The sequence below is a fragment of the Camelus dromedarius genome, chromosome 15 (assembly GCF_036321535.1).
Source record: "Camelus dromedarius isolate mCamDro1 chromosome 15, mCamDro1.pat, whole genome shotgun sequence".
Classification (NCBI taxonomy): Eukaryota; Metazoa; Chordata; class Mammalia; order Artiodactyla; family Camelidae; genus Camelus; species Camelus dromedarius.
In genome coordinates this window covers 53,158,689-53,302,867 of record NC_087450.1, presented here as the reverse complement: position 1 = coordinate 53,302,867, position 144,179 = coordinate 53,158,689, and the positions used below count along the sequence as shown (strand labels likewise).

Here is a 144,179-nt window from a genome sequence, read left to right as displayed (position 1 = left end):
AAGGAGTACAGATGGAGCCAGTTACACACACGTGAACATTGCCTCCTCTCCGCACCAGTGGTGAAACTGTCTAAACCACAGCACATATCTTCAAGCCCATTTCTTTGGCTTCACAAATCTCTCATCAGACTCTGCTGGCCCTATCTTATTGGCAAAGGCACATGGTGATTAAAATAGCATTGACAATCTTCTGATCTGCCCTCGTACAATAGAAAATTCAGATTAGGAAAAGATTATGCTAATGAGGGAGAAGCTTTTAGAGTGGGAAGGACTTTCCGAAGATGGCTTGTTCAGCTCTCCGATTGACACATACTTTCTGTCTGTAAGATCTTGCCTAATGGTCTTTTCTTGATCGTCTCCAATAATGAGAAACTTGTAACCTCCAGAGGCAGCATTTTCATCTTTAGACAGTACTGTTAAAAAGCCTTTAAACATAACCTTGATCTGGCTCTACGTACCTCCCAGTGTGCTCGCCAGCTGTGCTCTCCGTGACATATAGCACAAATCTAAACTACTGTCACATGGAAGAGGAGTTTGATATTTCCTATGTTAACAGGACAGGTAAGAAAGAGATCCATTTAACGTCAGAGACGGTTGTCATTTCCGTATCTAAAGATGCTTGCAATCCTCAAGCAGGTCTTTACAAAGAGCAAGCCTGTTAAGTAAAAGCTTTAAAAATAATTCCATTACCCACTTTACAAAGACAGAGTGACAGCCGATCATTAGAAGAAGAAAGTCTTCATGGATGATGCACAATTTGCAAAAGATGTGATTTCATCCCTTATAAAAGGAGAGGTACAATAACTTCCCACCAAGATGAGTTGTGTTTGCTTGCGTTTCATGGCATTCCTAGAGCTTAGGTTTAGAGATGAGATTCATTGCAAGTCTCGCTCAAACTGTAAAAGGTCTACCGACGTGAAGAATTTGGTTGTCTGGAAATGAGGGAAACTTCAGCCACCTCCGACTGCTTGTAAATAGACAACCAGAAACTTCAGAACAATGAATAGCCCAGGCCGCATCTCCAGCACAAACGCACACTGAAGGCTGCGTGTCCACCTGAGTGGTTCACTCTCTGCCCCACAGGTAAATCTGAAACATGTAAGCAAGGTCCATCGACCACAGAGGTCCTTAGTCATCACTTCCAATTCCCTCATCGTATAGATAGGAAGATTGAAGCCTGGAAGCAGAAATTAGAAGTCCAGAGTCATTCAGGAAGTTAGGGGCAGAGAAAATACTAGACTCAGAGGCTTTGGTTCCCTGGTCCAGATATTTTTTTCCTCTATTCTTTACTTTTCTGCTATGGGCTGTGGTTCTTTATGACCTGGCCCCAGCCCTCATCAGTGCCCTGTTCTGGAGCCCTCCCTCCTGTGCTCATTCTGCTCTGCGACACCACAGACATCTTAGTGTTCTTGAAACACACCAAGCAGGTTTCCTTCTCAGGGCCTTTGCACTTCCCATCTGTCCACCAGGCATGCTCTTTTCCCTCATAGCTGCGTGAACCACTCCCTCACTTCACTTACGTGTCCATCCATATGTCACCTCCTCAGGGAGGCCTTCCCTGATATCCCTGACAATTTTATCTAAAATAAGACCCATGTCATTCTCTTTCTCTGTTCCCTGATTTATTTTTCTTCATAGCACACCTAGATATCAAACTATGCATACTATGCGTGTATGTTTGTGTGTATGCGTGTATGTTTCTCCTCAATAAATGTAAGTTCCATGAAGATGAGGACTTTGTGAGTTTGTCCACTACTATAGCTCCATCATCTAGTGTGTGCAAAGACATATTTCTGAAGGCCTAATTAAATAACATTTGTAGATACTGACAGGCATATGCAGAATAGATAAACAAGATTATACTAAATAGCACAGGGAAATACATACAAGATCTTGTGGTAGCTCACAGCAAAAAAAGAAATGTGACAATGAATATATGTATGTTCGTGTATAACTGAAAAATTGTGCTCTACACTGGAATTTGACACAACATTGTAAAATGACTATAACTCGATTAAAAAATGTTAACAAATGAATAAATAAATTAAAAAGTAACACCTTTAAAAGTGTTCGATGCCATTTAAGAAGAGAATCAATTAAGCATTCAGATTGCACAACACGCCCCTTGACCAGGGGGCTCTCGCTTCAGAACCTCATCCTAAAAGAGATGCCCTGGTTTCTTTGCCTCTGATCTCCATTTCCAACTCAAGTTCAATTCAGATATTCACTGAGGGCCATACACTCAACAAATGTTTGTTAAATTAAGTAAGGAATAAAATTGCTGACTTAAAAGTCACCTTTTTTCAGTCAGATAAGCACAGGGGACCAGACCTCAGGAGACCCAGAATGCTAGTCCTTGCTCTGCCAACAGCTGTACCAGTTTGGGCAAATCTTTTATGTGATCTCCATCTTCAGTTAATCACCAAATAATCAATAAAAGGAGCAAAACAGATTTGTTCTAAGAGACCTTCCAACTCTGACATCCTAGAATATCATAAAATATATCTCTTAGGTTATTTTCTTCCTGCAACTGGCCAGTGTTAATTGATTTTAGAAGTACCATTGCCTTTGTAGGCCTTTAGGAGATTTGTTCTTAGCGATGGCTAAGGTCCTTTCAAGGAGCCAACATGCTAAGCCACAATTAGGCCCCATTTATCCACAAGTCCATTTCCCAGCAATCTGACTCATTCAGGACCTTTTGATCCTGAACTCATCAAAAGAGTCCCCTGGGTACCCACACGAGCTGTCAGAAAGCCCCAGCATTAAAGATTCTGTGCACTGCTTCTCATACCCTCTTTCAACCCCTTGTAGAGTCTAGACTCTTGTTTTCCATCAGTTACTCAAGGGTGTTGTTTCCTCTGCTGGAAATGATCTTCCCTGTCTATTCTTGTTGATCAACTCCTATGTGTTTTTCAAGCTTATCTCAAATTTTCACTGCTCTAAGAAGGCACCGAAGCCTCGTGTTGCCCATAGAGTTTAATGTTCTAACCTCCTAAGTTGTCACTCTAACACATATGTACCTTCATAACAGCCTTGGTCATTCTGTATTATTGTTTCCTAGACTTTAGTAAAAGAAACTCAGTAGCCCAGAAGGCATTCAGGAGAGAAAGATATGTGATCCCTAAGCAGAATTACAGGTGACACTGCATGACACTGAGGGAGACAGTTAGATCTAAAACCAGATACAGAGCTGCGATACTGCTCAGGATGCAAATGGGTCTTTAGAATGACATCTCTGAGTGATTTTGAAATTACATAGTTCTGTATGGCAGATGGAATTCAGAATTTCCGGAAATGCCAAATACATTTCAGAAGGATGTCTATTAACAAGAGCTTACTATACTTGTTTGGTGCTTGACAGGCTCAGCTCCAGTTATCTGGAAAAGGCCAAGATGCCAGAGGAATGGGGCTTCACCAAATCACAAGCTGACAAGACTTGATTAAATGGTACCACGTGCCCAGCATTGCACATGTGTACAATGAAGAACCAAAGACTGGATTCTCAAAGAAGCAAAGAGACAAAGCTGACATGGATAACATGGTCAGCATGCAGCCTAGCATGAAACTGACTGGCCCAGATCATGAGGGTTATAGGTCCTGAGTGGAGGGAGGAGAGGTCAGGGGTCATGTTAGTCTCGAAGAGATGGGGAATGGAGGCAGGACTTGGGCCTTCCCTTACAGACTGGGGAGGGCCGATATTAGTGAAGAAGAGAAATTTGTCTAGCTGATGGACACCACTGAAACAAAGACCCTGGGATGGGAGTGGCAAGAGGAATTGAGATGAGTAGGTTTGGCAGAGTAGCAATTGGGATAATGTATTGTGTGATACGTCAGATTATGGGGACATTCAGCCAGAAGTACTTGCGTCTAGAAACAGTGCTGATGCATGAGTAGGGAAACTATTTAGCCTACTTGCTGCTATGCAGTCAAGTCACAAATAGCTTGGTGGCATGGTGTGGGTAAAGACACTCAGTTTCTGGAATCCTTGGCCCCTCCCATGTTACTCAGAGTAAAGTACCCTGCCTGTATAAAAACCTACTATGCCCTGGATGATCTGGGCTCAGTCTCCTGCTGCTCTCCCCTCTGCTTAGACTCCAGCCACACTGGCCTTCACATAGCCAAGTACTAGGCCACCTCAGGGCCTTTGCACATGCATTTTTTTCTACTTAGGATTCTTTTCTCCAAGATACCCACAAAATTGGTTTTCTTTTTTCTTTCTAATCTTGTTCAAATGTTACCTCATCAGAGACCACCCTCATGCAAAATAGCACCTCTGTGGAACTCTCTCTCTTTTATGCTGAGTCATTTTCCTTCCTGGTGTTTATCATCAGCTAATACTTTACCTATTTGTTTATCTGTTTATTGTCTTTCTCTACCCCCCTGCTTCCAAAATATTCAAGTGCAGAGATAGATTACCATCCCATTCCCAACGTTTAGTACGGTGCCTAGCATGTAAAAGCACTCAATAAATGTTTGCTGAATGAATTAATTGTGAACCTATAAGAGGTTTCAAGAATTATATCCAAACATGTGTCATATTTTTACAAATAATTTCTGAAATTGTCAGTAGATTCTCCAAGGGACCCACGGCCAATAATTTTAAAGGACTATACAGAATTCAAGTAAACAGCAAGAGAGCTGGGATCTTATCCCAGCTGTAAGGTTTCATCTGCCTGAGGCTCAGTTTCTTCATCTATAAAATGAACATAGTAAAACCTGTTTCATTCCTATTACATTTGCAGAAGTCAAAGTTGTTGAGGCCTTCCATGTACATATTGCTCTGATTCAGAAATGACCAAGATATCCATCCTTCTAGTCTCAAGAAACTCACACTTCAGTGAAACAGTGAGTCAGGGAGTGGTGGTAAATTTCATCAACTGTGAGCTCCTAATGAGATCCAGTGTGAACATTCTTGCTGGAGGCCACTCAACTACAAGGAAGGTCTCCATAAAGAGACCTTCGTGTCCATCCCTGCTCCATCCCCTCCACAATCTAGTGGATGTTTCCAGGGCCCCGGCAAGACTAAGCATTCATTTGCCACTGTTATGCAGCATTTAGCTGAACTTTTGCAGAGTGTTTACATGCCTGGGAAACTCACATGGCAACTGGTCCACCTAGCCTCCTTTGCAGAGTTGCTGTAATAACCACATGAAATAATGCCTGTACAAGGCTTAGTACAGAATCAGAAACACAATTATTACTGTTAAGATAAACTTGCTAAACCTTAACTAATGCTGAAGATAACATGTAAGTGGTAATAGAAAGAAACTGGAGGGATAGAAAGAAAAGAAGAGAATAAAAAATGTATCATTTATTTCATCCACAAAGTCATTTGCATTTTGCATATTTAATTGATCAGGTTGTTTGCTGAACATATTTGGAAATCATGGGATGCTGTGGGAGACATAGATCCTGACCTTCAGCTAGGTGGCAGGAAGACTAACTCAGATAAGATGGATGAGAAGAGGGATAGCTGAAGGCAAGGACGGTAAGCAGGAGTTGTCTGTAGTAGTTCGGGTGAGAAATTGTACGGAAACAAACGTAGGGATGGCGGAGAAGGAGAAAACACAAGGCACACTGGGAAGGAAAATACGATGGGGGTTTGGTGACACACTTTCATTACTTAATCATTCCATTCATTCAGTTCCTTGTGCTGAGCTCTTTCTGCCAGGCACTGGATATATAAGGATACAAGCATCATGATAAGCTGCAGTTGTTTTGTCCTCCCCAGAGCCAGCCAGAGTATTAAGAATAGTCTACATACATCATGGCATTTAATGCTCAGAAGTTCCTTGTAAATAGGTGTTGTCATTCCCACCCTATAGTTACGGAAGTCAGAGCTCAGAGACCGTGGTAAACAACTTGATCAAGCCACACAGCTATGCTGAACTGGGGTTAAAAGCAGGCGTGTGGATTCTTAAATCTGGCTTTTTCATCTCTGCAGCAGAGATGACTAGGGCGTGGCTCTTGTCACTGCAGGGGTCAGAGTCTAATGAGCCGAAGGTGAAGGACAGATACGATGGAAGATTGTAACGGGGCACACCCAGAGCCTCTAGAAAAGCAACAAAGAGTCGGAGGAGAAGGAAAATCCCAAGATGTCTCAAAGCTGTTGATTCTGAGGAAGTCTGCTTTCCATCAATTGTGTGGGAAGACTTGGAGGCCATTTGGGATGTGCTCTCGGCTGTGCCTCTGAAGGTTAGGGTAGGGGATCCCAGTTCCACCATGACCTTGAGCAGTTGACTCTCTCTCAAAGAGTCTAGGTTTTCTCATTAGCCAGGAGTTTTGGACAAAGATGGGCTCTATCTCTACACACTTGGTAACACATGGAGAAACTGAATTCTAGCAGGCTGATCAACAATGAAGAGTCAGTAGGAGGAGACCTGGTTTGTCTTCTTTTGGTCTTTTTCCTTTCCCCCATGAGATGTTTCTTCCATTGCTTTCCAGTTCATCCCTAAAGTGTGAGACAGAGATTCAGAAGGTTGGAGTCTTGGACATCTATGAAGAATCTCACAGGGAACCTAGGCGAGGTCCCTAGACCAGTCCTTTCTGTCTGGGGCTCATGACCTCACTCCCATTTCCCTGGAGTTTGGGGAACAGAATGCCCCATTCACTTTATCTGAATAGAGAGGGGCACAGTTGTAGAAGACAGGATGCCCACAGCCTGAGCCCCTGCTCTCAGCGCTGGGAATGGAGGATGGATGAGCCAGGAGATGCGGGTGGAGTGGCAATGGATGTGGAGGAAGCACACGCTTCTCCCAGCTGACTCCGTGCCCTTCAGCCATCACCCCGTGTGGGTGAAGGGGGAAGCTGAATACGCCGCCAGAGCCGGAGGCTGAGCTATTATACACGTCTGGGCAGAAGGAAAATTGGGGCAGAGAATGGACTTCTGTTCAGGCAGGACTTTCAAAGGGTTTGGTGCCCACACTGATAGTTTCTGTTGGCACAGACGATGTCTGTTCAGTTGAAACTCAACCTTTCCATAAACTCTGTTTCCTTCAACTTGCTTTCCCTGTCTCTCTTTCCTTATTCTCTACAGAACAACACAAAGAAATAATACCTTTTTTTACCCAGTTTCTGGTGGAAATACATTAGATTCTTGACAATGGTGTGCTCAAGTCAGCTCATACGCTGATTGTTGAATGTTTTTTAAATTTTGAGAGCTGGTTGTACAACAGTCATTATTAAAAATTAAATGATAGAATTTGCAATTAAATAAATTATAGTGAAAACAACAGTCATAAATACTCCAAAGCATCACTTCCTAATTATTTTACTACATTTTATTATTATCTACACTCTTGAGGTTACTTACATTCCATCATATCTGTGCGGCGAAAATACTATTCACTGGTGAGCACGTAGTTTTGCAACTCTGTATTCAGTGAGTTTATCACGGTCTCTCGAAAGTGGTCATGGTTGGATGTATTTACACCATGGAAATCTGCAATCATCACAAATCAAGGCTTGATTTATTGATTTGTTGATTGCCTAAACATATGAGAGTGATGGATAAAATGATAATAATGTAACTTAACCTAAAAAGGTGCCAAGTCAATAGCCATTACATTGCAAATAATGCACAAATATTGAAGAATTTTATTTTAGTTTTCAAAAACAATTCTCTGAATCAGCAAAGAAGTTGTTCAGATCACTGGCAAACTAGTGAGATTCCAACACACACCTTCATTATATCCCTTCCATCTTCCTTGTTAACTAAAATGAAAGTATCCACTAACATTCGTGTCTAAACCACATGCATTGTTCATTAATAGCACCATAGGTTGGCAACAGATGGGAGAGTTTGGCAAAAATCAATGAAACATTCTGAGAGAATCAATCGGCTATATGAAATGTTCAATGAAGAACATATTAAATTGTATTATCATTTTTAAATTGTGTACTACACATCTTTACATTAGTAAAATTTATAATCAACTTATATACAAATATATATACAATTTTGATTGGTAAATACTTACCAGCACACTAATGGCTCTTGGGGTCATCATTTGATTGGCAGGAAAATGGAGGTTTATATAGAATGTCACTGTTTGTGACACTGGGTTCAGACAGCATTGGGCCCAGAGTAGATATGCTGGTTAAGTGAGTTGGAGACTATCAGGATTCCATAATGTTATTAGATCATATTAAAGTACTCCATCATTTTTATCTCCAATGCTTTCTATTGACTTTCTAACATAGTCATTCACTCCTTATCCCCAAATAAAATTTTCTGACAGTAGTCTTTGACACTGAAGACTCCCTGCAGGATAGAGACGTGGCACGCAGTTGGAGGCAGAGGTAGAACTCAGAAAGGAGAGAGAAGGCTGGGAGCTTTCTCCCTTGAAAGTCTGGTTGTCCTGAGAGTGAGATTCCATGCCAGAACAAGCGGTGAACATGTCTAAAGGCTAGCCTCCTGGCAAACCACTTGCACAAAGCTATTTTTCCTCTACGTGGGTACACACTAAGCACTCTATAAATTCAGAGTTCACAATGAGTCAACACGAGACATGTCAGTCAGAAAGAACTATGTTTATTGAGTATGCTCTATGTCTTTTTCAGAGCTTGGTGCTTTATAACGATTAACTTTCATCCTTAAATAGCTCTCTGCAGTCATGATTATTATTTGACTCCATTTTACAGATAAGGAAACCTAGGGGAAAGAATGGTAAATAACTTTTAACTCACATTTAGTAGATCCACTTATTACTGGTTTTCATTCACAGGGCTCTCTGATTCCCATACCTGTCCTCTGGCCCCGCGCCATCAAGAGGGAGGGAGGGAGGGAGGGAGGAGGGGCGTGAGAGCTGGTACGTGGGGAGAGAAGGAAGTGTGTGGGTCCCCACGCCCTGGGGTCTGCAGATGAAGGTGAAGAATAGAGTCAGCACTGCTAGGGCTCTTCTCGAAGCATCAGAATAACTTAGAGAAACTCTGGAAGGAACTGTTTTCCAGGATGCTTCCCTGTCTGCGCAGACACAAAGGCTCTTAGAGGAGCTCACGTGAGCATAATGTGTGAATTTGTTGGGCTCTGACAAGGGACAGTGTCCAGAGGCCTCCCAAACAATCCACTGCAGTGCTGGCTGCAAAGACTAAGGGGCTTCAGAGGCTGTATCTTCAGGGAACTCTCTGAGGGGCGAGAATACAAATAATAATAACAACAGATACTTGTGTAATGTTGACCAGATGCCAGCCGCTGTCCTAAGTACTTCACAAACACTAAACTAACATCATCCTCAAGATACCCTACAACACAAGCCATTGTGATAGGGACTGTCAGCTCCGCTCCATCTCCTCTTCTTCCTGGGCACACAGCAAAGACCGCACTTCCAGCCTCCCCTGGGTCAGGTGTGTCACACCACTCAGTGCTGGTCAATGGCGGGTGAGTAGAAGGGACAAGAGCCCCTTCTAGGCCAGGCCATGAAGCTCCCATGAGTTCCCCCTACCAATGTCCCTCTTCCTCACAGGGTCTTTGGAAACCAAATGCTACAGTTGGTAAAAATGACGGATGACCTGAGTCTTCTGAATTACTGGAACAGAATTCCCTGCTCATCTGAAACTGTTCCGGACTATTCTGTGAGAGAGAAATAAACTATGTTTATGTTAGGTTACTGCATGCATGAGTACATTTGTCACACCACTTAGTCTACTCTAATGAAATTTTATATTGTCATTATCATCATCTTCATTTTACAGATGAGGAAACCGAGGCACAGGTAACTTGTCCAAGGTCACATATGAGGTCATATCTAGACCCTAGTACAGCTGGAATTGAAATCCAGGCAATCTGGCTCCAGACTCCATGCTGTTGATCATTACACGATACACCTCCTTACGGACTGAAAGAAAGTGGTGGGGAAAAACAGACCGTGGGGATGGGGTAGAGGGGATGCTGGCCACCGAGTAGCCCCATGCTCCTTCTGTCCAGCTTGCATGGATAGGTAAACTGAATGGTTAGGAGAAGAGGCTTCCCCGAGGTCCTTCAGGATTAGGGACTTCCTGATTCCCAAGTCCCTCTGCTGCGCCATTTCGCCTGGTATACACACAGTATAACCATATGTATTAGTACAAAGCTGCAGGGACACGAGCAACATAGCCTCTGTGAAGCTCTACTTTCACAGATTGGGGAATGGAGTCTCAGGAAATGAACCAACCAGCCCACGGTCAACGAGTTAGAAAGTAGAGAGCTGAGATACCAAACTTATAAACTCAAAGCAAAATAATGTGTCATGAAAGGGGCTTTCAACCCAAGCTCAGTGGCCCTCATTTAGAGGGAATAACACTGTGCACAGCAGCTGTGCGGTTTCTGGTCATTCCCACCAGCTTTATCCTCCCCGAGTCCCTCTTCTCACCACCCTCTCTCTGGGCATACGTCTTCTGTCTCTGTTTGGCCCATCTGTGGGCCTCCCCCTATGCAAGGCTGTTTCACCCATCAGGGAGGTCCCTGAGCCCAGCACTACCTGTGGGCGTGAGCGGCAGAGCTGGTAAGGTTTGCTGAATGTAGAAGCGAACAAGGTGGGGACAGCATCTGCACTCCCATTTTGCAGATGGAGAGGCCACAGCTCATGGTGTTGAAGAGATGTGCCCAGGTCCCATGGCTGTCAAGTCCTTTGCAGGCCAGAATCTGTGGATTAATAATCAATGAAGGGATGGCAGCCAGAGGAATCCGGGTTGGCGAGTGGCACAAAGAGACTTTCAAAATGCCGCCACTGCCAGGGCCTTGCGTGAAGGAGGGGTTCACGCCCCAGCTCTCCAGAGATCCCCTGGCCAGCTCAGCCCACCTGCTTGCCAGCAGGCGTGGGTGGCTGGGGTTGTAGGGATGGGAAGCAGCCCTGAGTCCCCAGTCCCTGGCCGGCCTCTTTCCTCTTGCCCGGGAAGGGCCAGGGACCCGGCCAGGACAACGGATCCCTCTGCCCCTCTGTGGGGAAGTGGCAGCTCCGCATTGCAGGGGTCCCCGCGGGCCACCGACCACCACTCCCCCGCCCGGTCCTTCCTTTGTCCCAGCCGCGTCTGCGGCAGCCGCTGAGCTGGGTGCTGCCCGGTGCACCAGCACCATCTAGGGGCGAGCGGGCCACAGGGGTGGTGCCCAGAAGAGGGGAAGAGCGCTCTGCTGGCATCTGTGGGTCGCCGCTGGCCTCCGGCAAGTCGTCGCAGCTCCAGCCCTGGCTTCGGTTTCATTAATTAGGGTGACAGTCAGGCCCACCCCATGGGCGCTCCTAAGGTGATGCCATTTCACTGTTCTGATCATATTTGATCACCCCAACAGCCACTCACAGGTAAAGAGGGAAACTGAGGCTCTGGGAGGTTAAGTAACCCCAAGGGGCACAGCGAGTCAGGGCAGAACCAGGAATCAAAGCCAGATCCATTTGTGCCCCAGATCTGTGCACTGGGCCCCTTTGCAGTGCTGCCTGGGGGGAGGCAGCTTCCCAGGTAGCTAATGGCTCTGGGAAAGCTCTTCTTGCTCGGTCCTTGTCTTCTGCCAGCTACTTCCTGTGTGATCTTGGCCAAGTCACGTGACCTCTCTGAGACTCAGCAGTATTGCTCAACCTTAGAGATCACCCCAAGACTTTCCTGCGATTCATAGAGCTGAGTGTGTCAACCATGGGAAGGATTCTAAGTCAAAATTCACTCCAAGCAGGTAAATCAGATGCTGTGAATCATGGCGGGGATGAAGAAGAAAGGACCTCAGAAAAAAAAGTTGGCTCCATAAATGTGTCAAATTATCGTTCCCACAAATGTGGAGCTCCAGAACCCTCCGCCGGAGGCCAAACCTCCTTTAGACCTGGCTTTGAAGCCTGGAACCCATGTCATTATCTCCATTTTACAGCTGAGAAAAATCAAGGCACAAAGAGCCATAGATGTTTTCTTAGCGTTGTGAGAGCCAAGGCTGAGGTCATAGCCACCGCTTCCTCTCCCAGGCCAGGCCCCTCTGCGGGGACTCTGGAAAAGTCTGAGCCCCCACTGGAGGGCGGCATCCTGAGGATATTCTTGCATCAGGAGGAAGGACGGATATGGGAGGGTTTGGTCTGGAAGAGAGAAGACCCAGAAGAACACGAAGCTGAAGACAGTCTCTAAATAGCAGAAGGGCTGACACGTGGATGAGTAAGCAGAGGAATGAGGCAGAGAAGGGACACGGGAGGCGGAGAGTGAAGTGATGAGTTTTCAGCAACAGGAGGAACAGAAGCCGAGACAGAGGAAGCCCTCCTGCCAACTGGCCTGTGTGGTAACCTTTTCCCCAAAGATGCTTGGAGCCTGTGCTTTCTTCCTGAGGCCACAGCCCACTATTCCTGGCTCCTCTGCATCCCTGCTTCCCTTCTTCTTATCCCGACGACAGCCTGTGGCTGCCAAGAGCAGGTGCATGACTTATGAAGATGACTTTCCCCCTTCCCTGCAAGGGCAGGTCCATTCCAATGTGCGGTGCAGCCCAGGACCCCCTGGTACATGCCGGACCAGTCATTTGTACAGGCTGCTCAGCTCCCATCAGCTCTGAATAATCCCCATCTCTTCAGGTAATCAGAGCGCTCGCCTCTTACAACCCAGGAGCGTAACAAATGCTGTCCCCTGTCCCCTGTCCTTTCTGCCGTGACCTGGATGTGTCTTGCTCCCCTGGCGCTGGGACCTCTGGAGGTCCTGGACTGTTCTTTTGCTGCCCTGCATTCCCCACTCCTGCCCCAACACAATGCTGACAATGAGAGAGAGTTTTCTAGAAACACTGTGGAAGTACTTTATCCCCTTCCTGCCACCTGTGGTCACTCCAAGGGCTTCCCGCCACAGATGTTGGCTGAGAATCTACTGTGTGCCAGGAACTCTGCCCCTGGGAGGAACTGGTTCACCAGCTTAGGATTGGATACAGTTAAACATTTCTCATTTTTCCACTTAACCTCTCACGTCCTGTTTGCCCAACTTAGCAGGAAGTTCTCTACCTCCCTCAACACCAATGTCCACCCCATGTGCAGTTGGCCACCAGCACATCAAGGACCTTTAGATCTTAGGCCAGAAAACTGGTTCTGGACAAACTGAAGAGTCCCTGTCCACTGTTTCCATGGTGTCCTTACTGACTGCGTCCCCCACCCTGGCCCCAGAGCCCCCAAGGTTACAACTCTTGCAGTTTCTATTCACTCTCGGTCATGGTGACTAAATGCCACCAAATCTGGGTCTGCAGGGGTTTCCATCATCCTCACCCACGTGCAGTGCAAGATCGCCTTTCCTTCACAAGGCACCCATCTTGGGTCTGGCCCACCCAGATCTCTCCACTTTCTTGGCAGTGGACTTGGGTAGGCACTATCTCATCCTTCCAGGAACAACTCAATAACAGAACATCTCAAAAGGGGAGTTAAGAGCCCAGACTTTTTTTTTCCTAGAAAATTCTTTGGTCCTTTTGAAAATTTGCCCAATACTGTCCCATTGATCAACTTTCCTAACCAGAGGTATCTGGAAGCACCAGCTTTGCTAAACAAGGCCAGAAAAAGTCCCATGACTCCCTTCTCCTCCCAGAGCAGTGGATGACAACTTACTGAATTTTCACCTAACCAAAGGCAGCTACTTGACTGGCTGAGCAGAGAAGGTCTGCTGGGCCATCTAAATAGAGATGACCTGCCACTCCTTTAGCCTACAGAAACAAACAAATGTACAAATAATGAGCTCTGCTTCCCCAGACGCCCGGCAGGTGAGGATGTTGTACAAGGTCACACAGCTCAAGCGAGGGAGAGCTGGCATTCAAATCCATGTCTGCCTGTCCCTCAAACTTGTGTTTTTTCCTTTATTATCCTTTCTGGCAAGGATATCTATCTGTCTCAAGGGTGACTCACACTTGTAGCCTATTGGATATCTGGTATTTTTATTACTAATACTCTTTAAAGATCCCTGTGCCACCCTAATCTAGTAAAAGTACATTGGAATCAATGGGTCTTTTTTGTTTTTTTAATCTGTCTCTCTAATCCCCATGCAAAGTCTATGGTCCCTGATTGGCATTACATCACACTGGCTGATCAGATAAACCAAAATGGTGCCCTTAGTCAGACCCGAGCCAGCACAACAGGGTATCCCAGTGAACCTGACGTGACCCTGGACCTTTTGCCTCTGTGCACTGACAGGTCCCAGTGGGAGAACTTGTCCAATCACTTCTTTGGAAGGTGTCCGCATCTCTGTGGGATGGACAGGCAAAATGTGCTGTGTCTTGCCAAGAAACCAAGACCCAGCAGAGACTAAGGGTCATAAACTATTGGAGTTGAGTGAGTTCCAACAAGGCACTTGGCTCACCTGATCCATTATATGGCTAAAATGGGGCAGGGGGAGGGGAGATGGTTTCCTGTGGCCACACAGAAATGTTGACGGAGCTAGGGTTAGAACAAAGAGACAACAGGTATCATAGAACCTCTTTGATTCAGCATCACCCTTTCCAGATGTTGCCTTTTAAATATATCATCACTGAGAAGTACCTAGGGTACAAATTAATTTCACTAACTTATAGATAAGGTGCTGGGGCCCAGGGAGGTGAAGTGTCTTGCTCAGGGTCACTGGTTGGTAGAGGAGCCAGAGCTAAGGTTCAGATCTTGTAGCACAGAGGCGTTTATTCCTGTTGCTTCCCCTGCCTAGAAGTGAAGTACGAAGAAGGTTGTCAACCCTGCAGGTGAGGCTACTTTCCAACTTTCTCTTCGTGGAGAGAAATGAGTGACAATTTGGTACCACTTCAAAGGAGATAAGACCTCTGGGCACTGGCTTAGCAAGAACCCAACTAGCCCCCTGGCCGTACCCACTGGCCTTTGACTCTAGATGGTGCCACGGGTAGAAAGGACTCAGAGTTGGTGGCATAAAGACTTAAATGAAAATCCTGACTCTTGTTTCTTACCAATCACGTGATTTTAGCCACAGTTCTTCAAACCAGAGTGTCATTTCCAGTTCCCAGAAACTAATAAACATCTTTGTTTCTTGACCTTGGCTGCTTGATGCTAGTTGCCTTGTCCATGTGATGAAATTCCAGTATCTGTTTGATTCTAACCCCGCGGGGTGTCTTCCTCTGGAAGCTTTGCTGTGACGCTTTGGGCCCAGCAGGCACAGAACCCAGGTTAGCATTGTTCTGCCTGAGTTTCACCGGGCACAGCAGTCTCTTAGTCCTGGTGGCCGACGGGTGGACCAGGCCTTTGTTAATTTCCACATCTAAAGAGGTCTGTATGGCACAGGGAAATACATACAAGATCTTGTGGTAGCTCACAGCGGAAAAAAATGTGACAATGAATATGTGTATGTCCATGTACAACTGAAAAATTGTGTTCTACACTGAAATTTGACACAACATTATAAAATGACTATTACTCAATAAGAAATGTTAAAAAAAAAAAGATAGAGAAGTATATGAGTTCTCTGTAGGAGAACCCCTTTGATCCAAACTTAAGATGATTGCTCAGTGATGAAGGCTACCACCTTGCCCATGGTTACAGTTACTGCCATTGACCTTGGGACCTTTTAGACGGCACATTACCTGGGGATTATGCCCAGGAGGGATTGAGGGCAGCCACAGGTCCCTTACTCAGTGCTAGGTCACCTGTCACTCACAAACATCTTTTTTTTAACATTGTTTTGCAGACCTGCGTCACTACAAGGGTGGACCGTATCCATAAGCCAGACAAAGAGATTTAAGGCAAGTTGGAAGGAAGACCTATACTTTAGCTTGCAGAAAGAAAGTAGGGTGAAACAAAGAAATGAATGAGAACTAGTGATGATTCGTAAATGAACGACGTTGGGCATAATTTTTTTTAATCTTGCACTGTAAGGGATATCCATACCTAAAAGGCTTTCAAATGTTCTATTTAGCTAATTAAAAATATTCCTCTTTTTAAAAAGGAAAGCCAAGTGTAAATTCTTTTGTTCTGATCTCAATCTCAAATTAAAGCACAGGCTTTGCAGTTTATACGGGTGTATCTGGCAATTAAGGTTCCTGGATCCGTCTTTACATTGAGCTTGCAAAGATAAGCGCCTAAGTTAATTACAGAAGTGTCACTAGCTTGTTTATTAAATATCTTCAAATACGATTTTTTAAATGGGGATGAAAGGCAGACCCCACTGTGGATGAAATACACAAGGTGGGGCCTGCCCCAGGCTTGGGTGTCAGGCATCAGAAGAGTAATTGACAAAGCCGTTTGTTGAGCCCATATCCGTGTACCTTTGGGGAAGGGCCCTCCTTTCTTAATTCAAGGAGAAAGTTTGATGTCTCCATCCTAGGCTGTCAGTACGAGAAAGTCTTGGCTGAGCCTTGGTCCCTTTGAGCAAGGCAGGATGTGTGAACTCCTGACGTACGTGTTCCTTGTCATCTTAGGCCTCCTATTGATTGTCCAGAAGTGAGTTTAATGAAGACAGAATGTCTCCTGTAAACAAATCATTATCCCTGATCAAGGAAGTGTAAACAGAGCCTGGCCTGGGAAGCGGGCCCTTCGTCTCTCCCTACCACAGACACGTACAACGTCAGGACTCCTGGGATTTGCCGGGGTCTGGAGTCAATAAGGAAACTTCCTGGAGCGGAGGGGGAAGACCCAGAAAGCAGACACATGGTGAGAGAGATCCAACAGTGTCTTCAACCTCAGATCTTATTCTGAAATCTGGGGAAATGGGACTGATGCAGAAATAGATGAACCTTATTTTAAAAAATCCAAATGATCTTAAGTCCTGAACATGTTGATATATAAGGGATGGAAATATATCACAAAAGCATTTGCTACAAGAATGCTTTGAATGATAGGAGCTAGAGTGGGCTTCAGTTTACTTAATCTTACTAAAATCAGCATTTTATTTCTCAATGTCCTTAGAAAAATCATTAGAACTTCTTGATTCTTCTTTTATTATATGTAATCCATCTACTTCGTATTTACAATAGATACTCCATAAACTTGTTTGATTTGCTTTGTTTTTTGATGAAAATAAAGCCACCTAGACAATTATACAGCAGCAGGTAAATCTAAGGGGTTATATTTATACAACGTCTAGCACATCAGTCCTTAATAGGTGGTTGTTCTTAAGACTATTATTATAATTACCATGCTCTCCATCATTTGTACCATTTAATTACCTCTGTGTACAGTGAAGGGTGTTAGTATGTTTTAATTAATAACGTAAAAATGGCTGCCTCTTATTGATTGTAAACTATGTGCCCAGCCCTATACTAGGTGCTCTGCATACAAATGAACATTTTAGGTATCTCAGGGACTGGAAGACAGCGACATCGTGACCCTCATTTTACTGAGGCTCAGGGAAGTCAAGCACCTCGTAGACAGTCCACGCCGTCTGTTGGGAGGAGTGTTGGTTAAAGCCAGCTCTGTCTCATTTCACACATCGTGTTCTCTCCACCATCTCGTGCCTCTTGTTTTGAAGAGACAGACAATGCATTTTAGAATTATTTCAGGCTATTTTATTTCCCCTCTAACTGTGTGTCATTCAGACCAGCTGTAAAACCACCTGGAGTATGGGATGAGTCTTTTCTGAAAGACAACATAAGCCTAGAGAGGTCCTTTGGAAATCTCAAGATCCTCCTCCCCATTTCATCACCCTCATTGTCCTGATTGCTGCCGTGCTCACACGGACCAGCGCCGGCTTTGTTTCCTGAGCATCTCCTGTGCATTGTCCCTGCTCCAGCTACTTGTGAGCATTTTACATTGTAAACTGGCCTTTCCACACTAGACCTGCCCACCAGATGCCTGAAAGGGGTCCTGTGGCTCCAAGATCTCCCTGAAGTCATAAATAGCCAAGATCATGGGTAAAACAGAGCAGGATGCTTTCTGTGTCCTGGGCTTTCTCCCCAGACCCAGGGAGTGGCTGTGTATCAGCTCATGCTCAGCAAAGTGCACTTTGGACACACTTGAACACCTCCAGTGACAAGAAGCTCACTACATACCAAGGAAGCCCATTCCATGATTGGAAAGTTCTGTTGATTTGGAAGTTGGATAGAAGCACTTCTTTTTCTTTTTTTATTCAGATGCCATTGACAAATCACATTGTGTTGCACAATGTGCACAACATAGTGGTTTGCCATAGGACATGGGCGTTTCTATTGAAAATAAAGGAACACAAGTTAGTACACACTTTCCAGACACAACTTATCAACAGATGTCAAGAGCTTTAAAACTATTCTTTCTTTTCCATCACATGATTCAATCAGTTCGTTCTGTTCCTGGAAATTCACGCTATTGAAAGAATCCAAGATAGTGGAAAAACTTGTATTTTTAGATGTCAACATTACTTTATTTTTAATAGCCTAATGAATATATGTATAATTAAGGATTTCAGTTTTCTTAATCTTACTCAACAACGTGGCGTGTAGATCCTAGAGGAAGACTTTCAAGAGAGGATCGTTTCTTCACCGTAACACCCCCCTGGAATGCCCCAGACCAATTAAATGAGAAACCCTAGGGATAAATCCAGACATTAGTGCTTTTTTTCAAGTTGCCTTAGTGATTCTCATTGTGTAGCCAAGGTTAAGAGCCAGCCTTCTAGAGGTCATCAAAATGGCTTGTTAAAATTGCTTTAGCTCATATTTTTCAGAAAGGGAGGCAGGCGAAAAATCAGGCCAGGCCAGCTGCTTTCAACAGGGTGTTGTGACCAGGCATAACTGTGTGGCTCTGGGACCCTAGGGGCTGAGGGCTCCGTAGCTGCATCTCCCCGTGCATCACTCACATCCAGCCATCCAGGTGCCCTCGTTGGCCCTCATCCCGCTGAGTCTGCCGGCCCTGCTGGGAGGCTCAGATAATATCGAAGAGAGAAGGCTCAGGTGTGACAGGCGGGCTAGGGTCTCTTTAACTTGTTGCACCACCATGCAAAGGTCACTTTTAAACTCTGGGTCTCCATTTCTTTTGTGAAATGAAGGCGATAACTCCTGCCTTACCGGAGTGCTGCGAGGTTTGAAGTGGAGCGTGCGGATGGGGGTCACTCTGCTCTGTACCAGAGAAAGGACCCACAGCCACGCCAAGTCAGCCGTGTGGGGAGGAGAGACACCAGAGTGTGGGAAGCGGACAGGACAGGCTGAGCTAACCCGGGGGCTTTACTGAGCTCAGCCCCTAATCCCCACTGCCTGTGGGAACCCCGCGCCTGGCCGTTTCCTCCAGATGGAGCCCAGCCCAGTCAGAGCCTCCCTCTGATGGCCTCTGCGCAGGCAGCCCGCCTTCCAGGCCCCTCCCTGCCAACTGCGTCTCTTGCAGGTATAGGTTCTTCCTTAAATGCTACTCAGGGAAATCAGCACACCCACTCTTATTCCTCTGGTGGTTTTTTTGCACAAATTGGAAAAGGCACCAAAAAAAAAAAAAAAAAAAGGAAATGAACCAATTCACCAGCTCTTTTTTTTTATTCAAAAGTAGCTCTTCTCCCATACCGCAGGTCAGGATGTAATTCATTCACAGACTCTGTTCTACGTCCCTCAAAGCGGCAGGTTAAGGCCAGTGTAAGATGTCTGGGAAGACGTCTCTGAGAACCAGTGTCTAAATCCTCTGGATCTGGTCCATTTGTTCATTGTTTGTTTACTCATTCATTCATTTATTGAGAATAAAAAATGTTACCCTCCTGTGCACAGGGCAACATTCTCGGACACTTTCCTGAAGTCAGAAGACAGCCATCCACACGGCTCCTCGCTCACCTGCCAACACCACGGGCACAAGTCTGGGGCTGCGGTGCGCTGCCCTCGCTCTGCCTCTGCTCTGCCTCCTCTTCAGTCTTGCAGCCGCAACCCAGGCCCCCCATGTGCTGTCCACGTAAGAGTGTTGAATTCCTCACAGCCTTGGCGCAGGAGACAACAGGGCGGTCTGGAGGTTGGACACATTGAGAAACACTTGTCTGTTCATTAAGGATTTCCTCGTCTGCTTCTACCTGAAGCCAAACATCTGGATGGAATATGCCAAAGCCAGACCACATATTTGAGTGTTCTCCCCACATGAGTGCTTGCCAACAGGACACAGACCATCTGCGGACTGCTGTATTTTCACTCTGTAGCCTCGGGTTAAGGTTCAGTTCCTTTAAGTTCAACAAACATTTGTTTACACCGGCGTTTTGCTAGACCCTGTGCTGGCGGCAGGGGATAAAGGGATGAATGAGTCCCACCATGAAGGAACCGACAGGCTGGAAGAATGGGTGGCAGGGTCACAATTCATTCTACCTGAGGCTAAAAGTGACACGTGAAGGTTCCAGATCTGGATCCAGGGGCTGCTTCACCGAGGGACTCCCGATGGCCAAATCACAGGCCATTGGTGAACTGGCACTTCGGAAGCTTATAGTCTGTCAAGGTGATGAAACTGAGCCTAAAGCTCAGTTGTCTAGCCCTGTAGAATGGGGGAACACCTCTGGGCTGTCTACGGCTGGAATGGTCAGTAAGGAAAAGAACTTGAGATGGTGGTGCAGAGGCACTGCTACCTTTATAATCAAATGAGGTGTTTGCATGTAATTAAAAAAAATCTCCATGTTTAAAAGTACAGTTTTGGGGGAGGGTATACAGCTTAAGTGGTAGAGCACATGCTTAGCATGCATGAGGTCCTGGGTTCAATCCCCAGTACCTCGTCTAAGACTAACCAAATAAATAAATCTAATTACCCTCCCAACCAAAAATAAAAATAAAAGCATAGTTTAATTCGTAGGCTAATTGAATATAGGAATTTTATCTCTTTTGAAAGGAGATGCTTCCTCCTCTGTTCTCTTTACTGGGTAAACATTTACTCACCACTTAAGATGCAGCACACCTGCCCCCACCTTCCTGGAGAAGTCTTCTGGATGCTGAGTACGCCAACCACCGTTATCTGTCTGTGGCCGCCTCTCACCAGGCTAAGCTCTGCCATAGCTCTCTCTCACCCTTTTCCCATTGTTTATGTCCAGAACCTGACACACACCAGATGGAAGGGAAGGCTTGTCCCTTCCCTGGGCCATCAGAGCCCAGCATCCTTTACACAGCGGTGTGGTGCCTTCCCCAGGCACTCTCAAGGGAGCAAGGCCTGAAAGGATGATGGGGAAGAGACAGAAGGACCCTGGCTCGCTGGGAGGGGGGATGCAGGAGGACAGGGGCACTGCCCGGGGGCACACAGTGCCAAGCCCTCGGGCTTTCTCTCAGCAGGGGCCATGGGGCACAGAGGACATTTTGAGACACCCCCACTCTGCCACGAGTAGGTATGGGACATCTTGGGTATTCCATCCTTTGTTTTCCAAGGCTTCCATGATTCATACATTATTTATAATGACTGCTTTAAAAGACACTAGAAAAAATTATGATACTCGCAGATGCATAGGCTGTTGCCCTTTGGTCTTGCAGGAAACCATTGTCCCTAGTATCAGAGTCTGTTTCTAAGAAGGCAATAGAATAATCAATTCCCTACAAGGTGGCTGTGCACAGGAAAAAGAACTTGACTGAAAACCCGAGCCGATGATTCTGCCTCCCACCTGCTCTGAGCAGGCTTTTCTTCCCTGTCCTCTGGACCCTTTGGCCATGATGGCTTCTTGGTAGCATGGGTCCATCTCTATGCTGGGAATGGCGAAAGGCAGGTCCCTAGGCAGATGCCAGATCTTTCCCTCCTCCAAAGTGCTGTGGTGTTACATCTCAGAAAGCTGCCCCTCTGGTCCTGTCCAGACTTAGACTAGCTTTTGCTGCTGATGTGATGTTTCCGCTCCCTGCACAGTCTGGGTCTTGAGTGCGGTCAAATCCGACGCTGTTGGTGGGTCAAGTCTGTTAGGCCACAGAGAATGGGGTGATTGTATCAGTCTGTCACTTTAGTGCTTTCCCCTGAGTGCACGCTACACTCTGAGGCTTGTGCTAGGAGCCTGGGAGAAATAGAGAGGGGTGCGACTGAGTCCTCCATGTGGAAGCTCGGGTGACAGAAATAATGCAACGCAGGCTGAACATGTTCAGTAGCGAGAGTCACTTGTTTTGCCCACAAACTCACCCCTGCTTCATGAATGATCCTGCCTCCTGACCCAGTCACTCATACCAGAGACCTGAGGTTCACCCTGGGCTGTTCCACCTCTCTTCCCCCTACAAAATGACCCTCATCCTCTAGATTCTCCTGTTCTTCCTCTGCCATCTCATGAGCTCTGACCCGATCCAGCCATCTCTTGGGATATCCTCCTTGAATTTCCCATGCCACCCCTTCCAGATGACAGCTCAGGACGATTTTCTTTTAAAAACTTATCAATGACTTTCCACCTCTTTCTGAGTCAAGCCTGCCCAGGCATCTGAAAACCAAGTGACTGCCAGGATGCAGCCTCATGAGACATTTCCCATCGCATTTCTCCCGCTTCTCCTTTGGGAGTCAAACAGATTTTTTACTCCTTCCAAGATACAGTTCACATTTTCCGATGCCTCTCCGCTTCCTTCCTGACTTGCATTCTATCTGGACCACATCTCCCCCTCTGTCCAAATGCTACCTGTCCTCCACACCTAACTCAAATACCCCCTCCTACACGAAGCCTTCCCTGATTTTCCAATCTGAGGGCCTCTTTCTTTTCTCCAGATCTCTTGAAGACTTCTGTTTGCAAAACCATTGTGACCGGAGCAGAAGCTTGAGCTAAAACAAGCTTGGGCTGGAAATTTGATTAAGCCAATAAACAACCAGGTACTCTTAAGAAGTTAACCTTTTTAAGCCTCAGGTTTTTTTTTTTTTTTTAAATCCATGAAATGGGCAATAATCACACTTTCTACATTTGCGGTGGGGATGAGATGATATATCCAAAGCACTTAACACAGTGCCCGTAGTAGGTGTTTGATAAAGGACAGATACTGTTATTGCTATTAATGGCCCTTATTCTGCACTCATTACCTTTAAGTGATGTGGGTATTGGCCAAGGCTCCTGCCTGAGACCTGAGTCCCTCCAACAGGGTGCCTGTCCTGGTGGGTGATGGGTGGTGGCTGCATTTTCGGCAGGGGGCCTGGGGGGGGGGTCTGCTCTGGGGCTGCTGAGGGCACAGAAAGGTCACCGAGAGCAGCAGGCCCGGGACCCACACTATCAAAGGCCTGAGGCCCCACAAGGACTGGCTTGTTTCATTCAAACAAAGGGAAGGGTTTCCTTGAAAATCCCCCTTTTTTCCCCAGATTTCCCTCTCGGCTGCTTCTGTGGTCACACATGTTTCCGATGAATCCACATTCAAATGAATTTTGGCCGACAAATAACTCGATACAGCTCTTTGGTGGGAGAGAATTCTTTCGGGATGAGGTCATGGTTTGGCTACAGTAAAATTAAAAATAACCCAGAACCCCCTGCCGGCCAGCCTGGCATCCACCCAGGACAGTGCATTTGGGACCCATTATCGGGTTTATCGGGGTAACGTATCGCAGAAAACCTGCTTCTGTTTATAGACCATTTTATTATTCCGTTTTGACATTTCCCTTTTTTCTTCAACCCCTTTTCCCCCTTAAGCAAATATCTATTAGACTGAGTTGAAATGTGATCCAACCAAATATACCCTTTTTCAACTTCAGGCTAAAGTAGGTCTGACTAGAAGCAGAAATGCTTAAGTGAAAAGTTATGATTTACTTTCTTTCTAAAGGGAAACAGTGTCAGAAGGAGAATTTTATGTGACAAGGGAACATTCGGCGCACAGAGCAGGGGCTGGCAGCCAGCACAGACCTGGCCTGGGAAAGCGGTGGGACTTGGAAGGCTGGGCGTGATCCCACCCGGCGCCCCCCACCCCCAGGCAAACTGGGAGCAGCGCACAGGCAGGACCTGAGTCACTTCCCAAACTGCAAAGCCCTCAGATCGTTTGTGGGTGTCACAGTGGTCAGATCAGGAAGAGAGATCAGAGATAACACATTTCTCCTTATCCTCATTATCTTACTACTGGGCAAACTGGGGCCCGCAGGCTGCAGGGACTTGTTCAGGATAACTCTGCTGAGATGTGGTGTTAGCCTAGCTGGGTCTTAGACTGGTAAGATTTTGAGGATCAGCTCTGCCTTGTGATCTTAACAGAGAGACGTGACTTTCTTGTGCCTCTAGTCCATCGTCTGTAAAATGGGATAATAGCTTCTGCCTTGTCTGTATTATACAGCTACGGAAGGATCCAATGAAGACACAGCAAATACATACTGCGTGCTTCCTACGTGCTCTGCACCGTTGGAAGCCCTCACACAACCCACTTACGAATCACCGCAGTCTCACAAGTTAGATTCCAGCATGATGCCCACCCCGAGGATGAGGGAGCTCAGTGAGGCTCAATGAAGCTCAGTTACATGACCAAGGTTACATCGATGGAGCATGAGAGAGGCTTGATTCGAAGCTAGAGTTCCAGATGACAAAACCCATGCTCTTAACTATGACAGGACCGGGTCTCTGTGACCAATTAAATCAGAACCTGGATGTAAAGGTAAAAGGTGAGATCCAGGCTGACAAGACAGAGCCCAGGTCTCCTGACTCCTGCTGCCGTGTCCTCTTCCAGGACCCCAAATGGCCCCAACTTCTGGAGGGGGATACGGTCAGGCTGCTTTCCTGCCCTTTCCATCAGGCCTGGTGCAACAGATTCAATTATGAAATGGAAAGATGGTTTGAATTCTCTTTGAACGCATCAAAGTACAGACCTGAAAGGAATGTGTGCTGGTGAGGGTTGGGGGTTCGAGAGGCGGGCCTTTCCTGAAGGCTGACACGCATAACGGCATTTCACAGCCACTGGGGGTCTCGGAGGAGGGGCCTCGTGGTTGCTGAATCCTGAATCGGGCTCTGACCTTGCGTTTGCTCCTCTCCCCTCTTCCTCCCTCTCTTCCACTTCTGATTGCTCCCAGGCCTGACTCCCTCCTGGCTTGCCTCTTCACAAGCGCCTGGATGGTCAGATGACCTGATGACCTGGCCCCCAGCTTCCTCGTCAATCTCCATGTTCCTCTCTCCCTTTTGCCCTCTGGGCTCCGGCTCCACTCCTGTGCGTGCGCGTGCGCGTCCCTGTGTGCATGCGCGTGCCTGTGTATTTGACCGCTTCTTGAATGCATTAAGTTCTTGCCCCTCTGTGGGCTGTTGCCTCTGCGCAGAATGTTCCACACTCCACTCTTTGCTCAGCTAACAACTCACCCTTCCCATCCTGGTCCAAATAACCCTTCCTCAGACACGACTTCCTTGACTCTCAGTCTTCATTAACCTCCCTCGACCTCTCCTTACTTCTCTCATAGAACCATTTCTTTTCCTTTGTGCCTTTTTTACACTTTGCATTCATACATGCATTAAAAAATGTATCTCTTTATCTAGACCAGGGATCAACAAATTATCTATTACTATAATAAACTTTTTATTGCAACCCACCTGGCCAATGGGTTAAAAATGATTTTTACACTGTAAATGACCATGTAAGCACCTTAATATCTTTGATTTTGCTTCTTCACCCTGCAAAACCTGAAATATTATTATTTATATTTGTCTTTTAAGATGAAGTTTGCCATCCTTGTTCTAGACTATGAGTCCCGTTAGAGCAGAGACCATGTCTCTTTTATTTCCTCTGCATATCCAGCACCTGACTCAGTGCCTGGCAGGTAGTGGGTGTTGGATAAATATGAATCTACTGAAATTACCAACGGAGTCTTCCTTTCAGCACCCCCTGCCCTCCACACCCCCAGGAAGGCAGTAAGTTCTGTATGAAGAATTCACGCTGCATCCAAATCTCATTTGAAATCCAACTCTGGTGTTTACCAACTGTGGGATTCTGGATAACGATGTCTCTGAGCCTCAAATTCCTTATCCTTCAGGTGAATTTAATAATTGGAAAGATGCAATAAGGTAATAAATATAAAGGTGATTTAACAAAATGTGAAGACTATAAAATGTTAATTATTATCATAATAGTTGATGCAATTGGACCAAATATCAATTTATTGCCCCTGAGCTCCCAGCCACCTTTCATTGTTTCCTCTGCAACAATGGAGGACCCTGTAAATAGTTCCTCTTTGCCAGTTCATACAATGCTTAGTTCTCTCAGTAGAGGGCGCTGAAGAGACACATCAGGAGGAAGGGACTACTGATTCTGGGGTTCTGCTTCTTCCTCTTCGCATTCTGCTGCCAGCATCACATTTCAGACATTCACTGGTGCTTACCCTAAACACCTTTTGGTGGCATCTCTGTGAACAACTTCCCTTTGATTTTCACGAGCACCTTTGTGGGCAGATTCCCAGTGAGTCCCGAAGCATTCTGGTGGTCAGTCTTCCAGCCTTGCTGGCACCATGGTAGGTTTCCAGATTGTCAGTCTTAACCGTAGGTCCCTGCCCATCTGTCCTGACCTACCTGTACCTAGACAGGGTATTTCCTGCTGGCCGCCTTCAACTGCAGTTTCCTGCCCACCAGCCGCAGCCTGGTGTCTGTGCACCAGCTCTGACTTGGGGCAACCCAATGAACTTCCTTGCCGCCCAGCAGAGTACAAAGGGGACCTTCTCCAATGAGGTGAATCCCATCCTTGGAGAGGGCCCCCTGCCTTCCAAGTTTATTTCTTCCTTAGATGCTCTCCATCAACCCTAGGGAATGACTTTAATCTTTATTGCTTTATAGATTAACTATAACTGTTATAATTCATAATTCCATCCACTAAATTTTCTCTGTCTAAATAACTACATGCTCTCTGTCTCCTGATTCGACCCTGACTGAGACCGCATTGTTGCTGGGAAGGGTCTCAGGAGACAGACACACCAGGTTGGGGTTTCGGGGTTGGTTTGGTTGTGCCTCTGAACGTCTGTGTAGCGCTGTTTTCTGCCAATAGGAAGTGAGAAGCCAGCAATCCATGGCACGCACTGGCATCACCATTAGTCAGGCTGCCCTCTGAACGTGATAAAGTGCCAACTGAGGACACGCCTTGGGAGCCCATGGGTTGTGGCAGCGATGATGACAATAGGGGCCGTGGTGTGGGAGGATTCTTCTGCATGCACTCGAGCAACCACAGAAAGGAAACGACAAACTCTAGCCCTTTAACTATCAGCTCAAGTCACAGATTGAGGAGCAGAGAGCTTCCAAGAGGGACTTAAAATATGTTCCTATTTCTTATAGCTGCAGGGTTGATATTGCAAAAAATAAAAAAAAAAATTTATTGTGTGAGTTGCTGAATTACAGTAAGAGATGAATTCAATCTTGCCAAGTTTCCCACGGGAAAGTTAGGACATTTATTGGGAAAGATTAGGATACTAAAACCAGGAATGAGAACATAGGATTGGCCCCAGACAAAACTGACAATCTTGAGCCTCCAAGTCACTCTGCATTTCCCTTGTCACTGAGATTATCTTGTTCTCCCTGCACCCTGAAGTTAGACTCACCTTCCTGTACCTGAAAACCTTATTACCACTTTACCTGGGGTAGATGCCTTAATAGTGGAAGATCAGTCTCTTTAAATTCTTTCCCTCTTGCCATGGTTAGAGTCACATCCATTCCTGCTCCAGAAATGAGCACATATTAAGGCTCAGGTGGAAATAGCTAACACCAAGGAGAATGGGAGTTGTGGTCATTAATACATTGGAGGAAACCTGGGGAACGTGAGTGGGAATGGATCTTATTGGTGTTCAACCAAGGAGGGTAGGCGATAACCATGCGTGGACCGAATCCACTGGTGTGACTAGACATGCCAGATAGCGTTAGCTCAAGCGTCCCCTGGTGGCTCTAATCACTTACGTGGGAACTGTGAGTGAGCAGGAGAGGTAGGGTATGTACGGCGAAGAGATGCAGAAAACGTCTGGTCTCATCTCTACCCTCCAAAAGACCACAACTCTGCTGGGGAGAAAATCACCTAGATCTATGTGAAAGTGAATCAAAACCAATTTATCAGGATGGCAGCCACCTTGGAAGAGAAGGAAAACAAGCAGCAGAAACAGTCAGAGCTGCGGTGCTCAGGGGAAAGAAACCCTTACGGGCTGTAGGAGAGAGAAGCAGTTTCTTGGAAGGAAGGAAAGGGCTATTAGAACTGGAGGGATACCAAAGTTTGAAGAGGGCAAGACAGGAGCGGTAAGCGAGAGGGAGAGGCAGGCTTTCAGATCAAGACGGAAAGCATGGCCACAGATCAGGGATCATGAGATCTGTGGAGTTTGACAAATGTCCCATGGATACTTAGGGCCCCTCTAAAACCCAACAGGGCATTGACTCCCAAAGTGTAACTTACACCCTATGACCTCAGCATCCTCAGCCTGTGCCCAGGGCTGCTGTACCTCCTGTCCAGATCCCAACATGTGGCAGGCATGAATTTTGCCCTTTACCCTCAGGAGCCCACACACCTGGACATTGACCATCATCAATGTCTGGTCCAAGAGCATGCAGGCTCCACAGAGTAGGAATCACCCCGGCTGCAAGTTAACCTCCTCGTTGGTTCTAGATTCTTGTCTGAGGCATCGACCTCTTTCTTGGGGTGGCTGGATGGGAACAGTCTGCACTTTTTGGGAGAGATTCTGTTCCTACCCCCAGAAGTTTGGCCAACACTCATCCCAGTGGCAGACAATCACAGTAATACATTGTGACAAGGCACAGCAGTCCTCTCAGAAGAGGCTACCCGCGTACAGTCAGCGTGGAGGGAAGAATCTTCGTTCTGCCTTTTGGACACTGATGTTCATAGCATTACCTCACCTTAGCCTTCTGAGCATTTATAGTGGTAGGTTGGTCAAAAATGTCACTAAAGGAGCTACATGCCTGTAACCCAAAGAGGTGGATCTGTGTTGTATCTGTCTCCAGATAGTGGTGTGTTCAGATCTGTTGCAGTCTGATGCCAGAGCCTCCCTCTGGAAGCTAAGCTGCTCTCCAGTCCAAGACGGTTGAAGAAGCTTCATGGGAGAGTGACTCAGTGGGAAGTTGGGGCCGAAAAGTCTAGCTGACCTTCCTTCTGTTCTTGCCTTGGATGATCTGATTTACATCTTTAGTCGTATAGGAAGTTTTCTGATGGAGGCAAGTGGTGATGGAGACTGCAGAAAACAGGCAGAGATTCAGCCTTCTCTGGTAGGTGGGTCACCATCATAAACTGAAGGGAAAAGACCAAGGAGGTTATGGAACTGGGCAACAGGCCACACATGAAGGAGAGCTGAGAAATGGGGGAAAGAAGAGGAACGCAGGAAGGGCTTAGTCAGTGTCCTCGGACCTCTGAGGACAGGGGGAAAACTCGCTTTGTTTGGCTACAGTTTCTATCCATTCCATTCCTTCCAAAGGAATGTAAAGGACAGTAAATACATGTTTGAATACATGAATGAAGATCCAAAAAGCAGATCCAGAGTCAAATGAATATAAGGTAAAAACAAGACGTTTTAGTTGAGTATAAAGAATGGATTAAAAATCAACGTCAAGTATTTAATTGTCCAGTGTTCCTTTGGGGATATAAGCCCCTCACCCCTGCGGTGTGCAGACGTCAGCAGAATGGCCCTAAGGAGGCCATGAAGCGGCATTTCTGAATGGCGTAGAACCCAGGGACACATGCCAAGCTGTCGCTCTCTGGATTTATGCTGATTAACTTGTGAGATACAGATGTGTGGTGGTCACTTGGGGTTGCCTTACTACACAACCACAACAGGGAAAGGAGGGCTTTCTTTGTTCATGGATCCATTGCTAAATTTTATGGATATTACAACCCTGATCTATCAGTACCTCCAGCTTTTTTCTTAAGTAAAGCACAGACTTGTAAAAAGAAATAAGAGAAGACATGGAAAGCTGGGTGACTGCCACAGGGCTAAATTGGATATGCCATGAATAATAAGATAAAGATGAAATATGCCTGATTATTTGCAAATTTTAACTAAATCTATTAGAAATATTTAATTACAGCTATAAAAGTTGTCATCAAAATGGCCTGCCCTAACATGAACATAAAAAGAGTAGACGATGAAATCTTCATTAGTTAATTAGAATTTCTTAATGTAATGAAGTGTCATCCTGATAGATTAAGTTAAATAAATATGGTATGCTCCATAGTTTACAAATGAAACCCTGAAAATAAAAATGGTTCAAAAGGATAACATTCTGTCTTTGTTCTGTTCATCCATTCATTCGATGCCCTCACTATAGTTACTGTAACACACACACTATCAAGTGTCAGAGCTGGAAGGACCCAGGACAATGGAGGGAACTCAGTAAACATTTCTGCATGCACAGATGATCACCAACGCCAGCGCTCAACCGTGGCACATTCAGAGGAAGAAACACTCGGGGCTGAAAGCACTTGGCATTTGATTAAGGATAAAAAAGTCATCTACAAGGATATTGCTTTAATGGCAGCATTATAGGTATTATCTGACATCTTTGGATGAATTGCTTCAGTGTAGATGCCAATGACTGTGTTAGGTTGAACATGGAGTGAAAGAATGAGGAGGACTGGGTGTCTGTCTCCCACACAGCAGTCAGAGTGATCTCAGTCTGAGGTATTTCCATATCTTTCCATCACTGTCATAGCCTCTCAGTTTCCTGTCTGGCCTCACCTCTCATTGGGTTCCCATCTTTTATCTCTCACTTCCAGGGGAAAAAAAAAAAAACAACTCATGTGCTCCATTCATATAAAGGCCCTGATGGTGTTATGGCTCCTTGCCTTTGCAAATGATGCTACTTCTATCTCAAACAGTTACCCGCTCCTTCTTGCCCCTCTGGATGTCTTCCTCTGGTCTTCAAAGCTCAGCTGTCTTCTCCAGGATGACCTCCTTTACTCCTCTGCTTCCCCAGCCCAACCAGGCTAGGCTAGGTTTCCCACATCCTTCCTATTATGTGACTTTGTGTTTATCTCTATTATCGTAATTATCAGGTTGAATTATATTTATGTCCCCCCACTAGAATGTAACCTTCCAACTTTCATAACCATGTCCTTGGCAATTAGCACATGGTCTTATACTCTTTAATTCCATAAGTGAGAAATTAGAAAAAAAGTAACTGAGTTCTGGGCAAGAAATGAAGGATGTTTTCACTGAGAACTTCCTCCCCTTTATCCCTGGGTCAATGGGCTTCACTTATCACCAGAAAAATTCAGAGATGCTAATTTGACAACAGTTTGAAAGAATCATACATGGGAAACTATAATTGCACAGGTCCAGTCTCTCTATCTTGAGGTTACAAAATGAGTTAACAACAGGTAGTTTAAGTCAACATGCCATGCATGGTTGCTTCTCAAACAACCCAACTCTGTCTAAGGCTGGAATGGGACTTTTATTAAAAACACTGGCAAAGTCTGTCAAAGTGAGTCCTTTCATATCTATAATTTCTACCATCTGTAACATCTTACATTACATAAGATCCCCAATTACCAGTAGCAGTGTTAATCCATCATCTGTCCTAAATATTTTTAGATGTTCTTTATGTACTCGACTTAGCCCCCCTTTCTGTTTTTATAAATGTATGTTCTTTGCTTGCCACAGTTAATTTTATGCTGACTTTATCATGGGACAATCCAAAATCCTTTGGGGATGGGTTTTCCAAAGTTGTATAGAGTATATAATAACAAGCTATATAGAAACCAAAGGAAAAAAAATTACAAGTCTCTTAATTAAGGAGAGGCACCCAAGTTTTCTCCTTACATCATATAATATTACAAATATAAATTCTTACAGGGTTATTATTTCTATCTAGATAAGAAGTTACTCTATAAAATCTGTGTTACTATTTGTAATAATAGGAAAAACATATTTCCAGTAAATTATTAATGCTAATATTTCAGATTGCATCTTTTCTATCTCTTCTTAATTGGTATGAGAAAATTATTTACTTTTCAAATTTCAGTTTGAGGTGAAGAAACTCTTGGTCAAGAAAATATGAGCAATTACTTACCATTTGATAAATGAGAAGGCTCTATATCTCTGCACCTCCATTTCTTTTGAAATGGCAATCACTCTCAAATATCCCTGAATAGAGTTGTCTGCCTTGTGAAGAACTGAACTACTCCTTGGTACAAATTTAAAAGCAAAGACTGGAAATTATACCCCAAAGAGCCTTAAAAAAATAAATCCTTCTCACTGGCACACTTTACAAGTGGAGGTGATTTTATGTGTAACATACAAGATGGGGTCCCACACAAGACTCCCTGGACCTGCCTGTCCATGACGCCAGCAGCATCTGCGGTGGGCAGTCCCCATGTGTGTTGTCAGTGGCCTGCCAGGGGTTAGACTATCTGTCTCCATTTTTCCGTTTCCTGGCTTTCTCTGAAGTCAAGGAAGCTTGCTCAGCCCCTGGGGGCTAGCAAACTGTACATGGACTCTGGCATCCCGTACTTCAAGGAGGTGGTAAGTAGGAGTTTCTACACAATTTCTTAGAGAGTTTTCAGGAGGACTGGGCCCTACTTGCCCACAGAAGTGCCTTGCTCAACAGGACATCTGTTATTAGGTCCTCCTCCCGCCCTGTCTCTTCCTGTCTGCTCGCCTGTCCCTGTTCCCTGGGTTCATCCAAATAAATTACCTGTGCTTAAGTCCTAGTTGTAGGTTCTGCTTTTAGGAGTGGATTCAAACTAAGATACTAGGTTCCAAAGAAAGCCTTGGTGAGCTCCAAAATGGCAGCAAGACATCCTGATGATGATACAGTAATACTAACGTTAATGACAAAAAAATGGAGTGAAAAACTCAATAAAATCCTCAACTCTTTAGATATTTAAAATCACTCCTAAATTATGCATAAATGGATGAAAAATTATACTCAGAGCATAAAATAATCTAGTAAAAAAGATAATGAGGGAAGTTAAATGCTTTATCATAGAAAAATTCATTTCCTGAAAGTTTTTCCATCAATAGAGGGAAAAAAAAATTCAGTAGTCCACATAAGACATTATAAAAATAAGAAATAAGAAAGTTAGTAAATAAAATGAGGACATTTACTAAGAAAGCGGGAAATGATGAAGATAAAAAGTAGTACTATAGGCAATAAATACAATTGACAATTACTTATTGGTTGCTATGAGCAAGGACCGTTGCCCCTTTTTTATAATTGACATAATTTCACAGGTGATAAATTGAGGCACAGATCAAGTCACCCAAGATCACACACTTAGAAAGTCATGTGACTGAATGAAAACCTAGTTTGCTATCTGGACTTCAAGTGTCCCTCTCTCTCTTAAACCATGAACTGCTATTCAACAACTGTGTCTTACAACACGCACATGCACACACGTGTACAAACATGTGTACATACACATGGACAGGTAAATCATGTATTTGTCTAACCAAGGTAAAAAAAATATGAAACGTAAATTCAAAAATGTTAATGTTAAGGAAGGAGTACTTCCTTAACCACAGGTAAAGGGAAGCTGTATAAAAAGGAGCTATAACCACGGGTAAAGAGAAAATTATGAAATAATGAATAATTTGTAAAAGGTTTTGTCAAATATTTAAAAATGTGGATAAAATGTACTGTTTTCTATGAAAAGGCAAACTACAAAAAAAAAATCAAAAGAATTGTATAGACTTAATGAACAAGCATGGCTCTCAGGGCTCACACTTACTACTGTGATGATATGGAAAATGCTCCTTCTTCCAGGCTGGCACAGCCCGTGCCAGGATCATGGGCTTGGAGAGCAGAACAAAGACCAGAGTACATCCCTCATTGCCATGCACCTATCTCAAACCATACATGGTGGCCCTGGACCAGAGCTCTTGGCAAAGTAAAATCCCAACCAGGAAACCATCAGGCAGAGCTGCATTTGTGCAAAGCATAGGAGACCACCCTGCTTTGAGTCTTGGCATAGTCTGGACTTTAGCCTTTGGTAAGATGAAGGAATTCATTTAAATATGCCCTGAGCACATATTGAGGGCTAGACATTCCACTAGGTGATGGGAATAGAGAGATGCCCTAGATACAGATTTTGCCTTCAAGGCATCCATTTTCCAGTGAGAAAGAGATAAACAAACACATAAATGCAAAATATTATGATGAATATCTATATATTAGGAGGGAGAGAGAGATAGGAACATGAGAGTATGCAGGATAGAAGAACTCTGCTTGGGTAAAGTATGGAAAGATTCAAAGAAGAAGAGCCATTTGAGCAATGTCTTCAAAGATGAATAGGATTTCATAAGACAAATGAAGAGAAACAGAATTTCAGGCAGAAGGAACAGCATTATTAGCAATGTTATAAATATGAAAAAATAGATGTTATGCCAGAAAACTGTGAACATTTTTTTATAGCATGGGGAAATGGGATGCAAATTTGGTAGAAGAGGAGTGAGATGGGAAAATTAACCTATTGGGTTTGTATAAACAGTGTTTATGCAGAATGCTAAAGAGCACGAGAAATCATAGATGTTCTGGGAAATATAAGAGTTCTGCAGACAAATACATTTGAGAATTGCTACATATCATATGCTTTACCCTTCTGTGGAGATTTACAATGAATAAAAAATTCTAGTAGTAAAAAGAGTAAGTAAATAAAATAATCTGTTTAACCTTGTTTCACAAGTACTTGAAAATTGATTTTTTCTTTCATAGAACACCAGGTAACATCTCCAAGTATATATTTCAGAGACAAGTCACAGAAAGGTGAGTGTTGGATGTATGGAGAATGGACTAGAGGAGGGAGGAAGTAAAGGCTGAGTGATGATCTTCTAAGGAAGACATGATGAAACTTGAGGTAAATAAAGCAACATGACCTGGGGTGAATCTAATAGATTTCGAGAGCTCTTTAGAGAGGGTATTTCTTGGGCCTTAATAATCAGCTGGAGGAGTAGGGTAAAGAAGAAGGAAAATTCATTTTTATGAGTTTGTCTTGAATCTAAAAATACTGTGAATATGAAAACCCAAGATGATACATGGTCTTTTCCAAAACTACTTTCTGCCCATATTATGTGATACACAGAAGTCCCAATATAAAGAAAAATGCTTTTCCAGCTACCTAGAAACTTTAATTTTATGAGGAACATATTATCTTTGATAATCAGAGTTCTCGAGACAAAGCTGAACCAAATAATAGGGCTTAGGTATTCCAGTGTACATGGCTGTGGATGGCCTGGGCAACATCCCTAGGTTGCTGTCCTAGGTACTGAACTCATTGTTCTAGTTATTGGAAACGCCGCTTCTCTTGCCCTTCTGCCCCTGTCTCACATTCACCATTCTGACGGAGCAGCAGCCTAGTACCAGACCGAGTAAAATTTCCTCCAACTAGCATGCCTGCCCTTGCCAGAACCAGCTGACTCTGACTTTTGATCAAGACAACAGCCTGATTTCTCAGCTGGACTCCTGGCAGCTCAGCAGCAAGCTGCAAGCTCTCTGCATCCACAGAGGTTAAAAATATCCTGACAGGTAGGTAAACATTTCCTCCAGGAATAAATTGACCAGTCAGAGGAGCAGATAATTTGTGGCTGTGGATGGCTGTGAGCTGTAGGAATGAATTCTCAGGGTCTCATTTCAGCAGACTCAGGTTTCAGGACCTGGAAGTTTTCCCTTTGCAGGAAGCTTCTATTGGCCACTGGCTTATGTCAAGCTCGCCCCTCTAAAGGACACATTTTCTGCCCTCAGGAACTGAAACATCTAGTGGACAAAGCAAACTCATAATTTAAAGTAGTGTGCAGTGGCCTATATTTAGCATCAAGTAAATTAAATGTATTAGGAACCAAAAAGAGAGGATTAGCATTAAGTGGGTTAGTTATGGAAAGCTTCATGGAGGACGTGGAGTATGACCTGGCCCTTAATGCCCAGGTAAACTTCAGATAGACAGTGAGGAAGAGGGTGTGCATAAAGGCAGTATCATAAGACTCGAAATGCCCATGACGCATTATGGAGACAGTAAATACTCCCCTGGTTCAGCCTAGGGCTCCCTCCCCTTTCGTCCTCTCCAATTGCATTCACATATATAACCTCTCCCCTAGTGATTGCATTATTTATATCACACAAAAGGAAGAAAAAAAATCCTTTCAAATCTATTGAAATTTGGAAGAAAATGACTTTGTAGCCTCCTCCAAGTACTTTTGATATTTTCTAGAGACAAGCTTCTTCAAGGTATAAGAAGCATTGTAGAACTACTGGTCCTCAAGTCACAACATTGAAGACTTTAGCTCTTGGGTGGCTTAGAAAATGTTAATAAAATATAGCTCCTGACTTGAGAAAAAGCCTGTCATGGGGCAAACAAGGACAATTTGAAACAAACAGAAAGTTTAAAGAGATAATTTAAAATGAACAGAAAGTAAACAGAGAGAAAGAGGAATCTGGAAATGGGCAATCTGATGGAAGAGACTGGAAGATTTCATAGACAAAAGACCATCTTAAGTGAGTTTACAAAAACTTTCTGCCTAAAAGACAGTTTCTAGACTAAATTCTGAGACAACAGGCAAGAGAAGGGCTAGAGTAGTAAAAATACAGCCCCAGGAACTTGACGTGACCAGGGCGGAAAAATCTCCCTTCTTTGGAGTTTGACTTTTAAGTTGGAGCAGATAGAATGGCCAAGACCTCCCTATTTACTGTGTAGGAAGAACCATGTAGGTCTAATCAGTGGGGGTGAGGGTTCCCAGTAGTAAAAACTAGGATTTTGGCAACTGATAGATAAATGTACTTAATATGAATAGTTTAAAAATTGTAATCAATATTATATAGTATTAATCAATCACTTACTTTGTGATGACTAATTATCCTACAGACCTTTCAAACAGCAAACACCTAGAAATGCTGTCTCCTCAATGACATGCATGAAATCAGATGGCAAATATTCACCAGGTTTCATGAATGTGACAGCTGAGCTCTTCTTTACCATCCTGCCAAGAGAACTCTGATTAACCACCAAATTTCTGGCTGGTAGGAAGGGTATTCAGTTCCTCACTAGCTGTGTTCCTCTTGATAGTCACACTTCTACTTACTCATTTTTTCCCGTGTCTTTTGACTCTCAACACTCATTTAATTAGGGTCCCTTTCTTCTCCTCTCTCTCTTTCAAAGACCCCTTCCCTTTCTCTCTTTCTAGTTTTTGTCCATTTATAATTTGTCCATGTGTCCATTTACAGTAAATTTCCCATTCCTATTCATTTCCCTTTGTCTTTTGTATATGGCGCCATGGACGATCTCTCTTGGGGACTTTGATCCATGGGGAGCACACACAGTTAGGTCTCAGGTGATCAGCTTCAAAGGTTCAGGAATTAAAAGTAATGCTCTAGAACAGTTTCAATGTTCAATAGTTAAGATAATTGCTTTAGAGCTTCAGATGCCTGAAAAAATGTGCTTTTATGGAATAGGTTATTTGCTAATTTTACCAAATCCATAAAGGACTTGAGAAAAAAAAATAGAGCCTTTAATAGAGTTTCTTAGCATCCTTGAACAAGCAGGTCTCATGTATCTCTAGATATGAGTCATGTCTCTGTGTATTTTATGCCTTTTTAAAATAATGAGGGTCTTTCCTGAAATGAGTAAGATATACCTGGTACCAAGAATAGTTCATTTTGGGTATTTCATGCTGTGTATGAAGAGACCGAGGCTTAGAGAGGTGAAAGGCATTTGTTGTGATTTCCAGGTCCTCAGAGCAAGTGTTTAGCAAATATCTATGTTCACATGCTTATTACCCACTTAGCCTTGAACATCATATAAAAGAAATGTATTTTTAAATATATGTACCAAACTTTAATTTTCATTTCACACTCAAAACTTCTGTACAAAAAGAGGCAAAGCAGGCAAAAAAATTACAGTGACTTCAGCAAACAACATCTGACAACTTTAAAACAGCTTCGTGTATGCAACAGCCTTTATAGATGTAGTGGGGAAACTGGGTTCCAAAGTCTTTGTTTCTTTAAGATGAAATTCCAAGCTTCGTTATCAACATCTAGAAAAATCTGTAGCAGTCTAGAATACAAGATTGAATGAGCAGCCTCCGACTTCTACGGCACAATTAGATCCCAAGATTGAGCAGGCTTCATTTGCCTTTTGAGGAAGCATGAAATTACTGTTACTTAAATGTGATGATGTATTAAAAAAAACCTCAGTTACCATTAACATCTTGATACAATGTTGATGACTAGTAGCAAACATTGATGAAGCATGATCTGAACTGATAGTTAAAGGACAGTATCTGGTGACTTTCCTTCTGGTTTTTAATTAATACTCCAGCCCCAATGGGTCACCGTAATTCAAAACATTCATTGCCATTTTTTTCAACTAATTCTTAGTGGCACATAAAAGGTTTCCGAGAACAAAGTTATAATGTCAAACTAGCAGTGCATCTGAGAAATAGAATTTTCACCTTGTCGCTTGCCCCAAAATAAATATGAGTAATGGAAAACACTTTAATTTGAAAACTATGAGACATCAAATATGAAATATAGTTAACATTACATGGATACCGTGGCTAGCGCTCTCCCCTAAACCACCCACGGGCCTTGGACATGTGCATGCAGCACAAAGAAATGTCATTGTCTAAGGACGTCCATTGCCTGGAGGACAGTCTGTTAAAAGGGTTTGTCTCCCACCGCAGCTCTGGAGTGGACCCAAGGCCCATCACCTGCTAGTGATCACAGACACTCAGTTAACCTGTCCTCCTGCTCATCAGAGGCAACAGCTCAGGCCCTGGGCTTTTGAGAATCCAGGTGCTGATGAATCCTGGCTTTGAAACAAGGTGGCCTGACTGAATTGGGGCAGGCCGGCAGCCCCTCCCGTATGTTTGGTCCTATTTGATAGAAAGTCTAATTGAAAGTCATAAATGTGCTCAACTGTTCACTCTGCAAGTCCTCTCCTCTCTCCAAGACTTAATCTCCTTCCCTGATAAAGGAGGAAAGAAGCCCCAGTGATGACGCATGGTGAATGCCTCTCTATTTCTCGTCTTGACAGTTGCTGCCCAAAGATAACATGTGGCTGCCAAACAGAAGAACGTTTCTTGAGCTGAATATTTAATGAATTTGTTTACCCAGGGTTATCCTACTCTCTGGCTTCCTCCAGGGTTTTAGAATCCCTGGGTTTGAAAAGGTCTTGAAAGCGATCTAGTACATTTCCGTTCTGATGAGAGAGCCCTCATCCAAGCAGCTGTCCTTGTTCAGCTTGAAAAGCTCCAAGGAAAAGGGCCTTTCCTCTTCTTGTTGACTGACATTTAGATACAGACCAGGGAATCTTTTCTGCCACTTGACTGGATTTCTTTGCTAAAAATAAACCAGAGTATGTCTCTTTTTTTCTTGGAGGACCCCAAGGAATGCCAGCTGGCCACTAAAGTCCAGAAAGCAAAGGTTGACAGCTTATTCTCTGGGACCTTGTGAATGATGCCAAACCCTGATGGACGCAGCCCCAACTTCTGTAATTATCATTCCCCTGGGCAACTCCTTCCATCAGAAATAGGCAAGTGATCAGATAGGCCAGGCTGAGGGTTTATTTAAAAGTGTCCAGTACCATCCCATAGTATGTATGCATAGGCCACGTGGTGAAAGAAAAAGGGCAGAATCAGGAATGAGGCATCCTGGGTTCTAGTCCTACATGTGGGTGATCCTGTTTGACTTCATCCTCTGTCTCACTTCTCCACTGGAGATCAGACTAGAAGATCTCCAAGATGCCATTCTGAGCTCTGCTCTGCAGACAGAATGGCCCTTGTCGCATTGTTAACCATCAGGACAAGTTGGGGTGACGCTTACTGGATTCTGCTTACTAAGGAAGGATGTGAGAGTCAGTCTGTTTACTGGCTCACAGCCTTGTAGGGCTATTGGAGATTATCTGTTTTATTTGCCCATTTTATAGAGGAGGCAAGTGAGACACAGAGAGCATAAGTGAATTTCCCAAGATCACTCTGTGAATCAGTAGGGCTAGGACTAAACCCGGGCAGTCAGACCAGAGATTATACATTGAGACAAGCTGGCAGTTGGGTCGTGGAGGGGCTGTCTTTTAAGTATCAGGTAACCAGAAAACAAAACTATCTCCTGTAAATTCCTCCAGTTTTCTGGTAACTAAATAAGTGTCTAGACCTCTGCTGACACACGAATGGTCCGCAGAGGACAGGGCTCCTGTTAGGAGTGGCTGTGTGCCCAGCGCTCCACAGACACATGGAATGTCAGCAAACTCACCCGCAATCTGAGCCAGCGCTCCGTCTCCCTGACCCTGCAGACAGAGGCGTGAAGCAGAGAGATGATGTCCTGATGCCTCGGTGCCCCTCCTCCCCACCTGTCCCCCACTTCCAAGACAAGCCCCGTCGCCAGCCCAGCCACAGCAGCACATCATCTAGTCTCGCTTCCTTCCCACGCGCTGATTCAAACACAGCTGATTTTCCTCTTGAGAAGCTGAAAGGGAGCGCTAGAGGGTAGAAATCGAAGCAGAAAGAGAAGATGCTGGTAAGTAAACTTACGTGCAAACAGAAAAGTTGCACGTGTGCTGTGCGGTCTGAGGAAAGAGAGGGGGCGTGCTGAATTCCAAACTCATGGATTGGGGTCTCCACGTGCATTTTTCTTTCCTTGGATCCTTCTCTCTCCCTGTCAGGATAACAGCTGTGTTTCCTGTAGCTGAGCTGACACAGGAAATCAAATATTTTGTCTTTCTATAGCTATACCTCCCGGTGAGGTTACACATCTAGAATTAAAACCCGACCGCAAACTATTAGGGATTTCTGATTGTTACAGGTGTAAAGAAATCCAGTAGCAAAGATCAGCGTCTCCAAATTTTGCCTTCGGAGAAGGGGACTTTGTTTTCGACATCAAAGGTAAGGCTCGCCAGTCAATTTATGCTCTGCTGGGTTGAGTCAGTCAGGATACAGATTAAGGTCCATATATTTCAGTGACAAGAAGGAAACGGTTATGTAAATACACGAGTATTAACATCAATCTGTATTAAATTATGTAAACATATACATCTTCTGAGGTCAGTACAAAGATCCTCTTCTCTGAGCAAAGCTTTACTGCAGCATTGCTCGAATCTGTTTGGAAGTCGATTCATCATTCAAGTGTTTTGTAGTGAACCTGGATGGAGAGAAAATGATGGGGGTCAGTGTGCAAACCACGCTCTGAGAAAGCTTCAACGATAATGACTCACCAGCCTATCTTTACATTGGGAGACACAACTGATATTTAGAAACCAAACTCGGCCTTGGTCTTTTAGATGAAGAGCGACACTTCACTGCCCAGACTGCGCCCAGAGCACTCTCAGGTTTAATATCTGATCCTTCCTTCCGAAGGAATTTTATATTGTGGTTATTAGACAAGTAGATCTTCTATCTAATCAAATAATCATGCAAAGAGATACAAGCAATCTCACTGTCCCGGGGAGTAGACTGCACGGGCTTCAGTGCAGGATCTTGGCCGTGTCGGCTACCCCTGCTGGGTGTTAAAATATGGATTTGCATATAACACATTACCCAACACTTAAAAAATTTATGGTTTTCTACTTTGATGGGGATGCTCGTCCTCACTGCCACCACAAGGGGGCGCAAAGGCAGGTCCACATAAGGAAAAAGCAGTGTAATTTGTATCCTCACATGAACTGGTGTCAAATAGTTTGTGAAAAGGAAGGAAAGGAGAATTAGCTTGTCATAAAATCTTGACCTTGTCCGAGGCCCTCCGTGGAAGTTTTTATTTCACTCACACTAACTCTTTGCAGGACAGGTTACTGCCTCCATTTTACAGATGAGAAAACTGAGATTCAGAGACACTGAATGACCCATTCCAGATGACAAATATGACAATGCATGAGTTGTAAACAATTTGTGATTTCTGATTTGGATTCAGGTCTGGCTCTATTCCTTCATAACTAGGCCTCCCGAGAGACACAAAAGGCCAAGACTCAGATGGAACGCATAGCCCATCACAGTGCCCTGTGTTCGAAGCCTTGCTTGACTGAATGAAGCTGGAAAGTTAAAAAAAAAAAAAAATCAGACGCCAAAGTCTTCTTACTGAGCATGGAAAGCCAGCCTTCCGTGAAATGGGCTCCAAGGGAGAAAACCTTGGTTCACCCGCAGAATCTGGAAGGCTCTCGGATGAATACCACATCTGTTCTGAAGAGTGAGGACTTAGCACCTCCACAAACAGGATCAACCTCAGTGCTTTCTTTATTCATTTCATGGGTGCCTCAGTTTCTTCCTTCACTGAATGGGAAAATAGATCTCAGCACTCTGGCTTGTGATAACTAAACGGGACGGCATGATGGGAAATGAAATACACACACATGGGGGGTTAGTGCTCCGTTCCACTCACACTTACTACATTTACTACATGCACAGTGTGGAGCAGAATGGAGGGAAATTGAAGATGGGTAGGACAGCAGGGACTGTAAACTTTCCAGACTGCAATCCAGATTGGCACGAGTCAACAAGCTCCTGTAGATGTGTCACAGCTAAAAAGCAAGAATCCCCCCTGAAGTGGATTAACCACGTGTCCTGGGGAAGAGAGCAGGTGCTGGGGCATTACTTATTAGCAGTGAGGGGCACTGGCCAAATACAGGGACATCCAGACGGTGGAGAGCAGGGTTCCAGTTCTGGCAGCTGCGCATATGAATCGCCCAGGGACCTTCAGAACAAACACACAAGCACGAAATGGATGCCTGAGTCCCTACCTCAGAGATTCGAATTCATTTGGTCTGGGTTGGCCCTGAGCATGAGTGCTTTCAAAAGCTGCCCACATAATTCTCACGTACAGCTGGTCTGGGAACCACGGGTGCAGGGGGAAGTGAGACCCGGGGAGCTTCTGCTTCTGACAGGTCCTCACTAACCACAAAGCAGTGTGGCCGGGAGTTAGGCCCTCGACCTGCAGGGCCACCCAGACCTGGGTTTAGGTCCTAGCTCAGCCATCTGCTGTGAGACTTTTGGCAAGTTAGTTAACTTCTCTAAATTTTGGTTTCTTCCATCTGTAAAAAGGGGATGATAAAAATGGTGCTGACCTCAATAGGGTGCTGGGAAGATTAAATGTGTTAACAGATGTAAGGGGTTAAGCCTGGTGTTCTGGCCCTCGGATCCCAACAGCATCTGAATTTGCAATGGATCTGAGGGGTTGGCTGCCCTGCAGGGCTGAGGCTCACCTGAGGGCGTTCAGTAGCCCCTCCACACTGTCCGGGGCCTGTTCCTTCAAAACCTTGATGCAGCCTTTCATCTAGGAGGAAAAAGCACAACATTTTGTTAATACCCTAGTAATTCTGTCCATCATAATATCTGTCCATAATAATATCACATTATTTCTGCCCATGGAAATCAAACACAGAAATGACCCACAGACCTTCCTACCTCCTAGGGCCAGTGAGTTGCTTCTCTGGGCTTCTAGAAGGTTCTGTGTCAGTTTTCATATTATACTGCCATTGAACATTGTATGTGTCTGGCATTTGGGGACAAAGACTTGGGGCTTTGATCTTCTTGTCTGGGACTCCAGAGCCAAGGGCAGAGCTCTTCCTCCAGCCTGTGCTCAGTTGAGAATCACTGGATGAATTGCAAACCTGCTCATTTTAAGCCATCCCTCTGCCCAGAATGCTCTTCCTCCTTCAGCTGTTTGACTGGCAAACCTTTAACAATTTTTTAGGACTCAGCTGAAGATCACCAACCCCAGGAAGCCTCTTCTGACCTCATTACCTTAACCAGGTAGAAGTAACCAGCACCTCTTTGTATTCCCAGTAGTATGCTGGCATTTCTCAGAGAACCTTAAGGTTTTGTTCCCAGACGAAGCTGTCTCCCTCATTAGGCCAGCAGAGGGCCGGTAAAGGACAGTGGTTAGGAATGCGAACCACGTAGAGACAGGATGCCTGGGTTTCACCCATCCTTCCTTGTTTAGTATCTTCATGAACCTAGGCACATTTTCTTAGCTTTCTGTGCCCATGTGATATAATTTATTCGTAATTTGGGAAATTCGTGAAAACTAAATTTATACAGATCACATTATATTATGCACATTCTGGAATTATTATTTTTATTTTTGCAAAAGAAAAATCTTTCTGAGAAGAATACACTCGCTCACTTGAAGCTCAGATGTTCACGCACTGATTCAAGAATACTGTACTAAGGGTCTCTTTTATAATGATCATTTATAAAGATTTTCTCTGGGTATACTTCTGGTATGTGGACATTTTTTTCCTGAAGTCCCGAAAAGCCCTGTTAGATTGATGGAAGCGGCCAGAAGCACAGGGCTGAGAATCATCTAGGGGCAGGTCTAGGCTCATCAAAAAAGGAATGTCGTAGTTAATCAGAGATGCCTGCCATGGGTGCAGGACGGGATCAAGCTCAGGATGAGGAGATCTGGTCCCTCTCCCAAAAGAGCGCATGGTCTAGTGGGAGAAGAGAGGTACCTGGTTCATTAGGAGGTGGCGTCTGGAATTCTGGGTGAGGTTTGGGCTGGGGACAGGGGTTAAGGAGTAATTCTGCAGTGGACCATTTGATACAATTTTAAGGAAATCAGTTGCAAATGCCATGTCACTCCAGCCTGTTTTCCTGGCACCCACGACTAGCATCGGTTCTCTAAATGACACGGATCCCTCTGGGCTTCCACGACTTTGCTCTGATGATACCTGCCCTCACCCCACCAACCCCCACCTGCCTGCGGTACTCTTCCTCGTCTCTGCCCATGCGGTAAAATCCTACCCCTTCTTCAAGGTCCACCTCGAACATCACCCGCTGTCCCTGCCTCTACACAGAGCTTCTCCCTCAGCCTGGTTTCTGGAGCTCCCGCACCTCCATCGTGCACTCCTGAACACGTTCTCTGACAGTGCAGGTAACAGTACCTGTTTCAGGACCTCACAGATAAATATTTGGTTTTTTTTCCATAGCTGATACCCTAAGGATTTATAAACCAAGTGCACGTGACTCCTGGCTTAGAAGCAGACTGGTTCCTGGAAGAAGCCCCTTTATGTCCTCAAAGAAAATGGTCCATCAGACCATTGTGCCTGGTAGACCCGAAACCTTCTTAGATACGTACAAACTTTGAGATAAACAAATCTTTCTTAGTGAGACCTGCGTGAACAAACAGACTTCATCAAGACTGAGTACGGTTAGATCTAATATGATATAATGCTTAGGGCCTCAGCAGAAAGACTGCAAATGACAAGCAAGGACTAGCTTTTTAAAGGTTAGGGCTAAGACATACTTGTACGCAGTATATTTTTAATTACTGACTCTATGACAAGCTAACGAATGGCTGTGGTAAATGAGAATGTCCTGTGGAGTGCCAGGTAATAAATTAGGTCTACATTCAGATGATATTCATGGGTTATTAATAGAGCTATTTATTCCCAATCTATAGCATAAAAATGTTTAAGCCTCACAAAGAATACAGTAAAAATATTGATTGGTAGGAAAAAACTTCCATAATAGACCATTATGCAAATTAAATATGTTTTAAAATTGCAATTAGAACAGGGTGCTAATTTGTTAAGTGCATACACACACCGGCACAAACACCTATGTAACAAGAAGGGACTTCTAGATGCTGACATAATGACAGTGGTCATCTATCCATGGTGAGGTCACCATGGATACACTTAATTTTCTGTATTTTGATTTCCTGTATTTTCTCCAAACCTTTATACTAAATATTTATTTTCTTGGCAAACAGAAGTAATTACATTAAAAATAATGATGCCTCTATGAAGAACTTTTGATGAGCCAGGGAACCAGGACCTCAAAATGAGTAATCCAAGTTGCATTATTCACTGATACATTTTCTTGCTTTCATCAGACTTATGGCCCCGCTGAGCACATGGGCCTTCTGTCTGCGCAGAACTAGAGCATCGGAGATGCGGTTCTGTGCGGATAAATGAGCATACAGTGTGTCACCCGAACTTAGCCGCGTCAGAGTAGGTTAGTACCGAGACATCCTATTCTGTACTGAAAAAGCTTTAAATCAATGGCATACACTCCTGGGTACTGTGGCAGGCCAACGCTGGGACGAGACGAGGACTGCTTTATCCCGCCATCAACAGGAAATCACCAGCACACCAGAATCATTTGTTTTCCAGTCATATTCATTCATTCAGCAACAGCTGTGGGGAGCATCTACTGAGTGCCATGCTCTACGTGCTAAGGACACTGCCAGGCAAAGGAGCAGACATTGGGGTATAGATCCTGGTCTCTGCCCTTGTCAACAAACTCAGAGTCTGTGAGGGAGTCAGAAAATCCAAAATGGCAGGTGCCTGGGGCCAGAGCAGAAGGAAGACTCTGACCCATGCAGGGCACAGGGGATGTGCTCTGAGAAGAGGCGACATTGGGGAGTGTCTTAAAGGAACCCACCCAGCAGAGAAGAGGCAGGGTACTCCTGGCAGGGGAAAGGGCTCAAGCCCCAGGACAAGAAAAGGCATTTGGAATGGGTTGGAGCAACCTGCAGGGGCGATGGGAGAGGAAGTTGGAACGCTGTTCGGGATTTGACCACAATGTCTTGTAATCCAGTATCTCCCAATGCTTTTCACATTGAGACACATACAACATATAAAACCACAGATTTCAACAGCACTCTGGGTACGTTGCACGGGCAGCGAGCGGCTGACTGTTCCCCTGCTGGGCTCCTCTACAAGCTGAGGGCTCAGCACCTCTACCTTCCTGCTGTGCTTGTGAGGTGGGATGTTTTGTTAGAAGCACATGAAAAAGCCTGGACTTCTTCCTACAAGGAGAGCTGCCATGACGGGGCTTGTGTCTCAGAGAGCTCACTCAGAGAGTGATGGGGAGAGAGAGAGAGAGAGAGGAGCAAGGTTTATGTGGCGACATTCATGAGCTCTTGCTGGGAAAGCACATTTCGCAGCTATTCTTACATCGATCTTGGAGGTCTTGCAGAAAGCTCCCACGGGGTGGACGTGGTCGTACAGGATGATGACCCCCACCATCACCCGCATGCAGAACATCAGCGTCTCTTCGCTGGTGAACCTGCTCCTGTACTCCCTGCAAGAGAGGAGAGATGGCACCGGCCGGCGTCACTTCCGTGGCGCAGCACACTCCTCCCTGACTCCACATCTGGCTACTTGACACTCCTCCGATCCTCTCCTGAGAACCATCCCAGGCCTGCAACAACCAGGTGAATATGCTCTTAAATTCCCCCTGAATCTGTCCCAACCAGTGTGAGATCAGGGAAAATGAGACGGCAGTAAATTCTCTTCTCTTCTGTCCTTCAGCGAGCCAGCTCATCCTGAACGTGACTCCCCCGCCCATCAATCTTGAATATTTTATAGCAGGTCTCTCTGGCTGTCTTAGATTATAGAGAGTAATGGCTTCATTATGGAGAAAAAGAATCTAGCTCAATTCTATAGAGCAGCTCCCGGGTCTCCAGTCAGGGTAACTTTCTTTGTTAAGATCCAGGCTGCAGATGGAATTAGTGGGCAAAGATACCTAAAATTCACTGGGCTGCGGGTATCTGCGGGGTCTAACTTTTGTTCACTTACCTTGACAGGGTCGCCGATGATTCTGATAATTCAGGCCAGTTCTAGGGGCTTTCTTAACCTCTACTTCATTATGAATTGGCCCCACAATGATGATTACTATTTCTGTTTTGGAGTAAATCTTAACTTTGATATAAGGGAAATAGTTGAAATTAACACCATCTCATCTTATATTTGAACTGAGGCACTTTAGGAGGCATTTTATGAGGCACTTTTGATGCCTCTGGCCTTTCCAAACATGCTGCATCACAGATGGTGTCATGGGAACTTCATCAGAGGAGGAAACCGAGGCCCAGGCAGGTCAGACCACGTGTCTACGGGCACCGAACAGGCTGCAGACATCCGTGGAACAAGTGGAACCCTGACTTTTGTGTGCAGATTTCTCCCTATACTGACTCACTATACTAATTCATCCCCAACAACCTCAACCATTTTTTAAATCTAGCAACTAATTTATGTACAAAGAAATCATTGCACCCAAAAGAGAGAGAGAGAGATCGATCTTCATTATTATTCTTGCAACAGTCTTACCACTGCTACTCTTGGCTCTAAATCTTCTCTCAAATCTTTGCTCCAATATATCTATAATAATACCCAGTCACTCAACCCGAACCTCCACTTGATTCTTATTTACAACTGCTGCATCTTTGATCTGAGTTTTGACTCTGCCATCTAACAAGCTATTCAATATGCATGACTGGGACACTATGCTGTACACCAGAAACTGACACATTGTAACTGACTGTACTTCAATTTTTTTAAAAAAGACACATTAACAAGCTATGCAATCTTCAGGAAGAAGTCGGTTCACTAATCTGAGCCTCATCTTCTTCAGCTCTGACATGCGGATAACTACACGGCTCACCCAGAGTTCTTTATGAAATGAATTCAGTCAACAGAGAAGAAAATGTTCATGTGTGGACTCAAGTGTTAGTCCCGTCATCACCATCATCCCAGAGACAGGGGAGCTCCCCATTGTGAATGCCCCTCTGATTTCACTTACGGAGTTTCCAGCATGACTTTGCAAACGCTCGTCATGGTACTGAGGCAGTCTGTGGTGTTCTCTATTGGCAGGGTTTTGTTCTAAACAGGAGACACAAACAGGTGTTAGGCCTGTGAGCAGCTTTCAAGTGCAGTTAGGAAAAAGGCCCCCCACTGTTCAGCTTAACTTACTTCGGAGACAAAGTGCATGGTGGCGTTGCTGAGGGTTTTCAGCATCGGCGTGGCTTCTGCATAGAAGAGGGACATTCGATTGGCCATCTCATTATTGACTTCATTCTCAATGTCTAGCTGATGAAAAGAAGACAAGAAGATAAAGAGATGGTCAAGATCCTAAAATGGTGTCCTCTGGAAACTGAATTCATCAAGGAGTCTGTCTCCTCCCTGTGCCCCTTCTGATGCAGGAATCAAGAGACACAGAGGATGGGCCTGAGGACCAAGGAGATCCAGGGACTCACATGCATGTTGTTGATACGATTGCGACTTATGGTCCTTCTGTAGTAGCTGAAGTCATTCTGAATAGCCGGATTCCTCATCTGAAATTCAGAAGGGAGGAAAGCAGGTCATCTCTCAGCATCAGACGGGGGAGACGCATCCGGAACCCAGACACTAGATTTTGCACACACACCAGGACTCCTCTTTGTTACACAAGAGTCAAAGCAACTTCTGGTTAAAAATAAATACCCAGAGCTTCATTATTTAAAAACATGCCCTGTTTTTACCCTTGGCTAGATTTCCGAGCAGGTGCACTTGTTCCCAAAGAGGAACAGACGCTTGAAATGTTTTCTCTTGTTGCGTTTGGCAGATTTTGAATTTCCACGTACAAAGCACCACTTTGACCACAAGGAGTGCAAATCCTCATGACATCAGACATCTCCCTCAGGAAGGAGCCACGTCTCACTCATCTCTCCTGCCCTCACCCCACGGCACCGCAGAGCATCTGCACACGGAGGAGGCACTCTGTCCGCATCTGTTAAAACCGTCAAAGCACACGTGGCCTCACCTTCAGCTCATCGAACCGTAGGGTAAAATGCAGAATTTCTGCAAACTCCTTGGCCAGGGCCTGCTCCCGCTCCAGGTGCTGGGTTGGCGTGTAGGGCGGGCAGGTCAGAGATTCCAATAAACTCTGAAGGGCTTTTTCTGAAAGTCAAAGGGATAAATGCATATTTGAGGTGGCCCACAGAGATCCTTCAAAAAAACACCATTTGCGGCCTCCGTGGACATTCTGAGAGATACCCTGCTAGAGTCCTTCCTCTCCCATATCTCCCCAGCACCGGGTGCCAGTTGCTGTGTGCGGATGAGGACGAAAGGGAACCCCCGCCCCGCCGCCACGCCTGAGCAGGCCGCCCCCACTGCAGAAGACTCCCGGGCCACACAGTTTTGTAAACATCTCCTAAAGCTCAGCTGGAGCCTCGCACGTCCTGTAGTCCCAATTCCTAACACGGTCAGGAAACCACAAATTGGTGTTTTGGGATCACGTGGAGAGCCACTTATGATCCGGGATGAGATGAGGCGGCCCGAACGCATGGGTTAAATGACTCGCTTTGCAGGAAGAGCCTTCCCATCCTGTCCAGCTGGGCTCTGTCCCTACACCCTCACGGAAGCCCAGGAGTACTTTTCTACAAACCCCCGCCACACCTACCCCCACTACTATCCTGGAAACACTCTCATTACTCCCACTTGTCTGTTTCTACACCTTTCTTCCAGTTTTTCCTCCAATATATTTCTAACAGCTCCGGGTCATTTCACCAGTCCTCTAGAGCAGCTGTAGGCAAACCAGGGCCCACGGGCCAAATCTGGCCCACAGCCAATTTTTGCAAATAAAGTTTTACTAAAACAGAGCCATGCTTTATTGTCATTCCCTCAGGAACGGACTGTGGCTACTTTTGTGTTGTAATGACAGAGTCGAGCGGCTGCAACAAAGACAGGAAGGCCCGTAAGCCTAAAATATTTATTACCTGGCTCTTTACAGAAAAGTTTGCCAGCACCAGCTCTATTGTCCCTAAATTCTCTTACAGTTTCTTTATAAAGGGCCTCACTAGCCTCTTCTATCGATGGGAACACACTGTTTTCTGAAGCAGCTAGTTTGACCTTGGCCCGCTCTGATCGCTGGATCTTTTTCTGTCTGCTGAGCTGGAAATTGCTTCCTTAGGATTTCAGTTCATTGGGTCTAGGCACACACTTTGAGAAGACAGAGAAGTCGATGCCTCTTCAACCTGAGAGTCTTTGGAAGCTCTTTCTTCTTTAAAAACTGGTTCAAGTTCATTCAACTGCTCCCTCTGAATCTTAGCTCCACTTTCTCTCAAGATCATGGCTATTATTCCGCCAGAGTATTTCAGCTTCTCTGTTTAACTCTTCAAATGTGCATTCATGTATGGCAAAAGCTGAGTAAAGCATGACCACCCCCTTCCTCATTCTGGGTATATTACGTTGATAAGGGAACCTCGCGTGGCTTTGCTGTCAGGGGAGTGGTTATATCATACGGGTGGTCACACTTGAGCCCGCTGCCAGTCAGACTTGATTTTAGTTTTGCTTCTGCAAAGCCATCCTCTACTGATAGATTTTTTTTAAGTTTAAGAACAGGTTATGTTTGTTTTTCTTGTATTTTACTATATCAATTTTTATGCATGGTTCAAGACAATCAAGTTCTTTTTGGGTTAGCAGATAACCTGCATTTTCCAACTTTTCTGCCCTTCAGAAATGTGATCAGACACAGGAGAACTGTTAAGAGTCAGACTTAGCTGAGAACAAAACCACAGGGATGTCCCTTGGCAGAGACACTAAATGTGTCAATAAACACCGAGGGAGAAACTCTGAGGTGGATTGAAAGAAATGGTCGTGGCAGGTGCTGTACACGAATGGCTTCTGAGAACGCACAGCGATGGATGTGGGACAGTTTCCAACACGCTGAGTTTTTTCTGTTACTTTCTCAAATGCCACAAGAGAGCTTCATACATGGGACATGAAAACCATAAACACGTACTCACCTAGCCTTATGGAAAACTCATAAAATCTCTTTAGCCTCACGACCAAAGGACACACTGCATTCCAAGCTTTTTCCTGAAGCTGAATGTCGTTGGGATTTTGAATGGCCTGCAAAACATGACAGAGTTGTCTGTTTTTAATAAGCAACAGGGTCCGCATCAAAATGACTTCAGATTGAGAGAGAATTCTAGCTAAAAAATGTACTTCCCGATGTTCGCTGACAATGTGCACTTCTCAAATTGACATCAGTTCATCGGAGTGTCCTCCAAGATGCTCAGTTAAACCGGTGATTTTAGCACTTGAGCATAATGCAAATGGCTCTGCGATTAGATACTGTGTCATCTTACTTGTTTCTCTTATCTTCAATGCAAAATAAAAATGCACGTCTAATTGGAAGCAATTCAGTCTTCCTCCATCCCCATTTGATTCTTCTGCAGGAGAACTCGTGCTCATTATGAAGTGCAGATTCTTCCTTTCTCTATAATGTGCATGATATTCTGCTGGTCTGTGCTAGGACCTAAATTACCTGAATTAAATGGTGACCCCTAAGTAGAAAACCAGCCTCTAATTGGCTGTTAACTTTCTTAGAAGTGCTGTTTTGTCTGGGTTTCAGCACTTTGAAGATTATGATGCTAGTGGTGTTTGTTTTTTTTTTTTTATTCCTCAGAGAATGGTGGGCGTGGCATGAGGATGTGTGTGTGTGTGTGTGTGTGCTGATATGTCCATAAAACTAATTATTTCAAACAAAAGGAGTGTGAAGTTTCTTGCCTTTAAGGAATCATGAAGTCTCAAAAGCCACACCGACAATTTTCTTTTTTTGTTTTAGTTGTTTTTTGTGTGTGTGCATTAATTTTTTTTAATGTCATACGTCATTTCAAGATGACAGACCTGCAGGCTACTTAAAGTGAGGTCATTTAAGGTTGGTGATACTGGTGGAACCTGCCCAAATTATTGTAAAATACTGAAAAGTTCATGTAAGCCCAGACCTCAGGACTCATATTTCAACGGTTGTTCAGAGATTTTTATATGTACATTTCCCTTATATGAAATGTAACATATGGACAAATTATGGTTTAAATGTGAGTCCTGCAACATCGAATTTATGTCAGAGAAGAGAATGGTTAACACTCTACACAGTTTACAGCACTGTGTGCTCAGATTGACGCAGTAGTATAAAAGGGACCATTCATACATCTTTTAAGGACACATTACCCTCCTTGTTCTTCCTCGTACGCTAGGAAATACTAAGGCTAGTACTTAATTTTGCTGTGTGTGTACATGCGTGGGTTTCCCTTCTCCACCAGGGGTGTTGTCAGCTCAGTTTTATTATTGGCATACGTCTCGGATCTCCGGTCCTGCTCCCTTGTAAGCCTGCAGGTCTGCGAGGATGCTCTCGGAATCCTGGAGGACAGCGCTGATCTGGTTCCATATTTCCCTCTCTCCTTCTGTGGGCTGGGCATCTAAACAGATGGGAAACCAAAAGACACAGAGGGCTCGTGTTTATCAACAGCCTGGGAAGAAGTGAAGCGCCCAGCTCAACCTGCTGGAGAATTCTGCTTTACTCCTACAGGTTTGGTGTTTGCCCTTTAACGTAATAAGGTGCAAAGAAGGGAAAACTAACACACCTTCTGCCCATTACTCAGTTCTAAGTGGTCATCAATATTTCACACACTTCCAGCACAGCGTGTTGGAATCGTCGGTGGCACTCTTTCATTTATTTGTGCAGGACACTTTTTTTTGTACATCTACAATGTGCTGAGTGGTACCCTGGGTGATGGAAAGAGTGAACATTATCTTTTGGGGTCCGCTTTTAAGAGAAACTATTGAATATTTCTGTTATAATTGAAAATCTGTGAATCTGAGTACAGATGAAAAGATAGCCCCCCTTATATTTCCATATTAAAAAGGCTTAAAATATCAGATAATCCTTCAGAGCCACGGCAGAGATGTCTGTTTCTAGAACACAATGATTATGTAGAAAGCTTTGGGATTTCTCTTTGAATGTGAGCTCAAGAAGTACAAGCAGTTCATTTTAAGGACATCCGTACTGTGCATCCTTGGTCTGAACCATAAATGCTATCTACAAAAAAGAAGTAACACATTCAAGCTTAAATGATGAAGAACATTCTAACAGCCACAGAAACATCCCCATAGCTCCTCAGCACATTCTACTTGATTCTGTATCTGGAGCCAATGTGTGTTCTTGTCTGCAGGAGTATTTTGTGGGGGCTGGTGGGTGGAAGTTGAAAGGTGGTAAAGATTGGGTTTTATTTATCTCACAATACCTATCAAATAAATATGTTTCCTGCCTGTAGTAAGAAAATGAATCTCCACCTAAAAAACAAAGGCACTAAAGAAAGGGGAGAGATGCCATCTCTTAAAAATCTGTTTTCAAAAACCCAAGTCCTAAGGTGCTGAATTCTCTCAGCAGACCTCATTACCAAGCGGCAGGATGGAGTTACACCTGGTGTAACACTCCCCAGATCAAACCCCAGTTTTGACTCATCTTGGTGGGGACTGGACAATACAGCATTCACCAAACAGGTGCCATCTAAGCGAGACATTGGCCACGCTGACTGGGTCTTCAGAAAGGCTGAGGATCAGAGCAGGGGTCGGGCTGGTTGTGGGTGCTTCTGCTTCAGCAGCCATCTGCTGGACCTACCCTAACGCAAGGCCAGACCCTTGAGAAGTGATGCCCCCAGAGATTTTCAGACCGTTTCACTTTCCAGGTCCCACTAAGACCTAAGAAATTGGTAGAGGTGCTTGGGAAATGAAGGGTAAAATTCATCAGTGTGTGCTCGTTCTCTTTAGAAGAAAAGAAATAATAGGCCCTCAGAGATTATCCAGAAACTCTGCAGACTGTTTCTTTTGGGAATGAGATGGATTTCAACGAGTGGCTGAGGAGGGACTAAGGTAAATGTGCACCGGGGTGGGAGAAGGGAAAGACGAGTGCGGTCTCGGAGAAGTGGAAACTGCTTAATGTCAGGGCCGGGACTTGAGAGCTGGCCGGCTGGAGGGTGGAAGAGAGTGCAGCCAGGAGGAACGTGGGGAAGGCCGGGCAGCTGGGGAGAGCACGGCTGGGCCTGGACGAGGAAAGAGACCGGCCAGGTGAGAACAAAGATCTAGCCTGAGAAGCAGAAGGAGAAAAAGAAAAAAGTGTTCCTCCTTTATCCTCTGCTACCCTGCCCCTGTTTCCCCCAAACTTGGTAAGTTTTCTCAGGTACAATGTGAGTCACAATATACTTTATATTTCATCTTTTCCCACTGTCCCTGACCTTTCTCAAAGCAAGATGGCGTCTTACACATACACCTAAAACCCACACGCCAGGAAGCCTGTAACTGAGGAAAGGATTTCCATGGAACAGAATTTTAGGGTAACACTGGCAACTTCCAAGGAAGAAGAAAGTCAGGGAAGAGGCCCTGTGACAAACATGCAAAGATCCTAGAAAGCAAATTAAAAAAATCAAACACTCTTGACTCAAATCCTTTCCGCTTTGGACAAATGTATCAAAAACTCTCAGACTGAACATGAGGACAGTTTCCTAGAGAGAGACATATTTGAGGAGAAGGAAGAGAAAAACAGATTGTGTGACCGAGATTCTGAGGGGTAAGTCCATTTGAGTGTAATTACAGAGCGGTATGCAAAGAAGAAGGCACTTGGAGACCAGAAAAACAAGCCTCCTAATCTTGGCTGTCTCAAGGCTCCAGCTTAGCAAGTCATCAGTTGGGTAAGTTTTCCACCAAACAGAATTAAAGCTAAGAGGTCCTAGACTGGGATTTCAAAATTGTAGAATAGATAAATGAGATTATACTGTACAGCACAGGGAAATATATACAAGATCTTGTGGTAACTCACAGAGAAAAAAATGTGACAATGAATATATGTATGTTCATGTATAACTGAAAAATTGTGCTCTACACTGGAATTTGATACAACATTGTAAAATGATTATAAATCAATAAAAATGTTAAAAAAAAAAAAGCTAAGCGGTCTAGAAGAAGCGTGCTAAAAAAAAAACAAAACACACAAAAAATTATTTTGATGATTACTTAAACACAAAAGGAAAAAGAATTCAAACTCAATCTTTGAAAATAGAGGCCTTTCTTAAGTGCGTCAAATGTAAGACAGTTTCCGGTGGGGTGGCCTAAAGGTGGTGCTGGCCACAGACAGGCAAGTTTCTCTCCCCATCCTGGGCAAAGTGACACTCTCGAATGTAAATCCACCCCGACGTCGTCCGTGTGACCACAAAGGGCTGGATGAGTAACGTGGAGGGTGAGATCACTTCTCTCCCAGAGGTGGCAGCGCGAGTCCCTTCTGTCCTGCAGTAACTCTCTCCTGCCAGCCAGCGTGATCTGCGACACAGGACCCTCAGTCCCCACCCTCCGTCCCTGGGAAAACGTTTCTTTTGGCAGATATCCTAGTGTCCTATTAGAAATGTTTCTCATGTGGCCCCATTTGGCAGGGGCGGGGTTGGGGGGCGGTGAGAGAAATCCAAGCCAGCTTTCCTTCTTTCATTCGGACTTAGAAATGTGTTGGCTCATTTTCTTCCATAATTTGTTAGGCTTATTGACCACCGTTGTGTTTTCCTCCTTCCTCTGTCATGGAACTGAAGTCATCTTTCCTTCCAGCTAATAATTACGCCCTGGTGCCGGCAGCACAGGCCCTGCCTTCTGGGCCAGGCAGTGTCAGACTCCCAGAGGACGCAAAACACGAGCAGCATCAACTTCCAAGGTGGAGCGTGGCAACCAGGAGAATCTCTGGTCTGTCTGTGCCTTTTTTCAAATGGGAAAAGGACTGTGTAACCCCAAGGGACGCTGGTATTGGCTCATATCCCTAAGTTCACGATTCATCCCACTTTGATCCCCCAGCTAAATCATTAGACAGTTAGGGCTAATTAATGAGAATCTGGTCCATTGACTCATTTGTTTCATGTGACATTAAATCTCCAGGACCTAGGCTGGCACGTAGTAGATACCAGTAGAAAAACGTGCTGCACAGTTGAAACAAATATTTTAAATATACTTCTCATGTTGTTCTGTGGTGGTTTTTCTGCTTGTCTTTGAATTCTGAGATCTCTGCAGACAGGGTCTGTGTTCTTGTCCTCAGGGCTCCCATATCCCTTACCAATTGGAGACACTTACAAGTCAGGACTCAATAAATAAACGAGGAAACTGACCAGGTGGTGGAGACCGTGGGTGTTGGAAGATCCTATTACTTCTAGGTCCGCTCCCCTGTCTCTTCTCCCCAAATGGCTTTTATACAGTTATATGTCTCACCGTTACCATGAAGATAATACACGTCTACCTGCAGTCAGGTTGGCTATTCACATTTCCATTAGCGCTTGTGTTTTTAAATTGTCCTTCATTTATCTACGCCCTCCGTGTCCCCTCGGTGTGGTTAGCACGCTGCTAGAATATTAGATGAGTGAGAAACTGCATTTGATGTTTGCTGTCCCAGTTCTAAGGCTGTTATGATTTTGCTTTCTGGGAACAGTCCCTTGAGAGGCTTTGGGGTCTACACTTTTGGCATTCTCCAAATTCAGACTCAGCCGGCCACCAAGGCTTGAAATGTACTGTGTCTTCAGATGTCAAGAAGAGACATCTTGCAAAAAGACCTTGAAGAATTAGTGATTGAGAAGGTGACTATACTTAACCTATCGGCACCCTCCTGGAGCATTTGCTGAGAGGACATGAACTCTGAATTACGGGTTTTGTTTTCCTATTTTTAACACAAAGACATTTCGTCAAAGGTACACACACACACACACACACACACACACACACACACACACACAGAAAGGCACGCCGATAATATTAATGATGGAGATGGGTCTTTATTTCCAGTTGCAGCCCGTGAATTCATTGGTGAGGTTTCTTCTAAGATTCACATTCTAAATTTCTAATCATCACCAGTTATTTCATCGAAATTGAGGAGAGCGGTTACGGAAAGGTGGGCTGCTCCTGTCTCACAATGAAGCTGTTAAACCCCCCTGTGATTTACACAGGCAATTTCAGAAACCAACACTTCTTGGAGGCCTGAGCAAGCCTATCCAGGCCTTTCCCCGGGTGATGATTTAAACCCCTATTCTGGACTTGCTATTGTGGAAAGTATGAAAATGTATCATGTGCATCGTGACCTTGAGCACATATATTTATTGCCAAGAACTTGCTGAATTCCAAGTGCTTAGAATTTTTAATGGAAAAATACCATCTTATCAATTAAGAGAGTTAAACAGTATTCGTTTGGTTTACAGGGAGTCTGTTTATCCTCCTTTGGCTCAATTTGCTGGTGACGGTGGATACGAACTGTCAGCATTTTGGAGCACCGAGGTCAGGCAGAGGTTTCCCGGTGGAGGACTAGGATATTTACTGAAAGCAGAATGCTTGGCATTCCACTGCGGGGATTGGGAGGAAGGTGGCCGCGGGCTTTGTTTGTTAGGAAGGAACATCTTTGATGAACAGACCCCAGGGCTGTCAAATCAAAGCGTCCTTATCTCTGTAAATCAGCCAAGGACACACTCCGTCTTCACAAGCACCAGGAACACACCTACCTTCCCATAACAACCTATTCAGGACCGTGTGGAAAAGCCGACAGAGAATCAAACAAATTAACTGAAGATAATGTGAGTAGAAGACACAATTTATTTGGAGATGTCTTTGGCTTTGAAGGAAGCCCTGGCATTTCATCAATATCCCTGTCTCCACATCCCACTGGCCGCCGCACAAACACTGGAGAAAAGCTCCAGCAGGAAGGACTCGCCAAAGCCATAAATTAAACCCATAGCTTTCTTTTTCCCCCACCCACTTCCTCACTTCTCTACCCCTCTCCCCTTCAGGATAAACTGAGAAACATAAATAACTATCTACTATTAACAATTGGGGATGTAAAGTGATAATGATTTATAACAGAATACTCTCTGCTCACAGAAACAACATAAAATTGCAAAGGCCCATTGGAAAGTGTAAGTGTGACTGGGCTGACATATTTATTTGTACAGGAACATTAGTCCTCCTATGCCAGACCCCTTTCCCAGTGGAACAATCAGATGAGGAATGGCAAAGAGCAGGGAGCGCCGAGATACTTCGAGCCTCGTTTATTTCACTCACGGGCAGTGGGACCCCTGTGACGTCACAGGGGGAAGGAGGACTCCAAGGATGCAGTTTTGGAGACGCAGGTTCTATGACCAGTTTTATCACTTACTGAATATGAGACCTCAAGGCAAGCCAATTAATCTCTCTGGGCCTCATACTAATTCTTAGTAAAGGGAGGGAAGCGAATAAGAGCCCTGTCTCCTCCCTGTTATGGTCCTGCGGGGTCTACAGTCTGTAATGAGGATGCTGACAGATGAAAAGCACTTGAAAAGCAAAAGTGCTAGCAATTTAAAGAATCTTTGTGAATGGATCCTTGCGTTGGTGTAAACAAATTGCTTCCCAGGTCTGCTTGGTTCCTTTGCTTTTTGTCTGTTTTTTGTTTCATCTGTAAAGTGACCAAAAACATCCCCTATTTTTTCCTCTTTCCCCTCCCAAGATTATCTAGCCCTCTGCGAACTACCCTAGCAGATGTGAGGGTACCAGAGAAGGAGAGATGAAAGAGGAGATCACTAGCAGCAAGAAGTAGCCTGGGTCAATAAAGAAATCCCAGATCGCCTAATCTGATAGCAGCCCCTCTTTGTTTTAAGGAGTAGGAGACTGTGGTCCTAACAGATCAAAACACTCAGAGCCTTTCTGAGAGGACAATGGTTTGAAGGCTTTAGAATTTCCCTCTTAACACCTCCCCCTTCCTTTCCCATCAATCACCACTATTACTTTTGGCATTCCTATTACGCCCATAAGGGTGGGTTTTTCTTATAAGAAAATCTTTTTTCTTTTCAGTTGCTATGTTCTAAGACACATGTCTTCAGCCCACCCTAGAACTTGTACTTCTTTTGGCTAGCCTAACACTTGCTCTCTGTTCTAATATTATAGACTTCTTCTCTGCTACCTGTACTATTGTCTCTTCAAAGTGTTTGCATCTGATCTTCCCAATCAAGTTACTCCTTGAAAAAGAGGTCATCTTCTTCTGATGTTCCTATATTTATGTGCCCTATATCATCCCTCCATGCTTCCCTGCCCCACCAAGACCCCACCCCTACTTCTGCTATTCCTGCCTGATGCCAGGATGCAGGAGACGCTCTGCAGATAGTTACTGAATTAGCATCAATAAAGAGATCGAAGTTCCTAAGCTTATATATTTCATGCCCAGGTCTATGCCAGAAACTGAGTAAGACACACATAACAAAAGCCTAAGGTGCCACCCACATCCTTACCGCAGGGAAGTTCTTTAGGCTAATATGTTAAAAGGAATGGAGAACACTGGAAAGACAAACTATGTCAGTAAATATAAAAGATCTATTAAGATTATAAATACAAACACACACATCTAAAAGACGATTGAGAGTTTAAAGTTGAAAAAAGATACTGCAATGAGGAGTTGATAGCATATGTACATACATAGAAACAAAACACAGAACAAGGGCACAAAGGGTGGAAGGGTAGTGATTGGAAGTGTCCTGCGATAAGTTTCTTAAATGCTTCATGAAGTAAAGAATACATTTTGAAGGCAGATGGCAGTAAGTTAAAGATGTCTATTGTCATCTCCAAAGGAAGCACCAAGAAGCATAATTTTAAAAACCAGCAGAAAAGGCAAAAGAGAGTACTAAAAATTATTTGATTTATTCAAAAGGCAGGAAAAGGTTGAGAGAGAAACAAAAAGCAGATATAGAAAATGGAGATCAACACCAAGGTACACTCAAAGACAAGCATTAATTAAATGTATCTACAATAATTAAACATAGATGGACTAAACATGCCAGTTAAAAGGTAGATATTGTCAGCTTGGATGAAAAAGCTCAGGCCAGCTACGTGCTGTTTACAAGAAACACACCATAAAAAAGGAAGATAGGATGGCGCAACATACACCACTGCAAACACTAAGCACAAGAAAGCTGTTATGTTTGGTCAAAATATGACATGCTTAAGGGTATATTTAACAAAAAAAAATATTCAGGACCTCTAAAAACTGTAACATTGCTGAGTGCAATTAAAGAATATCTAAACAAATGGAAAGATGGACCACATTCATAGGTGAGAAGAATCAATATTGCCCAATGCCAATTCTCTCCAAACTGAGCTATAGATTTTATGTAATTATAGTCAATATCTCAGCAAGAATTTTTGGTAGACATTAAAAGCTGATGATAAAAGACAAAATTATTTCGAAAAATAAAGCTAGAATAGTCAAAACATCTTGAGAAAGAACAAGGTTGAAAGACTTATTCTTCCTGACTTTAAGACTTATGAGTTGTTACGTTTTGGTATTAATTGGTGAAATGTGAAAGGCTCGGAACTACGCCCACACATAATACAGTTAACCGATTTATGATAAGGGCATTAAAGCAATCCACTTGTGCTGGAATAATTTCATATCACACACACAAAAAAAGAAATAAGCCCAGCATCTCTCTCACAACACGTACAAAAATTAGCTCAGGATTGATCATTGATCTAAATGTAAAGCTTAAAATTCTAAAGCTTTCCTGAGGAAGCATGGAATCTCTCTATGACTGTGGAACAGGCTGTGACTTCTTAAAATAGGTAGAGCAGACACTTACTATAAAAGGGAAAAAAATGATAAATCACACTTCATCAAAATTTAAAACTTCTGCTCATGGAAAGAAAAGAAGTGGTGGGATGAAAAAAACAACAATAAAGAAAGATGTTAAGCGACTGAGTAGAAATGTGAGCATAAACTGCAGAACTCACTGCAAAGGTCAAACAAATTAAATCAGATCTACACAACTGGAAAACCTAACGACAGATGTGTCTAATTTTCTATTATATTCTGACCCAGCTTAATTATATCTATTTGACCCAGTTCAATTATATTCCATCACTGACTTCAAAAAGAATATTCAACACTCAAAGTAGAGGTGCCACATGCATTTAAGCTATTGTTACATGCTCCTCAGCCTTCCCCCCGCCCTCCACTGCTCACTCCTTAACTCTTTGCAATCCAGCCTCTGTACTCAAAGCAAGAAATCCTGAATCTGCTGGGCAGCTAACTGCCCAACTCGTCATCCCCTTTTCAAGCCTCATCCTTCTTGACCACTTTGAGCATTTGAATCCATTTACCCTCTCTCCTTCTTGAATGTCTGTGCTCTCCTGGCTGCCTGATCTAGCCTGATCTATTCTGTTCCTTCACATGGTCAGCACCTGTTACTCGGGCTCATTCAGTGCCCTGAGCGCCGCGCTCAGTACAGGCTGAGCTCTGTCACCAAACCAAATGGGGCCCAGGCCCTGCCATCAATAAGATGTCCTGCTTCCTCTTCCATGCAGCCTCTCCCTCGGATCCTCTAACTACTCAGCCTCCCCTTAAGCATAAGCACACCTGAATTCCCATCTGCTCAGCTCTGGCCTGTTCAGTTTCCCCTCAGGGATTTCAATTATTCTCTTTGGAAAACTTCTATGTCTGTAGAAAAAAAAAAAAACCTCATTGTTTAAAGTCCATTTCAGACGCCGCCTTTGCAAGAAGACTGCTCTAATTCCGTCTACAGTCATCTATTTCCTAAAATTAGATGCATGCTTTCTCCCTCTGCTAGTGGGCCACGCCATGCCTCTCTTAAGCCCCTTATTTTATTTTGTCCTGAACTGTGTCCTACATCATCCTCCACACCAGCCTGGGGCCTCACTGGGCAATGCTTCCTCTTGTTTAGTTCTGTCTCCTGGATGCCACCTGGTTCACATGGATGCTCAGAACCATACTTGACATACTGTTACTGTACTGAGCAGAAACCTACAGACTCAAGGGAAAATCATAACCACAGCAGGTCTTCCCCACCCTTCCAGCCCAGGGACGTAGGATTTGCAGGATTAAGAAACCAAATTAAAAAAAAAAAATTGTTTTTCATGACATGTCCTAGTTTGTAGATGATTAAGACTTCTCTCTCTAATCAGGAAGAGAGTCGTACTTCTAGGAAGCTGCCATTTGATAAGACTTAAAGGAAGCAAAGCAGAGAAAGGAGGAAAACCAAAGACATCTGTGTTCCCATCTGAGTCCCCCAGCATTCCCTGTGTGACTTTAGTCCAGTAATTTATCTTCTCAGTCTCAGTGAAATAATGTTAATCTTTTCCTTGGGATTGAGGGGGAAATAAATAGGATTTTATACATTTCTATAAATGTATAGTTTTATATTTTCCTTAAATACTATAGTTATGATCCTAGTAATGAACCACCAGACACGGGAATCCAGTCCACACTTCCCCCTCTTGAGGAAATTATAGTATATCTACAAATGGAGTTTTGGTACCATAAGCCATCATCAAAATTTAAGATTTTTAAATGTTCTCTTTGGCCACTGTGACCTTTCTTTAAATAAGATATTAAGAAAATGTCCAAAGTACAAGACTGAGCAGATCAGATCCTCGGGTTCTCAGAGAGAGAAAGAAAGGCCCCACTGCTACAGTAGGGGGGCAGGGGTTCCCCTGAGATGTCACCTCCGAACTCTGATGCTCCAGAGAACACCAGTTGAAAACTACTGCTTTAAATCCTTGCAGATTTTATTTTTATCACTTTAAAAGACTTTAAAATTAGACTTGACAAAGAACTCAACACTATTCTTCACGGAGGCATGGAAAGCCAAAATTCAAGAACAGCTAGGTAGGCAAATGGGGCCAGTGAATTCCGGTAGGCATTGTGAGAAGCACACATAGGTATGTGGAGAATTCAGAGTTTCCAAAAAAGGAAAGGCATGTAACTCTTCTAGGTGTTTGTATGTTGCCAAAGCAATGAGTGAAGACAACCATTTTGGGCTTTGTGGATGTTGAATGAAACAGTGTGAAGTGCGTATGTTAAGAAACGGAAAGAACCAACTAAAAAGGCAAGTAGTAAAATTAGGATGTTGGAATAATGGGTAATTTATTTCATAATAATTCTTTAAAGGTATTAATAAATCTTTCTTTTAAAAACAAAACCAACAAAGATATGTGTTTTGTAGAGGAGTAGCAAAGGTTAGGTCAGTTAAAAAAGCCCATTCTTTTTGAAGTATCAGATCAATCTGGCTCTTGAACTCCCCGTTGTATCCTTACCAAACCCAATCAGGCCTAGCCAAACCCCACCAAACCCAGCCACGCCCAACGGAGCCCAACCAAACCCAACCATACCCAGCCACGCCCAACCAAGCCCAACCAAACCCAGCCAAACCCAGTCAAGCCCGACCAAACCCAACCATACCCAGCCAAACCCAGCCAAGCTCAACCAAAACCAACCACACCCAGTCAAACCCAGCCAAACCCAGCCAAATAACAAGAACAAAAACAGCAAAACGAGTTAAATCAGAAATGAGATCTCTTTCATTAAATATAATCTAGAGTAAAAATTTTTTTCAGAATGCATGAGCTTTGGGGACACTTTCCTTTTCACATAAGTATTTTAGATATATCATTGATTCTAAAAATGATACATCTAGCGAACTTTCACCTTTTGGTCTGCTGTATCTTGGAAGGGTCTTCTAGCATTTACTTAGAAAATCTCTGTTAGAAGTTTTGGTCTACATGTAAAGAAGGTCTAATTTATTTTTAATATAAATCAAATACTTGAAATATTCAAGTTTAAAGCAGATTACAGTTTGCAACAGATTGTGACTACTGGGACATAGTACATTTATCTGTGCTTGGTATTGGAACTGAAATTCAAAAAGAGGAGAACCCAAGAGTCAATGTAGAATCATGAGCTTAGTTGATTAAATATGAGTTTGTCACTCATTTGTAAATATATTCAATCAAAAAAATAACAAGATGAGAATCTCTCTACTTATTCAGTCATGATTCATAGGCCATTCTACCTTAGAAAAAATATTTAAAGTTTTTGATAAAAGAAACATAACCTTTCAGATGAAAGCAGTATATCTCAAAATCCTGAAACAGTTTTGTATTATCAAATAATATATAAAGAACAGATAGAGATGACTAAAGAATAAATAATCTGTAAGTGTCATTTCTGGTATCTATCACTTTTTCTTTCACGTCTAGTGATATTTGTTCTATGTTAATCTGTGCAAATTACTATGTATACCATTTTCCTTTAGAATATGACATAGTAATTCATGAAAATTATTAAGAAAATACACGATGATGATTTATGCTAAGGCTACAATAACTGACTTCTTCCAAAAATCAAAGAAAATCATAGGCATGTTAAAAAGATGTTCTTTGGAGGTCTTTAAAAATATAAATGAAAAGGAAGGAAGGAATTAATCTCTGAAGACCCAGAAAGAAATGCAGAGTGACATTTAGATGTGGTTTAAGTATCACACACAGTCTTTATAACTCCACTATCCACAAGTTATTTTCATCATTTCAGTCTTTTAATTTGGGACACTTACTTTCAAAATCCAGGAAAAAATGTGGGTAGTTTTCAATTTCCCGGGTAAGGACTTTAAGCAGGTTTCCCATCCCAGCAAACCTAGGAGAGGCAACACAAAACCAAATACAATTAGCAGTTTAAAGAACAGACTTCTTAAAGGACTGGACATAACTGACTAACTTGCATAAACACCACTGGACCCCTACAGCCACATCTGAAGACCCAAGAGAAAGCATCTTTATACCGGGTGACAAGTGATAACTCAGCAACTATTTTTTACTCAAAGAATCAGGTATGTTAGTTACAGGAGGCAGAGTTTAGGTACATTCTACAAAATGTTTCCTTTTCCCCTTCACGAATCCCCTGAATCCTTACAGTTAATATTTCAGCTTTGTTTGTTTCTGTTCCATTGATGTGGGAACATACCATGTCAATAGACAAGCAGAACAGAGAGGTCATTATTAAAATATTTGTCCAGAAAGGTAAGTTTCTTATAGTTTCTGAGGAAAAGAGTTTAGAAAACACAGGAACCCCTCTTAGCCCATATAGGAGGTTGTGTTTCTCAGAGGAGTAACCCCCAGGCTCCTGCAATTTGACATTTCAACGGTAATGACATTAGGTACTTCGTGAACTGTAAAAATGAAAAGGTATAACATCCAGAAAGTTATTCTGAATGAAATTTAAGCCTGGAGCATTTGCAAGGGTAAATCAAATCTACAGAGAAATACAAATTTGCTACATATCTGCATCTCAATCTAAAAAACAAAAGAATAGGGAAAATGTAGTTATTATTTAAGTAAATACCAAAATTTCTACTGCCCTCTGCTCTAGACATTAAAGCATCTTCTTCAGAAGGCCACTTGACCATTCATTCATTCCATACATATTTATGGAGCTGCAGTTTGATGCTGGGTGCTGTGCTCTTAAGAAGGCATTTCTCTAAATCCCTTAAAAATACTGAAAAAATGAGTTGGGAAGAGGATGGAATAGATACTTCTCAGACTTCACCCACCTTGAAGTATATGAATATTTGCACATGCATGCACATGTATGTACACACACACACCAAGAGGTAAATACCATGCTTCTCTCTTTCAAAAGAATCTTCCTTATTCTTTCTGTCATTCTTTCCTTCCCCTTTTGCCTTTATGCACGTTTCCTTTTAAGATATTTTTGAGCGAAGCCCTGTATGTGATGGGTTCTGACAAGTTAAAATTCAGAACTGGTATAGTCCATCCCTGCCACCGGGCAACAATCACAAACCCTCCTGGGTCTGCAGGAAACAATCTGTTTCCAATTTAATGAACAATTCCAACTCAGACCCGGAGGCACTTCCTGCAGGAAGATGATTCTGCTGTTCAGCAGCAGCCCTGACTTTCACATAAAATGCCTTAATGGAAGCTAAATATTCTTAATTTCCCTAGTTTTGTGCTATTAACGTGTCACAAGAGAGCTGAATGGATTTAGCTTCCTCCTAAAAGTCTGTCTTGTGTATGATTTTATTGTCAGAGTACCTGGGTGGGAAATACATTAAGCCTTTAAAATTAGTAACAGACTGACACAAACACGTGGAAAGACGTCCAAATATTAGCTGGCTGCAGAGTTCTTGCTGTTCAAAAGGTTACTTAAGCTGGCTAGCTGACGTGGTCAAATATTTTGAAACACGATTCTAACAACAACCAAGGGCAATTCACTGGAACTATTCTAGGTGTATTCCGATGGTTCACATCCCAAACAGGAACTATCTGGAACAACAATGATTATGGGGCCTTATGCAGTATTAGGGGTTAAGCCCAGTCTTATGGAACCTAGAAAATGCATTTCAATACAAGCTCCTCAAATAAGGACAGAAATAGTTCATCTTCTTCACGGCAAATAAATGAATACATACATAAATACATACATATATAATGCTTACTGCTCCCCTCCAAGGTGGACAAGAATTCACAGAAGTATATTCTGGTTTAAGGACTGCAAAGTGGGTTAGCATCACACAAATGGTCACTGGATAGAGGCCATGCTTGTTTTTAATTGGATCTAGGGCTCCACTTGGGAAGACCCCCCACCCACGGAAGTTTCACTGCACCGCCAACCACTAGCCATATTCCTCATGACAGAGACTCTCCAATCTTTTCAAACAGCTCTTACGTGCATGCCAAATACATTTCTGGAAACCACGTTACTAGTGAGATGGCTTCGTTAATTAATGAGGATTTTTAAAAAATACTTTATCTTGTTCAATAAAAAAAAATTAAGATAATCCATTATACACTATTAAAGAAAGCAAATGCTTACATAATGAAACTGGGGGGAACAGGAAAATAAAAGTAGAATAGTAAAATAAAGGCAGAGAGGCAAGTACTACATGAATTATGTGTCATCCAGGCCACAAGATTTTCACATTTGCTGGAGATGACATCGATTTGGATCTAAGCTTCTGACAGTCAAAGCAAAGGAAAAAAAATCTCTTTCAAGATTTGGTGTTCAGAAAATTAAAAACACACAGGTTATCCTACAGAAGTACAACTTTTATTTTATTTTATTTTTAAAGGAAAAAGTGATCATGGCTAAGAGAGAGTTGAGACAAAGAGGAATGTCCTCCAGCTAAGAGTAGGCTGACACATATCTGCAGATGTGCAAGTCTCAGAGCTTCCGTGAGCACAGCAGTGGTTTCACAGCCAATGGGTGGAAGAGGAAACCGGTTGGGAGTCCAGAGCTGTATTTAGGGAAGCTGGGAACTCTGGTTTCCACGTTCTTTTCAGTGACTCCATGGCTACACTTCTAATGTGACCTGCTACTGGGTCAATCTCAGGGAACTTGCCAGCTACCTGCTGCTCTCTCCTATGGGGCGGGGGCTTATATCAGAGAGAATACGGCAATCCAGCAAGTGCTCTGAGCCCTTTGGGAGGATCTAGACCTGCGTTCCTTAAAACAATGATGATTCTTGCCAGTTTCTACAGTTAAAGATGCTGCTTATGTAAGCTCAAAGGATATGAAAGGTCTCCCCAATAATACAGGAGAGGAAGGAGCACCAATTTGAAGAATTACAGCAAAAATTATAGATGCAAAAGTACTAAAATACTAGAAATATAATCACAAAGGACGATAAGAGGGATTCCAGGCATAAAATAGCTCAAGCAATAATTTATAAAGCATGTTTATTATTTTAAACTAGTAGGTTGTCTGTATTAGAAAGTTTAGGCTTATTGTCACACACACACACAAACACACACACACACACACACACACACACACACACAATGTTCCCCTTGACATCTCCCAAGATCGTCTTAAAGTGAAGCCTCCCCAGGACATGACACAGCTATGGAGGGCACGTAAGTGTTGCAGGATCTGAACTCGCTCCCCAGGGGAAGGTCTTGTAGGGGCGAGCAAGGGAAGGGCATAAGATTTTGTCTCCAAGATGAAGAGAGAGGGAAGGATGCGCCAGTTAGGTAAGGACTCAGGAAGTGACAGGCCCTGCAAATACACTCTGGCTCTTTCCCGAGACGTTCCCCGGAGACTGGCATCGCAAGGTGGTCTTCTCTTCATCTGTGGCCACTCCGGGTGGCCTTCTGCTCTTCAAGGCACCAGTCTCCCTCCATGACTGGTTCTCCAGAGCTGCCCCTTCTCTACCAAAGTGAAGGAGTGTGGGCACCTGGGCCCGTGGCGTGATGGCTTCAGCTGTTTGCTGGGCCTGTTTCCCCACGGCTTTGTTGGCTGGGACTTACTGATAAAGATGGAGACACAGTCTTGAGGATTTGTAGCAGAGAGCAGGCCAAAATAACAACGTGGCCTACTGATGCTCTCAAAAGATACAGGGTGTAAGTGGTGAGTGATGAGACCCAAACAAATGTGAAACACTGTCTCGCCCGCCCCCCCATTATTCTGGAGCAAGTCATTTTAGCTACGAGTCTGTGTTCCTCACCTGCAACAACAATAATATAATCATCTCTTCTGCATGAGATTCTTCCAAGGACTATTGAAATGAGTATAAAAGCACTGTGTAGAATACTGTAAGATGCTGTGCAAATATTAGCTATAATTATTCAGCATGACAACTCATTTTATGGTTTAAGATATTCAGGGAATCAAAGAATTATAACATCCCCAGAATCATATAAGTTGCACTTTTCTTTATCTTTCAAGTTTGGTCTCCCAAGATCCATGATTCTTCATGCAAACTGCTTTAACATGAAGCCATAATCAGGTAAATATTCAAAGGTATTAATGGTGAGCACCACAGGAAATTCTCCTACACGTCAAACGCTGTATTATAAACACATTTTCTTATTTTTATCTTCAAAATATACCTAGGAAAAAGATATATTTTTTAGGACTTAGAAAATTTTAATTTATTAAAGTTAAATATGGAAGCTGCTTAAAACTATAAATCCTTATGAAGCAAAGCTAAATTTTCAAACGAACAATATTTATGTAAGTTTGTGGTAATTAGATGCTGGGATCTTCAGATAACTCTATGTAAGTTAATTCTCATTTTTCAACACAAAAATCTCAAGCATAAATAAATGCTTTTGAAAATAGCATTAGGGAGGTCATTCTTTTAGTAAATTCTCAAAAAAAATCACCAAAAACTGAAAATTTTAACCAAATGATTGTGTCCGTGTTTACCCCATTTCATGAACATAGCATAAAATCTAAGGAAAACACAGATATCTAAGGAAGAAAGTCCTGCCAAAAGGGCTCATGAAATATGTGTAATTGGAAAAGGAAGAAATGTCAAAGGACAAAGGGGTAACATATAGATTTTCCAGCAATCAAGAGAGGCTCGAGGAGGGAGGGTGTAGTTCAGAGGTAGGGCGGGTATGTAGCATGCACGAAGTCCTGGGTTCAATCCCCAGTACCTCCATTAAAATAAACAAACAAACAAACAAACAAACCTAATTACCTTCCTCCAAAATAAAAAAAAATAAAAAATAAAAACAGAGGGGTTCAAGATCATGGTCCACTCTGGTCCCAGGAGACCTGGTTTACCTTCCTCAACACTGACTCTCGTGGTGACAGTCATCTACCTAAACAAAAGGAACAATCAAACTCCTCTTCCAAGAAAAGAGAATCTGATAACAGTTTGGTGGGAAGTTTTTTCTTCCCTCTTTGGTTTTCTAATACAAACATCATCTTTAATAAGTGCCCTGAGAGAATGAGTCAATCACTGGGTGACACCCTGAATACCGGGAGGCACGTGGGGGTGGGGTATGCAATGACAGAAGCCACAGCCGCAGCTCAGGAGATACACATTCCGTGCAGGGAGACAACACAGGTTTAATTTAAGAATGTAATCAACCTGGAAGCACCTAACAGGCTTCTGACGAGTGGTAAGTGCTCTAAAATGTGAACTGAATGTGGAAGTAGTGGCACATACTTGATATACATTAAGTGCCACTCTGAGTGATGATGACTACGACGATGATGATTATAGATGAGAGGGACGAGAACATTCACCTTTCACTGAGTGCCCACTGCGTGCCTGGCTTTCACACACTTAAGTTCACGCAAACCTTACAGCAGCCCTTCAGGTAGCTGTAATTATCTCCATTTACTGGAAGAAAAAGAGGCTCAGACGGATCTTTCTGAAGACGACAAGAGAATAAAAAGTCGAGTCACATTTGAGCTTGAGAGTCTGGGAACCCAAAGTCCATGCTCTTTTCTGCAGAGGAGGAGACCTGGGGTTCCAGACTTCTACGAGGTCCCTGTTTGGGGACTTCGCGAGTCCGTGACCTGCAGAAAGTGCAGACAGAATAGTATAGTATTGTATATATATGTTCCTTTTTCTGGGGAGCGAGTCTGTAGTTTCGGTTAGATTCCAAAGTGCCTGCTCTGTGCTAGTACTGCTCTGTCATGCACAGGCAAAGACAAATTTCTTTAGGAATTCAGAAAAGAGACAAGACCAGGTGGGTGGAGTCTCCGGAAAAGTTAGCTTCATGTAAGACGTGAGCTGCTACCCAGGCAAGAAGGACTGGGGGAATCTGGATCGGCCAAGAGGAGGCCTCCAGCTGGGGGTTCGGGAGTGAGAAGGGCTCAGCAGACGCAAGCTGGGTGACCCCTTAATTCTTCCCAAAACTGAGGCTTATTCCTCAAGGTTCATTTACAAAAATATAGCTTTGAAGCAGGTCCTTCCTTTCACATTTTGTCCCAAACTGTCTAGAAGGTGGGGCATTTCTCTAGTCACTGCAAGAGTGCTAATAACATTTTAAGACTGCCTGCATGCCCCCGCCATGGGATGCTCTCCTCTCCCAGGGGTGACAATTAGGGATGCATTCATGGTATTTTCTATGACTACTTTCTTGGCCTTGAGCTCAGAACCACTTCCATGAGAGTTGGCTCTAAGGCTGCTCAGTCGAAAACGATGATTCTCTAGAAAAAAAAAAGAAATTGTTTTCGGCTAACATTTCAGTTCCAAAAAAGAAGAAAATCAAAGCCTGTGCACAGGCACACGTGCACGCGCACACACACACACACACATGTATTTTTCCCCTGTTTAGAACTGTTTTTGTTTGGAAGAAAAAAACTTAAATAACAGGATTACCTGTATTCCCACAGTGTAAAATCAAGTAAAATCAAGCAGGGATGGTTTTAAAAAAATGTGGTCATCACTGGGGAGGAAATGTATGTATTTATGATAAGTGAGACACAGCAAAGGACTCAGGGTGCAGGCACTGTGAATGCTGACCTTTGCCCAGGAACAGCAGGATTTCAGGGCCTAATTCTCATGATTAGAGAACAAGCACTTACACGATTTCTTTTGCATCTATAACTACTGAAAAGGAGAATTCCTAAGCCAACACCATCTTTAATCACTAATAAATAGAAGGTGAGAGAAACAGAACAGCAGCCCTACATGATTTTATCGGCTAATAGTCTTCTTAAGGTTTAAGATGACAAATACTCACCGCCCCTACCAGAAGAGATGGCGTAGGTTAGCACTTTGAATGAGCCAAAATCTTCAAGCATCTGTAAGTTTTAGAATCCCTGGTACCAAGATGTTAAGAAATCAAAGACTTAGGTTTTTTTTTACCGATAATGCAATATTTCGAGGATTACAAAGTCCTGATGGAGACTAATATTCTTCTGCAACAAGAGAGCACAAATGCCCCAGACCAGTTATAAAGACAACAGTGACCCATATTTATACAACGTCGCATCTTTGTCAGAGATGTGCTAGGCTCATTTATCCTCAACGAAAACGTGGGTCACAGGTGAGGAAGGTGCTATTGGACCCATTTTATGGATCAGATCTTGTGGGTCAGGTCGAGTAGGTGTCTTTTCCAAAGTCCTCCAGACTAAATATCATGAGAACACATTCTCCATTAGAACTGGGGGCATCTTTTTAAAGCTCTTATTTTACAAAAAAAAAAAAGGAAAAAAAAAATGCGTTTTCCAAGGACCCACAGTACCTTAGGGACCAGAAGGGAGGTGTCCTGGCTCTCAATATCTTGCTCTGTCCACTAACAGGAAAAGTAAATGGGACATCGGATTCCTTTTTTAAAACATAAAAATAGAAGGTGCAGCGTTACTGCTGTCACAGGACGGTCTCTGCTCCTTGTTGGCAGGGTCTCACCAGAACATGCTGAACAGCTACTTAACAAGGACACCCCCACTGGTGGCCCATGACATCGTGCCCACTTCCCTCCTTCCCTACCTTGCTGATCCTAATTCAGACCCTCAGCAGAGCTTGCCTGCATCCTGCAAAGAGCCTCCAGACCACCCCTCTGGACTCCAGTCTCGTCTCCCTCCCATTCATGTCTGGCTTTCTAAACACAAGTCTCATCATGTTACTTCCTTGCTTAATATGCTTCTGTGGCTCCACAGGGCCCACAGGATATAACAGATCCCAGTGTGGGCACTGGGCAGAAAATCTAGCCTCTGGCCTCTGCCCATCTCCTTGGGTCTCTCTGTCTCTCGCGCCCCTGGCCCCACACTTTAGCCATACCCTGCACTTCTCTAAAGCAGCCTCCTCTTTACTGCCTCAGGGTCCCTGCCCCTGCCACTCCTTCTGTTTGCAATTATAATGACAGCTAACATTGTTTAATGATCTGCAGGCCATGGTGATGAGGGCTTTCCAAGTCTTACCCTATTTTAATTTCCACAGTCACCATATGAGGTAGGAAGTGTTGTTATCGCAATTGGAGAGATAAAGAAAGAAAGAATCTTAGAGATTTAAAAAGTTTCTCAAGCCTGCAAGTGGCAGAGCTGGGTCAGGAATCCAATTCCACCTGACTTCTAAGCACAGCTCCCTCCCCAGAATTCCCTGTCAAATAGGAGTTTGAGAAGCAGGGACTTCAGACGGAACTCCCAAAGTCTTCCCTCCTCTCCAATGCCGCTTGGAATAAAATGAAACCCGCTCCCTTGGGTGAGCGCTGCTTCCCTCTGCTCACCCAACGAGCTGTGTTCACCGCATCCCGGGATCTATCAGTGTGGACCGTAATTACACACTTTCCCCTTATCTCTGAATGTAAGGTCTTCTTGGGCAGGGCTGTTTTTGCACCTCGTTGTACTCCCAGCCCTCAGCACGGGGCCTGGGACACAGCACTGGCAAAGAAATCCTTAACATTGCTCTGTCCGGTGGTTCCAAAGCATCGATCCATCCAAGGCTAACTGAGAAGTCAAGGCCATGGGTGAGCCTGGCAAGACGCTCAAGTTATGCACGCCTCTTTATGCCACAGTGGTTTTTATTTATTTTCACAAAATGATAGTGGATAACCACATCCAAAATCCCCAGAGTTTATTTTGAAATTTTACTGGCTTAAGAAATTCTAAAGTCTAGGAGTTGCTAACCTGGTCAGTTACTCGCCCTGCCTAGGGGGCTGAGCCCCAGCACTCAGTGACACTGGGTGTCCCCAGTGTCCCCAGCTGCATCTTGTGACAAGCCTTACTTAGTCTGACCATACGTCTGACCTCCTCACTGCAACGGGGCTCTGAGATTTCCCCAGCAGTATGGGGAAAAGAAGTCTCAGTTCTGGCTTTAGGAATGTTTCTGGTGACTGGATGCGATTTTAGGGAGGCTATTAAAACAAACTACCTTTCAGTCTGATCCACAAGGTTCCCAGTTGGAGAAATCATGACAGCAGCCAGTGACTTCTAGAAGAGACTTGCAGGCTCCCCACATCAGCCCCCCAGAGCAAGCGACCCCTCTGGCTGTACCATCCAGGGAGCTGTCCGGGAGGAGAGCGTATATACAACCCTGATCCATCTGGTATTCACACAGCTCAGAGACATTTTCTCCTGGTAACCACAGAAGCCCATGACCCACCACTGACACTCCCTGATGGTTTTGAATGATAAGCAAAATCAGTTAACCATCAACCTATTATATACCAGATACAAAATCGGTGGCTTTAAAAAAAAATACTTCTCAACTAAGGCAAAGGTACATTTCTTAAATGATAGAAGCACCTGTGTTTTTTTTGGGGGGGGATGCACCAGTGGAATGAAGTAGCTCAGCCTATAAATTCCAGGAGCCTGAATTTGCTAAACCAGGTTAGCGATGTCAGATAAGCCGGTGGGGCTGGAATTCCCTTCCCCAGCTGCCACTTCTGCAATGAAGTCGTCAGGTTGTCTGTTCCACTGCCGACAGTGCTGCCAAGAACCCAACAGATGATTTCATTCCCAGATGAAGGAGGAAAACTAAAGTAGAGTGAGTCTATTAAGCACTTTCATCTGACAATAAAAATGAGTTAATGGCTAAAATGTGTTTTCAAAACGTTTTAACATTACAAGTAATGGCACTCAAATGGGAAAATGCCTTGAATTCTCATCCATCATTAATACCATGGTGTCCCTCAAAAGGGCTTGGCATTCCCGGTGGGATACAAGCTGCTAGAGTCGAGTTGGAAGGCAATCCATGGGAATTCTCAAAAAAAAAAAAAACCCACCCCAAAACCGAGAGACCATTATGGAGCCGAACAATTAAGTGCAGGTTTCAAATCATCCTTTCAGAAACCGAGTTCAGTTTTCCAAAATAGACTATTATCTCATCATTGCTAATTTCCCCATAAACATCAATATGACAGCAGCAAAAAGTCTCCAAGAAATGAGGGCAAAATTAGATTCATTTTTAGGGAACCAAAGTCCATGTCCTCTACCTCCCGCCAATTTCCAGTACTGGTGAATATAAAATAATGCGCCTGGGGCTGAGTTCGGGACTGGCCCACTGTGGAGAAGTCATTAGTGAATTTGTCCCCTTCCACTTGTGAAATCAAGAACATGGGAACGCCGAGAAGCCACGGAACTTTGGGCTGAATTCAGGCAGTCAGTGATTTAGATCGAACAGACTTAGTTCTCTCACATCACAAATCTCCTTTTTCCAGAATCACTTCTCTGGTATTGAAACCAACAAGAGCCAGACCATCTTCTTCCGCGCACGGGGCTGCAGAGGAGCATTGCTGTGTGGACTGTGGGTCGAGCCCTCCGCCTGAGATGCTGGAGGACTTCCTGGCTGCCCCCTCATCTCCGCTTCCTCCATTTCTAACCTTTAAATATCAGGCTCCAGTGGTCTTTCTTCACAACTTTTCTCACCTTGCCAGGTGAGACCCTCTAGACTCTGGTTTTCATCCATACGCGGATAACTTCTCAACCTCTAGCCCCCAAATGGACCTCTCTCTGCAACTCTAGGTCCATAAATCTAAGGGTATTTCCTGCCAGCAGAGCAATTTTGGGAGTATCTTAATATCCTTAAGTTCTGCCCTCCCCCAGTGTCCTCCTCCTTCCTTGTTCAAAGGCATCATTAAATTATGAGCCCCAAACCTGAGTGTCACCTGAGCTTTCTGCATCTACTGCACCCCTTAAATCCACTCTCACCAAACTTTATCCAGGACTTTCCACCCCTTCCTCGGCCCCACCTCTTCTCTAAGCCTTTCTCCTGGCCGAAATCTCTCCTCATCGCCTCTGGTCACTGTCTTTCGATCTCTCTCACGTCCCCCTAATCCAACACCAGAGACCCCGAGCACCTCGGGTCATGCACCAGACTCTGAGCATGTTATAGGAAATGTCACGTGTAGAATAAATGCTGGTGAATCAAACCTTTTTCATTAGCCTAAAATAAAAAAAGAAGAAGAAGAGGAAAGAAGAAGGCTTTGCCCCGACTCTGCCTGGCTTTCACTCCCCCAGCAGCTGCATCACACACTGGTGCTTGTGGTTCCTCTGCCTCCCTGGTTCGCTGTCAGGTGGTGAGATAGGACCTCGCAGGTCAAGGCACAGGGAGGCACCGTGCTGGTGGAAGGAGTCCTTCTGAGAAGTGAAAGTCCCCTGGAGAATCTCACCCGCCCCAGTGCCACAGACTGACTTGATTTGTAAAAGTCTGTTTTTCTCAGATGCTGAGTTTTCTTAAATTGGGACCCACCTGTGCACGAAGGGTATCAAAGGAAGCTTTGGGATGGACGTGTCAAAGCACGAGAGGTACTACTTCCCAGACCAGATTTATTTGGGAGGGTGTTGGATATCAAAAAATTACAGAAGTACCAAAAAGACCCACAAAAGCCATTTCACACACTGAAATCTTGAAGAATTTGAAGCCGAGGGAGGCTGGCATGGTCCATTACATCTCAAGCATCAAGGTCATCTAAAGGGCTGAGAAACCTCCCCTGAAATTTCAGAGGCAGGAGTGGCTCTGCTTTTATCTCCAGTTTCAAAGTACTCGTCATTGCAAACTGAAGTACTGTTTTAAAATAAAAACCCCGGCTTGACCCCCCCAAGCAAGCGGTGATGACCATCACTGTAAGCTGGGACAGTAAAGGTGGGTGAGGTGGGGGTTTGCTGAGGGCCAGGAGGCAGGGCCCTTGTGGAGGGAGCTGCCTCCCAGTGGGATGTGGAGTCAGCTGGGTAGAAGGAAGGCTTGTTTTAGTGTAAATGCTTCCCACGCTGGCTGTCAACTTGAAATGGGTGCAATTTTTTACATGGTATTCAAAGCAGTAAAACCTGACCTGAAGCTCTCTTTCAAGTTTCAGCTCCTCTGAACTCTCTGTACTTGGGTCGCAGCAGAACACGGACAGGGCCGACAGCTCTGGACTTGTTTCTCAGTTTTTTTCTTTTTTCTTTTTTGCTCCTGCTGCTGCTTCCTCCCCCTTGCCTCTGCCTATGGATGTCCTGTCTGTCTCTCAAGGCCCAAATCACATAGCATTTCCTGGATCACAGGGTAAGTCTATTTTTAGTTTTTTGAGGACTCTCCATACTGTCCTCCATGATGGCTGCACCAAACTACATTCCCACCAGCAGTGTAGGAGGGTTCCCTTTTCTCCACAGCCTTTTCAGCTTTTGTCATTTGTGGACTTTTGAATGATGACCACTCTGACTGGTGTGAGGTGATACCTCACTGTAGTTTTGATTTGCATTTCTCTGATAATTAGCAGTACTGAGCATTTTTTAATGTGCTTATTGGCCATTTAAATGTCCTCATTGGAGAATTGCTTGTTTAGGTCTTCTGCCCATTTTTGCATTGGGTTGTTTGTTTGTTTTTTCTGTTTTGTTTTGTTATTAAGTTGTATGAACTGTTTATATATTCTGGTAATTAAACCTTTGCCAGTTGCATCATTTGCAAATATTCTCTCCCATTCCATAGGTTGTTATTTTGTTTTGCTTATGGTTTCCTTTGCTGTGCAAAAGCTTATGAGTTTAATTAAGTCCCATTTGTTAATTTTTGCTTTTATTTCTCTTGCCTGGGTAGACTGCCCTAGGAGAACATTGCTAAGATGTATGTCAGAGAATGTTTTGCCTATGTTTTCTTCTAGGAGGTTTATCATGTCTTGTCTTACGTTTAAGTCTTTAAGCCATTTTGAGTTTATTTTTGTGTATGGTGTGAGGGAGTGTTCTGACTTCACTGATTTACATGCTGCTGTCCAGTTTTCCTAACACCACCAAAAGAAGAGACTCTTTTCTCCATTGTATATTCTTGCCTCTTTTGTTGAAGATTAATTGACCATAGGTATGTGAGTTTATTTCTGGGCTCTCTGTTTTGTTCCATTGATCCAAATATCTGGTATGATCCAGCAATCCCACTCCTGGGCATATATCTAGAGGGAACTCTAATTTGAAAAGATACATGCACCCCAGTGTTCATAGCAACACTGTTTACAATAGCCAAGACATGGAAACAAACTAAATGTCCATCAATAGATAACTGGATAAAGATGTTGTGGTATATTTATACAATGGAATACTACTCGGCCATAAAAAAAATAATGCCATTTGCAGCAACATGGATTGGACCTAGAGATCATCATTCTAAGTGAAGTAAGCCAGAAAGGAAAAGAAAAATGCCATATGATATCACTCATATGTGGAATCTAAAAAAAAAAGAAAAAAGAGGACACTAATGAACTCATCTACAGATTTACAGACATAGTAAACAGTCTTATGGTTACTGATGAAAGGGGGTGAGAAGGGATAAATTTGGGAGTTTGAGATTTGCAAATGTTAGCCACTATATATAAAAAAAGATTTTAAAAAGTTTCTTCTGTATAACACAGGGAACTATATTCAATATCTTATAATCATTTTTAATGAGAAAGAATATGAAAATGAATATATGTATATAATGCACGACTGGGACATTGTGCTGTACACCAGAAACGGACACATTGTAACTGACTGCACTTCAATTTAAAAAAAAAGAAAAAAAGAGAGAAAAAAAAACCTAAATAGCATTTCTTCCCAGAAACCTCTTCCCTGACCCCCAGGCTGAATTGACAATCTCCCCTTCTTTGCTGTGAATTCCTTCAAGGGCTATGTCTTCTTCGCTTTCAGGATGTTACCCATTGCAGTGCCCACTCCTCCCCACTCAAGTTCCAAGCACAGGTCCAGCCCACAGTCTCCTCATTTCTGTCCACTGAAATGGAATGGAAGTTTCGATCAGCAGTCACTGTGGAGCAATGACAGTAAGACTGTCAACTGCAAACAAGCTGAAGACAGGAAGAGTCACTGAGAAGAGGAAGAGGTCGGAGAAAATAAACAAAGTAGAGATATTTTGGGGTGCTTGACTCTATTGTTTTATGATCCTAATCAATGGCTCAGAATCAGATGAAGACCAGCTTTCTTAGAAAATGCACCCTTGGACAGACCCACATATTTTTGCACATAATTCCAGGAGGTCCAATACACACAGTGACGCCCAGGAATGGAAACCCCTCATTTATTTTAAAATCTCCAACTTCAGTGTATGGACAGCCAGGCAGAATGAGGGAGGTATTTCCAAGTGCATGGACCACAGACCACACCAAAAGGGAAAAGGAAACAGCACAGGCTGGAGACCTTGGGCAAGTCTTTACTCTCCTGAATTTGAATTTTCCTCCTCTGTAGAATGCAAACCATATTTCCTTGGCAGGGTCGTCATTGGGTAAATAAGATAATACAGGTAAATCACCCGGTGTAGAATCTGGTATGCACCCTCCGGTTGCAAGTTCGTTTTCTGCACCTCCTGTCTTGCATATAAAGAATTGCAACCACAAAGCAAACAAGTCATTTCCCTTTCAGCAATAAATTCAGCACGGCTGCTTTGGAGCCAGGAAAGAAAGCGACTCAGACCACACCGGCTCGGCGCAGAGGTGAAGCCGGTGCTCAATGGCTGCTGCGGGCTCGTTCGCGTGCCTATTAATCATACAAGAGCCCGCTTATGACAAACACAGGTCACTCCCTTTGCATGACGAGGCCTATGGGTCCACAGAGGCCCATTATCCAAAAAAAAAAAAAAAAAACCCAGAGCATTGTAGGCGACGCGGACGAAGCCGAGTGCACACACACAAGAGGACATTGTGAGGCTGTTTGCACAACCCCGCAGTGCTCCTCGCGGATTTCCTGCCAAGGAGACATTTCGATCTCAAGGAGGCGGCTGCAGACGTTTGCTCATGCAACATGGCTTCGGGCCGCGGGCTGGGAAAGTCGGGGACGCGGCGCCCTCTGCTGGCCATCCTCGGAACTGCAGGCGGGGACAGGCGGGTGATAACGCAGGACGCTCTCAGCATCCGCCCCCTTCTCCCCTTTCCTTTCTTAAGGAGTGCAGAGCCACTGCCATGAGCTTTGGGGTCTGGAAAGCCTAGTTCCCGTCTCATCTGTAACATGTATTAGTTGCAGGTCAATGTCACCCCTCAGATCTTACTTTCCTAGGTGGCGTCCACAGCTCCCATTTGAGTGTGGCAAGGACCAAAGGACATGACACACGGGGCAGGAAGCCCTGTGGAACAAACACCTGTACTCCCCTTCTCCACCTGCCTCCATCAGGGTGGACATCGTCGTCTGGCCTCTGGAACTAGGAAAGGAAATCAACAAGCACCTATTGGTAGGTTTCAGCTTAAACTACAGCCAGTGTTTAGAGCAGATGTGTGACCTCCTGATGTCTCTCTAACTCTTTTCCAAACTCCTTTCCCTTGCTTTACAGTGTGTGTTCTGTGTTGGCGAGGGCGGCCTTGACACCCACTACTCCACCCCGCATCTGAAATGCCCCGCCTTCAGGACAGGCGCCACTGAAGGTGGGGGAGGGGTGAGCTGGCAGAAATTCTCTGCTAAGTTGTCCTTCGCAGGGATAAAAGACAGACCACTCTTGGGTTTGAATCCCAGCTCAGCCATTTATTAGCTGGGTGGTCTTAATCAATGCACTGAACAACATTTACTTAACCTCCCAGAGTCTGAGTTTTAATATGAGTAAAACCAAGATGATTTCAACCTCTGCAAGGTTTTAGAAATAGTAACACAACACTTGTAAGCAGTGGGACACATAAATCCCGTAATCACTATCACCATTGTTATTTTTATTGTTCCGACTTCTGGTGTTAGTTCTGTCCCCCTGCCAGGAAGAAGAGTTCCTCTTTCCAACACAACTGTTAAGCCCTGTGAGGGCTTTAAATACCATCTCAGAGGACAGATGCTGACGACTTGCACGTGTAAAACTATCACCCTGACCCTTTCGCTTGAACTCCAGACTCGTTTATCCCATTGACTGCCTGACTTCCAACAGATGCCTCAAACTTAACACATCCAAAATTAAAGTGTTGCTTTCTCCCCTAGACATCTGCCCCTTCTCCAGTCTTTCTTCTCTCAATAAATGGCAAATCTATGTTTCCAGACACTCAGTCTAAAAACATCAGTGGCATCCTTGGCTTCTCTTTTTCCTCACACCCTATATCTAAGCTGAAAAGTCCTATCAGCTCCCCTCTTTAAGATATAGCTTGAATTTGCTCATTTCTCACACCCTCCGCCATCAAAGCCGTAGACCAACGCACAAGCCACCGCCAACTCTTGCGAAGTGAGTATCGAACTCACCTCCTAAACAGACCTCCCAGCTCTGCTCTTGCCCACTTCCAGTCGCTCAGTTGGTGACCCATCCAGCAGCTCTCATGGGGTTTTGAAAGTTTCAACATGTCACTCCTCTGATTCAGTCTCTTCAATGGCTTCTGCTTCACTTAGAGTAAAATACAAGATTCTTAGCACAGTCAGCAAGGCCCTGGGTCACATGACCCAAGGCAGTTCATCTCCCCCTCCTCCCCCTCCTCCGATGGGCTCTGGCCTCTGCCCTTTTTCATTCTTGAACTTATCACCTGTGTTTCTGCCACAGGATCTTTGCTGGACCTTCTGCTTAGAATGTTGTCCCCAATATATCTGCACGGTTTTTCTTTAGGCCTCTGTTCAGGGTTTACTTTTCAGTGGAGCCCAACCTAACCACCCTCTCCAAAATCACACTTCGCCCCACTCCCCAGTCTCCATCTTTATATTTCTTTTTCTTCTCCATCGTCATTGATGGATACACCCCCAACTGCTAGACGCGGCCCTGGTGCACAGCGGGAACTCCATTCACACAGGTGGAATGAATGAAGCTATTCCTTCATGAACACAATTCCCAAGATGCCCTGGGACTTCCCTTCCAACAAAACATACGTTTCTTCCTCCAAAGTCACGGGAGGAGTGGCTCGCAGGCCATCTGTCCTTTTGGTCAGACACCGCTCTTGTTTGTATAAGAATAGGGGAGAAGTCGTCATTCTAGGGGATGAGGGGGGTGCCTGGTCAGTGAGCATGGTTCTCAAGAGGAACACCATGAACTTATAAAGCAGAAACTGTGTTTTGGGGGAAGCAGAGGGAGAGAAGTTTGGGAGAATCAGCTGGGGACTTTGAATCCAGAAAGCAGGACCAGGGACACTGCAGGGCAGAAATGCCACTTGGCGCCTTGGTTGGGTCAGATGGTTACTGTGTGATCCTGGGCCTGAAGGACACAGAAGCTCCCAGTGACTGCAAGTTCTCTGCAAGGCCACCGAGTGCCCAGGGAGTCATGGCTCTTGTCCTAATCTCATTTCAGCCCCGTATTTGCTACACAGCTTGGGAGAAGGCCATTCCCCCGCTCTGGGCCCCCTCCTGTCCTCCGTCACCCGCCAGGACCGGCTAGATGACCTGGGAAATGCCTCCCCGTTTCAGCATTCTGAGGTTTCGTGCCACGGGAACGTTCAACAGGTTCCCAAAATGTATTCAGCCCACCTAATGCCGAATGCTTAGGAAACAAAACTGCGTGCTAACAGCACTCCTGGAGAGCATCCCTGGTCCGGGTCCCTGAAGCCCTTTGGAGTTCAAGCTATTTGGGAAGGACGGTGGTGACAGGTTCCCAGCACTTCTGCATGCACCATGCTATTTCAAAACTGGCCACAGCTGCAATCAGGAAGTGCTTACAGAGTTTACCTCTGTGAAAAAGCAGTAAGTCAGAAATCAGGCAGACCATTTAAACCACTAAAGAGAAATTGTCCTCAAGCCCTTGTGCATTTTTGAAGCATCAAATGTCATGAAATGCACAGATAGGCTAATTACAACTAATGTTCACATACTTGATAAAGACGGCCCCAAAGTACTTATATTAGGTTTAATCCAGCGTGTGTATTCAGAAGTTTAGTATGCTGTTCAGACTCTTTTCCTTTGGAATTTCAGGAGCAATTGGAGAGCCACTACAGTCCCAGCCCCAGGAGCCCAAATCAGGTCTCACTACAATGGAGGTAAAAGTAAAACTGGAAGATGAAGGCACTAGTGGTTGGGGATGATTTGCAAAAACCAAAGCTATGCCCACTGGCTTTCAAAAAAATTCCAAGAGATGATGAAACGATGCTGTTAATTCTCAAGGCTTTGGAAGTCTACTTACTTTGCCCAGGAAATGGCAACAGTGGGCGGGAATAAGTAACAAATTCTTTTCAACATTTCTAGAAATCACCAGTACAACTGAAGATGCTGTTCAGTTGATAAAATGCTATCGGCCCTGCCAGCTGATCTGTCCACCCACACGTCACGTCACACTGGATTCGATTCAGCTGATTTCCATCTCCACCCACACCCCACAGCCCTCCCTCCCCTGCCACTAGCTCCCAAGTTAGAACTGACCTCTTCCTTCCTACGGCCTCAGTATATACACCCTGCATATCCTGTATATATTTCTGTCAAAAACATGACATGCATACGTGTCTGCGGAGGGCCCTCACTGCTGAGATCACACTCAGTGTGGTTGGTGGAGCTGATAGAGCTTGCAGGCTGTGATCTTCAATGATCTTGAGATCTGTTGACAGATTCCAGTCTTCTGGTTAGGATGAAGTGACTGGCCCAGTTTTCCTAGGTAACTTTTAAACCTGCCATGAAGGTAGTTCCTGTCAGGCAGACTTACCTCCCCCACCAGCCTGGGGCCCGAGGTGCAGCCTGCCCAGTCCTGGGGGGATCCCCTGCCCTCTGCACCTCTCCTGGCAGCCCCCCGAACCCTCCCCCAGCACCTCTCTACACTCCTGTCACCCTGCTTACCTGGGTCTGCCTCTCCCCTGGAAAGTGAACACCCCAGCACGGGGACTGGGACTGACTTACGTGTGAATCCAAAACAGTTTGCTCAGGAAATACACGTTTCTGAATAAATGACAAAGTGAGTGGACAAGAGATGGTGTGGATGCCAAAATCTGGGCCCAGGGACCTCTCGTCAGAGTGCCAGCCATCAACTCAGAGAGAGGGAAAGAGGGAGGGAAGGGGGAAGGGTGGGCGGGAAGGAGAAACTCGAGAGAGGGAAGGAGGAATGAAAGGAAGGAAGAAAGGAGGAGAGAGGGAAGGAAAATCGTTCCCCCACGTTCACGCCTAGTTTAAGAGAGATGTAACCGGCCTTGGGCACATAAAGAAACAGACTCACGGGACCTCATGCTCTGCTGCGCAATCAGAAGACAGAAAACCTGAGTCCTCAGAAAAGCAAACTCGGGCCTCAGTGATGCACAAATTAACTTCTGAACAAGGCATCTCCTGCTCCTCCTAGGAGGAGACAGCCAGAGACTCGCTTTCGCACAGGGAGGCCTGTGGCGCCATCTCATGTCCAGGGGCAGAGCTGGGAGAAGTCCAATGTCAGGGACAGGCGGGGCCACGGACCAGCGTCTCCTCCCCAAGGCGGGGTGGAATTGCATCGTGCGGATGCTGCGCTTTTAAATCAGAACTCCTGCACGGCGAGAACGTGCATGTTCTGAAGTGGTCTCGCCTCGTCTCGCCTCGTCTCGCCTCGGGGCAGGTGAGCGGCAGGGAGAGTCCTGTCCCAGGGGAGGCCTGGCCCACGACTCTTGGGTCATCTTTCCTAACATGTAACATAGCCGACCCGGAGGGCCCTGAAGCTGATATCTGGAAGACTCCAAAAACGACTTTGCTCCATCCCTGCTTCCCAAATCCTCATTCTCAGATGATCAGGGAAGTAGCAGCTGCTGACGGGGTGTCAACCCCGCACTCAGTGCCGTTTCAAGTGCCGTCCACGAATGATCTCATTTAAAGCCCATAATAACCCTCCAAAGGAGATGAGCTGTTTGGCTTTACGAGTTACTGAAGTGATGGACTTCTGCTAAAACACACAGCGTTTCTTTGGGCAAATGTACCAGCTTGCAGTTACGTACTTTCTCCACTAAGAGGCGTGATCATCTCACGGTAAAAATGCCGGTCAGCGCAGCTACTTAGTATAAAAGCAGAAGTTTGTAAAAAGAACAAAGCAGAGGGATCAATTTCAACGCCCTGAATATATTCTAAACGTTGTTCCTCTTAGTAATCAAAAGGGTGCAAATTCACAGCTGCAGTAGCCAAAGCTTACTTAACACAGTAACGCACTTCATTCTTGTTCAAGGTCAGTTCAAAAGCACTGGTCTTGACCACTTTGCCAGAAATGGAGCCCTGACATTTAGGAGAGAAAAATTAATAGATTCAACCATTTGGCTTAGTCATCATTCTCCCCAGCCCCTTTCGCTAATTCCTTAAATCACGTTTTCCACCAAGAAAAACATGTCTTGTGGCTGAATCAACTTGACTCAAGTTGCAAAATGTAAAGAGTAAAAGAAAGAAAGAAAAGGTTGAAATCCTCTCCAAGCTCATCGAAATGAATTTAGACAGCTCATTTTGGTGACATGTCCACTTAAAATTATATTTGTGATCTGGGAAATACTTTGGAAAGGCAAATTAAGAGAGTGGGAGACCCTCCATCAGCGATCTGTACCCCCAACCCTGTACATTTACAGACAGATGGGCGTCTGGAAGTGCAGTGTTGCTTTCAGAGAGGACGCTCCTGCCGGAAACCCGAATACACAGAGAAGGCAGCACAGTCACCGTGGAACTTCCCTGTTTGGATTGATCCAGCAAGACCACAATTAAAGCAAACAAACAAACTCACCAAGTTTATCTCCAGATTTATGTGGAAGTCCAGCCCTGCTCCGGATGACTCAACCATGCACTGTCCTGGTTTAAACTTCACCCTGCAGCTGGCGTTCCCAGGCTGGTGTCTGTGGCCGCAAGTGACTAAATTTGAAAGCTATGCCCTGCATCTGCACTAGGGCACCCGGTCCTCATGGACAGATCAAGTGCTGTTTAGGCTGTTTCTAAATTCCACTTGAAGATAGCAAATTGTGATTCAAGCACTAGGTCTGGGGCTGCCCGGCAGTTCCCACCAGCTGAGGACCCAGCTAAACAGATTAATCTCAGGTCATTCGGTGGCGTGGAAAGTGGAGTGTGGGAAACACACTGGAGAGACAGTGGAGGCTCATCTCTCACTTACCAGCCTATGGCCTTGGCCGTGAGGTTGAGAACCAATGCGCTAGACTAAGGATGTGTTCCAGTGTCAAATCCACTTTTCATCCCGTAGCTCACAAGTAAATGGTTATTTTTAGAATTGATGGATTTAAGAGAAATGAAATCAGGACTTCCCCTTGTATGGGTTTCACATTCATTTTGTCTTAGGAGTGAGTTCATTTATGGGCGTCAGCTGGCACAAACCAAAGCTCAAAAAGGAAGCAGGGAGAGCGTTTCATAAGCCCCCAGTGTGGACCAGGCTTTGTGCTGAGTGCCTGTCATACAGGATCAGAATCCCGGAGGCTGGGGCTGCATGATTACAATGTCTTTACTCTTTCCATTCTCCTAGCCTTGGTTTACTCATCTGAAAAAAGGATCAGACAGAAGCTAGAATGGATGACCTCACAGATCCCTTGAAACTGTTAGCTTCCATGAAATTTCCAAGGCAAAAACGCTCTCTGTAAATCTTTGTTAAAATAGAAAACCCAGGTGTTAAATGCAACATTTGCTTACTTAAGACAAAAAAGCAAAAAACAAAAACCAGAAAACAATCAACCCATTGTATGCAGCAATTAATTAACATGACTCACTAATGTCTTGTCCGTTACTGACCAGGCATCTCTCGGAACCAACACCGGCAGCTCCCGATGGGCTCTGCCCAGGATGTTAGCAACTCAGGGCTGTCCCTCCTGGGGCGTGGCCCAGAAGATGCTCGGGGCGCACACGGCAGGCGCCCCCTTCCTACCCTGCGCCGGGGCCACAGGTTGGCATGGTGACATCCGAGACAGTCCTCACTGGGTTCCCCCCTTCCCTTTCACGCTGTTCTCACTGTGTGAGATCTTGCCCCAGAAGAACAGAGAAATCCTGAGGGCGAGGTCTGATGTCAGGGCAGAACAAGCCAGTCTTTGTCAGGCCCTTCAAGGAGGAGGCCCGACCAGGGCTCCCGGGCCGCACACAGAGGGGCCTGTGCTCGCTCTGCCTGGAGCAGCGGGGCGGCTCTGAGCTGCGCTGTGGGGGCCCTCCGCTGGCCCACCCCGAGCCCTCTTCCTCGCAGACACCAGAGCCAGGCAAAGTGGAGGATCTCCACCTGGCACCCGCAGGCATTCCACACGGAAAAGGGTAAGGCAGAGCTTACCGCCCACAGCGACACCAAAAATCACTCCCAAGCCATCCCACCCCCTTTAGCTCTCCTCCCAGTCTCCCATTCAGCACGGCAACCCTCTCCCTAAGTCATCCTTAGTTCACTCCTCCATCCTCTCTCAACCCACTGTCTGCGTACCCCCGCTCCTGCCTCCATCTCCTCCTTGCCACCCCCTCCACTCCAGACCCCCCAGCGCCTCCGAGAAGCCGTTGGTCAGGGAACTCTCCAGCCTCTGGTCTCCTAAAAGGCCTGGCTTGTTCTCACGGCACAGGAGTCCCACACTAGTGATGTCTGACTGCGTCTGTCATGTTGCCGATCCAGCTTTGAGACCCCATCACCTTGACTAGTTCTGCACACAGGAGAGGTCTAGTAAACAGCCTTCAAATGCCTGGACCCACAGCACATCCCAGAAACTGACTTTGAATAGAATAATCAAGTGAGGCTTTAGATCAAAGGAAAAACAGCGAAGAACGCTTACTGAGCCCTTACCACGTGCCAGGCCCCACTCTGCGCCCTGCCGTGCATGAACTTGTGTCATGATCAGAGCAGCCCTGTGAGGCAGGACTGCTGGCTCTCCTCACTCTGCAGATGAGGAAGGTGGAGGAGAAAGGTCCAGCGAACCTGAGCTCCCCAGAGGTGGATCCCAGCCCGGGCATCCGGCTTCGGTCTGCACCACTAACCACAGCGTCACACAGCCTCTCACAGTGACCACGTGAAAACGAATCTCACCCAAAGTCCACTCCGATGCACGCCATTTGTTCCGTGGCCTTCCTTAAAACTAGGGACACAGGCTTTTGCAAATGTCACCACATTTCCGGCTCCTTGTATGCTACGTTATAATAACAGAAGGAAATTGGTAGACTGCCACGGCCCTTCTTCCTTGGCCAGCAGCAGAGTCAGGCAAGAAAGAGCTGACATGTGGGGAAGGCGTCCTGTGGGGAACGGGTGGCCCCGCGGAGGTCCTCAGAGGGAACATCTCCAAGCCTGCGTCCAGCATGAGCAGTCCTGCAGAACTCCTCTCTCTGCCAGTTTTGCGGTCTGCCCTGACCCCTGGGTTCCTTCCTGCTTTCCAGGAAGGGTGCCCGACACCTGGAAATAGAACCAGCTGTCTTATCAGGTAGTGAGCACCCCGTCGCTGGAAGCACGTGAGCAGACACCTGCAGGGCAATGTGTAGTGTGTTTGCTGGCACCAGAGGGATCTGCAGAGGATCTGGGGACACGAGCACGCCCGACTCCACGACGGGATGCCACTGCTCCGCCCAGGCCTGCGTCTGGAAGTGCTGGGTGTGGCCCCTTCCAAGGCTGACACTTAGTTGTAGAATCACCTCCTGGGTTTACCAGAAGCTTCACTGTTCATAGCTAGGGGGACACAGAGCACGTATGGCCGAAGAGGGGCACTTAGAGGAGTGTTTGAATCCTGACCGCCTGACAGCTGTGGGCCTTGGGCAGGACGCTTCATTCCCTGAGCTCAGCTTCCTGTTCTGGAGCTGGCGTTGAGACGCCCTCCTGGTGTGCTGTGAGCATCCAGCACCTCGGTGTGCACAGAACTTGGCACATCCCGGGACACGTGCGGGTCAGCAAGGTCGAGGCTAACCCATGCATCCACCTTCCACAAGTGTGACTGGAGGTCATCGGCACTAAGCTCTGTGCCACAGTAGAATAAATTCCATATAATATATATGTGCGTATACATATATATGCACTTACACTATATACTTCTATATATGAGGGTGTGTATACACACAACCACACAAACATATATAGACAGATATGTATTTTTTCCCCGAGAGAAAGACAGAAGGACAGATAGAGTTTAAAAATCTCTTGTAGTTTTTACTGCAAAGAAACAGACCCAGTTCTTTGTAAATTTGAATTTTGACATCAGACAGCTATGCTGTTAAATCTGTGTTTCTGGAAGATGGAACTGGATTCCTCCTCCTCCTTCTGCTTCTTTTCTTGATCCTCATCATCCTGTTCTGCTCACTAACACCTCCGTGGGGGTCACAGAAGAAATGAACTCGTATTAGTCAATTTGATTCTTTTTAGTTACTGCTGGGAATGAGGTGGGAGGATGAGAAGGTAGCGACTAATAGATTTTTAAAAAGCAGAGTTGAGGCATTATCTGTGTGTGATGACGAGCAGTCTGGCTATTTCCTCCCCGCCACCAACCCCGAGAATTGAGTGTTGGCCTTCATTTATGAGAGTGCTGTTCCGGACTCTCTCCCAGATCCCAACTCCTACTCATCCTTCAATGCCCAACTCATATGCCCCGCCTTGGAAGCCTTCCCTGACTTGCTTGGGCAGAGAGCAGCCTCCCTCTCTGCACCCACATCCCCTCGTTCACATGCCGGGGCTCTTACCCACCATCTGCTCCCATGACGGATGGTTTCTCTGTCTTTGTCACGAGGTTACGAACTCCTTGAGGGGTTGACCACGCTTGATACGCCTTGATGCTCCCAGGCCCAGCACAGCATCTGTTGCCTGGTAAGGGCTTAGTTCTTATCTGTTTAACATCTGTGTACATTTCTAAAGGGAACACTCTTATTTTTGTCTTCAGCAGAGAGAGGGTTAAGAAATACAGTTAACGATTTGTTTTCTGACTAGAAAAAAACAGATCAAGATCTAAATCCATCATTTCTACTGGAAGAGCATGGGCTACCACCGGCCACTCTCTCCCACTAGAAACAAGGCTTGTTGTTCTAACCACTCACCAGCAACCTGGTACCAAGACTGCACGTGAGACGCTGTCAGCATTTCCCGTTCCCCAGGGCACTGGTGGTGGAAAGGCCAGGTATCGCCTACCCTCCCTACCATATCACTCAGGTAATTGGTATGGACCTACTTTACAGCGGAGGAAACTGTGATCTTATAATATTACAAGGAGTGGATGTCAAATTAGCACTTTAGAGAGCAGAGGGTCAAATAAAATTAGACCCTTTGCTTTGTAAAACTATGGTCTTGCCAGGCCATCCATCTTTGCTGAAAGCACTGTGACCAGCTCTGAGCTGTGTTCAGGATGGACTCAACCCTCTCGGCTTGACCTTCATGGTCCCTGGTTAATCCTTGCAGCTTGTCTATCTGAATGAGTCTTTCACACTCTCAGACGCAGCTCAGCGCACCTCCATGGCTGCAGGGAATGACAGTGCCAGGGTTCCTCCACGAGGTGCCCCTTGCTTGTGCTTCTATGCCTGGACACATGGAACCTTCCCTGAAGTTTCCCACCCACCCCGACTCACCTGGCGGACTCCTCATCTCTAGGACTGAGTGGAGACAGCGTGCCCAGGAAGCTTCCCAGGCTCTGTCCCTCTCCTGGGGTCAGGCATCCCTCCTCTTGTCTCCCTAACACCCACTCTAATCATTATACTGAGAAGTGGCGTGCTGCTAGTCACTAGCAGGTCTCCCAGGAAAACCGGAAACAACCTGAGGGCAGTCGCTGGATCTCGGCATTGCTACCCCATGTCTGGCGCTGGTGCTGACACAGAACAGGTCCTCACAAGTTTGCTGAATGGCAGGATCCTCCCTCCTCTCTGAAGGCGAGACTTGGCAATCATCTAGGTGAATGAACCCTGAGACAATTGGTGCAAATGACTTGTGGGAGGTTCCAGCGGAAAATTCCCACTCTAGCAAGTTGGTTTCACAATGACCAAATTAGGACAGCTGCTCACTTGGACCTAATTTGTGGATGCATGTTCTCTAGGCAGCCTTGGACCAGCGCCCTGCCGTGGGCTCCAAGCACGGGGCCAAAGCTCGTTCATCTCCAGAGTCTCGGTACCTAGCGCCCAATACAGGGTTTTGAATGAAGGTCTAATACTCTTCTGGCCAAGAGCATCCTTCTTTATTTCTCCTTAGGGATGTTTCAGGGATGAGTCGTTTGAGGTGCTCTGGGGAAGAGGAGGAGGGGTAGAGGAATTTCTGGAAAAGCCACTCAGAACAGGAAAACCCAAGTCTTCACAGGGCCTTCTGAGACCCACACCACCTGCCCCTCCTCTCTGTTCTCACCTCCCTCCCCTGTCCCTCGTTCCTTCTGCTCCAATCCTGTTGGCCACCTGCTGGTCCTTAAGCCCCAAGCACGTCCCCACCTCAGAGCCTCTGGTCCAGCTTCCCTTCTAGCCTCGCTCCCTCACTCTGTCCGGGTCCTGCTCCAATGACACCTTATCAGGTAGGCCTCCCCGGCCTCCTGCCTAACATAGCGATGCCTGTTCCCCGCCTTCCTATCCCTCTGGCTTTATTTATTTATTTATGCTTGAAAAAAAATTTTTTTTGATATTTCATATAGTATTTTTTTATTGAGTTATAGTCAGTTTGCAATGTTGTGTCAATTTCTGGCATAGAGCACAGCTCTTCAGTCACACATGAATATATATATATTCATTTTTATATTAGTTTTCACCATGAGCTACTATAAGTATTGAATATATTTCCCTGAGCTGTACAGTATGAACTTGTTTATCCATTTTATATATACCTGTCAGTATCTGCAAGTCTCAAACCCCCAGTTTATCCCTTCCCACCTCCCTCCGCCCTGGCAACCACAAGTCTGTATTCTATGTCTGTAAGTCTGTTTCTATTTTATATATAAGTTCATTTGTCTTCTTTTTAAATTTTTTAAATTTAATTTTTAATTTTTTTTTTAGTTTTGCTTCCCCCCCCCCCACCGCCAGATTGCAGTGTTCAGAACACTTCATACTGCCTGATATCAAGTATGTTCTTGGACTTGCTGACACGCCCTTGACTCCAGCCGAATGCAAGTTCCAGAACAGGAGTCCTATTTTATTTCATCTTGTCCTGGAGCCCTAACACCTAGAATGCCCCTGCTGTGTAGCGCGTGCTACATAAATATCTGGGGGATGAACGGGTGGCTGGAAACACGAATGCCCCACAGGAGCTCAGAGCCAAGGAAGCAAGCCAGGGCCACAGCCCTGGATGAACACGGGCTTGAAAGCGAACTGTCTCGGGCCCCCACATCAGTTGACCCCAGTGGTCAGCGCCTGCCTCTGGGTCTTGGAAGTATGCTGGTCTGAGGGTGAGCTAGTTTTCAGCTGACATCTCAGGAGACAAAGGAGGCACTCAAGGGGCTAGGAGGGAGTGAGCCCCGAAGTTGGAGGTAACAGAGCAAACCTTCCAATGGCCGAGCTGCAGAGGGCAATCTGGCCACAGGAGGGAGGGGAGGCTGCTACTGCAGAGGGACTCTGAAATCCGAAGCAGCTGGAAATAGCCCCTCCCTTCTTTAACTGGGTGGGATTCAGGCTGTGTGGAGATGAGGCTCGTCCCTAGATTTTAGGCACAGGTTCAAATGCAACCCAGTGGGGGCTCAAAGCTCTATTTAAATACCTCTGATCAGGTTGGACAGGGAAAGAAGCTGGCATTTTCTGACGTTTACGATAAGCAAGAAAGTACGCTACTGCATTAGGGTCTCCTTTGAGCCTCCGCACAAGCCTGCAACACAAGGAAGACAGGCCCGTCTCACAGAGGGGGAAGCAGAGGCTCAGGAATTGAACACAATCTAGGCAAAATCACTCAACCAATAAATAGCAGAACTGAGATGCGAAGTCAGGTCTGTCTCATTTCAAAAGCTCTTCTCCTTTCTCTGAATGACGCTCAGTCAGGGACCACTCTGGGGAAAGAAACCGTAAGGGGAAGAAAGGAAAGGAGCAAAAGAGAAACCTGCTCCCCTCCCCCAAGCATGAGACTCTGGTATAAGAAACAAATCTGGGGTAAAACAATCACAAGAACACAGAATTGGAAAACACCATAGGAATCAACTGGTCTTGCCTCTGTCCTGGGCTCAGCCTTCTGAAATGCTTCTGATTTTAGGTTTTAAGGAAACTCAAGATGGCTTGATGAAAAAGAAGAGCTTCAGGAAAGGACAGCAGGAGGTGACGGCAGCAGCTGCTAAAAGAATAGCGGGTATGTGGTCCTCTCGGCTTACTGCCATCTCCTCCTGGGTCCTGACCTTGGATGTGTGGGTGCCCTGCCCCAGCGGGAAGGAGATGCGCTAAGACAACACAGCTCAGGATGCTGAATCCTGAGCAGATCCTTCATCATCTGGGAGGGATGCCAGGTCCAAGTCCAATGAAGAAGTTCAAGTAGATGTGGCCCTCTCCTTCCGGATAAGGAGAAAAATGTCCAGGACTGATTGGGCGGAGCTGAGAGAGGAGGGAGTTAACCACATGCTGGCGGTGAGGGGAGAGGACAAGGGGCTGGGGCTGTGGCCCGTGGCGCCCTTGGATGACAACTTTACAAGCTGAGTTTACCTCTAAAAATGTTTATGGCAAGTGAGATGCCAACCAGACCTCTGGCAGGAGACCTAAATTCCATCCCAGGCTGGCTGCTTCTCTCCCTGCTGGTCCCAGTCTGGATGGCCAGGATGGGCAGAGAGGAACTCCCACATGGATTCTGCAGGGAGAAAGCCACCTACAAGTGCCACTCTATTCTGCTCTCCCCCGGCATGCAGTTCCAAGCGACTCATTTCCTGCCTAAACACTCAAAAGACTCAAGGCAGTGACAGATCCCACTCAGAAGGCAGTGAGAGAACCCAGGGATGTTTTAACCACTTCAAAATCACAGCTTCTTTGAAATGTACATTAATTATTAATCACGTCCTTGTGTTTCTCCTTTTGCGTGCACGTGGTGTTAGGAAACACGGCTTCCAATCAAAGAGGACAAATCTGATGGAATGGCCTCCTGAATCCTTCCAGATAACCTGCAAGCATGCACATCACAATCTCTGCACCAAAAACGCTGGTCATGCTCCTGCTGTCTGCTATGAGCCAAGACAGTTGTTTCTTACCTGGAGATGTCTCCTGTGACACAGATTCACCAATCCAGGCTGGTGGAACAGACCAGAAGAGCAGCTGTTTGGCCGAGACAAGTCTGGCTCCCCAAATCAGGGCTGTGGCCCTCAAGAGTCCTGCGGTTTCTCTGTCCTTAGTGAGTGATAATCCGCTAAAAGGGAATGCAAGCCTTGTTACTACAAGAGGCCACTTCCTCTTCCCCTCTCATCAGAACACATTCTTTTAAGGAGAGCAGAGAGAGTCCCAGAATCACAGGTTCCCGGGGCTGGACGAAATTGCTGTGCCACTCCTGTCTACGGCTTCCGTTTTGTCGTCGGGGAAGCTGAAGCTCAGAGGGGAAAACAGCCCGGTTCAGGGGTTCAGCAACACGGGATGGGGAGGCTCCAGATCAGAACGTGTCTCTGACCCTTTGGCCCCTGGAATTTTTTAAAAAGCAGTCACACTGTCAAGCTGACTTAAACAAGTGGTCATTGACCCTGAATGGACATCTTCTTTTTTTTTTTTTTTAAATGGATTTTCAAAAAGGGAGGAGGTGGCACTTTTTCCAGATTGCTGTTTTTGTAGTTTTACCCCTGGGAGCTAAATTAGTAAAACAGCCCCTCTCAGGCATGTGGTTGGGATGGTTTTCCCTGTTTTCCATGAGAAAAATACTGCCGTGGAATAATGGAATCCCTGATCACAGCGGGAGGTGGGCTTTGGTTTTAGTGAGGGACGCGCACGCACCCAGCTGCTGGCCCTCCTCGTCTCTCCTTGTCTCTGTCTCTGTCTCTGTCTCTGTCTCTATGTTTCAGGAAAACACGGTAACAGACACAGAGACTCTCTTCCCACCGGTATCATTTATCATGTGATTTTTCTGACCACCGTACATTTGAAAAGCCACTCCTCTGGACAGAAAACCAAAATCAAAGAAGGGATCTCACATTTATTAAGCAAATAATATTTATATCTACAAGGCACACCGTGTGAATCTTCTAGATATATCTCCCTACTTTGGCCTCCAAAATTCCTCTGGAGGTACCACGCACTCCACTGTCCCAGAGGGTTAGGGAACCGAGCTTGAGAATACTAGAATGATCTGCAGAGTCTTGGAGAAAATTCGGTGCAGAACCAGATGTGAATTCATCTCTGTGTTTGGTCCATCTAAACTGGACTACAGCTATTAGGCCAAAACACTAAGGAATTGTCTTGTTTCTCCAGTGTGTTAGCTTGAAGGCAGGAGAGAGCTCTTCGGAAGCGGTTCATGGTGTAAGGACATGAAGGGTTGTTCTTGTTAGGCTGCTGCTCTTTCAGAGAGGACGCTCGAAAGGCCGTGGCTTCCTGTGTGTTTCCAGCCAGGGCTCATGCGCCCCAGAGAAGCCGGGCTGGCCCTGGCTCCGAGCAGCCGGAGGAAATCATGGCTATCAACGCCCAGCCTCTGTTCCTGTTCTCAGACCAGGGGCACGGCTGGAGAGATGAGGTGGGGGTGGAGAAAGAGGAAGAAAAAACAGGAAGTGGGGGGGGGGCGGGGAGGAGGGAAGGAAATGATAGAGAAAACACAGCAACTCTGTAAAGTCTTTGGCCTGATGAGAAAGTGATTTTCTGAGCCCTGCATTTTGGGAAACCAGGTCATGGCGGCAGCCGGGAGAGAAGTGGGTTTCCTCCAGATTTGGGGCTGAGCCTGTGAATTCCCATCAGAGCCCAGGCTGAGGAGAAGGGGGCCTGACACAGGTGCTGTTTCCCACGGGCACCTGGGGTAGACACTGAAGAGGGGGAATTTCTAAAGATGAGTCCCCAGGTAAGAAGAGCAGGGCCCTCACCTCTAAGCTGGGGCGGCGAGGCCAGCCCTGCAGCAGAAGGACCTGGACACGGGAGGCGCTGTTGCAGTGATCAGGCATCAGGGGGCGCTGTCCCACCCCCACCACTTTCTCAAATGCTCTCAAAATGATAACCCACTTTTCCTACCACAAAACTAAACGGGTCAGGGCAGTGGGATGCGAGTCTCCTCCAGACCATGACCCTAAGGCACTTCTAGAATCTTTTCCTATCCATTTCGTCCTCTACTTATTTGCAGACACTTCAGAAGTTCCCCAGTTCCCAACAGGCATCATTAAGGATGCCAGTCACCTGGTAAAAGGTGAACAACCACACAGAGAGATGACCCTAATAAGGACCTAATCACACTGCAATACCAATACGAATAGGACTTTACAGCCTCCTGATGGGTAGGGGGAGGAGGGCAGGGAACACAGCCCCTTCACGGGCATGCCTTCAGATACCAGTCCCACCCACTCCCGTGGTTCCCCAAACTGGTTGTGCATCTGGAGAAGCTAACAAAAAGTACAGCCCCAACCTGGAGTCGAGGCCAAGCTCCTGAGTTTGTCACCAGCTGGCTGTGGTCCACGGACCAGTGTTTAGATGACCTGGATCCTAACCCAGCCTTCACCATGTCCCATCTCCTCCATCTTATTGATTGGATCACAGAGACCCGATCAAGGCGGAAGCTCGCTTCTCCCACCATCCAAATAAACACAGAGTGATGAAAAGTAAGCGCATCTTTGAGAGGAGTCCAAGCTTTTTGAAGGGATGGCTGATGGTTTCCCGTTTGAGTCACCCATGGGCCAGAGGTCCAGCGGGGAGAACAGAGACCACGCAAGGACAGACACAGCTCCCGTCTCGGGTCCCCACCAGCAGCCCAGCCTCACACAACAGCGACGCCGCTTCGCTTCTGTCGCCAGTGGTTCCGGATGGCCGGAGCTGCGGCCACAGTCCCTCTGCTCCATGGAGGAGACCGGCACGACCTGAGACCATCAGGAGGCGGCACCTGCCATGCCTGGCAGCCAGCAAAGTGCTCTTCAGTATCTTGTCTTCTTTGGCCATTTTAAGACACATGCAAAGCAGGGGGTCATTATCCCATTTTAAAAACGGGGAAGCTGAAATCCAAGTACACGGAATGACTTATCCAAGGTCACACAACAACCGAAACTAGAAACTAGAACAGGCATCTCCTGACCTCCAGGCTGGTGACCTGTTAACCCTGCATTGCCTCCTGCCCCGCCCCCTGCCCTTCAGGGGAGGAGGGGAGAAACAGCTTAGAACAGCTGCCCAGCTTCCACTTTTGAATGGTTCCAGAAGTGGGAGGGCTGCACAGGGGGCAAACCGAGAGAAGGCAATATTGATGGTGAGGGGTCTGAGGAGCCTGGAAGACCACTTCCCCGCCCTGCAGGCTGGGCAGACACGGACTCCAAGGGCAAGATGGCACCGTGCTTGTTCAAGTCCCCGCAGCAGAGCCTATACCGAGTCAGGACCCTTCTCTCAGGACAGCCTCTGTCCCCCAGCACCACACGCACCTGCCCATGAGAAGACAAACAAATGGGATGGTCTGTAGGTAACAAACACCATCCCCGTTCATCAGGTATCCTCAGGGCTTCCGGTGTCACTTAACTTGGGACATCTGGTAACTCCTGAAACCTCACAGCAGCCACACCAGACAGATGGACCTCACTCCCACCCCATTTTACAGATGAGGAAACTGACACACTTTGTCCAAGGGGTTTGGCTTTTGAGTAGTAGAACCAAGATCTGAATTCAGGCAGTCTGGCTTGGATTCCTGCTCCTAGCCACTATGGGGTTAACACTCCATGTCAAAGCAGTTACATTAAAAAACAGAAACAAGGAAAGAAAGGGCGAGGCGTGTAGAACAGCCAATTAGTGGAAAGAAATAGAGGATAAAGTAAGGCTCTAGGAACATATGACATCTTCCTTCAAAAGGCGGAGGAAGGGAGGGAACTCTCCAGGCAGGGAATACTGATGGCAAGGTGCTGAATAAGCAGGACCAGGAGTCTGGTCCCCAGCCTTCCTTGGGCGAGCCCCCCCGGTGGCAGCCAGCACCACCAGTAAATGACTTCCTGGCCTTGGTGTTGATACAGCACCACTCGTGGGAGGAGGAAGTGGGGTGGGCTGGGGAGGGGACCGAGGCGGGGAGGGCCCAAGATGGGAGAGTCATCAGGGTGGGTGGAAGGGATGATGTCTTGGGAACCCAGTTCCCATGTCATAGAGGGAGGGACCCGCTGGGCAGGCTGGCAAGCAACTCTGCCAAAAGTCCCCACCTGGAATGGTCAGTGCACGTACTCCCAGGGACCCTGGGTTCTGGGGATGCTGTGCGATTTCAGCCTCACAAAGACCTGGGGAGCAGGGCAGGGCAGGGGCCAGCCCTCACTCACCATTTCATAGCTGGAGAGACTAGAGCCAAAGTAAGCATAGTCATGAAATAATAGTAGTAATAATAATAATGTCAACCACCATTTGTTGGAGCCTATCAGGAAACAAAACAGATGCTTTCCGCAGGTTGCTCAGTAATAACACCAACTCTATGAGGGCCATACTATTATTCCTAATTTATAGCTGAGATAAGCTCAGTGAGGCCCTAAAGGTCAGCCAGTAGGCTGGGAGGAAGGATCTGAACCGCTGTCAAGTTGACACCCTGGCCCACGGTCTCACCTCTGAGCCACACGTGCCGTGAGACAGTGTCAGGCTCTCCCCATGACTGCACGACGGTGCTAACGCGCAGCCACCTTTGAGCTGTTAAAGCACAAATGTGCAGGCCTTTCCTTGTAGAGATTATCCACACTCCAGCTACACTAAGTGTGCAGGTGTGGTCACATACAATTAAGGGGTCATGTGATTTATCATCCAAACTTGGGTACTTCTCAGAGTGAAAGGGGCCTATTAATAATGCCACTGGGACAACAGGCATCGACCAGGCGTGTCCCAGGCACACGGGAACATAGGGCCGCCCTACTATAACCCACAGTCCCACAGGGTTGGTCATTTTACGCCTCGCTGTGTCAGTGGGGGAATTCTCCAGGACGATCCCCTGCTTTCAATTCACCCAAATACTCCTTTGCAACAACTCACTCTCCCTTTGCACACCAGAAAGTCTCCTATAACCACTGGTCTTGTGGTCCTTACGTATAAACCAGGCTGATGCAACCTGATTATAAGGCAGATGTGCTGTGATACCCGAAGCGAGGGTGTGACTAGTTCAGCAATCTGCTCTGAAAGGACTGTTGGGTGCCTTGTGCCCTCGCACCCAGAACCTGAATGTGCAGCTGTTCTGATAACCAGCCAGCCCCCCAAACCTGAGGGCTGGCGGCTCTCCCATCTCGGGGGCCTAAGGCAGCAGGACGGGTGTCTCCACTGCCAGCAGCACTGACCCCGCCCGGAGCGGATGGACCTGTCGCCCTTTGGCCAGCGGTCTCCCCTCTGATCCCACGCAGCTAGAGAGGATGCAGGTGGTGCTTAAAGCCTGCTTTTTGTTTCTTAAAAAATCTGCCTCCTTAAGAATCTCTGGTCAAGAGGAAAAGAGTCTGCTGTTCTTTTGAAACCAGGAAATCAGTCGTAAGTCAATCTCACACACATCAATACAGGTAAAGTGAAAGGCTAACAAGAGAGTAATTAGCCCAGTCTCGGAAGAGACCGTCTCGGCATCTATTTAATTAGGGGCCATCACAGGACCTCTGGCCCAGCGATTTTCTGACAGCTCTTGGAAGCTCACCCGGGAGACCCCGAAGGGCTCTTCAAGGCACCGGCTGCCGGGCTCAGGGCCCTGCCCTGCAATCACACAAACGGCCCGCCTCTTTACTTGTTCTGCATAGGAGTGCCTGCCAGTGGTGACTTTTGGTAAATAGGAAGACCTTTTTCTCTAAATTAGGTCACATTCACAGGTTGTTGGGGGCTGGGACACGGATTTATTTTGGGGGCGGACTGGGACCACCACTCAGCCCACTACTGCTGTCATTATTATTGTTGTTACTGTTATGCTGTTGGTATTAATGCCATTCAGGGGACACCTGAAACCTAGGGGAAGGAGGGGACTTGCCTAAAGCCACCCAGCAAGCAGGTGGCAAAGCTGGGACCAGAACACAGTTCCCTGACTGACTCTTGTCTCTTCCATCTCAGCGTGTGGCCTCTCATCCCAGGGACCCAGAAGGGAAGCCCAGCCTGGGAGCAGGAAGCAGCCTAGAGATGAACAGTGACTGACAGAGTGGCCAGGGCTCAGGCAACTCTAGACTGTCCGAGGGCACCGGGGGATGAGGGTGATGGGACGGAAGACCATCACTCTTCTTCGCTGTGCACTGACTACGAGCCAGGCACCAGGCTGCACATCACGTGACTATTTCATATGTGATATTTCACAGTGTCGGTTACATCCGGTCCTCCTCTAGGGTGGGAGAGGGGGAGACACTTTAGAGATCAAATGAGATCAGCCTCCTCTCCCCGACAAGTCTGAGCATCAGTCCAGGCAAGTCGCAGACAGCCGGGGCACTTCCACCTTCCCACTTCCCTTCCCAGGGCTGCAACTACAGGATCGTCACCTTTCTGAAGGGAAGGGGCACAACTTAACAGGTTCGAAGCATCAGCAGCTGACACCCACCCAGGCTCCATCAGGCAGGCGGCAATAAAGAGGCAAACACCGTCCAAGCAGTGGAGGCAATGCCCGACCATCACCACGGACACAAGCCTGGATGTCTTGATGTAGCAGGAATGCTTTACGATGGGGCAAGGAAACCTTGCTGTATCTAGAACTTGGCCTTGGCTGAGCTGTGTGACCTTCAGTCCCTCACTAATGCTGTCTGATCTTCAGATGCAAAGACCGGTAGATGCAGACTTCCAGCCATGTACCCCAGCGAGCCCCTCTGGGCTACTCTGAAGATGAAACGAGCCTTCTTTACTAACGTACCATAGCTAATTATGTTCATGCATTGTCTCTGCCATGGATGGGAAGTCCCTTAAGAGGAGGGACATGTCTTACTGATGTTTATAAGCTACTGTAATGAGCTCAAAGCCCTGCACAAATGACAAATGCAGATGGCTGCTTTTGTAAAATTCAGCTTCCTTGAGGGCAGGGAACGGCTCGGTGTGGCTGCAGAGGGAGGAAGAGGGGGGCAGCGATACAACAGAAACAGGCTGCTATCAGACTGTAGAGGACTTTACGTACGCCAATGCTTTTCGTGACGCCAAACAGTAAGCTAGCATTGCAAATGCTTCTGTAAGTGTTTGTGGGAGGGCGGGGCTATGGAAAGAGCCTGGAGTCTCATGCCCAACAACTGTGAACTGTGACTTCTTTGAGCCTTGGCTGCCCTGTCTGTACAATGGGAATAATCGCTCCCTTTTAGGCATTCGGGTTCCGCAACATTAAAACATTACACGTGACCAGTGCAGTCCTTGGCACCTGTTTGAACTTCAGCAAATACAACTGGCCCTCAATACGTGGGGCAAAACTGACCTGGACTCTCAGAGTAAACGACTGTTATGGAAGTTCAAGGCCAGTGCTCCCCGGAAGTAAGAAACTGAGAAACGGTGCCATGGCCGGACTGCACTGTGCACAGTCCCAGAGCCCATCTGGCTGAGTCCCTTGCTGTCCAAGTTCTCAAAGATTCCGGTGCACACTGGCACCCCGTGCAAAGCCTGGCAGGACTCATGCACCCAAAAGCCACACGGGTCTCCCAGGGCAAACACCACCTAAGGACCACAAACCAGCTGTGAACTCCCAGCAGCCCCTGGCCAGCAGCAAAGGGCACCTTTCAGGTGGTTCGTGTTGGGTGTTCTGTGGACATCCTGCTTAGGTGGGAGGCGAAGCACAGCGGGTGGAGAATCAGGAGCTCTGGGCTCTAGTTTCTGCTTTGACCCTAAGTCTCAGACCCTGGGCATGTCCCTCTCTGCCATCTGTGTAATGAATGAAGCTGTCTTTGCACTTGGGGCTCTCAGTGTCTAGAACAGCCCTTCAGTGGAGAGCTTGGGGAGAGTGGCTTTCTGATAATACTGGCCTCGGCTGACGTGAAAAGTAGAAGCCCTCCCGCAGACACCCCAAGCCAAATCCAACAGGTTCTAGTCCTCACCCCCTGATTCCTGGCTGTGCAACCCTGGGTGAGTTACAACACCCCTCTGAGCCTCCGTTTCCTCACGTGAGCCTCCAAGGTAATGATGTTTAGTTGTGCCATCTTCCAGCAAACTCTGTTTACTCAAGCTTCACAGAAAGTTCAAATCTCATTTCTCTCGGATGAGACGAGGCTAGTCATCCGTCACCTTCGCGGACAGAGCTGGACACACCTGCACAAAGCAGAGCAGGGCAAGGGGGACGTCCGTCGCTCTTAGTAAGAGGAGAAAGTCGTGTCAACGTGAGGAAGAATGATGGGGAACTACCTGCAGTGACAGCTGGGAGCAGGCTTCTCTGCGCTGCTGACAAGGACAGTCACCCTGGCCCTGGCAGACAAACACTGGGGATCCTCAGACAATAACACAGCTGCTCCAGTTCTTGGGCCCCCTGCTGCGAGGCAAATGAGGAGTCATGTGATCAGCATTCATCCTCAAGATGCAAAGGGATTCTGTCCTCCCCAGTGGCACAGGGATGCCGGCGGCAAATGCATACACATCCCCCCCGTCAGGGTCCCGGGCACCCCACACCCTGCTGTGGGGAAAAAAGAAGTGGGAATTGTGGACAGAAAAATACCCGGGATAAGATCCTCACAGAAATCGACTACTGGGAAATGCACCTTCCTCGTGAGACCACCACCGTCTAACACAACCCATGTTCCCTAAGCCTAGCGTTCAAGTCCCTCCCTAAACAGGTCTGTAAGAATTGAGAACCATCCTTACAGAAACTCTCGGTTTAAGTCTAATGTGATTCACTGCATCTTGGTGCTATGTGGCCCTGGTCTGCAGCCCGGACTTATCCCTCTGTGTACCTCCATCCTTTCTACCATCCGTCCAAGCCGGCACCAGCCTCACCTCCACCATGAAGTCTTCTCTGATGCTTTTCTGATACCCAGCCCACACTGATCTCTCTTTTGTCTGAACTCGCTTAGCACTTTCTGTCTGCGCCACTCGGCACTTACTGCCCGTGGGTGGCTTCAACACTTTCTGACTGGACCCTTACACCAAACTCCTAACTGGTTACATCCTGCCTGGACTCCGTCCCCACGCTCTGCAGAAAGAGTTTTGTAAAGTGCATACCTGATGATGTGTGTCCCTCACTTAGAATTCCACAAGCACTTCCCACCACCTCTGAGATCGAGTCCAAATGCTGCAGCATGCTCCCGCCCCTCCCCGGGGCTGCCCACATTCAAGTCACACCAAAGGACTCCTGGGGTTGTGTAACGAGGTGGTACCAAAGGTGGGGCAGGAACCCAGCTGAGGGTTCTTCCCACAGTCCCAGGCTCTCCTGGGTCTAAAGCTGGACCACAGAGAAGATGACTAGGAGCAAACGGCACTGAACCATGGCCAAGGTGAGAGAAATCCAGGCCAACTAAGTCCTTCGTCTTGATAAGCTTATACTGTAGTGACAACCAGCTAATCCAGCAAACAGCCAGGTGGGAGAGCAGACATCCGCGGCTCAGACCTAAGAGAGTCCATGCTTTCTTCACAACAACAGTGATGAGGAGATTTTCACAGCAGTGGAAACCGAGGCTTGCAGAAGTCACAGTTCATATCTGGACTAACGCTCCAGCCAGGACCCTTCTTCTATGGGCCAGAAAGGTACATCCCACAGCCCAGTGGCCATCACTAAGCTGCAGCTCTAAGCATCTCACACTCAAAACATCTGATGCTGAGAAATGGCGCTTAGTTCCTGCCTAAAAGTTCATTCTGCACAGGAGAGCCTCTTGATGAGCTCCTGCAACCCCTTAGATGGAAAGAGTGTGAAACTGGATGGCTGTTTAACAGAAGAGGGAGAAAATCCCACTCTAACTATTCCATACTTATCCAAAGAGTCAGTGGTCAAACACCCTCACCAGGCTAGTGCTCCCCCCACCCACAGCACCTGACAGTAATAATTGCGTGTGTTTATGGGGGAAAGCGTGGAAGGACGGAGTGCAGCAGAGAGCAAGGCTCATATCTAGACAGAAGCACATGTGGATCCAATGGCAGCCTGGAGCCAGCGGGCGCCAGATGCAATTATATGCATCTCTTCCCAACTTCATATTCGGTGAGGTCTTGTAATTAAAAATCAGCCACGTGGGAATGTTTACACCATGGAAATTGGCAAACACTCCTAATCAGGTCTGTTTTGTTTTTCTTTTTCCCCAGAGAGTCAGTTGCTAAATATTTTCCAGCCATCATTCAATGGGTCCCATGAGAAGCCACTGAGTTAGGACAATAGGAGGTTTAAATTGTAGCCATAGCTCTGCCCCCAACTCACTGTTTGACTTGGGCAAGTTTCTTTCCCATCCTAGCCCTCAATTACCTTAACAGTAAAAGGGGAGCAAAAAAAAAAATCCTTGCTTTCATAACACACAAATATATAAAATAGGACCATGGATGTAAGGGCATTTTGATAAGTGTTAAGCTATGAGGACATGCTTGGCAATGTCTGTAGACATTTTTGGTTGTAACTGGAGGGTGTGTGGTGCTACTGGCATCTCATGTGTAGAGGCCAGGGAAGCTGCTAAACATCCTACTATGCACAGGAGACCCCCCCCACAACACAGATTTGTTTTGTCCAAAATGTCAGTAGTACCAAACTTGAGAAACCCTGATCTAAAGATACTGGCCCACTCAAGTTCCCTGAACACATTAGCATCTGGGAGAAAAATAAAAGCAACTTGGGTCAGTTCGCAGGAATCCTGGAAGGCCGTTGGGTGCGGAAACTTGAGACATGTGTTACAGGGCAGCAGCGCAAGAACACGGCAGACTTCCTGCCCTAACACGGTGCCCGGCACACAGTAGGTGCTTGGCACACAGTAGGTGCTTGGTGATGGTTTGTGGGAAAAGCAAGTGAGTCTAGCTGGACCCATGACGTACTCTCTCACAGACCCGCACTCCGTGTGTGCACAGCCCCCCACAGTGACTCCACGCAGAAGAATCTGACAGGCGGGATTTCGCCCTGTCTGGGAGGGAGATGGGAAGAAATGGTGTGAAATCGCAGCTCTAGAGACGTGGGTTAGACGTGCAACCACTAGCCTGGCCATCACAGTGGCAGCGGTCAGAAGAGCAGTTTTATTCAAGTCACTTTCTAATAGGAGTTGAAATATCTTGAAAGGTGAGGTTTTCAAACTCTCTCTGGGGAGGCAACTGTTAAAAACACACGGCAGGCAGCGCTGCTTTCCACACATTCAGAAACCACTTTTTGGAGACAATCCTTTTATCCCTGGTACCACTTGGGATTGAAAATGCATTCAGCACAAACCACCCGAAGCGGAAACGGCGCTGGTTAAGAAACACTCCAGGCATGGCGGCCACCACAGGGAAGAGAATCGGACCAGGCTGGCACAGCGCAGCCACTCACAAGGAAAAGATGACAACAGGCAACATGCTGACTGTCCTGGGGCCCAGGGGCCCCGAGTCAGCAGGGCTGTGGGGTGCAGCTTTGCCACAAGCCTTTCCTGGAATTCCCCCTGTGGGACTCCCTGTTTCTCAAGAACCAGATGACAGGACAGGACCTCCCTCTGTGTCTCCCTGGCCAGACCCCATCTGACTCATGAAGCCCTTTCATTAAAAGCCCAAGGGTTCAGAGCTAATTCTAGATTGTAGGACCCAGTCGCTTCTCAGGCCCTTGAAGTGCGAGCAGGATTACGAGGGTAATTTTGCCCTTCCTGGTCTATGAATGATGACTCACTCCACCAGAAATTTGACTGGCAGAAAGCTGTAGCTGGAAGCCGCCTGAGCACCTGCCTGCCCCACCTGCACTTCACTTGATGCACGGGGGTTGTGGCCTGGGGGAGGGGCGAACTGCCCCGGGCCTGCTACAGAGTTTCTTTGACTCTCAGCCCAGTGCAGTTTTTTGAGTGCCCAGTGAATCTTCTGGTTCAGATCTCTAAACCACAAACTCCAAGGCTTCCTTGGAGCCCAGGAACAAGCTAGTTACAATCCAGACAGGCCTCAGGGCCACAGGATGGAAGGACAGCTACAGGGAAAGACATTTCAAACACGACCACTTGGTGAGAAGCCGCTCCATCCTTGGCTCAAGCTGGCCCCTTCCATCCTCATCTCTCATTCATTCCTCACGTCCGTGACCTGGCAGCATGGGTCTTATCCCCACAGTGAAGATGAGGGAAACCAGGCTAAGAGAAATAAAGAAGTGCACTGACGTCCAAACAGACCGAGTGAAGGGTTTTGATTCTGATGCTTTTGCCTTAAATAAATTCTTTTTTTAAAGTCCTAACGCTCAAAACAACAATGCAATTTCTCCAGTAATGGCAAAATCATTTTGCTGCATTATTAATAATCTCTTGAATTATCAGATTTCAAGCTTGACCTTTTTCACACTAATAATGGCCAACAGTTCCAGGTGCGGTGCCAAGGGCCTGGGTCAGTGGAGACGAGAAATAAGATGGCCATCGTGATCTCCTCTTGGGGTATGAATGCAGCCACACTCCTGAATGGCACACAGGACAGTCTTAAAACCCTACCTGGTGGGTCGAACCCTTGTTTGGGGTGCATCCAGGCAGAGGGACAGCAATAAGGAAGAGGGGTCCTGCTGAGGCCCACCCTGCATCCTGTCACTAGCTTCTTGTATTTCTTCCTCTCTGGGGATGAAGATTCTGAGAACAAAGGACAGATCCTCACCCGTGCCATGAGCTCATAAGCTCCCAGAAAAGATAAATACATGAAACACCAATTACAATACACAGTGTTTACCTTTCATTATTTGGCAGGGACAGGGTGAGGTTGCCAGGTTTATATTTTATATCACATCTGTCTGTATGTGTGTGTGTGTACACATATACTACTCTAGTGGTAGTGACTTCTCCATCCTGGCTGTCAACGATTTCATCTCTAAAATGGGAGAAACATGATGCGCACTTCATATCCCCAAAGTCTTACAAGAATAAAGTGAGATAATTAATAAAAGGATTAGTAAAGATTAAAAATTAGATGAGAAGCCTATATGAAGAATTACCCCTGGCCTCTCTCCAGGCTAGGTAATATGGAAATATGCACCCCAGAAGAATGAACTTGGGGATGATCATGGCACACAGAGCAAAGGAGACCATCACTGCCTGATGCTACACCCGGGAACAACCTGTCCCGGGAACCTATGTTCAGAACTCACTTTCCAATTCACGGGATGGCTATAAAGAGGCAAAAAACCAAACACCAAACATCCACCTTTCCTATTTATCCAGTTAATGTTCCCAGTTTCAAATTAAAGAATGATTCTCACACCCTGCTTAAATCCTAGGGAATACACAGGTGGGGAAAGCATATTTGCTGTTCAGATGGAATGGCGAGCTCTTTGCCATCAAGGGTGGGCAGAGAATGGCCCAGTGGATTTGTTTCTCCTGGGCCTCAGCCCTGGCTCTGGTATGTCTTTGACTCCTGCTGAAATCAGGCAAGACAAAGCGGAAGCAGGCTGCCAGCCCAAGTACCTGGAGTGTGGGGCCAGTGTCGCGGGATAAAAGCTTCCATCAGAGGGGAATATTTCCAACCACTGCACAATTACCTTTATTAGCATAACATCTCATCGTGCATTTTGTAAAATGCTTTCCTTTCCCATTTCTGGAAGAATGCAAAACCAGAAATTGCTGCCACTAGGGGGAAAAAAAAGTCTGTAAAATTTAAACCATGGGGCATTTGTTCCAGACTCCAGGGTAATGATGTCTCTTGATATATAATTCATGGCAGCCTTAAAGCTTGGCCTACTTCTGACTCAGAGATCATATATTTTGGAGAAGTCGGGCAGGGGGAAGGACAAAAATCATTTATAAAGGGTTCTGCTGTACTTTGCCTTTTGAGTAAAGCCAGACGATATTTTGGACCACTCTTTTCCACCAGAAGGGCTTCCCTTAAAGAGCTTTTTTATTTTTTTCTCTCTTAAATTGAAGAGGCAGCGTATCATCCAGTTTCAGTTTTATCTTCTGTAACACTAGATAAAAGACGAGGATGAACCCATCTGTTAACACATACAGGCTGCAAACTGTGTGAAAGCGCTCACAGCGCACACACCACACCACACACACACCACACCACACACACTCCTTGCAAAAAGGGAGAAAAAATCCACACTTTTAAGAAATTTATCATCAGCAATGCCACCCAATGCCGACGAGATAGCAGCACTTCTATCCTTTTAAGGGCAGATTCAGGAGGAAGCCAGCCTCCCCACCAAGGCTGCTCCCCCGACGCTGCCACATGCATTGGGATCCTGGGACTGGCTGCGGGCCAGGCCCTTCCCCCACAGCCCGCGGTTCCAACCTTCCCGAAATCAGTGATCAGCCCCCTGGGCCTTCACCTGCCACATCTCTGCCCACCCAAGCTGATGCTGAAGGAGTCGCAGAGCAAAGAGAGGGTTTCCATCCTCTGGCACAAAGGCCATGCTCCCCAGGGCTGGGTTTTCTGGGGAAAATGAGCAGGCAGGCTGCCTGGACCCCATCTGGGTCACTTGGCATTTCCTAGGCACCGCCGGTTGGGGAGGCACTGTGGATCCCTCCCCAGGCTTTGAGAACTGCTTTTGCTTAATTACTGAAAACGCTGGATGCAATTGATCAGATCAGATGCAACTGATCAGAGCTGGGAGGCTGGAGGTGACCTGGAGGGACCCTCACCAGAGCTCATGTGGCTCACATCCCCACCATTACCTCTTTCAAGTGGGCAGAGTGCAGGTGGAGAGTCCTGAAATGCAGAGTTCTTTTGTTTCCTACACGCAGAAACGGTGTGAATCACAGAGTTTCCAAAATAAACAAGCTTCATTTCATTAATGAGGTGAAGCTTGAGTGCTCCCAGTTCGGAAGAGGATGGGGGTGGAGGTGACAAGCATGGTCCACTGCATGTGAAGGGGCTTACGTGGCCTTCAGGGAGGGGCCCAGAGCCCCAGCTACGATCCACGCACCCTGCACTCTTGAGCACGGACTCCGCTTCTGCAGTGTCTCACGTTGTTCCCCCCTCCCCTCCCACTGCTGCTGCCCTAGTTTAGGCCCTTATTATCTTTCAACTGGATGGTTTTGCACACGCGGCTGGCAACTCTTCCCAAAGCGGCAGAGCTATCACTGCGTCACTCCACAGCTCCAAAGCCTTAAATGATTTCTCCATTGACCAAGAAATAAAGCCCAGCGTCTAATTTCTAACGCCCTCTTCACCTGGCCAAAAGTCTAGCCTCACCTTCTTTTTCTCCTTCCCAGGCCCCACCGTCCAGCTCAGTGTCACCTTTCCGGCTGTTACACCTGCAGGCCCCTGCTCTTCTGTTCCCCTCTGTCTAAAAGAGTCTACTCTCCACTTAACTCCGTAACTCCAAACCCTATTCATCCTTCAAGACCAAATTCAAAGGCCTATCCAACTATGGTCTTAATCTTGACCCCCAAGGAAAATTCCTGTCCTCTGAGCTCCCATAATTTTCCCATCTCAATCTCCTTCTTTTGCTATGAGATCCTATAAGCATTGCCTTACTCCTCAGGCTGTAAGACAGATGAGGGCAGAGGAATGCCCAACTGACTTGGCAGATTTATTCCATCTAGATCGGTGCCGAGACATAGGAGGTGCTCATTCACGTTACACAGGCACATCGTACACAGTGAGGATGGCTGCAAGATTGCAGACATGCAGCTAGTTCGTGGTGGCACAGCTATCCAAAGACACCAGATGAGTGTGGTGTCATTAAAGGAGCGTACTGTATGCAGAGGAGGCAGGCTGCGCGGGCTGGGGTCAGAGGTGGATGACCCTAATGACCTCCATGATGAGAAATCTAATGGTCAACTTTCATCTTTCCTAGACCGTCAGCAATTGTGCACCACTGAGTCATCATCCCTTCTAGAAAGTCTTAAAATAACAGTCTTTTATTTTTCCTCCCACTTAATGTCTGCTCCTTCCCAGTCTCCTTGGCTGGTTCCTTCTCTCTCTCTTTTTTTTTTTTTCCCCCAGAAGTCTTGACCTTGGCATTCCCTAGGACTCAGATCTTCAGTCTCTTCCCTATCAGGACTCATGTCTTTGGTGATCTCACCCGGTGTTATGGCTTTAATATCATCTCTATTTTGATACAAGTCTCAGATGCGTATTTCCAGCTTTCACCTCCCCCGGCTTGTGGTCACCACCGCCTGCTCAAAACCCACACTTGAAGTCTCAACTCAAACTTACCATGGCCCCTAACCGAACTCCCTGTCTCTGCTCCCAATTCTGCTTCATCCACTTCCTTTCTCATCTCAGCTAATGACAATTCCATCCTTCCAGTTTCACGGGACAAGATTATGGAGTCATCTCAGCCTCCTCTTTATTTCATGTCCCACATCCAATCCTGCAGGAAATTCTTCTGGTCTTACCTTTCAGACACATCCAGCACGGATCCAAACGTATGCCCTTTACTCTGCTTCATTTTTTCTCCATGCTCTTTTGACCTTCTAAGAAACTACAAGGCAATAAATATTACTTTATTACCTTTTCCTATTATCACTAAAACTTTACTATCTATTTTTTCTCACTAATGTGTCATATCCCCAGTGCCTAGAATTATGCATGGCACAAAGTAGGCATTCAATAAATATTTGTCAAATGCACGAATTACTTCAGCGGCTTAACAATAGGTAGCATTTAGCCCCAGAGGAAGGCAGCTGAAAGGCCTCTGCAGGCAGAGACACAGAGAAGCAAGGGCCTGGAGAGAGAACCTTCTCCAACATCTGAGGGTGCAACAGTGTTGCAAAAGCCTGCCCCCATGATGCAAAACCACCAAAGAAGCAGACCTGAGTCGTTTCCAGCTGGTCCAGACCAGCCAAGGAAGTTTTCAAGGGACTTCAATGGACAACTACTTTTGTTTTGTGTGAAAAAGAAATACAATCAAAATGGAAATGAAACACACAAAAGTTGGTAAATAAACGCCTAAACATCCCCTCTACAATTCTGTTTGCATTACACATTTCCCCACATTTTTCCCCCTAAAATATTACAAAGACATTAGCCCTAGATCTTTTTTCTGTCCACAGTCACCCACAATCAGATATCCTGTAAGCAAGTGTTCAGAGCCAGGCCCGTGTCAGTCCCGCCCCCTGTCATATTTTCAGTGCCCACCCTGGCATAGTAACTGTTTCAGAATTATTTATTCAATGAATAAAAAAATGAGTGAATGCCTTCTGATTGTCTCCTGCCAAGACCAGTTCCACGATGTAAAAATATATTCTGAGGAAGAACTCTCCACCAGAATTGTCCTCACGGCTGAAAATACATCAACCCTCACTCCCCCTGCCTCCCGGCACCTAAACAGCGCCTGGTTTCCAGCAGACATTTGAGCAGGATTTGATGGCTGAAAGTCAAGCTCATCTACACACAGACCCGGACGTGGGAAAGGGCACTGAGGTACATCCCTCTTTTTGACGCTGAGCCAGCATCTCAGCATCTCTACTCTGCTGCTGGGATTCGATCCGGGGCAGAGAGTTAACGTGGGGCAGAGTAGAGCACCCCGCTCAGTCATGGTGTCCACCTGGCCGTCCAGGGAGGTCACGACTGGGATCCGAAGGGCTCGTCTCTAAAATCAGGCCTTTCAGTGGATGCGCCTCAGCGTTTGCATCCACAAAAAAGGGAATTATCACACCGGTGGGCCACACGAGGACTGGGAAGACCCTTTGAAGACTGACCTCACCGAGTTCTAGCTTGGCTGATCACATCTTCTCTGGGCATGCCCTGCCGTGTCCCCAGGGAGACATGCCACGTGCCTCGTCCCCAGGGAGAGCGTGCTCTCCAAGATGCATCTGTCGAGCAGGCGTGGTGGCTTCTGTTGTTATCAGACGCTTCCTCTAGGCATGTTTTCTTCACAGATGTCTGTGAAGATACTTGCTGCTAACTGCCAACTCTGAAGCATGATTTGGGGCTTTCAGGCTCTGATCAGAATCAGGAATGCATGGGGCTGGGGAAGTAACATCCTTGGAGGCTACACTTCGATAATCACATGGCAGATGAATCCAGCATCGCTGTACATGCTTTCTTCCACCTTTGGGGGGTCTTCAACATGGAAAGGGGTCAATTACTGCCATGGGAAATAAGAGAAAAGTAGGGCAGAAAAAATAAAGCAGGATGTTCCCAGCCTTGCTGCCCACACACACACGGAGCCATGACCACAAAGCCTCCTGGAGGCCCGCGGCTGGTTAGATTTCCCCCATAAATGCAAGACTTATCAAGGAAACTGATTATTGGCAAAATGAAAAAGCACGAATTCCCATTTTCGTTGTGGCAGAAATCAGGGGAGAAAGGCTGAGGACAGTCAGAAGATTCTCGCATCTGAAAGTCATATTTCACTTGACTGCAGATGTCCTGGGGACAACTGGCAGGCGAGCAGGACACATCCATGAGAACCAACATTCTTTTCATTTTTTTCCCAACACGAGGGTAATTTGATGGCCACTAGCAAAAATCACACATCCTTATGTCCCACATTTACTAGCCTCTAAATTAATGAACCCCGCCCCCTTCTTGGCTTGTATATTTATTCAGAAGACATTAGTTAAGGGGAGCAGGGATGTATCCTGGGTGGTACAAAGGGTATGGGGTTTGGAGCCCAGAGGTCTTGGCTTCAACTAAAGCAGCCTTGAATAGGTGCCTCCCTCTTGGAGTCTCAGTTTCCTCACAGAGTGAAATAGAGCTCGCATGCCACGCCCACTTGGCAAGACTGTTGAAGTTCAAAGGAGCTCCTGTATCACAGACCCACTGCAGCATCTGACACGCAGCAAGCCCTCAAACAACGCTGAGTCTGAACTGACTGCCTGTGAAGTAAATAGCACTCTGCTACGTGCATCACACGTAGCTCTAATTTCAAAGCTGTCATATTACTGGAAAGGGAGATGGAATGCCTTCACCTACGACTCTAACGTAAGGTAGAAAGTAGCCCAAGCGCGAAGATGTCACAAAGAAAATGTTCTTGAGGGTCACACAAAGCAGAGATGATTTACAGCCAGGGACACTTGGGAATGCTTTCGGGAAGAAGGGATACTTGACACAGGAGGATGCCACAGTTTATTTAAAAGGATAAGGATGGATGATTATTTATTTATACTTTAATACATAGGAAAAGTCCAAGCCATTATGCTTGGCAGTTTGGAGGGTTTAAGAAAGGAAAGCGAAGATGACAAAGACCCCGTCCCTAGGTAATTTATAACCCGGTTGGGAAGTGGTCACGTGTGTATATACAGACACACACACGAGTCAGCTGTCCCTGACAATGTGTAACAAATGGCTGATGAATAATTCAGAAATCTGGAGTGGCTACAATGGGAAGGCAGCCACACAGTGCAACCACAAGTGTGCAGGATGGTCTCAAGCAGTAACCAGGAAGCTCTGTTTTTCCCACCCTGGGCGTCAGTATTCCCATCTGTAAAACAGATCCGACCAAGTGGCAAAGATGTGCTCATTTATACCCTTGGTCTGGGGGACCGCTGAGGGGGTCAGGGTGGCCAGGCCGCAAGCAGCTTCACCCGTGTCCTCTGCGCACTGTACAAAGATGACCAGTTTCCATGTGGCCAGGACGTAAGACATGTTGAAAATCCCTAGTCCAGACGATCTCAAAGAACCCTGCTTGTTCGGTCCACCTATGAAGCAGAGCTCGAGGCTGCCCTGAGAGCGGAGAGGGTTGGCACTGGCTGAACGCGGAGTCTGAGAGGTCCAGCGAAGCCGGTCCACGCGAGGGGCGCCCGGACTCCGGGCACTGCCAAACCCAAGCAGGCACATGCAGGGCTGAAGCCTCCTCACTTCCACGTTCTGGTTTCTGTACCTGTGTTATATTAGTAAAGGCGGTCTCTGTGAGGGTTAATACCGTGTGTCAGCGTGCTGGACTACGAGGTGCCCAGGTACCTGGCTGAACACTTTTCCAGGTGGGTGTGTCTGAGAGGCTGTTTCTGGGTGAGATGAACACCTGAAATACAGGCTGAGCAAAGCCGAGCTCCCCTCCCCGACGTGGCTGGGCCCGGCGCAGTCCCTCCAAGGCCTGGAGAGAACGCAGGCTGAGCAAAGGGGAAGTCACGCTCTCTGTCTGACTGTCTCCGAGCCGGCATGTCACTTTCTCCTGCCCTCGGATTCGAACCATCAACTCCCCTGGTTCTCAGGCCTTTGGATACAGACTAAAATTACACATCAGCTCTTCTGGGCCTCCAGCCTGCAGACTGCAGGTCTGGGACTCCTCAGAGATACACATGTCTGTATATATGTCTGAACAAACGTATATGTCCTGTTGGTCCTGTTTCTCGGTAGAACTCACACTAATACATACCAGGCAACAGGGGATGCATTAACTTGCTCAAGAAATGAACTTACACCTAGTACAACCTCCTTTCCAAAAAGATGTCTTACAGTCCTGAACTGTGTGAATGCACATTAGGGGCTAGAAATTGAGCCTTCCTGTATCATCACAGTGGATATGGGGCAGACAGTAAATAAGTATATTCAGATACTAAATAATTAACAAATGTCTAAATTGTATTTTTTTTAATTGAAGTAGAGTCAGTTTACAAGGTTGTGTCAGTTTCTGGTGTACAGCACAATAGCTCAGTCATTCATTCACATACTTAAATTTGAAGCTGGCCTGGGATGTGCCCTGAAATCCAAAAGACCTGGTTGAAACGCTGGTTTTGACATTTGTGAGCTGCCTGATTGCAGACACACGAGGACCTCAGTCTCTCACCTGGGCCACGGCTACCTGGGCCTCTTGCCAAGTTACTAAAGGGATAAAGGGATGAGATGCAGCTGGAGCTTAGTGCACAGCAGGGGTTCAGTCACTGTCAACTTCCTGTCTCCCTGTGGAGAACCCATTCTACAAGGCTCTGAAGATACAGTCCGGCCTCCCCCTCGGCCCTTCCCTCTCCCGGCTTCATTTACTCCCCCAGACAGACTCTCCTCTTCGGTCTTTGATCAGCAAAGCATGCTGTCCTCGGGGTCACCCCCCTTTTTCTTCCCCCTGCCTGTACCATCCACGCTATTCCTGCAGATGTGGACGTGCCTCCCCTCCCCCTCTTTCAGGGGTCTGCTCACCAGACTGCCGTCTCCAAACCACCCACAGAAACATGAACCTTTTTCCCCTCTCCTCCCTTTGCCAAGCTTTACTGAGGGGATGAGGTGCAGTCGTCACAGCCCCGCTGCCCCTGCCCACACGCAGACATGCAAAGCCAAGCCGTCCAGTCTTGGGTAGAGGCTGACAACAGGGAGCAGGTGGGAGCAACTCACCCACTTGGGAGCCTGGGCGGGATGAACCCTGCATTCTCCTCCCTCTCCACGCCACTGCACGGCTGGGCAGAGTGCGCCCTCCCACCCAGGGGATCACCTCTCCTGACCACTAGGACCAGCCTCACACAAACACTTTTGAGCCACACTGGAAAGGCTTTCATAAATGCATCTTCTCGCCCACTTTGGCCCAAGCAGCTGGGGACAGAAAGTGGCCTCAGAAAGCTTGGCCATGGGACAGTCACAGGGACGTTGTCCAGCATCTCACAACTGACCGCGATCCTGTGTTATGCCAAGAACACACGCTCTGAGTCAGTCTTTGGGGTTCAAGTCCTGGCCCCTCCATTTACTAGCTATTATAACCTGGGCCAAGGGCTCAGATGAGCCCCTGAGCCTTAGTTTCCTCGCCCATAAAATGGGCATAAATCATAAGGTATGATTTCTAGGACTGTTGTGAAGAGTAACGCAGGTGGGAATCCTCCTGCAAATCAGTGTCCTTGTGCCCTTGAATGACACACAGAACGCCTCCCCCAGTTAGTGCCAGCAGAGAGGGAAAGAGTTAAATGTAAATAAGGCCTATACTTTCCCCATTGTTACTAACACACAGCAGTCTAAATCAGCTGTTCTGTCTGGCTAAAACCTGTCCATGCTGGTGACAAAAGGGTTAGATGTTGCAGTGGACTTTGAAATTTCTGGACACTCAGGATGGCATTATTTAAATTAAAGACGTTAGAGAAACGGTAAATCTCAATGGCAGAATAAGAAGCAGAATGACATTCTATGCTTTGTGAGCTCAAGATACAGTTTACACTGGCCTCCTGGGAGTGGTCTACTCAAGGTCTTAGGGGGAACGAGATGACGGTTTGCAAGGACCCAAAGAGGACGTTACATGCATAGGAGACGCCTCCTACCGTGTGGGGCGCTTACCTGCACTGTGACCAGCGCCCGGGGCCCCCGTCAGCCCTCTTGCCCGAGACTGGCTCTGAGCCTGTTTCCCGAGCCACATGTCACACCTGGAGGCCCCACGCCTTCCACAGGCTGGCCAGGCATGACCTGACCTGGCCTTCAGAGAGACACAATCAGAGGCCCTGGACAAAGATGGACAACATCCCTGTGACTGTCCCGTGTGCCTCAAAGGAGCATTGCTTTGGGAAGCTGCTGCCTGAGTCACCACCACAGCAGGGCGAGCCCCCTGATGGCCTAGGCTCAGGTACAGCAGGGACAAGGACCCTGGAGAGTTTTTCAGTGTCTGCACTGGGTCAGGAGACTGTTTGGAACCGGAGCATGGCCACTTCCTTTCCTCCTCACCGTCCATGGAGTCCCATACCCCGGCCTCAATCCAAAGCCTCATTGCTACCTTTGCTCCCCATTCTCAAAGACCAGTGACACTGCTGCTCTCTGCCTGCCACTCTTCCTTCTGCACCCGGGTTTGGTCAAAGCTGAAAACTAAAAAAGATCGTGGGTGCACTGAGCACTCACTCTGTGTCAAGCAGGGCTCCAAACGCTCTGCCTGCATCACTCTGTTAAATCATCACAGCACCCCCAAGACAAAGATGCAGTTATTAGCATCTATATTTGGCAGATGTGAAAAATGAGGCCCAGAGAGGTTGTGTAACTAGCCCTAGGTCACACAGCTGGGGAGGGGAGGAGTGATGAGCCACATCCCCTGCTTGACCTTTGGCCCTGCCCTCAGATCTTGACGCCTTGGTTTTCGTTTCTCTAACTTTAACAGACTACCGTGGCTCCTAGCAAGACAGGAAGGTACAATAACAACAAAAGATATGAATAATAAGTGTTTTGGAAAGCCGCAAAGAGAGACGCAACAATGGTCAAAAGTGCAGTGATGACTGTCCCTCACAAGGACAGCGACCATCAACCATGCTGGGGACCTTGGGTTACGTTTGTTTGCACACTGAGAGTTCTTTGATGTCATGATGTGAGTTCCACCATAAGGGAAAAAGGGTCTTCAGAGATGTGATTATATTTGAATTAAAGAATACACTGACAGACCTGTTTTCCTAGCACACAGTTAAAATACACACTTTGCCGAACGTTCTCATCTGAAATAGACTGGAAACCTTAAATCTGTTTGACTCTCGGGTTCCCAGAGTTTTGGAGCAGCTGTGACCTCGTGTACTTATTCAAAACAGCTAGTACATGTCAAATATCAACTATTTTCCAGGCACTGTGCTAGGTTTTACTCCTCACGTATAAGGGTAAATGACTCAAAATGTCTTCCATGCTGGAAAGGCTACATTCTAGCATAGCTGAATGTTGGCTCATCCTGTGCAGTCCAGTTGACTTATATATCAACACCAGATATGAGCTCAGTTCCTACTATGCCATCAAATACTATTTCACTAAGAACATAACATTCATACCCTGTTTAATAGGTCTACAGTGTATGGGTTGTAAAAAGAACATACAGTCTTTCTGGCTGCCATGTGATTTGCTTGTACCATGTCCCCTCTCACAGGATGAGAACACAGTTGATATGGAAGTTGGCCATTTGCCCTGTTTAGCAAATGGAATGTGAGGAGAATAAAGCAGAAGCTTCAAAAAGCATCTCAAGCGTCTGCCTCGCTGACTCTCTTCCCTGTCGTGAGGAAGACACATTCCAGGAGGCAGCAGCCCCTTCAGCCCATGTCTCAGAATAAGAAATGTGGGGCAGCACCACAGATGCCAACCTGCAGCCCCTGACGTGTGACATAAGTGAGACACTTGCAGCTACACTTGACAATAAGCACTGAAATTTGGGGCTTATTTCTTACTGTAGCAACACTGACTGATACACCACTGGATGCTGTATTAAGTCATTTCATATTTGCAGGTATTAAGTTGAGGTCATCAAAGAAGGACCCACATCCATTCTATGAAGGAGGCCCCGAGGGCCTAAGAGTGGTGAAGTGATGGCCCAAAATCAAATGGCCAAGAGATGAACAAAACTGTATACTTTATTACAGCCTAGTGTGATTAAAAACAAGACTGTCTCATGTTTGGTGTAAAAATCTCATTTGCAAACCACGGACTGATGAACATACCAGCCAATCATAAAGATTTCATTGATCTCTGGTCGGTTCCTGATATCAGGGAATAATGGAGTCAAAGAAGATGAGAAAATACAATAAAAGAGATGAAGTGCTTCCATCTCCATTGAACTGAATGGGCTGTGAGCCTCAGCTCTTCTGCCCGTGGCTGAGAGGCTGTTCTCTGGCCGCAGGAAGGCTTCCTGAGCTGGACAGCATGACAAATGTCCCCTGAGTGCCCATCACAGGCCTGGGGCCGGCACTGGGAATGGTGTGTTATTTCACCAGGAAATTCAAACATAAAGAGACCCTGACCTTAAAACCGAGTCAGGGACGTAGTCATCCAGGACAGAGGCTCACAGGATCTGAAAAGAGTGACTAATGCACTTTTCTTGTTCCCATTGTTTTAACCTCAAATCCTAGTGTTCTTTGTCTCAGCTTTATTCTCGACTTTCTCTCTTACTTTCACTTTTTTTAAAAAGCTCCTTTCAATGGGAATGGGTGAGTCACCTTAATCATTTATTTAGACACACCGCAGGCTGCGTCGGCGCTCTGCCCCGCTTGCTGACATACAAGGCGCACGGTCTCCACTCTGCAGCAGCTGATCTGCTCACCAGAAAGCCCCATTTTCAGCAGCTATTTTGGGGTGGGAGGGGGCCGACAGAGCTGGCATCCTGCCTGCTGCTTTTGTTGGTTTCCTACCCTGACCCCAGCAGGCCGACTTCTGACACCTCCCTCCCCCGTTTACCCACAGGTGCTGTTTTCACATATCACCCCTGGCCTTTCACAGCCTGAGCCACAATCTTGGCCTTTTTTCTTCCATTAGTGTAATTCCCACCAAAAAAAAAATCGGCCCCATGGTGTATAGGTAAACACAGACACGTGTGCGTTTGTAGAGCATTGCACTGAACTGCAGAAAGCAGACGCTAATAAGAAGTCAGGAAAAGCAATTCTGAAAGCTGGAAGAAAGCCCAAAAAGGCAGTCAGAGGCATACAGGAGAAGCAACGTTTGAGAAAGATGGGAGTCGTGAACAAAGGTTAGACTTCACCCAAGCCTCTCACAGGTCCCGCGTTGTTATCAGAGGTCCCTCGTGGGCATGTTAGTAACACCCTGCAATGTGTACAGAGCTTTTTAACTTGTTTTCAAAGCTTGTAACGTTCCTAATATCCCTGGGGGAGGGAAGTCTGCAGGACCGAAGGTCAAGTCCACCAGTGGGAGAAGAGATGAAGGCCCGGAAGGGCTGTCACTTGCCTTACACAGATCACTGGCAGGTACAGAAGTAACTCTCCATTCTTCTTTTTTTCCCTACTTTTTTTGGGGGGGGGGCAAGGGTACTTCTAGATACAAAACATGGTTTCTTAGTATGACAAATGATTATACATTTTATTTCTTTTTTGTAACAAAGGATCTAGGCAACCCTAAAAACTTTGTGTACAGTCAGGAAAATGCTGGAGGTGCACAGACTCACGTGCAAAAACTTACTACTTTAAAAAATTCATATACATACCACCTTTTTTTTAATATCAGGTATTGTGGCTTTCTGTCTCCCCACCTTTGAATATCTGCCATGTACATTTGAAGCCAAGTCATTCAATTGATCTTATCCCACGTTCTTTGAAGGATGGTTTTTCTAGCAAGGCCCACAACAGCTGTGTTGATCCTCTGTGTCCACACAAGCACCTAGCACGGTGCCTGCACACTTCCGTCGTCAAAAAGGAGTTGTTGAATACTTTACAGGACACATCTTTCCTTTTCCCTATTTTTATTTTTAAACAAAACCACCACCTGACACACCAGCAGGAAAGGAATCCCTTCCCTCCCGATTGTCACTAATGGCCACTCCATAATGGAACTATGTCACACTCACTTTGACACACACGCACCTCAGGCTGCACACCCAATTTCACCCAATTGTGCCTGGGTGGAATTCCCTAATGGCTCTCCAAAGCCTTCAGAAGGTCCTCCAGCTTCCACGTCCACTAATTGTTCTCCGTCCTCTCCGACTATTGGACCAACTGCTCTGAGCTGGGACAAACTGTTCTAAGTCTCCATTTGTCCCGAGGATGCAGGATTCGGATTGGGAGCGGATATGAAGGTGGGAGCTGACAGCCGTGGGAGCCCCTGACCCCATGGTGTCCCTGGAGGGCCTCTGCACAGCCCTCCTCTCTCCCGACTTTAGCTGCATCTCCTAAGCTCTTTCTTTGCCTCCGAAGCAGCCAGGGCCTCTCAGAGACCAGCGTTCAGCTCTGTGAGGGAAACTCCCCACCAGGGAAAATGCTCTTTTCTTTCCTGAAAGGTCTCCAGAGACAAGGCCTTCCAGGCTCCCAGGGGCCCCCCCAGCTACCCTCTGAGTCAGCACAGCGGGGAGTGGAAAGTCCTGGCTGGGCTCCCGACACGCTTTGAGGGTTTCTCGAGAGCCTCCCTGCTCCAGCCTGTGGTCGCCCTTTTGTAAACAGCAGTCCCGGCAGGGATCCGAGGAGCGCTGCTAATCCCCAGGGATTTCGCGTGCAGCCCTCTTCCTCCGGACTCCAGTTAACACTCTCCTCCCCACAACTTCCACTCCCAGCTTGGTTCTGGCGTCTTATTCTTTCCCTGGCAACCCTCAGATGGTTGTCCAAAAAGGAACTGGCTAATTGGAGTTTAGAAGTGTGGCATGCCTTCAAAATTCCCATTTTTATCAGAAGAACTGTAAATAACTTTTCATTAGACTCCTTGGCCTTAAGAGGGGAAAAAAAAAAAGAAAAAAAGGGGGCAGAATTATCATAAATGCTGCCTCTCCCTCCACCCCAGGCCTGGCGCTAGGTGCTTGGGATGTGAAAACCACAGGTACTCGAGGCCTTTGGTCCACGGTGCACAGGCCAGTGTGGGGGCAGACCAGCGGGAAAGGAGGCTGCAAAAATACAGCCAAGGGTCTTAGTCGGAGGGAGCCTCAGGAGAGAACAGAAATCACTAGCCAGTCCCTGGCTGTCTCCCCAACCTCCTCGCCCGCCACTTGTCCACCCTGCCACAGCCCCGGCCTCCGTGCTGTCCCTGCTACGCCGGGCACATGCCACCCCAGGTTCTGCACTTGCTGACTCTCCGCCTGGAACACGTTTCCCCAAGCTAGCTGCGTGGTTCACTCCTTCTCCCTCCCTCCAGCCTTCCTTCCCAACTTTAAATAGCAACTCTTCCCCACCCCAGTTCCCCTGCCCACCTCACTCCACACACCCATCTTTGCTTCATTTTCTTTCATGAACATGGGACCACCTAACGCAAGATCCATTTTACCTGTTGATAGGTTTATGGCCCATCTTTCTCCAACAGCATATCAGCTCCATGGGGGCAGGGGTTTTGTGTGTTTGGTTCACTGTTGAAGCTGCAAATACTGACCCAGAGAAGTACCCCACTCACTGTAGGGGCTCAATAAATGAGCTGAGCAAGTGGATGGATGACGGATGGATGGATGGATGGATGAACTTGGTGGGGACTTTTCCAGGAGAATGAAAGACCAGATGTGAATCTCAAAGAATCTGTTCGGGTAAAGAAAGAGCATCTTGGAAACAGCAGGCGTAACTCACGTGTGATCTTGGGTAAATCACATCACCGTGTTCTCTTCTGTAATATGAAGTTAATGCATAATATTGGCAAGTCTGCACTGAGCCAGGAAACTAGAAGAGGAGTTCGAGCCAGCTCAGATGAGCCAAGGATGGCACAGGCTGATGCAAGATGGGAAAAGACAAGAGGAAACAAGCCTTTCTCCACAACCACCAGATCGGGCTCTAACCGCAGCAGACAGAGGCTGAGGAAGCCAGGCACTGTGAGGGTGAGAGTCGGGGGGTCAGTTGGACTAGATTTCATGATTCAACAAGGGGATGCTCTGGTCCTAAGCCAAAGGCCACATCCCAAACCCCTACAGCACCGTATTCTGAATCCTTAATTCACAAAGCAAGCCACAACCTCCCGTATGCCATCTGTCTTTGGGTAAATAATTGACTTTCCCTGAGACTTAGTTTTGACCTCTATAAAATGAAGTCCACAACTTCTTCTCCCATTAAATGACTCATGAAAGTTTCTAGAACGGTGTCTGGCACTTGAGGAGTGAATGGAAAAGTCTGTTACGTGGAAATCTATCATTTGCATGAAGTTTACATGAAGGTAGAGAGAGACATGGGACTCAACTCCGGAAGGAGGCAAAGGGCTCCAGCTGGGATGTATTTTCTGAGGCTTAAGCAGAACTGCGGCAGGAAAAAAAGATTTTCTTTTCCTAAAAAAATAAAATAAAACGGTGCCCTGGAAGCAGGGTGGACTGAGTGATGTGGGAAAGTGCAGGACTTTGAGAGCCAGGCAGACTTGGATCAAAACCGTGGTGCCCCATTTTCCAACCTATGTCTTAAAGCAAGTTTTTAAAACTGTCTTAGCTTCAGTCTTTCTCTGCGAAAGAGACAGAAATACATCTACCATGCCAGGCCGTCTGTAGGGTGAGAAATATATACAAACAGACAAGCAAAAGAGAATGAAGATGATAATCTTGGTTCTTAACATAATTTAAAATGTGGCATACTTTGAAAAATGAGGGGCCATGTCGGTATGGTTAACCTATAAATAGCTAGGGAGAAAAAATAACTCGTGTGCATATGTGACGACATATCAAGCATACTGGTGCTATTTTAGCTGATACGCGCGACTCAAATCATTTTCTGAATCTGAGGTGGAACAGATAAATTTGCACAACCCACAGCCCTACCTGCAGGTTACTGAGTGGACAGTGTGAACGGGAAGTGGGTGTTGGGGCCTGGACACAGAGGGGTTCTAAAGGGAGGGGAAAGCAGAGGACACACACACAGCATTTCATCTCAGACACACCGGCGTGAACTTCCACACTCACCCCCAGTCTTGTGGGAGGAAACCCCCGAATTGGACCCATGAGGAGGAAGGTTCTGGGCCACTGAAACTGCAGGCCAAGGAACTGAGGCACAGAGAGAGAAAGGATGACAAAAGGGGGGGGGGGTCGGTGGGAGACTTCAACCCCCAGGGGATTCCCTGGACGGTGCTCTCTCCACCAACCACCCTGAGAGGTCTTCCTGATCCTCAGATGCTTAGCAAGCAAACTGCAAAAATCCTTAACCCCCACCTCACCCCCCCTTCCTCCTCCTCCCTCACGTCCAGCCTCCTGGCTCTGCTGAGCCCTGCCTGGGTCTGGCCTGGAAGAGCCTGGACCAGGAGACCGGGGACCACCGCGTCACAGGGCGAAGGCAGCTGCAGCGTCTCTTCTGTGTTTCTCTTTCCCCTTCCCTTCCTTGTCTCTTGCATAACCTTTTCTTATCTTCCCCCAATAAGTTACTAAATGAAACTGAACATATTTCTAGGACTTTATTTTTTTAAAACCCATATCAGGTTTTTCTCCTGTTTTTATTTTTAAAGTAGCATGGGCAAACGATTTGAGTCTTTTCAAATATGTATCAAATAAGCTCTGACTGGGGTCCAGGTTCCCAAAGCAGAAGGATTAGGTCTTTCTCCCTCAGAAAACATCATTTCGTTGTTTCCTGCCAGTTAAGCTCAGAACTGCCATGCTCGGTGGTCACTGGTCCCTGAAAGACAAAAGGTCCCTGAGCCCCATGGGAGACCCTCAGTGGTCAGTTTCATTCGTGAGTTACACAAAGGCCAGGGGTCAGGCTGAAATGGAGCCTTGCCCAGAGGCCTTGACCCTGGACTTGGCAGCACCGCCCAGGATCTGAAAGGACCCCTGAATACACACACTCACACATAATCCACTCACACACGTACCTATGCACATTCACATACACAGAACACACTGCACACACACTCACACACACTCACACAGACCAGCCACTCACACTCACATGCTCACACACAGAAGTCCAGGCTTCTCGAATTTCTAAGGACCAGTCACCCCCAGAGGGGCCCTCATCTCAGTGTGCCCCAGTGTCAACCACATTTACAGCTGCCCGGCGGCTCCCACAGTCTGTGCAAACTGCAGGACTTCAGGATCCTAAAATTCAAGGTCACTTCTGCCTCGTGGAAACCCCCTGGCTGCAGCCAGGGCCCCGGTTCCTGTCACGAGCTACTGCTGAGTGAGGAGCCCCTGGATGGGCAGGGCAGGTACTCCCAGGGGGAGAGAACCATCAACTCTTTAAACCTCTCTCGATCCTAGAGGGAACTTTCAACCTGGCAAAAGTCAGAATTATGATACATTCTGCGTAAACTCGAAAGATAAAGGCAGTGAGAGGGAGGCAGGTCAGTCCCCAGGGCCCTTCACCTGAATCTATATTTCAACACTTCGGCCACAGAGGTCCTAACAGGGACCTACTCCTTTCCTCCAGCAGACCTTGCACTGGTCCTGCTCTGTGATAGGGAACTTTGACTCTCCTTCCCGACACCCCCTTCACCCCGTAACACAGCCCTGACTGTGGCCCCAGTAATGCAGGGTAGCTGCTGGCGCTAGCCAGACCCAGCAGGTCAACGGTCCCCTGCAATAAAACTGATGTAACACTCGTGGGCCCTCCCTGGGCATCAGGAGAGGTGCCGGGGGCCACAATGAATCCCACACCAACTAGCCTAAGGCATCAGAGGATCGGCGTTGGAAAAGGAGACCACGGAAGCCTTTCCCCTCCCTCCAGGCTGCCTGGAGGCCGGATGGAAGCTTCCAGAACACAGCCAGGCAGGAAGCTCAGCGTTTGCGCTCTCTTTTGGGGCCCCGGGCTCTACCCGTAGACTCTCAGAGAGACAGAGAGAGAATGAAAGAAGTAATTGATTTGGAAATGAAGTTTCTAGGGCGCAGAGAAGGGCAACAGCGTGCCCAACTCCCTCAGCAAGTCAACAACAGACCCATGATAAGAACGAAGACCTTCTCACGCCTACTGGGGGCTTTTCACTTCCCCATGTTCACTCTCCAAGCCCGCTTCCTCCTCTCAAGGCTAAAATGATGAGTAAGATTTAAAAATTCCCTCCAAAGGTGAATGATGAAACTTAATTTTTTAAGCCACACTAGAACAAAAATTCCCAGCTAATTTCAGCTCTATGGAATTTTTTCAAAAATACGTTGTACCAATGAAACTTTGGAAACTCTGCTTTAAGAAGTTTTTGTTGTTGTTTTGGTTTTGGTTTTGTGCCAAGCACGGTCATTTCATTTATTTCCTATTATTTAAATTGATGAAATATAAAACCGGCCAGGAAGGTATCTGATGAACACACGATGAACCACGTCACCGCAGCATCTGGTACCAAGCAGACACGGGAGGGCCCCACCTGTGCCTTCGCAACCCGCCGACTCCAGTGATGCTGCGAGTTCCTCTGGGCTTTCTGAATGAAAGCTACAAAAGCTTCTTTGAAACCCTATGCCTCCAAATTCAGAATTTTTCAGATTTTAGAAAGGTAATACAGGACACACACCATGGACTGTGCACCCCCAGCAAGGTCTGGAACACTCCTCCCGATGAAAACCTTGTTCATCCTGCGTGAAATAAATAAAAACTATAAATAGTCTCATGTACCATCAGGCCAGCTCTTGCCTCCAAAAAATGAGTTATGAGAAAAAAAAAAAACTTTGCATTTCAGAGCTTTTAGGGTGTTGGACTTGCAAATAAGGGAATGTCAGAAAATAGCTCACAGCCCCATTTATCACTTCTGAAGGTACTCGAGGGCACAGATCCGAAACCTTAACTCTTCAGGAAAAAAAAATACACACACACATATTTACAAAATAAAAGACTGGTGGGGAGATAGATTATATAGAAGGTGTGGTGCTGGATGCCCACTGGATTTTTATCCTTGTTACACTCAAGTGAACGGCACGGCCAGGTTCATTTCAAGTATAAAATGAAGGCTTACGAGCTAGAAATTAAAGGTCCAGAAGAGTGGGTCTGGGGGGCGCTCTGTCAGGGCCAGTTCAGGGGCGTGTCTGTCAGAGAAAGAAGTTCCCTGTTGTTCCTGATCTAAAACAACAAACAAGAAGCCTCAAGGAAGCAGACTAAACACTTACCAAACACATTTTCTTAAGAGATCAAGCAAAAAGGGGAAATTGACATATGCTTAACTCATCTACAGGAGGACCTGCAGGAATTGTGGGGTTCGGTTTCAGACCACTGCAATAGAGTGAGTCACATGAATTTGGGGGTTTCCCAGTGTATACAAAGTTATGTTCACATTATACTGCACACAATTAAGTGTGTAACAGCATCGTGTCTAAAAAATGTGCATACCTTAAATTAAAAAATACTTTATTGCTAAGAAACACTAACAATCATCTGAGCCTTCAGCAAGTTGTAGTAGTCACATCAAAGACCACAGATCACCGTAACAAATACAAAAATAATGAAAAGCTTGAAATACTGCGAGAATTACCAAAATGTGACACAGAGACACGAAGTGAGAAAATGCTGTTGGAAAAATGGCGCGGAGTCGATCCGGTGGAGGGTTGCCATAAACTTTTAATTTGTAAAATACGTGGTATCTGTGAAGTGCAAAAAAAAAAAAAAAGAGGCGTGCCTGTGTTCTTTGCCATATTGCTGAGCCACAAATATTAACTTCAGTTCAAAAATCAGAAAACTCAATAAGCCTAAGGCATCTGCGCAAGTTGGAAGAGCCAGGATTCCACCCAGGTCTGTGGGCCCAGATGCACAGTCACCCTGAGCCCTGGGAGGTTCTCATGGACCCTCTAAGTGCACATTTCACCTGCCTGGATCTCAAAGGGTTATCATCCAGCTGCAGCTTTCCCAAGGCTGAATTCCTGAGTCTTTATCCCAGCTTTGGAAAAGCCTTTGGTCAATCTCTCTGTCTCTCTGTCTCTGTCTCTCTCTCTCCCTGTCTCTGTCTCAATCTTTCTCTGTGTCTGTCTCGCTGTCTCTCTCTCACTCTCTCTCTTGACCTCAGTTTCTGTAAAATAGAGGGATTAGACTAAAAGTGTTGTTCCAGCCTTGACAACACACAAGTCTGGCATCTGTATGTCAAGACCATGGTTCGCTTGTGCCCGCATGACCTCCAGTGACCCCAGGGAGGTTCTAAAACATGAGTTGGCTCCACGGCTCAGCGAGGCCATGCGCTGCACACAGCAGAGACCCCCGCTCAGGACCACGGGGTGGCCTTCACCTCTGATGGACTGAGCTGAGCACAGGATGCCCTGGAAGGACGTCAGTCCAACTCAGAGATACCACTCCCAGGGAAGCACTCGAAACACAGCCATGTATGTAATTTTTATTTTTCCAGTTTCAAGGTGTGGAGACACATCTAGCTCTTTGAGATGAGGATTTTACTCAAGATACACACTTCTTAATTCCACACTTTTCACATATGGAGGGCTCTCATTGCCAGGGTGGGTGGTAGAGAGACACCATGCTCTGAGAGCACACAGGCATGGTTTCAGGTACCAGCGATGAGACCATCCTACTGACACGACATTATGCAAGTTCCTTAACACAATAGAACAACCATAGTACGGGGATCTCTGTTTCAAAAGCTCTTTGGGGAATTGCTAAACATGGATATTAAATGCTCATTGTTCAGGAGATACTGCTGCTGCCCATGTTTCATAGAGGGAAACACAAGACTCAGAGAGATAAGATAAATTGTCAGATCCCAGGCCGCCCTGGGTGGGCAGCGCAGGGTGAGACCCCAGGTCTCCTCTGCCTGTCTACTCCAGTGCCTGGGATCCAGCCCCGTCACTGCTACCGGAAGAGCCTGAGTTTCGCTGCCAGTGGGAATGAGAGAGGTTGACGGTGTGCTGAGGTAGTCGTGCGTCTGCTCTCGTTCCTCATGACCCTAAAATGATCATGCACTTTAATTTATTCTAAAACCCGGAAATCATCAAACCAAATGATTTTCTTTAAAGGATATTAACTTAAAACAGAAGCGCATACTGCAGTCGCCGAGCATCTGTGAGGTCAGCCCTCCGCGTCCCAGTTGGTGGAGACCCTGGGACGTGGGAGTGAGCTGGTGACGGCCCCTCCCGCTCCGCTGAGCTCCTGCCTCCCTTCTGTCTCTTTTGCCGTCAGCCTTGACGTTCAACCATTTATCGGGATGTTCAGTCAGACTTGGCTCCCTTGCTCGGGGGAGAGCATGGCTTCTGTTTTTTGCAAACATGCCTGGTTCTCCCCATCCCAGCTCTGTCTCTGAAACCCTGCTGACTACGGCTGCCAGGCTCTGCTCCTTCACCCGTCACTTGGGGACAGAAGCCCAAGGGTTTATTAGCATCATCAGGCAGACGTGGACACGCCCTTCTAAGTCACCGAACCCAACCCTCCCATTTTACCAACAGTGAAAGTGAAGTACAGCGTCTCCTCTAATCCTTAGGGGAGATGCCGGTGGAAACTGTAAATGGTACTGAATCTTACATATACCACGGTCTTCCCTATCCGCACGTGCCCAAGATAAGGTTTAATTTATAAATTAGTCATAGTAAGAGATTGACAACAACTAATAATACAACAGAACAATTATAACAAAAGTTGGAACTGTAATTAAAGTTATGTGAATGTGGTCTCTCTCAAAGTAGGTCATTGTACAAATTTAATGCCTTTTCCTTCTTAACTGAACACGTCATGCACTGTGGCCGTGACTTTCGCAGTTTGAGGTATGACGGCAAATGGGCAGGAATTTCTTTCTCCCTCACAGTTTCATGGATAGAAGATTTGTTCTTACCATAGATCCTACCAGCCTCAGCAAAGATTTTTTTTTTTTAATTTCTTTGTTAGGTTGAGAACTTACATCTTTCCACTGAAAGAAAGCGCTTTATGGCTTCTCTTTGGCAGATCTGAATTGCCAGCATCACTACTCTTGGGCATTGGTGCCACTACTGAGTAAAATAAGGGTTCCCTGAACACAAGCAATGCAACATCGCCATAGTCTATCTGATACCAGAGATGTGTGCTGAGTGACTAAGTGGGGTGGGATATGCTGCACACAGGGAAGATTCACATCCCAGGTGGGACGGAGCAGGAAGGGGCTAGATTTCATCACGCAACTCCGAACGGCACACAATTTAAAACGTATGAGTTGTTTATTTGGGGAGTTTTCCATTTAATATTTTCAGACCAAGGTTGACTGTGGGCAACTGAAACTGGGGACATGGAGGGGACCCTGTACAGAGACCTGCTCCTCCTGCCCCACCCAGGCAGCAAGGAGCAGAGCTGAGGGCAGAGCCGAGTCGTTTGCCATCCAGGCTTCCAGGCTTCCTCTCCCTGCCCCGTGTCAGGTGTGATTCCGGTGCGCCACAGACAACACCCAGAAAGATTGTGTTGCAATAAGGGTTGAAACAATTACATTTCCCACCCCCACCTCCACAACCTCGCACGCTGCTCTATGACACTCTCCACGGTCCCCTGCCTTGGTGGGAGTGACAGCTACCGGCGGGCAGGGTCACCTCACTGTGTTCTGTCTAGAACGGCACAGGGCAAGAACCTGCCCGGTACACATGAGTTAAGTGAATGAATGAATGAGCGCATATTTATGCTTGTTCCATCATAAAACTGCAGTTCAACCCTTTGGGGGCATTCCATTTCCCCAGTCTCATTTTAAAGATCTAATTATCTATGCCATATAGAATTTTTATTAGAAAATGAAGTCATTAAATAAGCAGACACCAGACTCAGGCCCTGAGATGATTGCAGATAGAAACAGATCCATCTGCAGAGCTAAGCTGGACCGGGTAAGCACACTGCTGGCAAAAAAAAGGCACAGTTTTTAGCTCTTGGATTCATTGGGTTCCCAAACCAGGGAAATAAGGCTTCGAAATTACCCAAGGAAGGCTGGGAGCGAGCAATTCTGTGATTGCTTTTCTACCTCCATCTGCTTAGACATGAGTTATACTGACCCACTGAGTCCCATCCACTCCTGCATTTGAAGAGCCACCAGCTCACATCTTCTGACCTTCTTGCTTCCGTCCCTATATTGCTGGGAGGCATCTGTCATGCTTTCCGTTCATACATTCAGTTATAAAACCAGTTCAATTTATTTCAGCAACAAACCAGGAACCCTTCCTTGTGCAAAGGAAGCCACTTTGAGCATCATCAAACATTTTCTTTTCACTCGGACACGCCAAACTCCTGTCCATCACTTCTAGGAATGAAGCCTTAGCCAACTTCAGAAAGCCTCGTTAATGCTGTGCTGAGAGCAAAAACCTAATAAAGTCTCTAAATATTTACTATGAGCCTGAGTTATAGCCTTGACCAGTTCCACATCCAGTAAAATCTGCTCACATTCCCCAAACACAATTATTTTAGGTCACTGACATGCCAGCCAAGGAAATGACGAGACTGTGTACTCTGGCACGAAGAGCAAGGAGGACTCGTTTTAAATTCTGGCCCTACCCCTTACTAGCTGCCGGCCTCTGTGCAAACGACCTGACCCTTCCCGGTTTCCTTAACTGTCAAAAGGGGACGGAAATACTAATGTCACAGAGTTGCAGTGACGATTGGAGAAAATGTCGGTACATATATATGGCAACTTAAAAAAAATAAAAGGAAGCTAAACATCCCCAGGATTAAAAAAAATTTGGAGCAGTCATTTTAAAGTGTTGTCAGACAGAGGAGCCAAGAATATACAACGGGGAAAGGATGGTCTCTTCAATAAATGGCGTTGGGAAAACAAGAGTCACATGCAAAAAAAATGAAACTGGATCACTCTCTTACACCATGCACAGAAGTAACTCAAAATGGATTAAAGACTTGAACATAAGACTTAAAATCATACAACTTCTAGAAGAAGACATAGGCGGTAATCTCCTGGATGTTGGTCTTGGCAATGATGTTTTGGGGATTTGACACCAAAAGTAGAAATAAACAAGTGAGACTGTATCAAATTAAAGTACATTCTCACAGATAGTAACATGTTTTTGAAACTCAGGGTGTTTGTTGGCATTTGAAATTTGTTCCCCTTTGAGGAAATCAAAGTGTTGGTGATTTGCAGTCTTGCTATGGTGGAGAGCACAGTTTATCTGCTGAGAGATAACTCAGCGATTAACCAGCAGTGTGCAGTGTGCGGAGCCTGAGGAAGGGCAGTTTTTAACTTTCTCAGATAATGGATAGATCTCAGAAGACCAGAATTAGTCCAATGGTTCTAAGAGGACCCAGAGGCCTGGTAACTGAGAACTCTTCTCTAATCAATATAACTAAATAACAGCACGTCTATTGTGAGGGAGGGACCATGCCAGGTCCTATAAATACAAGAGATCGTTTACTTCCTAGAAGGCAAGTCTCATTATTGCCATTTTACAGATGCAAGAACCGAGGCTCAGAGACGTTACATATTCTTTCAGGATCACACCTAGAACTCATGGCTGACTCCAAAATCCAGTGTCTTTCCAATCACCATGCTGCCCTATCCTTGAGAAAGGATTCTGAACAAGATGAAACAGGAGCCAGAGGCTACTATGAGTGGATGAGTCAAAACTCAGCAAGGAAGGCAGGACCGGCTCCCTGCCGTGTGCCCCTCTCCTGACCCTGCTCACCAGCGCTGAGCCAGGGGCTCAGCTCGGCAGCCTCACCCCGATGCTTCCCAGGTGGGCAGTGGTAGGACAACATTATTTCAGCCACAAAGCACATCCTGCCTGATTCAGCCCTAATGGGGGCCCCTAGTCAAATCCCCACCTCTGGATGCCACATCACCTCGCCTTTTCCTTTACCTCACCACCTCTCCGATGGCATTCTAGGGGCCTCTTTTCATGTCTGTCTTTACCACCAGACTACATCCTTTGAGAACTGGAATAGTGTTCTTTTTTTTTTTTAAAGCCCCTGTTCCCCAAACTGTATTTGGTACAGATTAGATGCTCAGTTAACACAAGGTACATAAATAAAGAAATGGATTGAGTCAGTACCAAGTCTGGAGATTTGACAGCTTAATTACTCCTGAATCAGTTCTCAATCTCTGGGCAGCGGTTTGGGGCTCTCTTGAATACCCAGACCTCCCAACAGGAGGAGGGCTCTATGTGCCCCTCAGACTTTCAACTTTGCAAAGCACCGTCTGTAAGCTACTCCGTTCCATCCTACAAAAACAAGCAAATGTGGCCCTTAGGGCAGATGCTATCAACCCCATTTTACAGACCGAAACTGAGGCCCATAGGAGTGAACTGACTTGCCAGGGCCAGCATCTGACAATGAGGCTGTTGACTCCCTGGTCTTTTCATGCAACCATAATGCTTTTCCAGCTTATCATTAACAGGCTGAGAGCAGAAGCAATGCAAAGGGAGGAAGGGGAGGGCGGGGAAAGAGAGTGTGAAGTGAAGGGAAAAATAAAAGGGAAGAGGGGGCAGCTTCTCTGGAGTGTCCCTGACAGATGACAGTCGGTGACCCAGGGCCCTGGAAGCTCTGAACTCCTCACCCAGGACTGGCTCGGCAAGGTCTCCTGGGCGCTCAGCGCCCCCAACCCCCTGCCTGCATCCAGGCCCTGAGAGTAAAAGCAAATTGAACGGCTTCTGGGTGCTGAGCAGAAACAGGAAGTCACAAGTGGCTCGACTCCCCTCCCAACTTGAGTCCCCAACAGCTGGGGGCAAGGGTGCATGAAGGACCTGGCAGGCAGCTCTCTGGCAGCTGGCCTCCGCGGGAGTCCAGTCGGGAAACTGGAGAACACTTCACAGAACATGCGAGTAGCGGGCTCTGCTGTCCTGGGAGCGGGACCCAGAAGCCCGCAGGGTAAACAGTCAGCGAGCTGGGCGTTTGCACACCTGCTCCATCATTTTTCCATTCATTCAACAAAAACTCAGTGCCAACCATATGCTAAAACCAGAGTGACCTCAGGGAAATAGCTCACTCTGAGCTTAGTTTTGTCGTCTGCAAAGTGGGGACAGCCCCGACCCTACAGGGTTGCAGTGAGATGAAAGGAAATAACATCGTGAGCTTCTCCATCACACTTGGGTCTATTATTAGCACTAAGGCCATGTGTTACCCACGGTGTGCCCAAGACTGTGATGCCACTGTCCCCCTCCCACAGCTGCGGGGCAGGAGGGAGTGTGGGCAGGTCAGCCCCCACATTTTTCCCCTATTTGCCCCTCATAGGAGCCCAAGGCCAGGAAGAGGTGCAGTTCCACAAGCCCCAGCCTGGGCCCAGCGCCCATGTTTATGACTGTTTATTTCAGAGCAAATAGAAAGGAGAAATTAGAGCCATAAAAGACAGGACAACAGACCAATAAAAACCAGCTCCCAGAAGAGTCAGAAGGAGGAAGAGAGGCAAAACTGTCACCATAGCAACACAAGACAGTCAGAAGCACGCAGGAAAAACAGCCCCTGCTCTGCCTCCTCTCTTCACAGCAAAGAGAGCCCTTGGACCCCCTTCGGAGAGCAATGAAGGCCAGCGAACGACTCATCCTAAAGCTCTGGCCCCCAGGCCCAGATGCCCAGCCCAACCTGGCTAGCAGCCACCCTGCTGGCCCAGCACAAGTCTCAGCCATTCGGGGTCCCAGCCCAGCTTTCTGTGCCCTGGGGACTCAGCGCTGTGCAGATGGCTCAGGCCCAACCAGAGTGATGGTGACTGGTGAAAAGGGGAAAAAGTTTCCAGCAGAGAAAGGAAGGAAGGCCAAAAGGCTGTGGGGCCAAGGCCCTGAATACCAGCTCCAGTACTCTGTCCTGGGCTCCCCTGGGAGCATGCTAGAAAACAAGGCCCTGGGATGAGAGGCCAGGCCCAGAAGGGTGGCCCCACCAGTGCTGCACCCTACACTCCCAACCCAGCCACTGGAGGAACTCTGGGGATCTGGGGGTGGGGTCGGCAAATAGCTGTGTAGGTCTTAAATGACAAAGCTGTCGGTCCTGGTCTCTGAGGACACTGGTCAGCAAGTAGGGCAGCTTGGAGGAGGACCCAGGGGCCGGCTGGTCCATTTTGACAGAGGCTTTCCATCCTTCAGCTGGCAGGCAAGACAGGTGTCTCCACCACATAGCCTGGCCTGGGACCAGCCCTTTCGGAAGTGGGTCAAATTGTTCCCAAAGCTCAGGATCCGTCAAGTCCCTTTCTTCAGACTGGGATTCTGAAGGCGGGGAGGGCGATGACAAGGGGGCCTGGGTCCAAGCCACAGCAGCTTGCTGGCTGGCTAAGCATATCTAGGCAGGTGGGAGCAGAAGGGTCCAGGTGTGCAGGCACGAGGGCGGGGTGGGGTGGTGGGGGTCACCCCTGCCTCTGGAGCTATAAAGAGTGGTGGGGAGCTCAGGCCTCTTGTGGTGGGAACGGGGAAGCAGAGACTTGGGGTCTCCTGGAGGAATGGCTTTGGGGCTGAAGATACCTGGCGCTGGGGGTGGGGGGAGGAGGCTGAGTGGTTGAGGGGCGAGGGAGGTGATCTGGAATACAATCAGGAGGCTGTCCTCGGGACAAGGGGCAATGGGGAGCCTAGCCGGCGGTCGCTGAAGAAGGGACTGGATCCTCGGCTCTTCCACTCGCCCACCCCCCGAAGGCTGCAGGGGCGTCGGGAGCCGGGGAAGGATGGCAGGGATGGCCCGGCGCCTCCCGAGCCCGCCTGCCCGCAGGCCGCCGGCCGCGCTCCCCGCCGCGCCCCCGTCGCGCCAGCGCCCCGCTTACCCCGAGTCGCCGCCGCCCTGTTCGGCCGCCCGTCCGCCGCTGCCCCAGCCGCCGCCGCTGTGGACGCCTCTCCCGCGGCCGCCGCAGCCAGCGAGTCGGCCCCGGAGCCCCGCCCCGGCCCGCCCCCAGCCCGGCCCGCCGCTGCCGCCCCGCCCCGGGCCCCGGGGAGCCCCGCCCCCGCCGTCACCCGCCCGGGTCCCCACGCCGGCGCCCAGACCCCTTCTGCGCCCGGGAGCTGGTGCTGGCCTCCGCACACGGTAACCCTGCCCTTCTCTTGGCCTTGGCCACTGCCTTTCCCTCCAAGGGGAAGCCTGGATCCGCCCCTCTGTTTCTTCACACAGAATTCCTCCATATCCACTATTCCCCTTAAAAAAAAAAAAAAAAAGAAAGAAAAAGAAGAAAAAAGAAGGGAAAAAGGCCCTTTGGTCAGTCGCTAGAGGCACACCCACCCTCAATTTAGTGCCTTTGCATTCAGCCAGATCACCCCAGCCTCTACCCCACTCCCAAATTACTTTGGATTCGGAACCCAGCCTTCCGCCCTGCGCTTACTATTAACGGATTCCCAGCCCAGGGGCCACGGTTATCTGATGGGACCACCGAAACAGTCTTTGCAAGTGCTTAGTCCGAAAAACGTAACTACCTTCAAGAGCAAGTCTGCAAAAACACTTTGAAAAATTCTATGATGCAAGGGAAAGTAGGGGATTACAGCGTCATTGTCATGATCATTGTTTTAAAACATCTGCCATGGAGGCTTTTTGCATTTGAGAGAGAGATTCAGGAAACCAGAGAGGGCTGCGCGGTGCCAAACAGGTTGTGAGTCAGAGCTCCTGTTGGGGGGGCCCTCCTTCAGGCCCAGGCTTCTAGGGCTTCCTTTCCTGGTCAGTCAGCTAGAGCATCATGAAACTGTATTAAACCCCGACAGTGGGCCTAGCCATGGCTGTATCAGTTGCTGCAGGAGGGTGTAGGTTGGGAGCATAATGTCCCAATCCTGGAGTGCAGGAAGCTTCAGGAGACCTTACCAAGTCCTTCCTCTTTCTGAGCCCCACGGTCCTCATGCAGGACCCGATGCCATCCTAGCCTCCTCCAGGCTGGGACCACCCATCAGTCTGAAGAGCTTCCACAAACTGCCCAGCATGGCTCCTGCTCTGGGTTTTGGCAAGAATTCAGACAGGGGTCAGGAGGGCGCAGTCTAGTTAGAATGAAATAGTCTTCCAATTGGTAGGGGTCCCTCGGCTCAGAATGAAGAAGGCTTGCCCTTTGCCATCCGTGTCAGTCGAGGTGCCTGAGTCTGGAACAAACCCTGCCATCAATCTTGGTAAAGAAGATCCACTTTATCTTTGGATGGCTCTATTAGAAAATCCTTCTTGCTACAGCCTCACGCATATACACACCAAAATTTCTGACTTATTCTGCCCACCTTGAACTTGGTCAGGCTCTGGGAAGGGTAAGGACAAATCACCCGCAGACGCCATTCACCCCACACAGCACTGTCATTTCAGACCACGGGAGGACTCCTTACTTTACACCTGTCTGTCTCTAATAACACAGCTTCAGTTGGTGAGAAGAGACTATTTGATGTACGAAATTTCACTTCCACACACTTAAAGACGGCTTCTGTTTCCATAATTGAGGGCTACCTGCATGGTACTGCCTATCCCACTGTGAAATAATAGGCCTTCTAATTATTAGTGTGGAATTTAATAATTGTTTCGTAAGACACAATAATCAGATGAAATGGTCTTTCAACTCCATCAGTAATACTAATAACAAGTTTAGAGATTATTATAACAAAGATTACAGTGAAATTAAACTGTCATTGAGGGTGCAAGTAGGTTGAGATCAAATTTCAGTGGTTTTCATTCACAATATACATTTCCTAAAATGAACTTTAACATCTTAGTTCAATTAAATCTAAATGGAACTGTTCTAATTTCAAGGATATCCTGGCTGTGTGTGTGTGTGTGTGTGTGTGGTTTTTTTTTTTTTTTTTTTTGAGAGATGTCTTGAGCTTTGACAAAGTGCCAGGCACTGTGCTGAATGATGGAATCAGGACACGTGTCCCTGACCTGAGAAGTAGACAGGCTGGTTGCCGGCCCAGTTTATGACAAAGTGGAACAGGACACAAAAGAGGGGTGGGGGGACCCAAGACAAGAAGGAGTTTATTATGATTGGGGAAAACAGGAGCAGATTCCTTTAACCTGAACCCTGAGGGATGAATTAGACTTCATTAGGCAGGACATGGGGTCAAGGACATTCCAGAAGCAGAGACAAAGGAGAGGCCCTGGTGGGAAGGAGTCCGGTGTGATCAGTGTGTGACGGTCTTGACAAAGTGAGGCTGAGGATGGAGACCAGGAACACCAGCCTGAGAAGGCTGCGCTGGATCCTGGGAGCTCCCGGGGACTGGGTTTGACTGGAGCCTCAAATAAGAGATTGATGGCCCAAGGATGCCTGGGGACTGGGGGTGGTAAAAGTAAAGGAAGCAGTAGTGAAAATGATCAGAGGGAAACACATCATCACCCAGGGACTGTATGCTGCCAGCAAAGGACCAGGTTCTGCTCCCTCACATTTGAAAACACATTCTCTGAAGCATCTCCAGTGCTGAGAACAATACTTGGCACAAACCTATCCACAATAATATTTATTGAATGAGCAATGGAGTCGTGAATGATGGGCGTCCCCAAGCAACAAGGGCTGTTCCCCTCCAGGGCTTCTCTCCCTCCAGCTGAGATCCATTCTAGGACAGGTGGAACATTCCTTCCAAATCCCTCCACAAGTCAGATTTCCCTTTCTCAGCAGAGCTCCTCTGGTTCCTTTGAAAGATCGTTTCTACTTCTGAACCTTTGTTCGTGTTTATACATACATCCACACCTAGGATGACTTCCTCCCCCATCTCCAGCTGTCCAAGACCACTCGTTTCAATGCCAGTGATGCCTTCAGGACGAGGATGGACTGTGCGCTCGCACTTCTGTCCTCTGAATTCCTATAAAATTGACAATCTGAGCCCCTTATTCCTCTGACTCATCGCATGTGCCAGTTTCTTGAGAACAAGGACCTTATCTGAGCCATAGCTTAAAACCCCCACTTGATCTGGAGTCAAAGCTGAGCATAAATTCTGATGCTGCCACTCACTAGCTGTGTGAACCTAGGAAACATAAGCCTTTGGAGTTTTAGTTTTCTCGTCTCTAAAATGGAAGAAATAATACTTATTTTAGAAGGCTGACATGAGGGCTGATGTCAACTCTTTGAAGCTGTGAAAGAAAGAACAGTGTGTGTGTGTGTGTGTGTGTGTGTTGCACGCGCGTGTTGCCTCCTAGGGCCTTGAATGATGCCGGGTGTATAAAAAGTGCTCATTGCAGACTTGGTGGTTAGTGGGTTGATTTATCAGTGAGGGCTTGGAGTGGAGGCTGAATCCCTACACGGCTCACTGCCTGTTAGGCCACGGGAAGGAGTCTTTACATTGTCCTCCCAGTTCACTTAGCTCCCCAGGAATTACACAGTGCTTTCCCTTTGGCATGACCAGAATGGCTTCCAAAGGTGGTATATTTTCTTGCCAATTACAGGCCAGGGTTCCTTTATGTAACTAGGGGTTTCTACGGAAACATGGCTCAGGCTTCAGAGGGAGCATAATAGATTTGATTATGAATATTGAGCCAATTTTCACGGCTGACATACTGCACACTTCCTTGTTGCAAAAGTTACAGCCCAAATTATGTAGAAGAACTTGGTAATGGCTGGAAACCCTTGCCTGTGGCTGAATGGGAGCCTATGGCTTAAGAAAGCTGAATTAATCACTTTTTAAATCACTGTGCATGTCAAGCTCTTTCAGACCTTCCCCGTCTTTGCACGTGGTTCTCCTCTGCCTAAAATGATCTTCCATCCTGGTGCACTTCATTGAGTTTCTACTCATTTTTAAAATTCTGGTTCAAAAGTAACCACTCTAAAATGCCTCCTTCAGCTCTCCAAGACCAAGTCAAATGTTTTATTTTTTTCTTGTGTGCTTTTTATAGTATTGCATTCATACCTTTATCATTTCACTCTCAAGGGTATGTGGATCTGATCAATTTATATAGAGTTGATTTTTGTTACTCCTAGCAACTATGTTCTATGAAGTCACCACAAACTCTGAGCTAGCAAATACTGAACCATTGCCCCTAGGGGAAATTCAGGATTAGAGTTCTGTGAGCTTCTGGTCATCACATTTTCATCAATTCATCAATCTTCCATGTGTGTTTCTGCTTCAGAACACCTTATTTAATGTGTATTGTTGATTCATTAACATTGAACTCACAGTCAACAGCGCTGTAACTTATGCTAGAAGGAAGCCTGCCTAACATGTTTTGTCCATAAGCCACAGCACCACCTTCTCCCTCTTGGCCACAGTAGACAACACTTCAGCACTGTGCCTGGGGGCCGCTTTTGACGGTGAAATCACCAACAAAAAGCACAAAAATATGAAAAGCATGGCACTACATTGACCACAAAAAGGGCACTTGTTTCCAGTATGACAGCAGAAATAAGAAGGCAGAACTTTGCCTCATTAGACCTCAGCTAGGGACGTGCTGGTTGGTAACAAGTTTCTGCTGCTGGGTGCATGTTGACAAACGACACAAAAGCACCTGGAGTAGTAATTTTGAGGCTACAAATAAATTTTGGCAAGTAGGCAAATTCACCAATACAGAATCTACAAATAATGTAGGCTGTGGGTTCCTCCCCACTAGACTATGAACTCTGCATCCGGGAGCTCCGTCTTATTGGTCGTAGTGTCCGCACCTCAAAGAGCCCCTGATACATAAAACTATTGATGCTCAATAAATGCCAGTTGACTTAGTGAAGCATTCAATGCAGTCTTGCATTTCTTTAGAGATTTTCCCAATCATTTAGAAACTTATATTAATAAAGCATCAAAATGGCTCAGGTCTTCTCCCATATGAATGTCAAGGACCTGATCAGGTTCCTGTGAGTCACTTGAAAAAGTTCTGCTTTTGAATGCAAGGAACATTCTTTTTTTTTTTGCCTACCACATCTTTTTATTCCTGTCACAAAATTATACATTTTATTTATTCTTAAGACGTCTCATATAATCCCTTGGGATGTCAAAAGTCTGGGTGAGGTTGAGGTATCTTGAAAATTTTAGTTTTGAACTTGTAAAGAAGAATTGTGAATGAAGTAGATCCCTCATGTGTGGCAAGTCTGGATAATATGGATATTGGCTTCCAAGATGGGTAAAAGATTATAAACACCATCCACCCATCTCCCCTCAAAGAGAAGAGGCGGACAATAATTTTCCAGATTCTGGAAAAATAGAGTCAAATGATGGTCAAGAATGGAGAAAAATTACATAGTCCAGAAACTGAAAGTGATGAAGTTCACTGGGTAGTAGGGAAGGAAAGGGGACACCTGGCAGCAGAGAAGAGACAGGGGCCCTGCAGGAGTTTTTCAGTGAGGTCAGGTTTAAATCTGGGCTCCTCTCCTCCACTTACGGCAGCATGGCTTTGAGCAGGACTTCCTTCTTCCTTGTTTCTCATATACATAAAATGGGGGAAATAGGGGAAATAGGAGTTACTATAAAGGATTATTTATGTAACTGATATTTATTGAGTGCCTACTGTGTGCCAGATGGAATGAGACAATGAATGTGCAGATAGCGAATGTGTACCTAGCACAGTGCCTGATGTAACCCAGCTAGCAAACTTAAAAAGTGATCTTAATTATTTGCAGAAATTCATTCCTGCTTTCATCCTCTCTCTCTTCCCTCTCTTTCTTTCCCTGATTTGCAAGAATGTGTGACTTCCATTCTCTTCGAACTCCAAACCCTCTGATACTTTTTCGTAGGTCAGTTGATCTCAGTCTGTGGCTGACCAGGTAAATCCGGAAGTTGCTGATTGCATCAACTTCTGGCACCTTTGACCAAATGAATCAGCCCTTCTAGGAGACTCAGCCTCACCACCCACAAAGCTCACACCATCTCCAAAATCACCATCAACAAAGCAATGACACATGTAAGAGGGCCTTTGAGCAAAGGCTGAGAGCACTTTATAGGCACAGCCAACTAATGTCTGCAGCATCACCAACAAGTAAGTAGGGGTCACTTCTGACTATACCCATTTAATAGCCAGGGAAATTAAGGCTTGCTGTAACTTGTTCAAATCATCAACTGAGTCTCAGCCACAGCCATGAAAATAAAACGCAGGTGTCATGGTTCATGGTTTAGGATTAAGCTTTGAATTCCTTGGACAACCAGATCTTCCTCTTCTTCACAGTTTCTTTGGAGGAAATTTATCAGTGAACAAGCAGGCAGGTTGATTCAGACACAGGCCAGGATTCTCTCTCTTGCCCTCAGAGACTGTGTCCAATGTAAGGAGCTGAAAACACAGCTGGGTACTAGGATGATGTTAAATTTCCTACCAAACAGAATGGCTAACTCTACAGAGCTTCCTTACAAGCCCTGCTAGCAATATATGAATGTTTTTGTTTAAATGCATGTAACTGTTATGTGTGACAATTACATAAATGGCTGTTTTAATGGTTTTCTTCCTACTGTGTTTGCCTTTGGACTCTTTAATCACTTGAGAAACGTCTTAGAATAGTGATGCTAGCAGGAACATTGATATATTTAGAACTCGTATTTATCTTCCTTTTTTTTTTTTATCCTCCCTTGAACCACTGCCCAGATCAACCCCTTCCTTATCAGCTCTCGCCTGGGTTATTTTGACAGCATTCTGATTGGTCCCCTGCCTTCACATTCAGCTCATCCAACCCACTGTCCATCCTGGAGCTCCAGTGACCTTTCTAAGAGACTTATATGGTCACGGCAGTCCCCTTATTCAAACCCCTCAGGGGCGCCCCAGGACAAAGCCTTCCATTCTTTGGAGGACTCATACAGTCACTAATCATCTGTCCTTTTTTGTTCTTTCTGCTGCATTCTTTTCTACTCTTAACTCAATTATATCATTCCTCTATTCCTTTGTTCCTGCTATGTCCTCTTCCTGGAATGCCCCACTCTCCCTTGTCAAATGGATGAACTCCAAGTTATTCTTCCGGCGGGGGAGAAATATCACCTTGTAGTGAAGTACTTTCCAAACTCTGATCCTCAGAATACGCAGGCCCAGTAGTCACGTGCTTTATCTCACAGCATTTTAATTCTGCCCATCACTTCCTGAGCTCCTGGAATTTATGAATGTTATAGATATTATATATGTCATACATCTCATATAAACGTATAGGTACATGTATGTATATATATTTTATATATATAATAAAATATCTGTGTTCCCAGTGCTTGAAATGTAATGTACACTTAATGCTAAATGTTTATTGAGTTGATCTGAGTTAAACTGAATCCCTCAAAATCCAGGGATTAGAAAAATTGCCCTTTCAAGCTATTTCTGGAAAAGTAGAATTTAAAAGTGTCATCAATCCTGGAAGAACATTATAGGATCCTTTTAATAGAAAATCAATTTCAAGGTGATTTTTTTGTGTATGAATAAAACAAAACTCCTACCGTGTGCTTCTCTAGCTGTGTGATTTTAAAATAAAATCCACATTAGTGATTATTAATCAAATCCAACAAATTGTTCTCAGCTTCTGATGTTAAAACACTTCCTTTTGTCATGTGCCAACACCTTACATTTTCTTTGTTTTAATTATACTAAGCGTCTTTTTGTTCTTCCCAGGACACTTGCCTGGGAGGCTGGGGCAAGCTGTAAATAATAGTCATCACCATTATGAGGCTTATTATTTGCAGATTCTATTTTTAGAGCTGAGGACTAACTCACAAGCATATCAACTATGACCCCAATAGAGATGCAGTGATTTCTTGGGGAGAGTCTTGGGCTCTTGAATATTTCACCTGCCTCATTAGTGTCACTCATGTGGTGTGACTGCTCAGATGGCAGCTGCTTCGTCTGAGAAACTCCATCAAACTGTTTCCCATCTGTTAATGGGAGAGGAAGTGGAAGATTTTTTAAAATACGGTGATTTTTCTGTTGTTACACATAAATGCAAATGCAGTTGGGTTTCCGACTTCCACATTTCACCTCTACCCAGCCTTTCACGAATTTATTACTCATTTGTTTGTTTTTAGAAATAAAAGGAACATTACCTTTCATAACATATGTTTAGCCATTTCAGGGTCTGTGAAGGATCTCAGAGCAGAAGGGGCCTTTGAGAAACTGAGGCCCAGGAAGGAAAGATGATTTGGAAGTAAATGGAAGAGGCGGGATTTGAAACATGGTGTGCTGGTTCCAGGCTGGTTTCTCTCTCTGGTACCGAAATTCTGACTTGAGCACTAACGTGTCATCTTGTTGTATATCTTTATGTAGATTTTCCAATTTTCTCCATAGCTTCTCATAAATCCCTGAACTACTCTATTGGCCTGCATTGGGGCTTCACCCAAGAGGGACAAGTCTATCTAGAGAAAGGTCCAGGCTGATTCTAGAGACAAGAATCTGAAACTGCTATTGTCAACAGACAGAGAGATCTGATGGGAAGAGCGTGTCCTAAATCCTGGATGCTAGAAACAGTTCTGCTTTATTTGCTGTCTGATTTGGGGGCAGGTGAGTAAACTCCTCTTGTTTCAGTGTTTTTATTTGTTCACATGGGTAATAAAGCCTGCCCTGCCTACCCAAGAGGAATTTTGGGAGAATCAAATGAAATGACAGATGTGAAAAGACTGTGTGAAAAAGCTAACTGAAACATCATTATTTCATGCAGCAGCAGAACCCCAGCAGAATATTTCGCTTCTGTTCATTGCCAAAGTGGCACCCGTGGTTATTCGATGCTAATTTTCTGCGGATGGTCAGGTTTTCTTTGTCCTTTATTTTTCTCCTTCCAAACACCACTGAAGTTTGGAATAAATTTGGTCTTTCTACAATTTCAGGATTTACTTAGCACTTACTGTATGTCAGACACTCTGATAGGTGCTAGAGATACCAGCAAGGATGCTGTTGTGAACTCACTGTCCAGGTGGGAAGTTAAACATGAAAATACCTAAGAAATTGCCTTGTGAGTATGAGAAGTCTGCTAAGGAACCTAAGGACAGGCATTTAACATAGTCTGTGAGGGGGGCTTCCAGGAAAAATTGTTTTTTGTTCCTGAGTAGGACTGACTCAGGGGAAGAAAAGGGAAAGTCAGAAATCACGAATACATCAGGATGTGGATTTACTTAGGATATTGTGAATACTTCGGGTTGACAGCAGATTTGGGAATGAGATGGTAGATTTATTTATTTATTTATTTATTTTTATCAATTTATTTTTTGTGGGGAGAGGTAATTAGGTCTATCTATTTTACTTTTTTTTAGAGGAGGTACCGGGGATTGAACTCAGGACCTCATGCAAGCTAACTAAGCATGTGCTCTACCACTTGAGCTATACCCTCCTGCCGAGATAGTAGATTTAGATGGCGGCCATTATGGGGATTCTCTGGTCTTCTAAGGAGCTTATCCTAGCTTTTGAAAGTGAACAGGAATTTTTCATTAAAGTTTGATTTCAGCATGCATCCGTTTCCTCTTTGCTATCTTTTGTCCTGATCCGAGCACTGACGGTTTAATTCACACTAAAAAGTAATGATTGAGAAGTGCTTATCCCATTCTAGGGAACACGGATACAAAGGATAATATGACAAGCATTCATGTTCCCATCACCTAGGATAGTAACATTGTGTTATTAGTGCTTCGTTTTTTTCTATTCAATAGTAGGATATCAATGATCAACTGGAAACTCTTATGCTCCCATGGGTAGTAGAAGCTTTTCCTGCTGAATCACTTCTGGTTCTTCTCTCCTCTGGCCACTGGGAGGACGACACTTCTCTGCCCCTTTTACAGCATCATCTCACCAGTTCTGGCCAATGGTTTGTGGGCAGGTGTCCCTTCCGGGTTGGAACACTTAATTACCAATGTGAGCCCTTTATTGTTTCTCATTTTCTTCTTTTTGGGGAGGGTATTATGTTTCCATTTTTTCTAGGTTTTTAAATAGAAAACTCGACTCATTTTTATTTCTGAATGAATGGATTTAACAAACAAATTATCTTCTAATTGCTGTTTATTTATATCCCATCAATTGTGATACATAATCTAAACATTATACAGTGTAGCTCTTCCTTTGTTATTAGGTAGTAAATATT

The 144,179-nt window shown here is 46.2% G+C and overlaps 1 protein-coding gene across 6 annotated transcripts; it reads right to left on the bottom strand.

Annotated features, from left to right (window-relative positions):
• Positions 1-37,403: 37,403 nt before the first annotated feature.
• CYRIA (CYFIP related Rac1 interactor A) lies at positions 37,404-134,111 on the bottom strand. 6 transcript variants are annotated; one of them, XR_010384269.1, is made up of 13 exons: positions 82,910-83,173; positions 80,745-80,883; positions 64,501-64,580; positions 52,421-52,542; positions 51,085-51,190; positions 49,101-49,237; positions 48,556-48,633; positions 48,272-48,388; positions 48,102-48,181; positions 46,478-46,604; positions 42,776-42,846; positions 39,841-40,725; positions 37,404-37,723 (listed from the first exon to the last, which is right to left on the bottom strand). XR_010384269.1 is itself a non-coding variant. In XM_064494719.1 (12 exons), exons 2-12 carry the CDS (start codon positions 80,840-80,842, stop codon positions 40,662-40,664), a joined length of 1,080 nt encoding a protein of 359 aa, XP_064350789.1. In that variant the 5' UTR covers positions 80,843-80,883; positions 82,910-83,173; the 3' UTR covers positions 37,404-40,661. The 6 variants fall into 6 exon arrangements, 5 of the variants coding, with proteins under 5 accessions (XP_064350789.1, XP_031322466.1, XP_031322465.1 ...); XM_064494719.1 differs by having other exon boundaries at positions 37,404-40,725; XM_031466606.2 differs by lacking the exons at positions 80,745-80,883; positions 82,910-83,173 and adding an exon at positions 134,058-134,111 and having other exon boundaries at positions 37,404-40,725.
• Positions 134,112-144,179: the final 10,068 nt, after the last annotated feature.

Excerpts from the sequence above, each read along its gene's own strand:
- CYRIA (XM_064494719.1), bottom strand. The coding sequence starts at position 80,842 with ATGTTGAAACTTTCAAAACCCCATGAGAGCTGCTGGATGGGTCACCAA. Across the intron at positions 48,182-48,271 it reads CCATGCACTTTGTCTCCGAA|AACAAAACCCTGCCAATAGA; the intron begins GTAAGTTAAGCT and ends TCTCCTGTTTAG. Across the intron at positions 42,847-46,477 it reads GCAAGACCTCCAAGATCGAT|ATGAAAGGCTGCATCAAGGT; the intron begins GTAAGAATAGCT and ends TTTTCCTCCTAG.